The 119847-nt window shown below is 40.8% G+C and overlaps 5 protein-coding genes and 1 long non-coding RNA gene across 11 annotated transcripts; 2 read left to right on the forward strand and 4 right to left on the reverse strand.

Moving 5' to 3' along the window:
* Positions 1-26126: 26126 nt before the first annotated feature.
* Positions 26127-81198, forward strand: sema3fa (sema domain, immunoglobulin domain (Ig), short basic domain, secreted, (semaphorin) 3Fa). Of its 5 annotated transcripts, none has more exons than XM_037781032.1 (19): positions 26127-26483; positions 28342-28495; positions 57040-57200; positions 57288-57350; positions 60016-60135; positions 61488-61574; positions 62793-62886; positions 65976-66095; positions 68547-68686; positions 69771-69885; positions 74698-74767; positions 75591-75735; positions 75886-76108; positions 77244-77332; positions 77495-77536; positions 78198-78355; positions 78442-78524; positions 78647-78747; positions 79640-79768. In XM_037781032.1, the coding sequence occupies exons 2-19, from the start codon at positions 28384-28386 to the stop codon at positions 79646-79648; spliced, it is 1932 nt and encodes a 643-aa protein (XP_037636960.1). In that variant the 5' UTR covers positions 26127-26483; positions 28342-28383; the 3' UTR covers positions 79649-79768. The 5 variants fall into 5 exon arrangements, with proteins under 5 accessions (XP_037636960.1, XP_037636927.1, XP_037636943.1 ...); XM_037780999.1 differs by having other exon boundaries at positions 26130-26483; positions 78647-78780; positions 79678-81198; XM_037781007.1 differs by having other exon boundaries at positions 26131-26483; positions 78457-78524; positions 78647-78780; positions 79678-81198.
* A 2815-nt stretch (positions 81199-84013) lies between these two features.
* Positions 84014-88278, forward strand: gnat1 (guanine nucleotide binding protein (G protein), alpha transducing activity polypeptide 1). The gene is made up of 9 exons (XM_037774498.1): positions 84014-84310; positions 85940-85982; positions 86073-86214; positions 86307-86464; positions 86546-86674; positions 86765-86894; positions 86998-87151; positions 87256-87472; positions 87548-88278. The coding sequence occupies exons 1-8, from the start codon at positions 84205-84207 to the stop codon at positions 87444-87446; spliced, it is 1053 nt and encodes a 350-aa protein (XP_037630426.1). The 5' UTR covers positions 84014-84204; the 3' UTR covers positions 87447-87472; positions 87548-88278.
* A 1005-nt stretch (positions 88279-89283) lies between these two features.
* On the reverse strand, positions 89284-100848 carry edem1 (ER degradation enhancer, mannosidase alpha-like 1). 2 transcript variants are annotated; one of them, XR_005207506.1, is made up of 13 exons: positions 100179-100848; positions 96319-96391; positions 95357-95460; positions 94936-95107; positions 94584-94767; positions 94226-94400; positions 93243-93363; positions 92979-93149; positions 92811-92884; positions 92323-92419; positions 91528-91713; positions 90162-90486; positions 89284-90004 (listed from the first exon to the last, which is right to left on the reverse strand). XR_005207506.1 is itself a non-coding variant. In XM_037774487.1 (12 exons), the coding sequence occupies exons 1-12, from the start codon at positions 100667-100669 to the stop codon at positions 90397-90399; spliced, it is 1938 nt and encodes a 645-aa protein (XP_037630415.1). In that variant the 5' UTR covers positions 100670-100848; the 3' UTR covers positions 89284-90396. The 2 variants fall into 2 exon arrangements, 1 of the variants encoding a protein (XP_037630415.1); XM_037774487.1 differs by having other exon boundaries at positions 89284-90486.
* Positions 100849-103845: 2997 nt separating this feature from the next.
* arl8ba (ADP-ribosylation factor-like 8Ba) lies at positions 103846-110464 on the reverse strand. Its single transcript, XM_037781680.1, has 7 exons — positions 110213-110464; positions 106949-107029; positions 106759-106832; positions 106542-106635; positions 106384-106451; positions 105829-105899; positions 103846-104791 (listed from the first exon to the last, which is right to left on the reverse strand). Exons 1-7 carry the CDS (start codon positions 110333-110335, stop codon positions 104742-104744), a joined length of 561 nt encoding a protein of 186 aa, XP_037637608.1. The 5' UTR covers positions 110336-110464; the 3' UTR covers positions 103846-104741.
* Positions 107572-110199, reverse strand: LOC119495328. Its single transcript, XR_005208449.1, has 2 exons — positions 109589-110199; positions 107572-109308 (listed from the first exon to the last, which is right to left on the reverse strand). It is a non-coding gene; the product is annotated as an uncharacterized LOC119495328 (long non-coding RNA).
* Positions 110465-115539: 5075 nt separating the features above from the next.
* LOC119493309 (tumor necrosis factor receptor superfamily member 5-like) lies at positions 115540-119306 on the reverse strand. The gene is made up of 6 exons (XM_037778491.1): positions 119100-119306; positions 118853-118975; positions 118594-118725; positions 117071-117172; positions 116830-116970; positions 115540-116209 (listed from the first exon to the last, which is right to left on the reverse strand). The coding sequence occupies exons 1-6, from the start codon at positions 119224-119226 to the stop codon at positions 116043-116045; spliced, it is 792 nt and encodes a 263-aa protein (XP_037634419.1). The 5' UTR covers positions 119227-119306; the 3' UTR covers positions 115540-116042.
* Between the last annotated feature and the right edge of the window lie 541 nt (positions 119307-119847).

The raw sequence follows: 119847 nt of genomic DNA on the forward strand, positions 1-119847 counted from the left end.
ATGTAGTTTCTTTCAATTACATGGAGCACTTGTGTCATCTTATATCAATTATATAAAATTATTGATTTTATGTGCTAAATAAGTCACATGTGTTCTGAGTAGAAACTGGGTTAAGGGTGATGATTCCCAAAATAATAAAGAATGTTTTTTTTCTTTATGGTGAATTAAGAAAGCTGAGGATAAGAGATTCCCTGACCTCCCCTCTGTTTCATCTTACTAAAATGTTTGAACATGTATCTAACCGAGGGAACACCCAGCCATTTCTATTAAGCTGACATTTCATGTGGATTGGCCCGAGGCAGGATGTGATCCCCGCAGTCTCTTAAGACAGCATAATTGAATAGTTAAAAGGCTGCACCATGATAACTGGCTCATAATTGGCTTTATTGTTCTAATCTAATTTCCCTAATTTTATTTTCCAAGGGTATGCGCCAGGCTTCTACCAGGCATTTTCCTTTCACTTGCATTCTGCGAAGCACTATAGTTTTGCAAAAACACTCTCATAAAGCTCCCTCAGATTACAAATTCTGACCCAGAGACGGCTGCAGTGCATTATCATAAGCACTCTTGTTTTGCTGCCATGTCTTTACAAACCTAAGTGCAATGGTTAGAAAGGAAGCTGCAAAAGTGTTTTTCTCCTGAGGTTTAACATTCCCTCACTTCATCACCTCTTTCCCAGCAAGTGTGTCCGAACAGAAAGTGGAGGCCTGCTCAAATCAAGGGCCTTATGTAATCATACTCCAACAGGGGCAAAACAATCACAACTCAGCACGCCAGAGAGTCAAAGTTCAAGAGAGACATGTTATTCATTTTGAGAGAATTCTCCAGGGTCCTCAGAGCAACTTTGTTGGATAGACTTTCTGTCAGGAATGCATGACGATGATCTGATCAGTCGAAGCGGCCGTGTTTTTCCTCCCGAATCCTCCAGAGAGAGGTTATCACTCCACCCAACCAATCACACATACCTGACCACTTTGTTTTGCGATTGCATAGTTTCCAAACGTATCTACTCTGTTGTTCACTATCCTATAAAAGATATGGTATTATTTTGTTTTTTTGTTAACAAATCCCATGAATTGATTCTAACAAGTATGAGCCTACCTGGTAGCCAACGTCTGATGCAGCTTATTCTTCTCTGCCATAGACCTCAATCATTGTCCAAAACCTGTTAAAACCCATCAGTGAGTCACGCTGTTGAACTGCAGTGACATGTTCCTTCATTATGATGAACATGGGCACTAAAGCACCAAATCTGCAGCTGAAAATAGTCCCCAATAAATACACTAATTACTCCTGTTTGAGTAAGGTTTGCTAAGAACTACAATGGCCAGCTGTTTTAGGAAATGATTTAGCCATTAATAAATGGGCTTGGATCTGAGTGCCACTGACAGGCAGGGTAGGGAAATCAGAAAGTACTGAGAGATGGACTAACACTTTGTTGGAGAATATTGCCAACCATATCCTTTAACTCAATATTCTGTAGCAATATGGGTATATGCCATATATATATATATACATATATATATATATATGGCATATACCCATATTGTATGTATATATATATAGTGATATACACTACATGGGCAAAAGTTTAAATTCATTCTTAAGGTGCTGGATGGAGTTGAGCTCAGAGCTCTCTGCAGGCCAGTCATGTTCTTTCATATTCAATGGTTCAGTGTGTAGGATCTGGCGGCATCTAGCGGAGAGGTTGCAGATTGCAACCAACTCAAACTTCTCCCATGTGCCAAGCGTGTAGGAACTCTACGGTGGCCAACGTGAAAACATGAAAACGTGAAAACGTAAAAATGTGAAAACGTGAAAACGTGAAAACGTGAAAACGTGAAAACGTGAAAACGTGAAAACGTGAATGGCTCTATCTAGAGCCAGTGTTTGGTTTGTCTGTTCTGGGCCACTGTAGAAACATGGCAGCCAGCTCTGTGAAAAGGACCCGTTCCGTATGTAGATATAAACGGCTCATTGTAAGGTAACGAAAACAGAACGATTCTTATTTTCAGGTGATTATACACTCATAAAAACATACTTATTAATATTATATTCCATTTCTGCCAATAGATCCCCCTCATTGTTACACACAGGTCCTTTAACAAAACAATTTATTTATGGACCTGGCTTTGGGCACGCGGACAAGTTGAAATTGTCAAGTTGAAACAGAAAAAGGTCCTTCCTCAGACTTATTGCACACTTTTGCCTAAAATATCAGTGTGTGTGATGTAGCATGAATATTTCCCTTAACTGGAACCACCTAACCAAAACAGCCACTAAACTACCAAAATGTATGTAAGCAGATACTTATGGCCATAAACTGTACCATGTAATCTTTTAATCAAATATTGCCCAGTGATGTTATTGCCTTATGTGAATCTGACTATCTGGCATGTCCACGTAAACATGAACTCAGCTGTATTTGACCTTTGACCTCATGCTACTGGATGAGCCTCTGATGACACTGCAACAGCTGTGGCTACTATTCTTTCAGCCCACAGACGCTGTGTGAATGGAGCATCGTGTTTGAAGCGTGAGGAGTGAGCACGGACAGTATGTGAAGGACTCTGTAATTAGAGACCCTCGGTGCGCAGGGGGAGAAGTCAGTGAAGCTGTAAACACTTCCGAAGAATATCCCTCTCCTCTCCTTTAGACTCCTGCCAGTGCGTTAAAAGTGCTACAGTAAACATTGCTGCCCCTCTGGTTTCAAACATGCTTCCAATAAACTTTCAAATTTAAAAGCACCCAAGCTGTGTGGTGCTGTCTTGGCAGTTTTCTCATTTTTAATTCCTGTTTTCTACATTACACAAAAATGGGTCTCATCTACAAGGAGCTCCATCAACACTGAGTTAAAAGGTATTTGTCTAGATTTCATGCGTGTGCAGATTTATGTGTGTGGGTGCCGGGGTCTGTGTCACTAAGGTTGATTCATTCTGACACAGGTTGACAGTTCTCTTGCAGCAGTGATGTATTTTACCACACATGTGCAGGGGATTGGAGAGCATTTAAACTGGTCACCTTTCCCCTGTGAGAGTATCCTTTTAGCTTGATAGCTGTGAAACAGGTCTGTCTCTCCTAATCTGTCAGAGCGGCACTGAAACGGCTTGTGTGATTGAAGTCTAGTGAGGGAGCTAGAATAGTAATAACAGGCTCAACTGAGAAAACCAGGTGGTTTTCCACTATCACAACAACATGGCTCTATGTTAACTTTTTCTAATTTTAACTTATTGGTTGATTGTGTTTAGTGAGAGAGTGGAAGGCTCACTATCTGTATCTGAGATACAGATTTTGGTCCCATCTGTATCAAGACTAAGGTCAAGGATAGCCTTCCAACTCTAGAATATACATATAGTAACTTTCCAAAATACAAAATCTCTCAATCACATCCACTTTATTCAGCAAAAGAAACACACAAAAGACCACAGACTGTTTATAAGAAGTGGATGTAGTCACGGTGACGTCACCCATTGGTTTGTGGACTGCCGTTTTGAAGCCTCAAGTTTTGGCTGATTTTGACTATTGCCATCTTGGTTTTTGGCCGTCGCCGTCTTGTTTTTTTGCAACCAGAAGTGACACGAGAGGGTGGAGCTAAGTAAAACTGAAACGCTGAATAAGACACTTTTAGACGACCAAAATGTTACATTAACTTTCATGAACTGAAAACACACTCTGAAAGGGTTAAAGTTCTACGATGAAAACATGGACAACTCCCAGACCGGACTTGTCAATCACAAGGTAGCCCCGCCCTAAAGCATCCCCTGCTTTATGGTCTATTTGACTTTAACTGGGACCATAACTAACTAAATGAACATCATGCTGTATTGAAGAAGACTTGAAACTAGAGATTGAGACCATAAACTCATGTTTACAATGTTTACTGAGGTAATAAATCAAGTGAGAAGTAGGCTCATTTTCTCATAGACTTCTATACAATCAGACTTCTTTTAGCAACCAGAGGAGTCGTCCCCTGCTGGCTATTAGAAATAATGCAAGTTTTAAGCACTTCCATAATGGTTTCATTTTTCAGACCTTGGAAGTTGCCCACTGTAAAACACACAGAGGTCATGGAGAGAGATCAGGGAGGCAGTGTTATGCAGCCAGTAGGCAGCTATGACGGTTGGCTTTTGGCCCTACCTTTAAGCCTGGCCATGCTTTTAGCTTTTAGACATGGTATAGGGTGACACGTCATATGACCAAATTTGTTTCAAGCATATTGAACCCTTTGCATTCGTGAAATGTTAATTTGTCTGTCTGTTTGGCAGGTCATGGTTATGAGAGAGCAACCAGATAGTTATTTTTTTTCATAAATTAATTTATTAATTAACTCTCCTCATATACTGTATATAGTTAGTATGACTACCTGGTACAGTCTGGGTAGTCAGTGTAGAGTATTCAATCAGCAACTGTGCAAGAGTTTGGATTTGATCAACCCAAATATGACACTGTGGAATTATATGGGGCACAATGCAAATATCCATCCAATGAGGGCACCGCTCAGTCATTATCTGAATAATATGGGAACAAGATCAAGGCTTACTAGACTGTAAACAACACCCAGGGTATGTGTATTAATAAACTAGCTATGGTTATTATTCTTTGGATATTTTAAGCAGTAGGCAAAAGTCAAAACTACTCTGCATTGTCGGAGTGATTCAAAAGGCTAACAGACGTCAACAGCCAGCCCATTACAAGGTCCAAACCTCCAGGTGGAGTTGGTGTGGACAGGCCATTTCGTTGTCAAAGGCACACAGAGAGACCGACCCTGGGTAATCCCATTAATCTTTTGTCCCGTGACACCCAGACCAAAGAAAATAACAAGTGTAACAATGCCATTGGTGATCTCCTTAAATGCATGAAGCAGCTCATCAGGCTTTGATTTATGGTGTTACTCGCTTTGGGACCGAGGAAGAAGAGAGTAGCAGATCTACAGTGACAGCGGTTTGAATTAGTCACCCTATACGCGCTTGTATCACAACAGCCTGAATGAGATTATTTATGTAACACACTGTGAGTTATATTTCCGTGAGTCCTTGGATTTGAGTTTTTCAAGTCATCATGAGAGAAACAGGTCATGTCTCCAGATTTTCACATTTATTAATATAATTCTGGCACATTGAAGTAAGCGACACTGACATATTTTAGTATCGAATGTACAGTAAATGAACACTGACAAGCTTCAGTATGCCAACACCACCGCCCCTGCTACTTTTCTCCTACCAGGCTGTGTGCTGAATGATCCAGGGGGATTATGGGATGCTAGAAGCACCAAATAAAATGCCATCATGTTGACAGACACGTTAAGCTGTCTACATCTCCTGTGTAGCTGTAGCTGGGCATACGTATCAAATGTGAAGCAATAATTGCTTGCACTTGTTCCCAGCAGGCTGCTGTGCAGTAAACGTCTAGCATACAGCATCTACAAACATAAATGAAAGAAATCAAAGGTGTGTTCAGTAGCTACACTGCTGTGGCTGTTAAACTTGGTAGAAACTGTGAGCTGTAGTAAATAAAACATTTATAATGTACGAACATTTCAAACAATATAAGAATTATGGGACTTTTTATTATTTTTAAACAGAAATAGAGTGTAAAGTAGTCTAACAGATGTGGATGAGGTCAATCATTTCCCCCAGCTGTTGCTTATTCCCCTCGAGGTCTTATGACCTTTACCTGAAGCTTCTTGTTGCAGCGCCTCAGACATTAATTGCAGGCAATGCTAAACATGTCACAGAGCCTGAGTGGATCTGGAAAGGAAGAGCGTGCCGCTTAGGAAGTGGAAATCTCTCCGCTCAGTCATCAGTGGTGAACCGTACAGTACGCACGCATCTCACAGGCTGCCTGGAGGCTGCTCAACGCTCTCCAGAGCAGATGGACTTCCTTTAAGGTGCAAAGGGCAGAGAGTTTATTGAGCACAAATCCTATGGGTGTCTGACTGACTGAAAAAGGGGAAGTTCGTTCGACACGTACACACACACACACACACACGCACACACACACACACACACACACACACACACACACTGTATTGAACCAAACCGACCAGGAGAGATATGGTTTTTAGTGTTGTGGCCGTTGCACCTGGGGTCTGTCATCCTAGTCTGGAAAAGGGCTTCTATTTCACAGATGGCAGAGCCGATGTGGGGCGTGGGGTTTTTGATTACATGACCTGGTTTCAGGGCTTGAGAAAGGTGTGGAATGTGGAAAACAGTCTCTCTGACAATGTGCAGCTGGTTTAAAATACAAGGAATCAATTCCTTCTCCGCCGTTAATTAAAACGTGTGACTGTAGTAACATAAAGCACAACTTGCTCTGAGTGTTATCATTTAAAATGATTGGGACAAAGTCATTCAATGAAGAGGAAATTGGCCTATTTAAAGCTGTAGTAGGCGAGATTGGAGCAAATATCATTAAAAAAAGTAATTTTTATAAAACGGTCGCTATATCGTGACAGTAGTACATGAAACAGGTAACATGAAAAAAATCATGTTCCTCTGTGTCCTCCGGTGCTTCTAACAGCATCTGCAAGATTTCACTTACCGGAGGAAAACAACCAGTAAGAGCTGATCTGAGGTCTGCTGTCCAGCTGCCGTCTATGAAAGCCGGCTGTCAATCACTCACGAACTCCGATCAAACGGTCAAACTATGCAGCGCTGATCAAATATGAATCAATATTCTGTTACTGTAATGCCTATTTCTCTCCTCACATGTTTTCAGAATCATCTTGTAGTGTACGGTTTAACTGTAAAATTAGAAAGTTTGTGACACCGCCGCCATTGTGAAATCTGGTGAAGGAACGCCAAGTTCTGGTCACATGACCGGAGCACAACCAATAGGAACGTTCTCCGGATGAAATGACCTGTGATTGGTCAAAGTCTCCCGTCACCGGCTACATTTTCTAAAGCCTGAAAACAGAGCCATGAGGAGGTGCAGGAGTCTAGTTTTCTCTCAGAACACTTGAATTACAATATGCTGAAAGGTTATTATGGAATTTTTGCGCAATGATGCCAAAAATATACTGCCTACTGACACTTAAAGTATGTGTAGAGTAAGTTGCCTGCAGCATTATCTGCTGGAGTGTCAATAGACCTGTTCATCGTTCTCTAAAATAAAGGATTTTTTTTGTCCGAGATGTCTCACCAACAGTAACTTCATCATCGATCTAGCGCTGTTCTCTTCATATACTCTGGAGACCACTAGATTAACATGTGTTGCCTTATTCCATTGATCCACTCCACTAATCCACTCCCACATGTCATTGTCAACACCTCTAGGTGTCAAACGCATGCCCTTGTCTTGTCGGAGCATGAATACACACATGACACCGAGGCATTTAAATGTGCACGAAATATAAACTCTGCGTAATTATTATCATTGTTAATATGCCGTTGTAATCTATACTATTATAATTTAAAGGCTTTCCATTTTTGCACGACAGTTGACATAATTTGCGTTCTTATTTATGGACGTCTCCTGTGACCAATCAGAAGTTTGAGTTTGCTTGTTGACGAGGCAGAAAGTCTTCAAGGTCATGGGAGTCAGAGAAAATCCTGTTTTAGCAGCCAAACGAGCCATCTGCTTTATCTCCGCTGTTAATTGGCTGCAGTTTCCATCCTTTATCCCGCCTCTCTGGACATACGGATTTATCATTCATTAGGTCTGATGTCACAAATGGAGGTAAGGAATATTATTTATCTTAAAAGTTCTCTTTTTAGCGAACCAACCAATAGATATATGCAATAAGAACATTTTGGTGTAGTAATTATTTTTTCTCTGCTACAGTCAGATAGTGTTGCTGTCAGGCCAAACTCAGCTAATAACCCAAGCTGCTTCCCATCACCTGCCCCTACCTAATGACACCAGCCCCCCCTTGTATGTAAACACACACACATATTCACACACAGAAACACACACCCTGCCTCATTAGTGGGCTTGGTCTCCATGGAAACACTAAACAGGTGACAGTATTCCAAAGGGGGAAGGTTTGGGGAACTGACAAGGCTAGCATCCTGCATGTGTATCTTGGAACGTGTGTGTGAGTGTGTGTGTGGTTATCTGTGCTTCCTGCGTTGGCTGTGAAGCGTAGGACTTTGGCTGTGATTGCGCTCAGGCTTAGCTGTGTCTGTCTGGAAAGGCAGGAGAGTGCCAGGTCACAGTGACAGGACGTGTCAGCTGCCTCCGGCCAGTGACGTCCTCCTCATGCCTGAGACTCGTGCTGTACATGTAGGTAGCTCAGTCCCTTCGCAGAACCGTATCAACACACACCTCTGAATAAATTCAACACACAAAACGACACACACACACACACACAAGGAACGTGGCTGCATTATCTATCGTCTTGTACAGCTGTTCCCGAGGATATGATATCTCCGGAGATGCCAGAGGAGAAAGAGATTATCTATGTTTGAACTAGTATGTGATGAGCTTTTGATAATAATCTATTAATTCTACCAGTCTGTCACTATTATTAAGTCAGTTTATTTATAGAGCGCATTTTAAAACAGCAAATGGTAAAGTGCTCTACAGATTGATGACACAAAACCATACATAATTATGAAAAGAAATTAAGAAAAAGAAAAATTATCAATCATTTTGGATCAAATTAGAAAAACACAACCGGCGTAACCAAGAAAAGAGATGGGTCTTATTATGGTTATAGCTTTACTTCTTCCATTTTATATGTAAAAGATATTTATACATACTGCATTAATTCAGTATTTGGGTCAAATTACAACAGGATTATCAGAATATCATGATAAGCATTGCCCACACGCCCCCATGAAGTGGACTGGTGACACTAGCTAATGCCAGCGAGTGAAAGTCAAGGAAGTGGTGGCTATAACAGTTAGTTTAATCAGCCAAGTCAGATGTAAAGAAATGCTTCGATGTGATGGCACGACCAGACAGTTGAAAGTGTGGCATTTCCTCTTCATGCCTTAACAGCAGGGATGAATCCACAGCGGATTAGTCGACCTCCTTTGTAAATAGCCTTGTTACCACAACAGATAGGATTGTTTGTGCACATAAGGAGAAGCAACCAGAGGGTGGTCTGTCGGAGTGGGTGCAGGGATAACCCCAATTCAGAGCATGACCAGTTTAATATGTAGGGCAGCCGTACCGTCATGCCCGTGGGTCAGAAATAAAAAGGCACGGCGTGCTGACGGATTTCATGTGGGGGGTCGGAGTTCATCACGCTGGTTAGGTTGGGAAAAACCTTCACTTGGTGCTAAAGTGAGACAAAGGTTAAAATGACATTGTTAGAGCCATTTGTTCAGCAGCAATATCTGTGGTTAATTTACATTTTGTTTTATTTGCTTGAGATAAATAACTCTGTAGTTTCACTGCAGTGTGCTCAATAAGGACCAATTGTGACTCTGATTGGGCAAAAGCTAAATTGTGCTGCATGTGCTCGTTAAATGATTCAGTTGAAGCTATGGAGTCTGGAGAGCACACTAGTCTTTGAACGTGCTTAATAAACCTGTTCTTACCTTTTTACTCCTTATGTTTTTGATGTTTTGTTACCATTTTTGTATTTGAAGACTAGAAATATTATCAGTAAATGGTTAAAACGAAGAACATGGACTACGGAGTTTTATTGAAACACGCATCAACTACATGCTTGAACTCTATAGCTTAAGTGGGCATTTTCAAGAAATAGACGGAGCCCCACTTACAGAGATGTTGACTGAGACGCTGGCTAACTTGCGACTTTCAGCAAATAACTAAAAAATGAGTCTACATATGTTCAGTGACAGAGGTCTCTAATGGAATTGTGACTCTTGTCCATCTAGAAAGAGGAGGAAGTAAAGTGATGACGGTTCACAGAAGGAGTTCGGAGCAGAGACTTCTTTTTGTTTCCCGTCTCCTATACCAACAGTCATCTTGGTTTTCATTTAACCATGACCACGATTGTTTCCTAACCTTAACCACGGTGTTATTATTGTAACCACGGCTTCAAAGATCTCCAAACTTTAATGAAATAGTAATTTTATCCCAAGCCACAATGTTTCCCTAACCTTAATTATTCTAATCCAAACCACGATCTCTCCCGGATGCTAACCAAGCCATGCTTATAACGATGTGATAAATGAAGTGTCATATTAAATGTCTCTTAAAAATGACGTTTAATTTAAAGGACTTCTTGAGTAACTTTTAAACAACACATTTTTGACATGTCAAAGTAGGAAATCTGCAGGTGTTACTAATAACATTAACGCAAGTAAGCCATGACAGCGTGTGAGCCAGCATGCACAATACCAGCTGAAGCAGCTAAATGGAATTCAGCCATCATTATGTCAAAATGTCTTCAGTGATAGAAGCCTATAGGAAAAGCACCATAATGACAATAACTTTAACATGAATCCCCTTTAGAGACATGCTATATATCTCGCTGTGCCTGTAGACTCGTTGCACGAGAGGCATCCCAGAGAGAGTTGTACAGTTTACATCGCCATGGCAACAGAACTCAGCTGGGACTGGAGGGAGGGGAAAAAAATGGTCAGGCGTGTACAGTAGATTCAAATGGCGCTACAGGTGAACACACATCACCCCACATGGGCTCTGATGGTCTGACATGCGGGGGCTCTCAGCTTCTGCACCGAGGGATGACATACATGTACATGTAGGGAGGATGGAGGAGAGACTTAAAACATCAGCATCTCTCTCTCCACGGTGGGCTGTCAGACATGAACGAGGTCTCCCTCCCTTCCTCTCGCTTGCACAGTCCGCTGCACTGCAGGTGAGTGTCAGGCTCCAATCTGCTGAAGCTTCATTAATATTAAAAATTGAACCCAACAGCAGGCAGCGAGAACAGCTGTGCCTGAGTACTCAATGTGGGTGAGGCGGAGAGCTCCTCCTGCTGTGAGAGAGATCTGCAAAACACTGTGAGAGCATGGGGACAGCAAAGGACTGATGAAGGTGCAGGAAAGATCTTTGTGTGGAGCTATAAAGTGTCAAGGAAACGGTCCAATTACAGAGCAGCCAAAGGCGCCAACTGTCACATCTAGGACATCACTTTTTTTTTTAAAAAGCCATGCAACAGGAAGTACCCATAACTGCAGTTTTTATTGGAAGTAGAGAAACTCACTGTCAGAGGTTTAGCCAGGTCCCTGTGTGGATATCTACAGTAAATGAGTGCCCTCCTCTCTTACCTGACTTCCTATGTTAATGAGAAGTGACACTAAAGATGTGGCTGATTTCCTACATGGCCCCGGCAGTCGCTTTGCATTAGCAGGGATGACAGATGATTAAAGGGTGAGGCAGAAAGTGGTATCTCGCTGAGTGACAGTCAAATAAGGGGAACGCAAGTAAAGCAACAACCTGCGAGAGGCATTAGCTTCATTACTCCATCGCTCCCTCTCTGTGTGGCTGCTGTGAATACATGCAGGCTCCCCAGCCATTTTTAATGAGAAAAAGATGCAGATGCAGATAGTCCAGCTGAGTATCTATTAGCACTGGAGAAAAAAAATACACATTGAATGAATTTTGGCACGTGTTATTATTTATGCAGCGTAGAAAACAACACTTAACACCTCAGAGGAATCTGAAGATGTGCCATTTATAGACTTGTAGCTTTTTTGCTGTTGGCATTTCACTATTTGTATCTGACATTTAATCATGGCACATCTTATAAAAAGGAACAATAAACCACAGTAGCTCAAAGTGCATAATGTTATTGTGTATATAGTGTATCATTGTTGTTCTGATGTTATTTCTGTTAGGCAAACCCGCAGACCACAGTATTGACTTAACACACACACTCCTAAACTGAACGCAGTGAGAGGTCACCTAATTTGTTGGTTTGCTAAAAGCATCCCACCATCCCCCTTCCTTCATTCAATAGCCGTTTCCTGACATTTACAAGTCTGATAGTCATTGTCTGGATAATAAGGGGTTTCCACAACCCCCCCCCCCCTCCCCAAAAAAAAACCCTATTTGCTGGCATGTCAGTCCAGAGGGGACCAAAGAAATGTGGTTGCTGATGGTCTTGGCGCCTCGGGGAGAGCCACGTGGGGTTTTCCCCTACTGTTTTCAGGAAGGGATTAGTACATTTATTGTGATTACCGCTGCTTTGTCTTCAACCTCATCTCTAGTTGTACACAAAGCACCAAGGTCTGCTGTTCCTCCAGCGTCTCAGCCCCCGATGGCTCTCATTTGAATTTAATCCACATTACACTAATAAACTCAACTAATTAATTACCATGTTCTACACAAATTAACATGCCTCACCCAATCTTCAAGACATTTCAAAGGAAAACAACAAAGCATGCATGCCGCTTAATGCATGCATTTCCCATACATATCAGTTTACATAACATTGGTTGGGCGAGTGAGTACTGGAGAGGTGAGGGGTCGTGTCAGAGCACAGTGACCCAGGTCGTGGGCGTTTCAGGAGGGAAGTCCCAGCATGGCGTTCTGGGGTGGCTCATATTGCAAAGACGTCTAAAAGTCACAATCCTTCAGGAAAAGAAGGCAAGTATCACATCCACTGCTGCGCCCCTCTGACCCCTCAGTCAATGTGACGAAGACTTCAAGGCCTTAATTTTCCCCCAGTGACCTCCTAATGCATACAAAAAACATATCTGTTGGTTCTCATTAAAAAAAACAATAACCAGCCATCTATAGTTGTAATTTCATAAATCCATTGACATGTTCATGCTAGTGCTGGGAAGTTTGAGTGTTATGTTGCCGTGGTACCCGGGTCTAGACCTCTAAATATATCCGTCTTTTGAGTTTTGGGTATTTTTGAGTATGCTTTGCATACCTACAGAAAGCCCTGAGGGGGAAGTCAGGCCTACTTAAGTGAGATACTGTAACACTGTTCAATGTATCCTCATACAACAGTTCGTATAATACCTTACGAAAAGTTATTTCTCATTTTTTGTGCGTTCTCCTTCGAATGTCCAGCAACACAAGTTTTCAGTGCGCCTGCCCAAGCCCCTGCAGTGCAGAACCTGTTTAGGCAACAAAACCACTTCTTAGGTTTAGGAAAAGAGTGTGGTTTGGGTTAAAATAAGTATGTTTGTTACAAAAATTAACTACAGTTGTTATGTACCTTATGTAGGTGGTGTTAGAAAGTTACATTACAAAAGTAAGGTAGGTTAAAATAAGTCAACGTTGACTTGGTTTCACATGGGACACAAACAGCAGTCTCCTGGGTGAAAGTCCTGTGCTTGTGTGACTCATCTGTCTACTCCATCCTCCTCACTATGCAGACTTGGTCGCTCTTTATATTACGTCCTTAGAGGCGGCCCCGCATGTCCTAGCCCACTATTACAGTGCATTACTTTTCATATGTATAACTACGAACAGTGGATGAGAACAGCCTGCAGTGTTTAGGGTTGTACTGTAATGCTTCCATTTTAATCGCTGGCAGTTAGATTGGTTATATATAAAAACAGAAAAACAGAGTAGACGGAAGATGTCCTGTTGTCATGTCAGACTCAGATTGCGAGGCTGTGGCTACTTCCTGGAAGCAGTAAGTGCAGACCTCAGTAGAAAAGCTTTGTTTGTTGATTTTTGCCTGCACTAGTTCGTGCTCGAGAGCGGCACTGCCTCGTATCTGTCTTGACCCACCTTTGGCCTTTATCACCACGGATGCATCGAGCATGACACACTGCATGCCGATCAGACTCCAGCATGGATTAAATGTGGGATACTTCATATATCTCCGAGGGTTGTCACAAATCGAAATGCTGATGAGGGTTATTAAACACTGACGCATTTCCTAGCGCCCATCCTCAGCTCCGTAAATAGCCCAAATTATTTCCATCTTTTGCCAAAACTATTTCTCAATTTTACCAGCCCCAGATTTAGACGTAATTCAAATGGACTTTGTATTACGTCAGCCAGCGTGTCAGAGATTGCTGGGAATCCTGATCTGCTTTGAGTGAAGCTAGCACAGCCTTGACTAGCATGCTTGTCAAAGTGAGCCATCCATGGCCCCTGTCCTGGGCATCATGCCACAGGTCTATTGCTGGAGACATGAACTCTTGGGAATGTTGGGATAAACAGTAGGTCACTGTGCGATTACAGCGCATGTTCTTTTTCCTGTAAGACAACAAGACTGAAAAGAGGAAGAGACTGAACACGGAGAAAGGCGGTAGACGTATACTGCTTCTAAACAGCATTCAAATCAAGTGTATTGATATTTTATAATATGTTGCAATCAATCGGTCTTTGCCTGAAATACATTCATTTTTCAAAAAAAGACATTCATTGTTTAGTCTGTTTTAGCAAGTTTTAATTAACTTAATCCCAGCAGTGATTTGCATATTCACAGTTATATTGCTATTCATCTGCATGTACTGATGGTACTCGACATTTTCGGAAATGTGCTTATTCGCATTCTTGCCGAGAGTTAGATGAAAAGATGAATACCACACTCATGCCTTTATGCTGATATGGAGCTGCCACCAGCAGTCAGTTATCTTAGTTTAGCATAAGGACCGTACAAAAAGCGAATTATAAAAACAATTTGTGGGTTTACGGGGGATTATGTTATGTCTCCTGGCCGGTGCAGTGACTTCCTGGAGTCTTGTTGTCACTGCGAATCAGTGGATTCAGTGGAGACACAAGTCACCGTGGCCAAGAAACACAACATAACCCCCCTTAAAACCACAAATCATTAAAAGTATTAGTGACACAGAGTGTGGCTAGCTGTTTCCCCATCTCCAGTCTTTATGCTAAGCTATGCTAACCACTACATACAGTACGCTATAGAGAGCCGAAGTCGTTACGTAAAATATGAGTTGCAGTTGGAGTTGATGTTTCCTTTATTTGTTCAGTTATGTTTTTTTCCGGTCATGCTTATAGAGTTCTTGTTCTATTCTAACCTCTGTTGTTGGTGTCAGAAATCTAAAATGCATCACTTCCTGTGTGCAGAAGATGAATCACAAAAAAAAAGGGTATCACACTGTAGATGAGTTGAATATGTTACACTGTATTTCAGTGATAGAGAGTACCAACATTTGTACAGATCGACTGTACACAAAAAAATGTTGCTGGTCATATCATTAGCCTCAATTTGGGAAGGAAAGCCTCAGATTTCAGAAGTGCCGTTTGTGAATTATGATGTCAGCTTTTGACAAACGCATGTTCAACTCTCAGCAAAGTGTTTGAGTTGTACAGGCTATTTTTCATACAAATAAAGCAGTACAGGTTCAGAGAGGCCTGTGAGGCTGCAAAACAACCTGATACACCGGGGAAAAGGTGGAAAAGAAAAGGTCTGCTACCGCCTGCCTATTGACACAGCAGGTGTTTTTTTTTTCCTACGGATTTGAGGTGGATGTGCTCGTTTGTTTCTGTGATTGGCAAGCCAGAGGTGAGAGGTTTGACGGAGGCTGCGGGGCAACCGTAAGAGTCTGCCTGGACCCACTTGGTATGCTGCGGGCTCTCAAGGGGCAGAGAGGAAGGACGGGGGGCTTCTGTCCCTGCTAATCTAGTTGGCAGATGACTGACGTCTCCCTGTCCATCAAAGTGTGACCCGGGGCATACTTTTAATGAGATCCATTCCACATGACAGGCGCCACCTCTCCGTGGGCCGTCTGTCTGATCGCCGCCTCTGTTCCAATCAGATTGCTGACTACATGTGTTGCTGCTTTACGCACAGAGTGACTGTGTGTCAATGTGTCTGAGTGTATGAGTCCATTGTGTGTGTGTGTGTGTTAGCTGCTCAGTATGTCTGTTAAAATGTCTCAGAAAAGGAAGTGCTGTTGAGACCTCCGCCAACAAAAACTGAGTGAACATGTCAAACTCACTCGCACAGGCCCGTCAACATGCTACAGTCAGCCACCAACTCAATTGATTTAGAAAATTAGCCCGTCAATGTTCAAGCCCTTACAGCCAGTACAAAACTCACGCTCAGACTAGAGATGCTCAACAGTTTACATTGTGTAACAGCAAAAAATGTGCCCTACGTGTGTGAAGACGAGGGTATTTATTCAACAGTTGAATCTGTCAACCTCGCTTTAGAGTGCATGTGCTAATGTAGAATCTATGCACAGGCCAACATCCATCACACGCCCAGAAGAAAACTGCTGGAGCATCTAAGCCTTGGCTGAGCTGACTTGGCCCGTTGGTTTGTATCAGAAACACATCTTGCTGGGAGGTTGTGCAACCTCTGCCACACATCTTTTTAAAAAAAAAAATACTCCGATTTAGAGAGACAGAAACAAAGAAACATATCTATACAAGCTAACAGAGGAGAGACACACGGAATCTGGGATCCTGGCTCCTCCAGTATTGCCCAATTTTTCCAGTAATTATTACTTGAAAGCTGGTATCCATGTGGTCTAAGACAATAAAGTATCTGCTCTGTGTGAGTTAACAAAGTGAAGGAACCTCCATTCGAAAAATGACAAAAGCATACAAACACACACACACAGTCTCAGTCCACTTCATTACCGTGGACAACAGCAGCAGGTGGGAAAATACAGAGGCAAATTATCTCTCTGTCCACGTCACACAGAACAAGATGAGGTTAGTTTACTTTGGCTGGCGACTGCTGGCACAACTGGTTGGACTGAGGGCTCTGCTTCTTACTGCAGAATTAGGAGCCAGATGTGCCATTTACTGGCAGCTGTTTGGGGCAGGACACTGTCCCCAGTGACTGACCATTAAACTGTCAACATGTGGTAATACCAGGGTGTAATATTTGTGAAGCAAATGGGTTTTAATATCTTAAAAGTTTAAAAACTGACCATTGTGTTAACAATTTGTGACATGTTTTCTGTTTCTGCCAAATCTAAAGGAACCACAGCTGAGATGCAGACAAAAAGATAATTCAGACTTGAATGACTAACAATACAACAATCCTGCGAAACAGAATTTTTGGGAAATGTGTGAGACCGAACAGTAACTCGAGTGTCGGGAGTGCTGATGGGAAAGCAGACGGTGATAAGACTGAGGGACTTTCTTCTGGGATTGACCGGGGGAGCCACCGACAGTTGTGACATCCCCCCTGCAACATTTTCACAGTTAATTAAATTGAGGACTAAGCCACAGAGAAAGACATAGTTCGGAATATGCGCTTGATGTGCCATACTGTCTCCAGACAACTTACTACAGGATCTTTTACAACACAACTGCTGCTGCAAATTCTGGGAACAGATGTCCACGGAGATTTGCTCTCTTTCTGCAGAGCTGAAGAGAAAACTTTTCTTTTAGGCCGTTGTTCGATTTTTCATGTTACATAGAAAGTATTTCATCTTATCGTCATTATATCTGTTTCAACTGAACTACAAAGTCATGAAAGCTTTTGTCTTGTATAAACTGTTTAATCTGTCACTGCCGCCAGCTCTTCATTACTTCGGTTACTTTCGAGTCAAGATGGATTTCATTAACTTTAATTTAATTTAGGTGTGTTGTGTTCTGGCAACAGGCTGGCAGTCTTGGCGGAGAGAGGAATCTGAAATAACTCTGAGAGAGAACTAAAAGAAATGTGGCAGCAGGCTCTGCACAAATTATCAGCAAAAGCACCAAGTAAACAATTTTGTATTTTGTTTGTTATTGTTGTTTTTGGCCCCTTCCTTTTTTTCTTCTTTCTTTCATGAACACACACGCAAAATCTTTCTCTGCTTCTCCCTCTCACACACACACACACACAGAACTGTTTGGTCTCCATCCCTCCCATGTCATTTTGAATTCTCAGGCCACCTGTTTCACGCACTTCAGAGCAAGTGATGACAGGAGGATGAGACGGGGAGAGAGGGGAATAAGGGTGAAGGACAAGGGACTCGGCATAGTGCAGTTAGAGTTGTTGCAAAGGGAGGGTAAATTAATAACAGGCATCGTAAATATATATTTTAAACACTGTTTACTAAAGCTTTCAACCTCGTATGAGCACACACAGCCCTGTCCTTGTCGGTTGTAGATTGAAAACAAGATTCTGCAGCCAGCAGAAGCTCTGTGAGGCTGTACTTTACAGCAGTGCTTTGAGTTTACCGCTAACATCGGCTCACAGTGACAATGTTAACATGCCGATGCAAGTATAATGTTTACCATGTGAATCTTAGTTTAGTGTGTCAGCATGCTAATGTTTGCTGATTAGCAATAAACACAAAGAAAGTTTAAAAAAATACATTCTGACCTGATGAGGAAATTATGTAAAGTCAGAGAGAGAGAGCACCAACGTAATTATAATTCATCTTGAGGGGGACATAAATGTGTGAACCAAATTCCATGGGAACCCCTCTAATAGCTGTTGAGACATTTCACTCAAAACCACAAATGTGAGGTGGCAAAGAGGGGATCACCAAAGCTATTAAGATTTATCCTCTGGGAACCATGAATGTCAATCCATCCAACAGTTGTTGAGATATTTCGGTTTGGACCAAAGTGGTGGATCGACTGACCGGCATTGCCGTCAGAGTCATGCTAAACAGGAGCGACCTGACAGAGGAGATTACACCGGTTAAATCTGCATCTGCACAAACCTTGTTAATTGTTCTTGTCTTAAGTTATATCTAATATTTCTTTCCATACAAATCAGAAGAAAAAGAGAAAGGGTAAAGAAAAGAAAGAGTGGAAGAAGAAGGGAAGGGACAAGTCTGTGATGCGGTGTATTTTGTTAAAGTAAGCCAACACTTCTTTTCTCAGTCTTTCAGTAGCTGCAACCAAACATAATGCAGGAAAATAAGCAATAAACCATTGAGAAGGTTTCCACTCTGGGTCATGGCAAAAACACAAAAGTCCCATGTATTCCCCTATCATACCACAGACTACATTAGATTGAGTCCAACTACAAAAGCTGACCACTTTTGAGTGCAGCGTAGAACAAAAAGCACAGTCATTTCCTCTCGCTGTCTTCAGTCTCTCCTTCTGGCCAGAGACCTGCGGCTGGATGCCGATGCAGAATGACACTGACAGACCGGACCCTCAGGAGGCCCACGCCAACAACGCTGCGTGGGAAAACTATTACACAAACCCCCCTCAACCAACCACAGGTAGCATGGCCGGGGCACCTCCAACCACAAAGTCATGCTAAATATAAAACCATTGTTTATTCTCACAGTACATTTTACTGTGAAGAACAAAAAGACAAGCGGGGAAAAAAGAGCTGATGTAACGTAATACATTCTCTCCTCTGGTTGATAATGGTGGAGAGAATCCGCCAGACAAGCAGGGGACAGGATCAGACCCCGTGGAGCCTGTTAGGAAACAGCTTTAATTCATACCAAATCATCCCACCACAGCTGCCCTCCTCCCTCCGTTTCCCAGGCAGGAGACGTGTGAGCCAGATACAATGAGACAAACTTGTGTCATTTAAAAAAAGACAGCTGTCCCATTTTTAGCCCCGCAAAGCTCCAGCTGAGTCACAGTCAGCTCCTGTGACAAAAGACGGAGAGACAAATACGAGCAGAAAAATGACAATCACGCCACACACAGCGAGATGTGGATGAGAATAATATGCATGAAGAAAAGTCTTCTACATCTATTAGCATTACAGAGAGGCCATTGTTTAAGCTTCACAGTGTCTTGACTATTACATTGTTAAAGTCAACATTGCCAGCATCACGCCAGGCCAACAAAAATAGCCCAAATCTAGTTCGGGTTCACTCACAAACTAACAGTATGTGGTCTGAATGGGAATCTCCAAACTAGGGCTGGATGTCTCTCCAGCAGGCATGAATGTACTTGAAGAATAATAGACACATATTGCTGTATTTATTAAGAGAAAACAAAGAATTGTGGCTCTAATATTACAGTCTGGAACAGAGGCTGACCTCAGAGTCAACATCTCTATTTGAGTTTTTACATTCAATTAACTTTTGTATTGTTTTGCTACTGAGCACATAAAGGAAGCACTCTGCGACTTACGTTACCGTATTTTCACAAGCGTGTCAGAGAACTACGGTGGTCTTTGGGTAACGTACAAACGTGAAAGAGCCAGTGTTTGGTTTGTCCGTTCTCCCCGCTCACTGTGTAGATATGAAGGGCTCGTTCTAAGCTAACAAAAACACAGCGATTCTTAGTTTCAGGTGATTATATACATTAATGAAAACATAGTTATGAATATTATATTCCATTTCTGCTAAGAGATCCCTCAAAGTGTTACACACTGGTCCTTTAAAAACAATATATTTTTTGCCCAAATTGTATGTATAAAGTTAGATACACTGACGTTATAGTATATATGAGGTATAAAAGCAAAATAAAACACTTAATGACACAATATCAGTAATAACATGCCACTATTTCCACTCTCAGGTGTCTAAATACAGCCAAAGTTTTCAGGCCCTTATTCAAGTTTTCTCCTCTGTCTGCCAGCTTTGTGATGGAGGTATGACTCTGCGAAGTGCGGCGTTATCTTTTTCCCATTTAAATGCTAATGAGCGTGCTGCCGTACCAGTCAAAGCACTGCGGAAACAGTGTGAATTTTTAATATCTTATCACACCAAAAGGTAACAGCTCTCCCGGTGAGGTGGAGGGATGAGTACATGCTCCCTCATTAAATTCCACACAAACGATGTGTCCCTCAGAGAGCGCTGAGGGCCATTCTGTGTGTCACAGCATCCTTAGTGTGTGTGTGTGTGTGTGTGTGTGTGTGTGTGTGTGTTGCTAGTATAATGTGCATGGTCAATTGTGTGCACTCACATCTGCCCGTGTCATTTAGATGTGTGCGTGCATGCAGATGTGCACAGCGGTGTGCGGGTGCACTTGTTTCTTCACCTCATCAGTAATGAACAGCTGTTAATTGCCTCCCCATCATGTGACAGAGCCACAGACAGAGGTTAAGGTTGTCACAGCCTGTTAATAATTACTTTCCGCGGCTGGTGGAGTCATTGATGGCAAAAAGGTTAGAGGAAAATTCATTGAATGTAATGAAACTCATATGAGAGGGTGACCTCTGCTCCTCTACTGCCTGGATTTGTATTCCCCTCTGGCACCTGTTTCCATGAAAACCACCAGTGTCTTCTACAGTAAGTAGATGTTAATGTGTTGTATCATTTCCTTCTTATAGAGTAGCAGTGAATAAATAAATGTAAAGCGTTTCTTATGAGCAATCCTCAGAGAGCTCAGTATGAATGATAACAATAATCTATTCAGCGTTGCGTTCATGTCCTCCAGGAAAATGACAACATTTTTTAAATAGATATGTTCGACTTGGAGTCAAACTCGCGTTGTTAAAAACTGGCAGGTTCAATCTGGCTGATAAAAGTGAAGCATTAGAAGTGAAGTGATGTCACAGACATAAAACTTCTCCAAAGAAAAAAGAATAAAAATCTCCAATCAGCAGTATTCAAACTCAGATTTATAAACCTGGCATCTCCTCTGCAGAACAAAAAGACCTTAACGTCACTTCTTTTCTTTTTTGGTCGCAGAATTCCTCTAAATGTGTTGCCGCTGTGGTTTGGCACACAATGATGATCTTTGGTTTCAACATTATCTTTCACATTGTACTCCTCACATAGCTGCTAGAGAAAGCAACGCTGGAGGAAAAACTGGAAAGCATGAGGGACTTTTACGAAGGCGGGCGCTCCTCAAAGCCAGGATTCAATAATTGCTTTCCTCTTGTCTCACGCAAGTGACAGATGGTGAGGCCACCAGAGGCCTGAAGATGGGAATAATATTGTTGATTAAAAAGAAATATAGGAAACAACATGCAGCTGTTGGCTACAAGACAGATGAGGGAAGACAGAAAAAGAAAGGAAGAGAGAAAGAAAGAAAGAGAAAATAGGAGCAGAGCTGGGAAACAAAAAGAATATTGCTAATGACACAATTGCACTTGGCTGGCCACCACACATTTTGATTGGAGATTGTTTGAACTGCTGATATGTGAAGTTTGAGGAGAGATTTTATTGTTTGACTGTTTTATTCTTGGTGGGTCCTGAGGGATTATGAGTCGTGTTCCAGGTATTTATGAAAGTTGTTATTTATTTGGCTCTGCACAGTGTGGTGCTCAGACCACCCTTCAAACATGAACGCCCACCTGCACATGTTAAGCAGTTTGTGAGAAAAATATGATTTTTCAAGATTCAGACGGTCTAAAAAAGAAATATCAATATCTTCCACCTTGTGTGCATGAGCTCGTCAGCGTGGGGGTAATTGTTTCCCACAGCTCTTTGCCGGTATCAAGGGAAATTTAACACTTTTAATGGCAAATGCTGATGCTGAGCTCTCTCTTCCTTTCTCTGCTATGAGCATCAAAGCTTGGAGTCACACTGAGAAGCCTCTTTTGCATAGACTAATGTAATGATTGTCTTTCAAAGGACAGAAAACTCAAAGTCACAGCCGGAGATCCGGTATCTTTTTGTTCACATTTAGCATAAAGGTGCCTTTTTGTTATGAATCCAATTTATTCCCCGCAAATCAAACGTTAGAAAAAAATGGAAAGTATACATGTCTTTGACAAAATAAATGACAAAATCAGCATGCAAAGTCATTCGTCACCAAATTGGGTTTTTAAATGTGCACGAGTAAGTTTCAGTGAAATTACCACCCAGTCTGCAGCGGTGCAGGTTTTATGGGTTTGTCACTGTAACATTATCTTTCCTGTGAACTAACAAAGGAAGCAGTAAATCAGCTCCACGGCCACGATTCAATGAGAGAAAGTCATTGTATCCTCCAAATTCTTATCTGATTCTAGACATTTCCGCAATAGTAATGTACGCAAGACAAACCTACGCTACTGTATTTATCATTTATGGAGTAATAAGCATGCACACTGGGCGTCAGCTGCGTTGTGCGTTGACTGGATAAGAAGCGAAATAAGCCAGTGTGATCAGGGGAGGGATCGAGTGAGATTAAAAGATTTAAGGCTCCATTTGCCCATGAATATCTGATGCCTATCTGAGGCGAGAGCCAGTGATCCTCTGTCAGGTCGCCGAGGTGTCGGAATAAATCTACCTTATCTCCATCCGGCCACTTTTCAACTGTTTCTGACGTGAACGTGCAGCCACATTCCTGTCTACAGTCACGCAGCAGCTGTTTGCATCAAATATGAATGTTTCTTCTCATCTGAAATCACTGCAGCTTGGTTATTATTTAGTTTTTATTCTATCTTCTACTCCTGAGTCAAAATAAGTGATTCATGTCTCATTCAAAAAGCAAACACTGTTTCATACTGTGAGACTGCCAATACCAGCAGATACTGAACAATTGTTTGGCTCAGACCTGGCATCTGAAAGCTTCTCAGCACAACTCCATGTTGGCACCAGCCAGCAAATAAAAATCAGTAACTGGCAGTCGCAAGCTAATAATCAAGTTGTGAAATGACCTCAGTCCTATTTTGATACTCAAGTTTCTTCTGGACATTAATCTATAGAACTGAAACATCTGAATTCAGTGTTTTAGACGTCATTGTTGCATGCAGTTTGGACACAGGTTGCATTGTTGTGGATTTCTCACAGCAAAATATCACTTCTTTGAGGCAAAATATAGCCATTACATTAACACAGCTCCCATGTGTCCTGTATGACAGTGAGTATGTGTATTTTGCATTGTTTATTCTGCAATAAAGTCATTATGGGGATATTTTGATTGGAAACGTTTCACTGTTTGGGAGCTCTTGCCTTTGCTTGTTTTATCTTAATCTATCTTTATCTTAATCTTGATCTTAATATGTCTGGTGACAAAGATAAATGGTAATGGCAATGAAAACAAACTGCATAATTCTATCCAACTAAAGGCTTTAGGTTTCGTTTTAGTATTTCATTTCAACAGAAGCAGAAGTAGCCTAAAAGCAACTGTTGCCACACTTTATAAGAAAAAATTAAAACCCAAATTCCAAGTCTGAATATATGGGAGATGTGATATGATAATTACTCGTCAGCGGGAAATACTAAGACACTGAGGACGTATGCACAAATATCTATTGCCAAATGCTATTAAAGATTGTGACCATTTCTATCGCCTCTGCACGGCTCTCAACATGATGAAAATGAATATGTTGTTTTTGAAAGGCTAAACTCCAACAAATATGGATTGAAGCAAAATATGTCGTTAGATAAAAACATAGTGTGAAATTTGGAAATGATTACATCTTTCTTTTTTTCAATACATGTTGACTTTTGGACTTTACAACGCTCTGGACTTATTGGAAATATTTGGATTGCATGGGTCAGAAACAATCCTACGCAGCCACCACTGGAATCTAATTCTACAATTCGTATGATACTAATAATATTACTGGAGCCTGATCTTCGTCTGCAACTGTGCACAAATACTCTGTTTAAACAGAATGTGGCCTATGAGTAACACAACATATATATATTTTTTAATAGTTTTATATACAGACTTTTGTATAAGTTATCCAGTGTGTTATCATGATTTTAGTTATATGGCCCAGATACACTAAACCGAGATCAAAGAACTAGCGGCGACAAGTTGCACTTGAACACACCGCAAAGACTACAGCCGACGGCCAGTTACAGTACCATGTACGTTCTGCACCTGTGTGAGATGAAAAAACTCTCCACACCACCAGGCGGCAGTAGTCTGTATTCGTCATTCAAAAAAGGAAATCGGAAGACCGAGGACGGCGGATATACAAGCCGTCGTTATGATACGTACATGAAACAAAGCAGCATTTGCCGAACATTTTCGCACCACTCTCACTCACCACTTAGCTTCATTCCAGATGATCATGTCGCTGTAAAGATATCCGTGTATCGGAATGATCAGATGAGATGAAGATGAAAAATGAGAAGAGCCTTCTGTGTGTGCCCTCCTGACTTTACTGGTTTTCTTGCTTTCCTCATTTCTCATGTCCTGCACTGATTCATTTAAGCTGAACAGCCAATCAGAGTGATTTATCTCACCGACAGTTAACGCCACCATTTCGACGTGCTGAATCGGCAGAAAAACCTCAGACACAGGCAGACTAGAGCCGACGATGCGTGACACATCGCAAAATCTAGGCCGACAGACGCTCACCTATACGGCTCCAAACTGTCCAACGGCCGACCGTCGTCGGCTTGGTGTGTCGCGGTCTATACGTGTGCAAATCTAATTTTGACAACTTCAGAGCAGGCAAATCCTGGAACATACCTCTGTGATCTTTGGTGCCCCCCTAAGTGGGACCCGAACCACAGGTCGGGAACCACTGGTATAGAGCTCCTTTAAAGCCATTAAAATGAGATTTAAAATCTAAATGTCTAAATCTTTATTAAAGGGACTGTTTGTAACTTTTTACACGTATAAATCTACTGGGTCGGGATCCCATGCCCGCTCGCATATGTGCAGTCGCGTGTGGCCGGAGTCTCTGCTCCTCTGCTTGCTTGCCTTCACTAACACACCGCGAGTGTTCTCGCTGTCTCGCTCCACCTCTAGACGTGAACGCGCGCTCACTCCACACTGCAGAAGAGTTAGTTTAGCTCTGAGAATATCTAGTGAATGTACAGTGGACGTTTGTGCAGAAATAAATGCTGCAGCTCCTCCAGACCAACAGAGGTTTCCCGTGTCTTGTGAAGTGACGGGGCTCCAAAGAGAGAAACGTTATCGTCTCCGACAAGGTGTCGGAGGGAGACACTGGCACCCGGTCGGAGACGATGACGTTTCTCTTCCTGCTTCAGCCCCGGCATCGACCCGCTTTTCCTGCTTCAGCCCCGGAGGCTGAAGCAGGAAAAGCCAACACTAGGATCAGCATTGATTCATGGAGAGACCTTCGTCTGGTCAGCTAACATTACTGCCAAGCAGCTGAAATATAGAGTGATATTGTGGTTTTAGCTGACGTGTGTCGCCTCACTGTTTTGAGCGATGCTCGTTCATGTCTATGTAGAGCGAGCACAAGCGCTAGCCCGACGCTGACTTTTGTTGACTTCACGGCCACAGGTGTCGCTGTTAACAAGCATTTCTGATTCTTACAAACAGTCCCTTTAAAACGAGATTTAATGTTATCTTTTTTAAGGGAAACATATGTTTTGATTGAAGTAGAGCATTTTGGACATCTCCCCCTAATGTTGAAGGGAACATGACATCTCCTCCAGCTGCCCTTTATCCCATAGTATAGTTTGTCCTTCATCATTTTAAGTGAATTTAGCCTCTCTGGAGTGGAAGAAGATGCAGATCAGACTTAGTTTCGTGCTATATTTTGGGGCGTTACAGAGTTTAGGGATGCTAAGGTAGGTTCCTCCCTCATGGGTGTGTCCACTCAGTGCCGGAGACCTCAGTGGATCCTCAGTGGATCCACCTGCAGAGCGCCAGCCTCCTTCCTCCACTACACTGTAGAGCGCCGCTCCGCACGGTAGACGCGCCTCTTCTCCAGGAACAACTCCTCTTTGTTTCTAACCTCCTTCAGTGGAAAGTACAGAAATCTGTTGATGCGATTTAGAGATCACTTCAAGTTAAAGCGGCTGCGTCAAGTTAATTTCAATCCAAGCTTTTGTTTGTTGCTCTGGGGGATAATCGTGCAGGATCTGCGGCGGATACACTGAGACTCCTGCGTGCAGAGGACAGAGGAGCTCAAAGGATCTGGACTGGATGCTTTTAAATGTTGACCCGCTTTATCACAATAAGATTCACTGGACTGCACAACTAGAAAGGTAGGTCATATCATGCAAGTGCTTTGATGCATACGTGACATGTCAGATAGATGATTTGTATTGAGACAGATGTGCTCATAAATCAGAAGGAAGGCACATTGGTGGAGTAGAAGGGAAAGGAATGATGCATGTGTGCAAGATTATAGGGCTCAGTATTTAAAATATGTCTTTAAAGTTCTGTCAAATATTTATGTCCTGAATATTTGGAAGAGTTTATTTTAAGCAACAGACTTCAGTTTGCCTATAGTTATTGCTTTGGTGTGTTTTTCTCTTTTTTGCGTATGGGACATATTAAATATTAAATGAGCAATCCTCTCAAATACACATTTAAAATCCTGCAAGAGCAAAGAGCAGTGTGTGTTTGGTGGACACTGAAAGTTTTATCTGCATGTGATGCTGTATCCTCACAATCTGATATTCACAGTAATTGAATGTGTACAACTACTTTTTCCTCAATCTAAAACCCTCTTATAAAATGACACGTGGTTCATGTTCATGTCCTCATAAGTCAAAAGCTCAGTCACGCTTTATTTTGGTTATCGGTCTGCTTTGGAGTTGTGCCTTCAGGGCTCAATGTGGAACTTGATCTTAAACCCTGACTGACAGTTTGACCTCAGACTCAGATCCACGTTTACGAGCTGGAGATCAGTGCCATGCATGGAGAATTACAGCAAAACACCCTCTCTAAAATGCTTTATTGTCTCCACAGTTAATTCATTGTACTAAGCTTTTTTTTGTGTGTGTGCCACATCACATGCAGGCTGATAACTTGGAGCGTCTTTTTATATGTGGATATTATTAACTTCAGCTCCCTTTGTGGCTGATATGTTGATGCGCTCTTGGTGAAATTCAGCTCTTGGATGTGTAATAGTGATAATATTTCTTGACTAGCGGCTTTCAGGAACACGTTTTGTGTCCATATGTATGAAAAGAGAGTGGAAAGGTGCAGGCAGCAGCGGTGGCTCCTTCTGGTCTCTCCAGAAGGAGACTTAGTCCAATCCCACTGTTGCCCTCCAGCAGCAGACACCACAGGCAAGAAGAAACTGTGGGCAGTGAGGAGAGGCACATCATTGCAATGAGAGATTCATCATAAAAATCCAGTAGCAATGATGGAAAATCAATGCTGAACCAGCAGAGTTTCTTTCCAGACTCCTATACAACCCTCAGGTTTCATGGTTCAGGTTAAGTTACTGGGTCTATACCTATTATTATTATTGCACACCCTATAATAGAATTACCTGGTCAAGATTTTAACCATTTACTTGCAACATTTCAATCAATTAATCGATTAGTTGTCAACTATTTAATTAATCGCCAACTGTTTTGATAATCGGTTTGAGTAATTGTTTAAGAAAAAAAAGGTCTACATTTTCTGATTCCAGCTTCTTAAATGTGAATATTTTCTGGTTTCTTTACTCCTCTGCGAGAGTAAACTGAATATCTTTGAGTTGTGGACAAAACAAGACATTTGAGGATGTCATCTTGGGCTTTGGGAAACACTGATCGTTCTTTTTTTTACCATTTTCTGACATTTTATAGACCAAACAACTAATCAATTAATCGGGAAAATAATCAACAAATTAATCGACAATGAAAATAATTGTTAGTTGCAGCTCTTATTTATACTCCCCCATTAGATATTCAACCATTAGGCAAAACACTGCAGATATATAGGGCTACATAACAGATCCAGTTTTTAGCTTTGTGTCTGAGTCCCTGCGTGATGTTGACTTCAGTATCCAAAAGCTGTACTAAGACTGCACGATGTAGCTCAGTGGCCAAGAACTGTTGCTGCAGGTGGTTTGTGAGGTGGAGGTTCAGGCTTATTGTGTGACGCTCGTCCCTCTCTGTCCCTCAGCTCCTGGACTCTCCTTCTCCTCTGTTAACAAACAGAGGGACAATGTTGTGGGACAAACTGTGCTGGCTAGCGGCCCTGCTGGCCTTATCGTCCGGGGTGCTGCCCGCCATCAACGAGCCCCTCTCTGCTCCCAGGATCTTCCTGTCCTTCAAAGGTAAGTCACTCACAATACTTGCTGTTGTCTGTGACCCACTTTGTTTAGCTCTTGTGTTTCTCTACAGACATGTAGATGTGATCACCGGCGTAATGGTCGCTTCTGTCATCAGTCTTTTATTTCTTGGTCTTGTTATGGGTAAACTATTGGCACTCTTTGAATTCATGGCTTGGCAAGCCTGGCATGTATTCCCTCACTGCCTGACAGAGAGTTTGATTGTGTGTCGGTGTGAGAGAGGCGTGATGATGAGAGGGATGAGGAGATGTGCTGCTGATGTCCCGACTATTCAGGACCAAGAGAATATGTCTTCATTTAATCGCCTGGCTGCCATTAGTTCCTCCAAACAGGCCTTTGTGCGACCTCGGCTCCCTTCTGAAATCAAGTCAGATTTAACACTTGGCTGGGCACACACTCAGGGCGCACATCCAGCATGTTATGAATGTTTGCCAGTGCCACATGAGACCCTGTGTGTGTTGAACTGTCCTGTTAAAATAGGTCTCAGCGGTGTGCAGTCTCCGGTGCTTTGTCATTCCAGCGCTGGCGTGGCCATCGTGTCCATGTAAAGCTCTCGAGGTTTTATGGTGTCTCTGAAGGAGACTTTAATAAGCATCTGTCATGAGGAAGAGTTGGGAATACTGAATGGGAACTGGAGGTTTCTCTGCAAATCATGGCAGTGAAATCACACATGAAAAATTAGTAGAGTTGTGGAAAATTCTGTATTTGCATGACGTTTACGATAATGTCCAGTGTTTCTATCTAATCTGCCCTGGAATAGCAGAAATAACTTCTTTGTTTTCATTTATTTCTTCATGTTGTGATATTTCCTTAAGCTGATTGAAACTTTAAAGTGAAGGGCTTTGTGAATTTTCCAGTTTCTTACTCTAGTTCAGACATTTTGCTTACCTGTTTGTTTTTCTCTCTCACCATCCCATCTCCTTCTCTCCGTCTGTAATCGAGTTGGATTTCACCCTCCGCTGGTCTCACATTTACTTGGTAGAAAAGAGTTAATTTATTTTCTACTTCTTTTAATTGAGTTCCTTTTTGTTTTTAATTAGTTTTGGAGGTTACTTTATGCCTCGCGGAGCAACTTCAGATAGCTGGAGACTAGAAATGCACCCTAAAGCTGTGCATCCCCTAATTGTATTGGTTTTGCACGGTGCTGCTGGGAATAGCTCCGTAATGTGCTTTTATTAATTTTTGATGTGCCGGTGTACTTAACCAAATAATTGGCTTTAGGTTTGGTCATGATAGCTGTCTAGTGCTGCCATACAGATCTGTGCTTTCTGATAAAATAATCCAAGCAAATTTTTTTATAAGCGTTTCAATTTTGATGATAAAACACAGAGACGAGCTACAAATGTCGGCTGCCAACTGTAGCAGCTAATAGAATCACTGTGTTGTTGAATTTGCTTCTGTCTGTGACCCAGCCCCACATGTTTATCCATAAAGGTTATGACACAGTATCACATCCTACTGATTATTTGCATTTTACAAAGCTGGTAGAGAAGTTGCTGCTTTTGGCTGAAATCCAAAACTTTGACACAAATATACAACACTTTGTGTTTGCTTTTCAATTATTTGCCCTCTATAGAAGCAACAGACAAGAGGTTATATACATACAGTAGATACACACACATTGCTCTAAAGAAAAACAATAATATCTTGTACGGCATATATAGTAGACGTTATCAGTACTGCATTTCAGTTTGACTCTACATACACTGCCATTTATTTATCTCTATACCTTTCAGCTGTGTCTGTTTTGTGCTGTTTGTACAGTTTTCATGGAACTGCATAACTGAAAGCTAAAGGATTCCCATGCATAAAAGCTTCACCAGATCAGATCACATGCAACATCACAGTGACATAACAGGTTAAGTCTAATTGCTAAAGAAAATCCTGCACTTTGGGATATGGCTCCGATTTTATTACTTGAACTAGTAATTATGTTTTAGTTTTTGTACGTATTTTTATTCATATTAATTGTTTTATCATTTCACCTTTTATTCAATAAATGAAATTTAATATACTAGTGCATTTTATGCACTTGTAGTCGGTTCATTCTTGTTTGACATTTAAACTCCATGTCTGCGGGATCCCCTAATAAAAAAAACAACAACAACAACCCAGTCAGTATTTTTTCATCACCAGATTACTGAAAACTACGGCTTACAAAGTAAACAACCGTAAGCAACCTAAGCTGATAATTTAGTCTAAAGTAGCTACTGAGTGTGTTTGTGCAAGCTGAGTTATTAACAGTGATAAGGGCCGAGGGAGCAAACCGAGACCAAAGGAATGTCCATTCAGAGCTTGAAGGTATAGATCATCAACCCAGACTTCAAAAGAAGTGCTCGTATGCACACACACAGTTACAAAACACCAGGCTGCAATGCATCTCTCAAACTAAACATTGTGTGCTTTCCAAAAAAAGTACAATTTAACAGCATGCTATATTCTGCACTGTAACTTTTTTCTCGTTGATTGAAAAGTGTAGTTGAAGTTATGAAAATGTCTTTTTCAAATAATAGTTATTGGATGATATAACATAAACAAAAGGTCACGTTATGTAGGTAGGTGTATTCTTCTCTCTCATAAAAGACTGGACGAGGCTGGCTTAGATCAGCTGCCGAGAGCTCCTATATTTACTTTTAAACAAGGTCTATAATCACGTGCTATTTTAGTGTGCAGGGCTCCGCGAGGTTGTGACCCTTTAAACAGAAGCCAGTCACACCCGAGGTTAACTGCCCTCAAACTGTGGGAGAATGGCACCACATTAACAAGTAATAGCTTGTTACGCTAATCCCCGGGCCCATTCGAAAGTGTTTAACTTTGTTTTTCTTCGGCCTCTTCAGCCCTCGGTGGAACACCTGGGTGCAAGGTTAGCTCTGGGAAGAAAGCCAGACAAAGCCAGGCGGTCCTGTAATTCTCAGGGACAATCTTAAGGTTACCCCCAGCCTCTGCACTTTTCCCCCCAACAGTCTTTGTGTCCCGCGTAATGCGTCTATGATTGTCACGCCGGAACAAAGACTTCACTATCGGCTCATCTCTCTCCTGACAGTTTTCAGGGTTAAGATCAGAAATGTCCTCTCCACCTCTTTCCTCTTTGAATAATTAAGAGCTGCTACTGAGTTTGAACTTGTTCTCTACAACAATAGACCTCGTCTTCCACAGATTATGTTCTATATGTGTATATATAGGACATGAGAAAAGCCCTTTGTCTTCCTCAAGTTATATCAGTGTGACGTTCCTTTATGTACAGTAGGTGGTCCTGTACTGTTGGTGTCCTTTTGACTTCTCTGCTCAAAGAGATTTCAATCATAATCATCCTTGTCATGCACCGAGATATTACACCTTTTTCCAGATTGTAAGAACGATACCAAAGCAAAGTTTATCTCCTTGCACCTCACCCAGCCTCTTCGCTTCTTATACAGTATATATAATTGTGACACTGGAGACAGAGCAAAGTGCCTCAGCCAAGCCTCGCTGCAATCAATGAGCTGCTGAAAGCTTCTCTACAGCTAACCTGTCTGCTAGCACATGACCCCCGGACTCTACCCTGGATGGATCTTTAGTCCGGCCAGTGAAGTCCAGACAAACCTGACAGACAAGGTGCTCACATGCAACAATGCAACAGACGCAAAAAGAGAAAAAAAAAGCATAATAAATCCCCATAAGCCATCTTAAGGTGAACCAGGCTGTATGTGATCGGCTAATCATCAGGGAGATCGCTTGTTCTCATAACCCAGAAACCCTCCTGCTGTAAAGGTATTGTCATTAATTAGCCATACTATTATCAGACCACATTACAGTGAGATGTTTAACATAATGAGACACGCATTGTACAGCGAAACATCCCTGCCACAATATAATCGTTAATTTATTGGTAATAATACGCAATGATAATAATAATCATCTACAGTGTCAGGTGCTAATCTTATTGCTTTGCCTGATGAACATTTATGAGTGGTATAAATGTGGTTAACATGCCCAGACATGGAGGAAACAGAGGCAGATTGTTTGTAGATTGATTTTAAGAAGAGACGATAAAAACAAACAATGTTAAGCAAAGAAAAGTTTAAAGCTTTAGGAAATAAATGATGTGCAAGAGCAACATTTCCTTAAAAGTAATCAATGAGTGATGTGTTTATTTTTGAGAAAACAAGCAGCAACCAGCAGCAACACTGGTGTGCTAGTTTTTCCCACAAAAGCAAATAAGCTTTTTGCACTGGTGAGAGTCCACTGTGCACCATTTGAACCACTCACATGCAGCGTTATCTAATTCACATCCTCCGTGCCCCACTACCTACCAGCTGTGCTTGTTTACTTCTTTCCCAGCAGATAATCATCATCAGCACATGAGGGTTTGTCACAGCCTTTTACTGTCCCTCTCCTTTCAAATTCTTAGAAATTATGGACGGTAGAATGCTTTTTGATCACGTTGCTGCTCATTCGTACATACAGTACTTGGTTGCAGTTTTCTCTCTTGGTATGCATCACGCATGCAACATTGTACCTGTTGGCAAAGCAGCCCAAAGCTGCCTCCCTCCCTCCTCCCTCTATTATCTCCATTAGAGGATGTCAGGGCCACTGCAAAATGTTTCCACAGAGTAATGTGTGGCGGCTGTGGCACGCAAGCCCGCAGCAATTATTACAATACTTTGCTACTTTCTCTCCAGAGATGCTGCTGATGGAGGAGGGGAGGAGGGGAGGAGGGTGTAGTGCATCCCAGCAACCTCTGCTCTGCAGGATGCATGCTGTCAAACTATGATTATTCAGGAGAGAGAAACAGAAGGCGACAGCTCCATTGCTAAATATAGTGTCCTTCCTGTCTGTTTCTTTCTCTTTTTATCTCCCTCTCCTCCTCCTCTGCCTCGTCGTCGTCCTCCTCCTCTGCCTTTACTCTACACTCACACACCCTCTCTATTTGCTTGTTGATAAGAGGCTGGCAGTGTGAGGTGAGGGAGGAGAGCATCCAGTACGCCGCCTACAGCAGCTGGTTTAGTACACTCATAAGGTGAAAGGGGACAAGGCGGTCTCTAAAGTGCCCCAACTTTCCTTGAGAGGAAGGCACAGCGGTGAGGGAGCAGGGGCATGTATAAGGGAGGAGTGGGTGGTTATTTGCACAGAAAGGTTTTTGCATACCAGCTCAGCAAACGTGCAGAGCGCTAACTTAGATCGCAGGCTTGAAAGGAAATAATGTGTCTCCGTTCATTGTGTTGCCATTGTTTAGTCATTTTCACTCAATAAATGTCTCTGAGGTGTCACAGAGAGAAACACAAATCATCGCTCCCAGTGAAAAGCTCCAGATTGAAAACAGTTTTCTGCGATTTGAATATTTCTTCTGGCAGAGCCCATGCCTAAGCACTTATTAATGCTGGGATCTCCCCCTGCGGTGATACAAATGCACAATATCCAAATGAAATCACTCTGCTATTTATTATTCCAGTCTTTAGCTATTAGGCATTTTAATCATAGATTTAATTATTTGTACGGGGGGAGGAGCAGATCCACTCATCCAGCCTCCTCACAATGAGCTCGTCGTCCTCGGTGAGATGCGTTGAAGAAGATTCAAACAAACATGCACAGTGGAAGTGCAGCATCTCGTGTGCATTTTTAATGATTGAGGTAGTTTGACGGCAGTGTAGAAGTTTTGTTCAGGACTAGTAGAGACATAGAGAGAAACCTTTTGAGTCACAAAGAGTGTGGTGTAGACAATGACGTAAATGTAATGTTATATTAGGGAGCTGCCAACAGACGACATGAGGTTACTGTTGGTGCGAGCAACTCTTTAACTACTATACATTCACATGTTTAACCTAAACTCTCTCCCCCTTATCTTGCAGTGAGACTGAAGATGTACTAAAACTTGTGTCTTGATGATTTTATATTTGATTTTATCTGCATGTGCTTCCTGGGAAGTTTTATTCTGTCACAACTCAGGTGACCAACAAAGTACATGATATACAACGAAGAGGTAGAAGCCCATAACACCCTCAATGTTCCTCCACTTGGAAGCACAGAAGTCTGGATAATGTACCAATGCTAAAGGTTTATCATATGACTGTCAGTTTATCTTGTTTCAACTTTGTTTCTGAGAAATCTGTCATTGGTTTGATACAACAAATGGCTCTAAATACCACAGTACCCATGAGCATCAGTCAGCATCGCTACAGAGAATAAAACACTTTACCGTAGTTGCTGATTACATCTGACATTGAGGCAGAAATGCGAAACTAACCTGATCTAAACTACTGCATGTTTCATCAGGTTTCTATGAACCATCAATCTTTAGCTTTCGCTTTCTGTTGCACACAACAGAATTTTAAGCTCTGTGATTGTATGTTTCTAACAGAAACACTGGACTTATCTCCTTATCGTGTATGCAGAGTTGTTCCATTGACTTTGCATCAAAGAACCAGAGATTTTCAAATGCACTTTCTCATCCTTTGCACTGTTGATGAAGAGTTTGATTCCCATCCAAGCCTCGGAAGTGCTTCAACTAACCACAGTCACCTAATGATGCAAAAAAAAGATCAGGACTTTAAAAACATTGTGTGTTAATTGTATTTTGTCATATGTAAATGATAATTTACTGCACGTAGGGGATGCTTTGGCAGACTCGATAAATAGCCATTCTTCCTCTGTCTGATGTGTAAAGGGGGGCAACACTCAGCGGGGGGTGAAAGACACTATGATGAAAGTGTGTGTGTGTGTGTGTGTGTGTGTGTGTGTGTGTGTGTGTGTAGGTGAGTGTGTGATAGACATCCTGGTGTGTGTTTGTGTCTCTTGGTTTCCTGCTGCAGCCAATGTTTTAGATCGAAATGTGGCAGACAGGATAAAAATAGGCACAAGCCACAGTGGTACATCAGGCCGATGTCATTTCTTTCTCATGTTTGAGGAACTTGATTGGCTTGTGCATATTAAAGTGGTTAGTGTAGTCTTTGTAATTGTATTCTGTCTGAGCACTTTACATAATGTCTGAGGTGTGATTTTAATCATTATTAGTGGCAGATTATTATGCCTGGCTGTGATCAACCTCAGCACCTGCAGAAGAAGAGCAGGAGGGTTAAAGAGGACGGCGGTTGTTGCGGTTAGAGAGACGGAGTTAGAGAGCGAGTAGTGGCTTTTAAAAGAGGTGGTTCTCTAAAGATTCAAAGTGACAGAGAGGAATGGGGAAGAGTCTTTTAATATTCATCATGTCAAGTCCATATGGTTGTGTCTGCATTGTTTGTGTGTGTATGTGTGTGTGTGCTCACAGAGCTTCTGTAAAGAGCTATATATGTGACACCGCTTTGGTCTGGTTGCCATAGCAGCGTCTACCTGTCACTCCTCACAAACCGAAATCGGGTTCAAATGATTCTCTCTCCACAGAGGAGAGGCGGGATGTAATCACAGCACCGTGCTTATTTCCCCTGATGTCGGCTGTCTCGTCTGCTCTCAGGAAACCCTGAAGTGGAGCAGCGCGGAGGCTTCAAGGAGTTATAGTTAAGACGAACGACAAAATAAATTTGCTAAAACCATAGACTTTCATAAGGCTGCTGCGGCGTGGTCTTGTGAAGGTGTCGGGGAGGGTTGGAGAGTTTAGGGAGCGAATAAGTGAAGGTTGCTCTCCAGATGTGCGGCCGAGGTGTGGGAGTCCTCTGGGGGTGGGGGTGTTGCAGCCTGTACTGAAATTAAGGAGACAGCGGGTCAAGGGCACCTCTCTACTTGTTTACTCAGACAGCTATCATTCATTATCATTTGTCTGTCAGTGTTGGGATCATGTTACTGCAGTGCCATTGACCTCCTTCATATGGTGGCCATTGGGAACACTTGGGGTGGGAAAACTATGGGACACACACTCTGTCCTATATAACTACATATACGGCGTGTGTGTGTGTGTGTGTGTGTGTGTGTGTGTGTGTGTGCGTGTTTGCAACCAGTGTTACTTTAACATGAGGAAATCAGATCAACTTGCAAATCTTCTTTTGTGTTGGCTTAGATGATTATACTCTGTGGTTCAACGTAAAAAGTAGGGAATGAAATTGTGTTCCTTCAGTGCTACATTGTACACAATAAAGAACAGAAAAGTACAATACAAAGACAGTAAAGTGCAAGTAATACCTGCAACCGATATTCCTTTAACTAACAAATCATTTAAAGTTGTATTCAACAAATCCTCCAACTGATTCTTCCAATAAAAGAAAATGAATTGGCAACGATTTTAATTTTCTGTCAAAGCTTTTTGTATGCACAGTGAAACATGTTTAAACAAAGCTTCGGTCCAGTGATTCAGATTCTCCAGACTTTGTACCACTTACATGACTGAGGTGAACAGACAACAATTTCAATAACCGATTAATCATTTGATCTACTTAGGAGCAATAACGCAACTCATTTGCTGTTTTCAGCTTCTTAAATATAAGGATATGACATGTTTCTCAGTTGTATTGCATCGTAACTTTGATGCTTTGGGGTTTTGGATGGTTGGTCAGACAAAAACAAGCAGTTTGAAGATCTCACCCTGGGCTCTGGAAAGTTTTTACTATTTTCTGACATATTATAAATCAAATGATAAATCATGAAAGTACTTAATAGATTAATTGATAATGGAAATAATCATTTGTTGTACCCCTTATATATGCAATGCACATTCATTGAAATGATCAGACAAAACAAGGTAACCCAGGTATCCAAGGTTACAATTTTCTAGACTAACCAATGGATAATCATTATTGCAGCTCTGCAGGACAGGGAGTAACTGTTGGAGGTGGAGAGCTCACACTGTAGGAAAAGACAACAGTTTGGCGGTCCTATCTGTGATAACAGGTGTGTCTGACGTTACATTTGACAGGCTGGAGGAGAGTTATCTGTGTCTAAGGGGATTTTCGGCAGCCTCGTCACATTAATGTTATCTGGATTGTACATGAGTGACTACAGACTTGTTCTCCTCCCTATGGACAGAGGATGACATGTTGAACTCGACGAGCTCGCCTCGTTCCAGCTCAGACATCCTCCAGGAGGAGAGGAGGAAGGGAAGGAGACAGAGACAGAGATAAGCAGTGCAAGAGTCAAAGTGAGGACTGTCAGGGAGATAGGGTGAGTGGAGGGAAATGTGAAGGGAGCAATAGTGCAGACTGAGACGGGGCTCTCTGAGAGCGCTAATGGACTACAGGGCATCAGTGTCAGGTTTGCTGTCTCAGCCCCAGCGCGGTGGATAGATGGAGGGATTTGAGAATGAGAAGGAGGAGAGGAGTGTGGGTGCGCAAAGGCATACTCGGGACAAATTGTGTGTCTGCTTCCCATTAGCGGTGTATGAGTGTCGGTTGAGATGGTTTACCTCAGCTGGTGACTGTTCAGCTCCGTGCCAATGCCCCGGCAGTAACCTCGCACCGCAAGGTTCGATGCTAGAGTCAATGAAAAGTGCTGACTTTATTCACACTTTCATATTGTCACACAGATTGTCTTAGTGTTTTTGGCACCTGGGAATATTTGGACTAAAGCCCAAAGTGCGTTCCGAAACACACGTCTATTCATCGACAATACAAAATGAGCCAAAGTAGAAATATTTCTTTTTGCGGAGTGTTTATACGATCAAAGTACTGCAGCCTGCTCCGTGCCAGTTTGGCAAAGTTTTATAGAAAGTGCTTCCTTTCATAAATTAAAGGTCAAAGTTATTTTTCAGGCAGAAGCTGGGCAACCTCAAACACCCACAACCTCATGAAATGTTTCAGGTGTGGGAGATTCAGACTAATAGTCTATCAATCCTCTCTGTGTGTGAACAGTGTATGTTGGAGGAAAACCAAGTGGCTGTCTATGTGATTATGAGAGAAATTAGGCCTGTGGTTGAGCCTGACCATGATCCTGTGGGAGGCTGCAGTAGTTGTGTCTCACTATTGGATTTAAAAAGCCAGAACATTCCTCTTCCTCCTCCTCCTGCTCCTGTCAGAGCTGTATTTCATCTTTTAGCTTCAGCCCTACGCTCCACACACATACATCCTTTCTGCAGGATGCATAATTGGTGAAAACTGAGCACTCAGTCAGATGCTAACATCATTACAAAGCCCACCTTCAAGGTTTGAGATGTAAATGCTTGGTAAATAGCAAAGCCTCCCTTGTCAGATTGATCTCGCTTCAATCGGATTTGTATTCCCCACGTTCCATTAGCCGCTGTGGCTTCGGGCGAGTAATGCCTGAGTTTGAAGGTCAGGCCTCTGAGTGAGATCACGCCTGTGTGGGCGAAAACCCCCTGAACCCATCCCGTCCTGGAAGAACAATAGAGGAGAGCCGAGCGGAGGAGGAGGAGGAGGAGGAGGAGGAAGAGGAAGGGCAGAATGTGGTGGAACATGAGGTTTCCAGGCCTTGTTTTCTGGGTTCATGCACTGATGGGCTTCCTGATAATGTGCTGATTGTGGAGGGGAGGAGATGGCCTCTCATCCCTGATCATTGTGGCGGTTGCATTGACGTGATGCCAAGATTTTTTCTCCATGCCTGCCCCGTTCACGCCCCCTTTGCCTCCACGCTTTGTTAGCCGGTCCTGTTCTCAGGAACCCTCTCTAGGTGTCCCTAATGGCATGTTGGCAGTGTTGTCCGTGGTATCTGCGCCATATGTGTGTGTCCGTGTGACTGCATACATATGTATGAATGAGAAATAGGAGCAAGGGCCTCCTATGTTGCTGTTGTTATTGTTGTTGTTGGTGTCGACGCCTCACTCATCCCCGTGAATGGACTGCTCGGTTTCAATAGAAGAGGGGCGTTTGTGTGGGCTGGGTCCATCATTCATTTACTTCATTCATGTCCCGGGGGAAGCGGAGGGGGAGTGGCATACAACACAGGCGCGGCATTAACGCTCAAAGCATCTCCGTCCGTTCCTCTTCCTCCCTCTCTTTCTGTCTCTCATCGTTCTCGTCTCTCACTTTTCCTCCTCTTGGCACGAATGCTGAAACAGTCATCACTCAAAGCTTGGCTGTGATCCGGGGCTTTCATGTTCTGTAGGATTTCATGTTAGATGAATCGATGTGCTCCTCTGGACCATGTGCTCCGTCGCACCACAATGATGGAAGACCACAGACGGCCCCTCGGAGAGCTTATAGGACGCAGCACCTCCTGGCACAAACACAGAGGCGCAAACTTTTTTTTTTTCCACGGCTGACAGATCGCGTTTTAATGTGGTCGACTCGCACAGAGGAAACAAAAAGTGTCTTTTGACATTGGGAAGATCTCCAACCTAAATGATGCTTTGTTCAAGTGTAATCGCATTTAGAAAGTCTCAAAAGCTTGGAATTCATTAGTCTGTGGCTTTTTATTATACCGATGTCACGCACATAAAGAAGTGGTGCACAGCGTGAAATGTACCTTTTCACCAGCGTGGCCAGATTACACTGTCCTATTAAACCATCTATGCATGATTAATTAGTCGCAAACCATTGCAATGCATTTTAAGCAAATTAGACCCTAAAGACAGCAGGAACTAAACCGCACTGTGTTATGTGGTGTTTAACTGGACTGTTCTGTGTCACTAAAAGCCACATTGTTTTAATTTGTAATTGCAGAGATATTGTTATATGCAAAGTGTGTACAGTGATGCATGCTCAAGTTCTGCAGATGAATCGTGCTGTTGTTACTTCTTGACAAACTACCAATATATTCATGTACCCAGCATCACTGTACAGTGTTAACAGGTACATCAGGTGTGCAGTTAACTGTTTTTGTTGACAGTAGAGTTAAATACTGTACCTCTACACATGTAAAAACCCTTTCAAACACAGTGCAATAACGACACCTCTGCGCTCTGAAACCCATTATTTCCAATGGCTTGTGCCGCACCACGATGGCTTTTCGCTGCGTCAAGCAAATCATAAGTGCACCGCCCGGCGAGCTGTTATGAATACCCACATGGCCAATAGAAACGAGATAGGCAGCCAGGAGGAAAAAGTAATCTTGTGTGTGTGTCTCAGTTCCCTGAACTGTACAACACAAGTTTGCGCTTGTATCGAGACCTCGGTAGCTGAGCCCCGTCTTGGAAACACGCTTCCAACCAAGTAGGCATATCAGGTGTGCTAGCAGGGCTAGTGCTAGTGCTTCTTAGCACGGGACGGATGCATCTTTGTTGCTGGCAACTACCAAATGACGTAGTCCTGCTAGAAATGTTTTGAAAACTTTGAAACATTTTGCTCTGTCCTCTAAGACTTCTACGAACAGTGAGTCAGATGTGCCCTGAACCCAGCGGCGAGGGCAGCGCAAATTGCATTGTTTGAAAGGACTTTAACTGCTCCTAAAACTTCAATGATTCATTATGACATTGTATACACAAGGCTCCACAAGTAATTAAAACAGTGTGGAGTTGTTGGAAAGGGTAATTTTTCACTTTTGAGGAAGCTACATTAGCTCCTTTATGTTACATCCAGTTTTCCACATCGCTGTATGTGATTTACATCACTCTTTTAAATATTCAACTTTGGGCAAGATAGACAATATGTTTCTCCAAATATTGGGTCGTTCCTTTAAAGCTATTAAAAGCAGATTATCTCAATGCTAAATATCATAAATTTGTAATGAACACAGAAACCATTTTCACCATCAATCCACACAATGACAGAAACTATTAAGATAAGGAAGCAGCTGTGGGGATAACTTGCCATAGAAATGTCATCATCTGATCGGACTGTTTTGTATCACGAGACGTCCTTGACACACTTTTGGTATCACCGCAGTCTTGTGGCAGTGTTTTATTGCAAGAGCTGTTTGTGTGACGATCAAAAGATAATTACTCATCGATCACTCCCAACTCTTTCTTGTGTGAATGTTGGGAATGATTCACCAGTTCTTCAGATGATCATAACCAGACTTGCTGGAAAAGCTACAAGAGAAAATATGGCAAGCTAGCAAACAAACAAGCCTCAAAGCAGGAGAGAAAAAAAAACTTGTCTTCTGTTCAGATCTGATGAATGAAAAACAGATAACGAAGATAGAAGACGGGAGTGTGAGAGAGAGCGAGAGAGGCCACTCATAAAAGAAAAAAATCTCTCTCCATTCCTGGTGCGGATCAGTCTGTGTTTGGTTGCCTTATCAGTGCAGAGCGGATGGCTACGCAGTGATTTATGAAAAGGTATGACAGCGTAAGATAAGAGGGTTTTTAGACTCCATGTGTCCGTGCAATCACCGGCCTCCTTCAACACCCCATGTGAGGACGGATGGAGGGACTGTGACTATGATTTCCCTCTGTCACGCATGTTGCCTCCTTTACTGATAACACTCTTGCCTTCCTCTCTTTATATCTCGCTATCTCTCTCTCATTCTCCAATCAAAACTTCCAGCTAATACTGTCTTTTGTCACAACTGTCTGAACATCTTCCCCCTGGATGTTTGAGTACAGACTTGTTGCTGTCAGTACAAGTGTGAGCCTGAAGCCAAATAGCTACGAATTGCTGGATCCTCCTGTAAAAAGTGGTTATGAGACACTACCACTATGGTTTTGAAAGCGTTATATCATGACTGTTTAACTGTTGAAAAGGTCATTTCGACATTTCTTATCTACAGTATATCCATTTGTGTGCATACTAAATCTCACTGAGCAGAACTGCCAACAATAACATGCCAGAGAGAGAAATCACACTTTTCCTGATTGGCTCTTGGTATTTGGGTGCATAGCCTGTAATTTGAACAGGGGGGCAATCTTATTTGCCCATGTCATGTCTGGTTTGCAGTAATTGCTGCGTAGTTTACGAGACCCAGAGGCCTTAATGTGATTTGTGTAGGGTGGACATGTTATCTTGTATTATGTTTTTTATGATTTCATCAATCTTTTACTCTCTTCACTTGTGCCTCTTTTGTCTGCAAAACCTCACCGTTCAACCCCCACAATTCAATTTGGGAAACGTATCCTTATTAATATGAATTTCTCACTAACTAGAGCCATTCAAATATCCTCTCCCCACTCGCTGCCCCTAAGCAGCCGCACCGACCCTTATGGTCACGGGTGAGAAGAAGGTCGCGGGGTCACGGGGTAGGATGTCCCATCTGTCCATCAAACATGAAAGCAGCCGAATCAACAGGCGCTGGTGTTTTAAATGGGAGGGGTGAGAGCGTCACTCAGCGAAGGGAGTAAAAAGGCTGTGGATTACACAGACGGACAGTAATCTAAAGGTCTGTCAGCCTGTCAGTCAGCCTGACCTTGGGTAGCTTTGCTTTAATTGCAGGCTGGGATGAGAGAGTGGGGGCCCGCCTTCAGCAGACAATTCACATTATCCATTTAAGTTGTAATGGCTGCCAACATGTTTCATCTTGAATGACATTTTATTTTTTGCTTTCAAAGCACATATTTAACCTATTGGAATGTAAATGGATGTTTCAGCCTGTAATTATTTTCTGTGAAGCCCCCTCGTTTTTTAAGTAATGCAGGCCGTTCCTGCTGGGAAAGAGCATCACATGCAGCATTCCTCCGTTCACATTCTGAAGTCAGCGCTTCCTTTTTTGGAGGATACTTGAACAAACATAACTCCAATGCTCATGGTGGTCTAGGTTAACCGCTGCCCCGTGAGATTACACTTCAACACTGCACCTGTTTGCTGTTTCCTGCGACTGTGTGATGTAGGTCTTCCTGCACACCTCCGATAAGCCCGGCTATCACCTTGTCAAATTATCACAGAGACCCTTTGACCTAGAAACAAGACAGGTGGCATATGATGATGAATTGCAAAAGTAAAAACAACCATAGTAGATATTTGGCATCTTGCGATAGCTTAAAGGTTCATTGCAATGAGAATTTGACTTCATATTCTCTTTTGACTGCAGATATAACAGTTTGAATATGTTCCCAAAGCAAACTATTTCCATAACAATGTCCTACAGCATTCCTTTCTGCCACCTCTTCCCCCACTTTGCTCCAACTCCCTCCATTCCCACTAACATCATCTCCCATCATGCAACCACTCTTCCACTTAGAAAAGATGAATGCCCTTGACTGACAGTCATCATCCCCTACTCCTCTGCTCCTATTTATGCCAAACAGACAGCAAATGGACAAGTTAACATGGACTCTGTGTCTCACAGCATCCAGTCAGCAGTTGCTCTCCCTACTTTCTTTTCTTCCCACAGCTCTCTCCAAACTTTCCTGCTGTGTTTCATTGAATGTTTGGATCAAATCTCTCTGTGTGTGCATGGGGTCTTTTTTTGTGAGTGTATCTGTATGAGGCTGTATTAAATGTCATGCTTGTAAATGTACCAAAAATAAAAACAGTTACTGCTGAAGGAGGCACTTACAAAAGACGGATGTGATGAAAAGAGGCAGAAACGGGATGCTGTCAGCAATCAGTTTACAGTCAGTTCTTGCACACTTGAAAGTCATCATGCCATCAAAGAATCACTAAAGGACAGACTCAAAGACATACAGATGAAGCTGCTGCGTTTTCTGTGAAGGGTTCAGTGATAGAGGATACTTACTATAAGCAGAGCCAGTGTTGGGCCCAAACCCAAGAAGTGAAACACTTGCAAATAAAATGTCACATATATGGGCCTCAAGCAGCTCTCACCCAGGCCGTAAGAAGAAAACATAATATTGTTTCTGGGCTGCTCCCAAGAAATAACAGCTCAGGAGTTACCTGTAATAACTATAGGGGGATATCTGTGTTTTTTTGTTTGAGAATACACTCAAGAATCGTCCGAGTACGTTGCTGGTTAATTTATTTTTCTTAGCCGAGCTTGTGATTGCAGAGCTTAAGAGACTGGAGAGGCAGAGTTTGTGATGTGAGTGTAATTACCTTCAGAATGATCTGCTGGGGTCAATGCCATATTGATCTGTTGGTTCACCGGTGCACAGTCGGCCACTAATGGAGTGGATTACCAGAGGAATGTTATGTTTGATTTGTCTGCAAAGAAACTCTCTTTAGGGAGTGTGTGTTTGAGAAATCTTGATCTTCTACGTTCATGTAAGTGCCAATCAACCAAGACTTGAAGTGGCAGCTACTGAACCAAATGTTTATATTTTATTGGATATCTCTGTAGTACTTGTACTTGTCAAAGACAGTAAGTAAGTGAGCTTAGCCACAAATTATGTACTGTATTGAGAAACAAGACTAAGAGTCTACAGCCATTCTAGCGGCTACTACATCAGCATGCTCACATGCTCACAATGACAGCGATATATAATGATGTTTAGCATGTATAATGTTCACCATGTTCACCAACTGTCATTAGTTTTGCAGGTTTTGGTCATAGAGCAAAGTAATGAACATTTTGACTTGGTGATGGTGCTAGAAGGAGACCAAAGTTCATCCCAAAATTCATACTGAAAGGAACATGAATGTTTGATTGAATCTTCGTCGTAATCCTTCCAATAGTTCTTGGGCCATTTAACTAAAAACCACAAATGTGAACCTCATGGTGGCGCTAGAGGAAAAGTCAGGGGACCACCCTTTGTTCATTAGAGTATATCCTCTGGGAACTATGAATGTCTGTACAACATGTTGTGCCGATCCATCTAGTAAATGTTGAGATCACAGGGTTAGTGAAAACTTTGACCTGCTGGTGGCCATATCAGGAAAAGTCAGAGGATCACCAAAGTTACTAAGATTCATCCTCTGGGGACCATGAATGTATGCACCGAATTTCATGGGATCCATCTAATCATTGTTGAGATTTTTCAGTCTTGATTAAAGTGGTTAACCCACCAACAGACAGCTGGTCTTATGGTTATGCATGCCTGTCTCAGTCTTTGTGGCAAAACTCCCACTCGCTGTTAACTGAGCACAAAGCCGGTCAGACAAATGAGCCGGTTCTCGCTGCAGGCCCAGACTCTAACACCCCATCTGAGGACCATGCCACGCTGCTCAACAACCAGCCGCCTGATTGTTGAGCATTATCTGGTTGTCCCCTGCCTGTCATATGGCATTAGTGCACGAGGCTCGACCCGGGATCTGCGCTGACACGTACCTGGTTGGGGGGTGACCCTGCCTTTGTGAAGCAGCCACGTTGGGTCAAGTGGATGTGTGCAGCAGCAGAGCATGCAGTATTATGTCGACCGTGCAGAGGCAGATGGGCTTCTGGCGCTGGCCCATTAGTGGCTTGTGGTATGATAACAGATGCTGGTGACCCCGGAGCTCAACTAGCTGCCCAGGCTGACCATTTGGGACCGAGGGAACGTTTTATATTCACATCACAAACCTCTAATTGAACCTCTCGTTTCATGGCCAATATAGGATAAGGCACCAACAGGGCAATGCATTGCATTTAACAAAGAATACCACATTTTTCATTTGCACATTTAATGCAAAAGCTCCAGCTGAGCTTATTGAGTGCTTTTCCTTCCAACTGTTTTAATGCATATTTGCAAAAAAAAGTCAATTTTTGTCGCTTGGCAAAGTTCAAAAACATTAGCCCCGTCTCTCCAGGTGGCCTGTTAGTTGAAGACACATACTACAAAACATCCCCAGTTCAGCTCCAGCCAGTGGCCTTAGCTGCTTGTCATCCTGTCGCTGTCTCCAGGGGAGCTGACAAAAACGCCACATGGTGTGTGTGGACAGAGGAAGACAAAGTCATTCATTAAAATAACCTAAATGCCATCTTAGCTGAGAAGCAGCAATGAAATGCCATAACCACAAGCATTTTATCTACTAAACTTTGGAGAAATTTGCATAAAACATGCACAACATTTCAATGGAAGCATAACTGAATCTCATTAGACATGACTCTTAACTCTTTTTCACTCTTTCTTCATGCTAAAATGAAATACCTTTAACGGGTTAAGCACAAGTCTGACAGTAATAGGAAAATACATCATCACTGAACACATCATGCACGCATTTCCCCCATCACCCTGCTTCTTCCACCTGTGGCATGCTGGGTGTTAAAGAAAGGAGCATGTGTTATCTCAACAGGTTGGTATGCAGACAGGAGCTACTGGATGCTGGCAGGATCAGACAAGCCGAGGAAAAGGAAAGGTGTCAGAGGAAGCTAGGTGATAAATCAAATGGAGAGATTTAAGATAGATGGGGATGCTATAATTGGTAGAGGTGCATGCATCACAACATCTTTTAAAGAATCCGTTTCAATGTTGTGCAATGGATGGTGTGCGAGGCTGGCGGAAATGCTCAAACAATCGTGTGAGGAGGCTGATGCAGGACGGGAAAGTGATAAATGATTGTTGAGATGTTTGTTACCTCATCACTCCTCGCTGAGAGATAATTCAGTTTTATTTTGTAAAACAGAGGAAGCAGCATTTTGCTTATCTGACTTTGGCCATTGCTTGCTGTAAATTGGAAATCATCCAAATGAATGGTTGATTGAGAAAAGGAAGAAAATGTTTTGGCCTGTTTAATATAAGAGAGGTTTGGTCTTAACTGCACTCACATCTCCATATCAGATGGTGTTCAACCTTATCTGGATGAATAGTGCTTGGAGGATTGAACCCTTACACATAAAAGCACAATGGTGTCAGTACTTACAGTACTTACAGTTTCCTCCACTCCATCTTCACCATGTTGGGACCATAGAGATTATCAGCTGCATCGCTGTCTGGAAAAGGAAGTGCAGACTGCAACTCATTCAAAACAATAAAACCTCCAAATTAAAAGACCTAATCTGTCTTTGCACGTTCCTCCAGAACGACACATATAAGCGTTATCTGATTGGGACTTGTTTAGGGAAACATCTTGGTCACGGTTAAGACGTTGACGATCGATAGGAAACAGGAAATTAACAGAATTCTTAAGTGTCAAAGTCAAGTGATTTGTTGACCCATCCGTCTACCTTGACTACCTCCCTCTGCGGACTTTGTGGCTTTATAACAACATCTCATAACACTCTCCTTTACTTGGAGTCATAATTCACATGGAATATTTTTGGGGCATTTGCTGGGAGGACAGGGTGTCTACCATAAAATGCTACAAAAGCATTGCACTAGCACAGCTAACAATCCTCCCACCCAGCCAATAAGCTGTTTGCCCACATCCCATCAGGGAGAAGATTTCCAGAGCGTCTGAACCATCACCACAAGGTCACAACTCCTTCCCAAAGGCCATTAGAGTCCTCAACACCCCCCTTCATTATCATTTGACAGAACTGATCTGAACTATTTCTTCCCCGCCTACTAGCACATGCCACTCTGCATCTGGTGCATTTACAAAAATAGGGAGCCAATAGCCAATAGCGAGCATCTTTTACGTTAGTAAAAATGTAGCACGTAGCTTCTTAAATGCAGGTTTGTTTACCATGTGAATTTGGCTGTCTGTATATACATTAGCATTTGACCACCACATCTTGCTCCCTCATTACTTCCTCAACCCTTCTCTTCTCTGGGTTAAACAGGACTTTTTGAAAACTCTCCTCTCTTTCCACTCCTGCCCTCTACCTAAGCCGGCAGCTGAGGTCTCAATCAGTGTTTTTGGGCACACAATCAGGGTGTTTTGTGCTCCGTCCAACTCATGATTAGAATACACATTGGAGAGCCTCTCTGTGCCTTTGTGAGCTGTGTTTTCTGCCCCTTCAGCAGCAGTCGAGGGGATCTCAGCCTCTCTGTTGGCTGCACAGAGGAGCTCTCTCAGTGTTCGACTCAGAGTTTCCATGGCTCTCTCCTGCCCGCTTTGATAAATGGAAGTTCTTAGCTTCGCTGTCAAGCTCCTCTCCCCTCGGGACTCTTTCCTCCATTCTCACTCCTCTACCACGCCATTTGCTGTTGGGGGTGAAAAATGACCTCAGGGAATATAGTGGGCTCTCAGTGCTGGACTGGAGAGTGGAGGAACACCCAAAGAGGGTAGAGGTGGCTGTTGTCCCCAGTGGACCCTGAGTCAACACTTGCTGCTAATGGTCTCTCTAAATATACCTCCTAATTAGCCCCCTCTTATTGCCCCCAGCTAGCAACACTGTGGCCATGACCTTGATACATGAGGAAGCAAAGAGGGCGTGCTTGAAATGATGCTTTGTTCAGTTCTGGTTAAAATCAGCAGGACGAGAGCGGATTTATCGACATCTTGGCTCAGGAACTATGCAAATTTTAACACTCCCAATCGAATAGAGGATTAGGTGAAATCATTAAATAAGAATGAACAGACTCCTCTGAGGAATCATTGTGCATCTGGGTGAGTGTTGGTGCAGCTGACCGAGACGGAGAGTATTTGTTCATGAGTGCCAGGTCAGAGGTCAGCCAGGGAGAGGAGGGTTTTTTACTCATTCACACCGGCGCTGTCTCATTATTCAGCCCTTTTCCATAATCCCTCTAACCTGTGTTGTCACTGCGCTGACCACCGCCGCCGCCCTGACCAGCTCGCTGCAAGCGACAGCACAGCTACAACAACAAACACAGCTTCATCATCATTACATCGGCTTGCAGCATCTGCACCACCCCAATCCCACACACACAAACACTTACTTTCATATTGGGCCCAGACAGCGCCCAGGGATAGAGCATTTTATAAACAAAGTAAGGAGCCAACCAGTGTTTTTCATGCTCTCCAAAATCCAGAGATTAGTGTTGTAAAGGAAGAGAGTCGGGCAGACCTGCACACTGATTTCCTGCAAGGCACGGCTTTATAATATTTACAGCTCAGCGTGAATATGGATTTCTCATTTCTCTTGCCACCTCAAGTTTTTTTTTTCTGTTAAAGGAACAGTGTGTAGGATTTAGCGACATCTGAGTCACTGAAGTGAGTGGTGAAGCAAGAGAGAGAGAGCGGCAGCAAATGTGTGTGAGCGAATAAGTGAGCTAGTGGAGCAGAAAACAGAGATAGTTTAGCTCTGAGAATATCAAGTGAATGTTCAGTGGGAGTTGCAGTTTGTGTAGAAATAAATGATGCAGCTCCTTCGTGTCTTGCGGCTGAGTGGAGTGACGGGGGTTAACTCCGGAGCGAGTAACGTAATCGACTCCGGCCCAAGCAGGAAACGTTGTCCGGTTTGTCCGTTCCGGCTACTGTTGAAACATGGCAGCTGGCTCCATAAAGACAGGACCGGCTCCCTATGTAGATAAAAAGGGCTCATTCCAAGGTAACAAAAACACAACGATTCGTATTTTCAGGTGATTATACACTAATAAAAACATATAGTTATTAATATTATATTCCATTTCTGCCAATAGATCCCCTAAATGTTAGACACTGGTCCTTTTAAATGTGAAGGTATGCTTAAGAAGTACATTTTATGCTGCTTGAATGTATGAATGTATCCCACTTAACTTATGTGTAACCAAGCAGAAAATTATTACAAAAACTCTGTGAATTGTCGACAGTAAACGCATCGTATCTCAATCGATTGCACTTTAAACAGCTGCAGCTACAACAGCATTCTTCCCTCCTCTCAGACTTCGGAGGTTCATTTCCCATCTTTCCTCCAAACCATCCCACCCCAGTATCCCCAGTATCATGACCACCCTGCTTTCTCCTGACCCAGCTTGGAGCAGGCACCCTGCCTGACCCCCCCCAGAGATAATCCTGATTATGCTGAAGTGTGTAAGGAGGCCAGGGATGAGCTTTCACCCCAGACCCCTCGTGTCCTTTAACCTTTCACCTGCGGCCCTGCAGCAGGGCTATAGAGGGCAGCTGTCTGTGGCAGTGTGTGTGTTGGTAGTATTCACATGAGACACTATAGGCTTTAGTAGTCACACTGCATTGGTCTTTGCTGAATGTATATCCAATGAACCATGCACAAAATATGAGTTTTTCATCACTGAAAGTTACTCTTTTTCTGGAAAATGATGAAGAAGCACTTATTATAGTTCATCCTTTTGTGTAATAGATGGAAGATTTGGAACGACATGCTTTGTACTTCACCTTTAGTCTGCATGTGATCCTACTGTATCCTCTTCTGATGACTAAATAACATGAATTTAATGAAGGTTGGGTTAGCAGACCAGACGCAGTGGAATAAAGAAACTAAATGACCTTTCCTGTCAGTGGAACCAGAGTTCCTCCTCTACTCCCTCGTGCTTTAATTAACCTTTCCTGTCATTCGAAACAGCAGAAGTAGATTTGTTATAATCTCTCGTTGCCACTCAGACAGCCAACTCGCTACTTAAATCAATTTGTCTCTGCTCTTGATTTGTGCAGTGGGAGACAGGTGTCCCTGATTTAATGTGAGGATCAGAGAGCTCTACTTCTATTTCTATACATACATACACACACACACACACACACACGCACACACACACACACACATACACAGTGTATCAGTGGCAGACAAGCGTGAAGAGCATCTGAGTGACAGCATCCGGAAGCTCCGAGATAAGACGTAATCTGGTGCCAATTATTTGTCCTTGACAGGCACAGGTAAGCAGCAATCAGCTGCAGTGACATGTGTTCTGAGTCAATAGTCCCGGCCCCAGTGGGTGGTGAGAGGCTGATTATGAGGTGCTGAACGGAGGAAAACACAAAGCTGCGACAGGTTGGGCTGATAAGGATTCCCGCTGCTGTTCAGCCCTTCTGATATCCGCGATGACCTCTCTGTCCTGTGTGCGCTTACACTTACAAACATACACTCAGTATGCACTTGGGATTTACACTGAACATACTTTCAAGCCTTGATTGTATACATTTACAATACACAGATGAATCCAAAGGTCCTCGTACCTAAACAACCGAGGAAAGGTCTGCTTGTAACTTTTTGGATACGGGTAGGGAAATGTTGTGATTATGGTTAAAGTAATACTTTGACAGTTTGGGAAATATGCTAATTCACTTTCTTGCCGTGAGTTACACGAGAAGATCTACTCCGCTCTTGTGTCTGTACGTTAAGTATGGAGTTAGAGTCCGGAAGCTATTGGCTTTGCTTCGTATAACGGAAAGCAGCGGGAAACATCTAACCTGAAAAAAAAAATACTAAATAATAAATCAATAAAATTACTTGATAAATAAATAAATATGCCATTAAATGTTCCAAAAATATTAAAAATAAATTAAGGTATTAATTAAGTGATAAAATGTGACATAAATTTAGATTTCTAATTTAATTTGCTTCATTATTTATTTACCTTTTCATAAAATTATTTAATTTCCACTTTTATTTAATTTTTTTTTTTAAATGTATTTATTTAAAATTTAATTTAATTAAATTTGTTTATTCATTATTAAATTATATTTATTTATTTATGCATGATTTTCCCTTTGCATCCCCCCCTACCCTCCTTCCCTCTATTTATTTCCCCATCTTATATATTTCTGTATTCTTTTCTTTATAGATTTCTTTTTACATTTCTTTATGCATTTCTGCATCATGCAGATGAGGGGGCTGTCATTCAGCGTGTGTTATGGGGTCAGTCTCTGCCCAAAGCTAAAAAATCTAAAGCTCGTTAATTAAGATGTTATTTCTCATTTCTTAAATCCTTACACAAAGAGAAAAGTAAAAATAGGAAGTTGTATTTTTACAAGGAGTTGCGTGTTGTAATTTCTTTGCAAACAGCGACTACTTCCTTCCTGTCAATTAATAACTTGCCTTTTTACATTTCTGTTTCTGCATCGATTAAACAAATGAGATACAGTAAGTTACAACAAATTAATTAGTGAGCTTTAGAGGTGCTGGTAGGTGTATTTTTTAACTTTTGAGACTACTGTGCTTCCGGTCATTTTGCTAAGCTAAGCCTCCTGGTTTTAGCTCCATACTCTGTACAGACAAGAGATGGGTACTGATCTTCTAATATGATGTGATGATATAAGAATGTCATAACTGGCACAAACATGATATCGACGTCATTTTAAGTGTTGTAACAAATAACCGCTGCGGTCTTTGTCCCGTTGAGGACAGTCCTGATATATAAGCTATGTGTGTCCCTGAGTTGATGAATAAAATCCACATAGGGACACATCTGTGCACGCTTGGCTGCAGACAAGCTGCAGCAAGGTGGGGCAGCACCTCGACTTTATGAGAATGTGAACATGAGTAGATGGTGGGGAATTCAGACAACATGCCGGGGATGCCTGGACAGGTATGTGGGGTTTTCTGCTGCCTGCTTCCTCAGACCCCCCTCTTCTCTTTCAACCGTAACACACACACACACACACACACACACACACACACACTGACGGGAAAGAAGGGGAGATCTGCGCGGCTGATAATGGCATGAAAAGAAGTGGCAGCGGTGTCTGAGCCCTGCGTCTTTCGACATCTCCGTACTGATTCAAAACAGAGGGTCCTTCATGTCCCTTTGAGGGTGACCCAGGAGAACCATGCAATGGTACAACTCTTGGCCGAAAGGCTACATACCTTGGCTGCAGAACAAAGCAGAGAGTGACCACAGTGCAGAGGGATCACATCAACAGGTGGACAGACTACAGGCTCAGTTTACCAGCAGATGTCTTATTCTGGGGCAGTGGTGGTAGGAACAGATTGGGTTTTTTATCCAACAAAAAACATCTTCAACAAACCGAAGACGATTCACACGCACACACTGAAAAAGAAAAAGACAATTTAGCTCTGTCTGCCTGTGCGTCTGGGAGTGATTACAAAGCCCTCGGTGGGAAACTGGGTGATATACACCAGATCCTGTGGTCTTTAGAGACAGACACTTGCACCCTATCATTGCTGAATTTACCAGCTGGTTATAAATTCAACCGTTTAAGACGATGTCAAGGCTGCGTTTTGTTTTGTAACATTTTTCTTGGCTTCAGAGGCATGCCCGATTTAGGCTGAGCTGCAACACACAGGAATGCTTCTGAGAACATGAATTTGTGCTGACAATAGAGCGTCTGAGCACTTTGAGGTGGACTGTTATCATGCCTTAGTCCTTATCTCACCACGCCACAGGCATTATTTCAAAGAAAATGTGTTTTAGCATGTCTCGTCTCGCAACGATGTGGCATTTCTCCTGATTGCCACTTCATTTTCACAGATTAAAATGGCACGATGAATAGAGTTAATGTACAGTACCACTATAATGGAGTCATTGTATTCTAGCTGAAGGGACATGTAGTCTTTATGTAGGCTCTAAATGCACTTTGGAATAATGTGCTGTAGATGCAGTCCTGCAGATTCCTCTCATTATGTCTCATACATTATGATCTCCAACGCAATTTTATGTAGCTTAAGTACGTGGCTGCATGCAAAAAAATGTGCTGTGATGAGCATATAAGCATGTGCATACTCGCATTTGACGCATAACCCACTGACTGTTGCGCTTTGGCCAGTCACGATGAGTTATCAGAGATATGCAGACTGCCATGAAAAAGATGTCTTCCTCTTCATGTAATTTTTCATCAAACACAGCCAAACATCTTTTCCATTATGTGTCAGTGGTTTGGAAAAAAGAGGCAGGAACAGTTTGTTTTTTTGTGGTTCTTGAATGATTAAAAGTCGTCCAAACCACAATGGGATAATAATTTCCGGCAGATTTTCAGAAACAAGATAATTATTCTATTTTCAAAGTGGTTCACACAGTTTATTTCAATGTAATTTAGAATCTGATGTATTTTGTTACACTACCAAGAAATGTTTTATGTCGTTGCTACAAACTAATCTTCCCAAACTGATAATTATTTTGTACTACGTGTTTTTTAGCATTCAGTGTTGATAAAGAGTTGAGTTTGGACTTCACTTGCTGCTGCTTTTTTATCTTGAAATGTGGATCATTCAGGTCGTTTTTGCCAGGATGAAATTAGGTCTGCTCCAAAAGTGATAGATATTGATTCAGTGATCCTGAATGGAGCTAGACTAGAGGAGAGGGAGACAGATGAAAGGTTGTCAAACACTCACAGTCAGTAGCTGCTAACTGATAATGTGATCTGATGAATGCTTATTTGTAACGCAGTAGGTTATCTGTCTGTCTGGTCTGTCTCGTCTGTCTGTCTCTCCACTCTCATTGAACTTCTCGGTGACCTAACCGCTGTCAGACTTTGTGACAGCCAGTCACCACCGGCGGGCTCCCATTCAGATGGCCCCGAGTGTGAATCTGAGTGCAGAGGTGATAAATGTGGGATGTCAGCTGGTGACGTCTGGTGTCCCTGAAGCTCCGGTATCGTTGGACCGCTGGGCCTGCCAGAGCAGCTTGCTGGCTGCGTGTGTGGTTGACGAGCAGACAAGGACGGAAAATGAGACGGGGACGTTTATGGAGAAAGAATGGAGATGTACTGTTTTAGGATGTTGCGCGAGCATGGATTTTAACATAGGACATCCAGTGGGGCTGCGATCCATCATCGTGTTGCTGTCACCGCCTGCACCCGTGTCCTACTTTACTGAGCTCATGCATTTGCTCTGATCTAGGATTGGGTGATATGTTTGAGATCAATGTTAATTCAAGTTTTAATCCTTAACATTTCAGTTCTGGTTGATTTGGCAACAGCCTTTGTTACTGATGGGAAACACAAGGCAGTTTAATAAACACTTTTTACGATCGCTGTCTGTGTTGACCTCCATGGAAAATACATTTCCTGGCTTCTTTACAATAAAAAACAACACAGTGATTCACCAGTTGAATGCCTTTAAGGCAGCGGCTCACTGCAATAATTAAATTTTTCTGCATCCATAAATTCTTTGTAACATAGGTCAACATGTCACAGAAGTCACAGGATCTGTTTACTGATTGGCTGCGGGTATTCTCTGGCCGCACTTCGTCGCTGCTGCTTTGTTTAGCAGTAACTTAACACAGCTCTGACACAGTATAAAGTGAATGAACAGTAAACAGTGAGGCTGATATTAATGAGATAAGATTAGAAACAATAACGCTGCATGCATGCATCATTTCCTGTAGGCAATTGTAAGCAATATGAATCCCGCATGGGAATGGCAGACTCCGCCACGAACAACAAAAACCACTATAAAGAGAAGGAATTATTGAATTTGTATACATTGAATGGGTATTAGTGAAAGAATGCTGGCCAAAAATGAAAAAATTAAATATTTGATTTCAAATTTAATGTCCAATGCCATTAAGCAGACAGGAAAAACTCATGTAAAACAAGTTTTAATTTTCTTAATATTTCATTTTAAATTGGATTTGAAAGATTCATTTTAATAGATCTGTCCAGAATTCTGTAAAACAATACCCTTATATAGTCATATCACCGCAGTATGACTCCACTGAAAGTCCATAAACACCCACTATACATTTGTTTATGAGAGTGAGAATGAGTATGTGTCTTTGGAGGCAACTTATGAGAGTGACACGGGTGACAGCGATGTCTCTTCATATTTACTACCATATCCACCCCACTGTGATGCTGCAGCGTGACATCAGCATTTCACAGCTCCTGAAGGAGCTCAGAGCACCTGCAGCTGAGAAGCTTTCTGGTAGAGGATTCATGTCAGTATTTCAAAATGTCTTGTGCAGGTGGAGAACATTATGCTGTCTTTTATTCCCAGTAAAAGTATCAAGACTTTCTGCTTCCTCCTGGTCAAGGCAAAGCCGTTTTAGGGAGTCTTTCTCAGCATCAGAGAGTCTCAGACTCGGCTGAGGAGAACAGTAGGGGCGTTTGTCTGGTCCCATTGAAGTGGAACATGAACAGGTCCTCGATCTGGTCCTCTCTGCAAATAGAACAGCACAAGTGGCGGCTCAACTTTCTCAAGCTCCACTTTCCCAAGCGGAGTTTTGAAAGAGCGCGAAAGAAAGAGAGAGAGAGCTCCTATCAGATTCTCTTAACAGCTCAGGAGGTAATGGGAGGACCGGGAGAAAAAGCAGCTTTCCGTTCACCAGATCTCCACTTATCTCCCCTCACACCCCGAGTGTAACTTAAACTCACACACCAGCGATCTGCCCCGGAGCAGTATGTGAGCCATTTGAGACAAGTTTTATGTCAGAATAGTTTTAACAGTGATATGGAGGAAAGGATGTGGCGATGTGTTGTGTATGATATGGTGTGAGACTATAAGCCCGGGAGTGGTCGGCATCTTCTCTGCTGCAGTTGAAATGGAGAATTCACAAGGAGAGATTAAAGAGAAGGCCATCATCTCCACCACAGCTCGATAGATTTAAAAAAAAAGGTGATGGAAAGAGAGGGTCAGACTGCCAGGTCCTGAACATTATCTGCTATTTGGCTGTTATAATTGAAGCCATGTTATGTGATGCAGCTCAGGATACCAGAAAGCGATGAAGCTCAGAGGGAAAAAAACCCAGCACAGGCCAAAATGAATGTTCATTTAGAGTTTTCTTGACACCTTAATGCTGCCATACATCAGTGAGTGATTTATGGTTTGTCGGTTGCCATTCATGTCTGACTCTTGTGAGATTTACTGTTCGCCTCCTTGCTTTTGTCAAACCTGCCATAACCAGATTTAGCCTGTCCATAACCCCATAATGGCAGGATGTAATTGTACTTCTGGAGGGGGAAAAAAGACCAAACAGCTTCTGTAAATTAATTTAGGGGAGACCGAGGGACGATTTGGCGCACCATTAGCATACTATCATGACATCAGCCTTCACATGCGTGTGTGGTTTAGATTTGTAAAGTAAATAGAGAGACGATCACCTCTATGTACAGAAAGAATGAAATAACTTTGGCAAACCGAAGGGCATCTCTGTGCCAAAAATGTGCAGCCTACACACTTCTCTTGTGACCATGTCTGTGGTTTGTGTTTCCCAATTGCTTTGTATGTTATTCTAAAACAGTATTTTGAAGGAAAAGCCATTTATTTCTCCACTCTTCTTTGCCTGTTCACAGAGGTAAAGTCCACCGGCACCGCTCACCACTTCTCCTTCTTGCTGAACTCGACCGACTATCGGATCCTTCGCATGGACGAGGACCACGACCGCATGTATGTGGGCAGCAAAGATTACATCCTCTCTCTGGACCTGCACGACATCAACAAGGAGCCACTCATAGTAAGAAATGTCCCACACAAAGAATAATCCTGGCTGAGCTCCACCATAGGTTTACATCTAACCAGCTTGTTGATCTCTCCTCTTCAGATCCACTGGCCTGTTCCCCCCCAGAGGAAGACTGAATGTGTCCTGTCAGGGAAAGACACCAATGTAAGTACTCAAATAGCGTGATGTACATGTAGCGTAGTCACCGTTACTGGAATTTCTACCCTCAATACAATACCTTGAAAAAATATCTATATTCAATACCATTTCCGATACTACTAGGAAAAATTGACAAAACGTTGAGGCATAAAATTTTAGATTTTTATTTAAAGATAAATAATGTGTGTATAACCTGTGTATCGATACTGTGGAAAATTAGAAATGAAACCATTTCTAATATTCAGTATCGATATGTATCAATACTTCAATATTTTTGACAACACTAACATAATGGAAAATGAAAAGGAGTGCCGAAACAATTAGTTTATTAATTAATCAGTCAATTACCAACAATTTTAAATAATTTGATCATTTTTTCAGTCTTTATTAAGCAAAAATGCCAAACATTTCCCAGTTCCTGCTTCTCACATATAATAATTTAATGTTTCTATTTGTTTTATATTATTGTGAATTATTTATATCTGGGATTTTACTGTTGGACTATTGTCAGATAAAATGAGCATTTTAAAGATGTGCTCTATGTTGTTGTTTTTTATGGATTAAACGATTAATCAACTAGCCAAATTAATGAACAATAAAAGCAATCACGAGTTGCAGCTCTAATTTAAAGTCCCATGCTGGTGACCTCCTGGCTATTTTGTAGATTTTCATTCAAGCCTTTCAAGCTATTCATCAACCCTCAAGACCTGTGAGAGTAACAGACCTTCCAATGATAAAAAATCACAGCTGTAAACCATCGTCCCTTTTGACCTGCTGCACATTTAAACATCATTTTATCTGGTGGTACCCTTGTGAAAAAAAATCACCAGTGTGTTTTCACTGTGTCGTTTTTGGCGACACGTAGGATTTGAATGTGGCACCGGGGTCAGTGGAGGACGTTTTTAAGCTCCTTCCAACGTGTGACTCGCTGTGAAGCTCTTATTTACTGTCGCTGTGTCCCTGATTGCTGATTGCATCCAGCTGCCACCAATTAAGCTCTGCCAGGAACCGGGAACGTGCGACATTCAGTCGAGCTGAAAACATATTCCGTACACATCTCGTATAGATGTTTCTAATCAATGTTTTAACATAATCTAATTTTCTTTTTTTCTTTTTTGCAGAGTAATTATTTTTTTACCCTGTGTTGTCCAGACAGGCAGACAAAATGAGTCAGCCACTGGAAGCCTGTCTGAAGTGTTAATACGATTCAGACGTTCAAACGCAGCCACCGCCGGTGCAGCCCCCGCAAGGAAACTCATCATTGAAATTCATATAAAAACCAGATCCTTCTCTTTTGATTTTGTTCACACCTTCTGACCCCCCCCCAAAAACACACACACGTACACACTTGTCTCACCCATGTTAGGGGTGAGCGCTGGCAGGAGCGGTGAGCACCGACAGGGTGATGAGGCTCCGGCTAATAACCCTGCCCTCCCCTGCTGGTAGACAGCGCAGGCTGCTGTTTATCCAACTGGAATGTTCATTTATGCGTGTTTGGTGACCCACGCCTCTCACCGCCTCTGGCTACACCGTACTGGCCCTTTGTGTGCATATACTGTATGTATGTGTGTGTGTCAGAGGTGGGTTCGAAATTTCATTACTAAAATAAGAAATAAAATTGGCTACCAGGAGACATCTTGGCAATCGTGGCCCACTCTTTAGGGAATGACAGATGATGACAATTCAAAAGCAATTCAGAGGGGATGTCGGTTCAGGCAGGAGGTCAAAGGCAATCATCCCCACTGTGCTCTCTGCGGGGGAGCACAACTGTGCGCTGAATAATACACGCAGGGGTAAACACACACACACACACTCTCTCAAACCTCTGACTTGTGCATCTGTCGTGTTGCTAGGATCTGCCAAAATGGCTCATCCCCCATCCTGCATACAATCTTTTTTTTTTTACGCTTGGTACATCCTTTCTTTTCCGCCAGCTGTCACTATAGTAGCCGACATGACGGACAAATCTGAACAGATATCATCGGCCTGTACATTTCTGTAGCTGGGAGTTTTGATTTGGGTGGATTGAGACCAGGAAGGCTCACAGCTGGTCGGACAAACGGAGATTAGAAAACTGCAGACCTCGAAAGCACAGAGTTGTTTTCACCAGCAGCACCTCTTTGTTTGCTCTCCCAAAAAGAAAAAAAGTCTTACCGCTTAGATAATTAAAATAAACCACATCCGTGTTGAGATTTGAAAAAGCTCACAACAACAAGTCTCTTCTAAAAAACCTTAATTGCATTTTAGAGTCTCTGTTTTCTAAAAACCACAGTTTTCACTCAACAGTGTTGTTTGTCGCCAAACTGTTTTCAAGTCTGACAGAACATTGAATTGCTTCTACCCTCAATCCCCGTCGCAAACACACTTCACAGCTGAGATGCACTGCTTTTCATACTGTTATATGGTGTTTGGAAACATTTTCCCCTCTGACAGTGTGGTCTGATGTGAAGCCCGAGCCAGGCCGACACACAGAGCCAGGAAACAGAGCTGCCAAACACGAGCCAGCCAGCAGTGGAAATGATAGATGGGATGGTTTTAAGCCAGGCAGGCAGAGGGGTTATTAACCATCAGTGGGACATTATGTATTATGTAACCCTTTTTTTCCATTGCATTTTCGTGATCGGAGTATTTTTTTAACCTAAATCTCTAATCCTGTTTTGCTCTCCCACAGGGAGAATGTGGAAACTTCATCCGTCTGATTGAGCCGTGGAACCGGACCCACCTGTATGTGTGTGGAACAGGCGCATACAACCCCATCTGCACCTACGTGGACCGAGGACGCAGGTCACAGGTAACCAAAGACGCGGCCGGGCAGCCATGGAGACATTTTGACCTCCGCTCTCCGCTTCTTTTTTATCTGTAAATCAATCTCTGGTCATAGAATCTCCTTCTGCTCTTGCTCCTCGGCTTCTCTTCCATCATTTTCTGCCTCTTGCTTTTCATCGATTCGTGCTGTTTCATGGTCTGGAAACCTCAAAGTAAAAAGCTCATGGCCAGTCCTATCTAGATCTCTATTATTATTGCAAAATTGCTGTTGGTGAGGTACCTAAGTGCCACCGCTTAGAGATCGTTGAGACACCAATCTTCTTTTACCGCTGGGAATAGCACGTTGACAGTATATCTATAGCAAATACCCTTCCTCGTAGTCCCCCCCCACTCACCTGTTTATACACAGCAAAGCCTGTAGCCTGTCTTTCTATCTGGCTGAGAGCCTCTGAAAGGCCATCATTACTGATGGAGCCTCTCATCCATCATCAGCCTTGTAGCTCACCCCTCCCTCCATCCCTACCTCCATCCCTCCCTCGCTCCAGTACGGCGGCCACGCAGAGCTGCAGCAGCTGCCGGCCGGACTACAGTCCACACACACTTACATTCACCACGCTGCCTGCTTAGTCTCACTGTTCAAATGGAGGGATCAGATTTCAATGTAAAGGTCAGTCCGGCCTCTTGTCATTCAGCTTCTCCCCTAAGGCCCAACTGCTATGTTACTTCACACTGTAAAGATTTTCTCCCGCAACAGTGGATGTAAACAGAAACCAATTGTTTCAAAATTCTCCCGCTTGGTACACGGAGGGCTTCACACGTTTCCAGTCCAACTGCAAACTTTTTCCTTTTAACTGCATCACTCTTTGATGCTGTTCCAGAGCTTGTTTTTGCAGAGTTTGTGTCAACCTGTCGAGTTCTACGTGAAAAACCTGCTCATCCAAACTAGACTGTTTAATTTAAGAGTGTGATTCAGTCATGTAATTTACTATATTCCAGTGTAATTTGTTCTATCCTTCACTTTATTTGATGCTGCTAGATGTGATGCATTTTTTGCTTGTCTCATTTTGTTGCATTTCCTTTTCTGTTTTCTTTCCCGGCCCTGCATGGTTAATGCATGGAGTTTGCAGCTGTGTTTGCTTGACACTGAGTCTAATCCAACCTGGGTACTAAATCACCCACAAGGCTCTCTTCACTCCACTTTGACATTTTTCTTTCCATTTTTTTTTAGAATTGTTCGTCTTCGTCGAGTCTTCTTGTTTTTTTCCGGTCCTTCGTTTTTTGCACTTTCCTATTTTCCTCTTCTGTTTATGTTCATCAAGTTAAATTCAATTTGAATGTCGTAATGAGGTGGCCCACTGTGCCATGTCTGTGTTTTAGGGGTCCCACTACCTACAGGCACCCCAATCTGGAGGGAGAACGAGTCGGGCAGCAGACTACACTACATCAGAGCCTTTGGAGGCGAAGGTGGGCTGAAGGGAGTTTTGTAAAGGCTCTTAAGTTTTGGTGCCCACCTGGAGTACTAGTTCAGTATCAGTTGGAGTGGTATAGGCATAGCACAGCTATCCAAAATGAAACTGGTTTTCACAGATGTTGGAGTTACAAAAACAGCTTGTTGCTGAATCTCAATCAAAATATTAAGAATTTTTTGTAAATGTAGAAAACATGTTTCCCTCCAACAGCAGTCAACAAAAAATAATGCTTTGGAAATGTGCTATTCTCGTGCCAGTAGAGCCTGTGACGGCTCCGAAAACATTATTTTCTCCATCCGAGTCTTACTATGAGGGATGGGTTCCAACATGAACGTAAAATTTCCTCAAAATGTCAGAACTATTTTGGGTTTTTTTCACAAGAAATTATTCTATATTTTTTTTTCTGTGAATTTTGCAACAGTAATAAACTCTTTATAGATATCATAGGATATTTTTTTTTTCCCCGATACATAAAATTATGCTTATTTAGCCATGGAAATTACTGTTATAGAAAAATACTTAAGATTTGAAACTGGTTTTGGAGGCTTTAGTGCTGCAGATGGTAACCATAATAATAAAACTGTGTTGTTGACTGAAGCGGTTATCACCTTAAGAGGTTTATTGTTTTTTCCAAATGGCCGATTTTTCATCCACACACATATTTTTGAGTCAAACTGTAGCTTGTTACTGAAACAAATATCCAAGAACAGGTTAAAAAAGCAGCTTTTCGGCATCATTCTGCTTTCCTTTACATATTTCCTACTTGTCAGACTTCATCAGCCGGCTTTGAAGCACCCGACACAACTCCATGTAGACACGTACCCAGTGTTGACACAGATGTTCAAGATGTCCTCTTGCACTGTGGAATAATGAATTCTTGTTTGAGCCACTAACATCAGACGCATGGTGGATGAGTTTTGGATTGCTCTCAGCATTTTCCTCCACCTCTCCATCTCACAGATAACCGGCGCTGTGTGCTTTTTGTTCCCCTCAGCAGATCCAATAGTGCTGCTGTGAGAGAGGCTGTTTAAAAACTGCTTTTAACATCCGAGTATACTTCAAAGTGCCTTGTACATTTTGCATTCAAAGAAAAACCTTCCCCCATACACACATAAAAATGATTCCTTAAACACAATAAATCTGTTATTAAATGAGAAAAGAAAACAAGAAAATGTATTAATGATGCTTTTCCTAATTCTTTACCATTTTATAGGAATACATTTTCCGACTTGAACCTGGCAAAGTGGATTCTGGGAAAGGAAAATGTCCATATGACCCCAAACTGAACAGCGTCTCAGCTTTGATCAGTAAGTCCCTGCTTGTTTGTTTTTTTCCCCCTTCATACAACGTGAACATGTAGCTTTAAATAGCTATCTGTGGAAAACAAAGATGTTCTGTAATGTGTCTTTGGCTTTAGTCTGTGCATGGAACCACATGAAACTTATTCCTGCCTGATTTAAATAATTTCTTTCAGTTTTTGATATTATTTACTGAAATGTCTTGTCACGGTCTGCAATGTGAGGAAACAGTGATTGGACCCAAATTCAGACAGACAAGGAAGCAGCAGGCTAAATTCAGTGATTCATTTTCAAAAAAGCTTACAGTGATCGAGGGTCCAAATGGCAGATAGCACATAACAGACAGGATGATGATCTGGCAACGGAGCACAGGCAGTACACCGGTATATGTAGCGACTGACTAATGGGGATGTGGGAACAGGTGAGCAGAGTTCTGGTGAGAGCAAGGCTAACGAGGGACAGGTGAACCTAATCAAGGAGGCGGGGAAACACAAGAAGGCAGGAACTGAAACGACAGGAGAAGTTAAGTCTTTCAAAATAAAACAGGAAACTAGGAACCCCTGACGAGAAACATCCACCCATCCATTATCTGTAACAGCTTATCCTGTTCAGGGTTGTGGGGGGGCTGGAGCCGATCCCAGCTGACATTGCGTGAAGGCAGGGTACATCCTGGACAGGTCACCAGACTATCACAGGGCTGACACACAGAGACAGACCATTCACACCTACGTGCAATTTAGAGTCAACAATTAACCTCCATGTCTTTGGACTGAGAAAACCTAGAGAAACTCCAGACTCCACACACAAGGGCCCGACCCTGTTGCTGTAAGGCAACAGTGCTAACCACTGCACCACTGTGAGGGACAAAGAAATCATAACCTTAGACCACAGCAGATTGTGACAAGTCAGTTATTACAGTATCTGCTCCTATAAGGTAATATGCTCCTCTGATTATGGGTGACGATTTTAAATCATCTTATTGTGCATTAGATTGCACCAATGTATGGTTTGGGGCTGCAACTAATTTCATTATCAATTAATCCGCCCATCATTTTCTCCATTAATTATTTAATCGGTTTGTATATGAAATGAAAATTAATTGGGTAACACTTTACAGGTAATTAGATGATGATTAGAAAGTAACTTATTTGAAATTTCTTTTTTTTTAAGTTATTTTTTTGGGGGCATTTTCCATTTTTATTGAGGACAGTGGATAGAGTCTTGAAAGGGGGGAGAGAGAGAGTGGATGCGGAAAGGGCCACAGGCCGGATTCGAACCCGGGCCGCCGCGGTCAGGACCAAGCCTTAATACATGGACGCCCGCTTTACCAACTGAGCTAACCCAGGCGCCGACTTATTTGAAATTTCTTTGGAATTACTGCCAAATTACCCCAATATTTACCTCAAAATTTACCTAAAAAATTATCGAAAATTACTTTGTTTGGCTGTCTTGACTTGGGACTTGACTCTGGACTTTTATTATTATTATTTGACATCTAATATAAACATTATTTAATAATTATATTCCGCTATTACCCAATAAGTAGTAATAAATAGCTGGTCATTTATTTAATACATTTCCAGGAAAATAATACAAAGTTAATTGATATGCTTTATTTCCATGTCTGCTGATAAATAGATAATAATTAGCAAATAATTTATTTGAAATTTCTTTAAAAACTCCCTGAATCATTACATTAGCTACCAGGTTACATTTGTTTAGACAATAAGTCACGATGGTGAGATTTGTGTCTGCTCAGAAGTGTTTTCTATTAGTTTTGGTTTTCCACCTCCGATGAAGAGCAGCACACAGCCGCTTCTCAAGCCTAAGGGCCCTATTTTAACCATTATATGCTATTTTAGCATATAATGGTCAAATAATGTTTATAATAAAGTAATTTTAGATAAATTTAGGTAAATATTGCTGTAATTTGGCAGTCATTTCAAATAGATTAATTGCTAATTATCACCTAATTACCATGAAATTTGCAGACCTTTAAAATGAAGTGTTACTGAGAATTGTGACCCAAATAAAGTAAAAAAAAATGCCCAGTAGCATTTTTCTAAGACCAAGGCGATGTTTTTAAATCGCTTGTTTTGTCCGACCAACAGTCCAAAACCCAAAGACACTTTTCATCATATGAGACAGAGCAAATCAGCAAATCCTCACATTTAAGAAGCTGCATTTTGTGCTAGTCATTCATGCTCTAGTAGAGTTCTAGTTGTATCTATGTTCACTTGTTCTGTCAGACTGATGTGTGTGTGCTCTGATGTCGCTGGGTGGTCGTTTGTTATCAGCAGCTTACAGGTGGTCAGACATTGCTGTTGATCAGTGACCTCCTGTCCTGTCCTGCATGTGTTTGCGTTTGTGTGTGTGTGTGAGAGAGAGAGAGAGAGAAAGACAGAAGGACCTTCACTGACTACACTATGTCAGCTCAATTCCAGCTGACCTGAACAAAACTGTAACACCAAGAAAATTAGCTACAGGTTGGCTCTCACAGCTGGCAGGGCCAGAGACGTACCACACAGAGGACAACAGGAAAAGCTGGAATTCCTGTGGTTTAGGCGTTACGAGTTATTTTTTTACACTTGCTGCTTTTCTTACCACCTATGACTAAGTTTCACCTTCTTTCATGCACTGAAAATGACCTCCGTGTTTGATGTCAGACGATGATGAAAATGTGTAACTCCAGCTGTCCTTTGGAATTACACTGATTGGCCTAATGAGTGTGATATAATAATAAGTATGATTGCAATATAATTGCGAGGTCAACATTTCCAACCCAGATGTGACATTTCTGACATTACTGGACCGAGTTTGATGAGATTTTCAAATTATGATGTGTTTTGGCACTGTACTGTGTTTTTTTAAAGACATAATAATCATCATGCAGAGTAGAAACATCTAACTGTGAACGGGCCACAGCTGCTGTACGTGCCATCAGTCTGATTTCAATGACACCCGGAGGGATGATGCAACTATTTAATGAAGTTTCAATCAGACGTGGTAGACGTTGTGTTCATCTCTTTAACCTGAACATTTTCTCATCTGTCATGACTTCAACACCCCTTCCTTCCTCCTCCCTCTGTGACTGACAGATGGAGAGCTGTACTCGGGAGTCTACATTGATTTCATGGGAACAGACTCGGCTATCTTCCGTACGCTGGGGAAGCAGACAGCCATGAGGACGGATCAGTACAACTCCAGATGGTTAAACGGTAAATGTCTCAACTCGAGCCTTGTTCTGCAGCCAGCATCGTTTCTTTCACTCATCTCTTTCCAGACTGTTTTTTAATTTATTCCTCAGCTCCTGAGAAATGTTGCTGTAACGTTTCACGCGACTTCCCGTATGTAGCTTCTGCATATCGTCTGTTCCTAGAGCTGCGTCGTCTAGGAATGAGGTTGTTGATCTTTCCATCCTGCCCCCACATGACCACAGGATCATTTGACTGGAGGCATAAAATGCACTACTCTAATTGTTGACTGCATGCCTGCGGAGCCTAGACCACAAGGTCAGTAGTGTCGTAGCAGAGGGGAATCACTGAACGTCAATACTGAGTGAGAGTAGCCTCCGCTCTCTAATGAACCGGGATTGCCACAGCGTTTTAAATGCTGGTCGGGAGCTTTCGGTTGATGTTGCCAAATCAATCACGGCCTCCCCCGGTGTCGCTGGCTCCCAGATTTTCCTCTGACCCTGTTGCCCCTGACAACAGTCCCCTGGTAGTGGTACACTGAATTAGGGACACCTGAGTCCTGCTAATCAGCCATGTGGAATCCCTCGGATATTTCCCCTCCCCCCCAATTACATGATTCCTGGTTACCCCCCCTCCTCCTCCTGGTTTTGGTTTGTCCTCATTTGGGACCCTGGTCAGTCATAGTGAGGGGGTGGGGGGGGGCACCCAGCGGTGACCCAGTAAGTCAGCCAGTGGGAGCGCACTGTGATGCCATATTAAGCATTGTCACTAGGAAGAAATAAAGGGGTGGGTTCAGGACAGTAGAGGTCTATTCTGAGCTCCGGGCTACTATTATTTAGGTTACAGCAGTAATCATTCTCAATAGACCTCAGCCGCCGCATCCAGTTACTACGTGAGCCCTCCCAAACCTGGTCATACATACTGTGATAGTGGGGCTGTTTGGCCCTGAGAGGCTAAAGTGTTCTATCAAACAGGATTTAAGACCTCGCTTGTTTCCATGGACATGGCTTTTTTTTAAACCTGTATTTATCCAGGATAATCCCATTGAGATTTTGAATCTCATTTGTACGGAGGGTCCTGGGCTTCAAGTTCCCGACTATGTAACCCATCTCAAAGTGTTTTTCTTCGGGGTCTACTGCTTTCAGTGACAGTGAAATGATAGTTTCAAATTTTTTTTTTCAAGTCTATCTTAAAACAATAGTCATTGAATCCATTTTTTACCTACTATAATCATTTCTCCTGTTCATACAAAATTCACCATTGTTTTTTTTTTTAATCGAAGACCATTTATTCATTTAAAAACATTAAGGCATAGTGACATAAACTCAGTAACACCGCTTAACATACAAGGCACAATTGGATAGGAAAGATAACTTAAATTATTTAAAATAATATAATAACGAAAAAATAATAGAAAATAAATTAAAGCAATAAATAAATATATACATACATAAATAAATATGTGAATAAATAATAAGACTGCACTCTTTCATAGTAGCTCTAGGGGTCATTATCATATACTGTATGCTCAGTTCTTCATAAGCTTTGAGGAGAGACTTTGCATGTTTTCCTTTCATTAGTCTTTGGATGCGTGGATGAACATTTTCTCCAGGAGTATCAGATTGTTCAATATCTAGTCACTCTTAATGTCCTCACTATTAATACAAAAATCCACAGACCTAATAGGCCCTTTTCACAGCAGCCATGTTGACATGTAATTGCAGGGTAAACACAGGCGTAATTGATAAAATTAATTATGGTCCCGTTATATTTATTGTCATTCCAGTGAGCCAGCTTTCACAATACCAGTCCCCTGGCCCACCTAAATGGAACAGGGCCATAATTAATGTTATTAATTACATCTGTGTTTACCCTGTGATGACATGTCAATATGGCTGCTGTGAAAAGGGCATATTCTGTGTAAAAAATACATGTCAAAGTTAAGCTTAAACTAATATGAGGCTTCAGCATTCTGAGTTAGCCACATTAAACAGATATCTTACAAATTTACAGTCTTTTTAGTGAAAGATTCCCTGTTTCTGTTATTGTTCCTCCACTGCAACTCAGCGGGAAAACACAAAGAGGGAATTTCAAACTATAAAGAATGTAACTTTGGAGGATATCCATTTCATATGTCTGACTCTTGAGTACTGACGCCACATACAGTAGCTACAGCTGGACTTCAGAGTGATTTTTCACTGAATAAAGTCCCCCATAATTTACATTGGAAGCATGTAATGAAGGGATCGCTTAACCTGTGTACATGTGGGTATTTGAGTATTGTTTAAGACAGGCTTGAAAAATGTGAACCTAACCTTAATGGATAAATAAAACAGGACAAAGGCTGAGGTTGTTATGCACTTTGAGCACTTTAATGGTTTGACACTTCTAATATTTTATTCACACCAAAGCCTCAGCTGGCGATCATCACACCATAGCCGGTCTGATTTTTTTTTCTTCTTTCTTTTTCTACAGATCCCACATTCATCCACGCACACCTCATCCCAGACAGCGCCGAGAAGAATGATGACAAGCTCTACTTCTTCTTCCGCGAGAAATCCTCAGAGATGGGCCAGAGTCCCATGACCCAGTCCAGGATAGGGCGGATCTGCCTGGTGAGTTATCACATCCATCAGCAAACCTCATGTTGGTCATCACAACTGAAAGGTTTACATGTCTCTGTAATGGTGAGTTATAGTCCGTCGCCTGTTTCTTAGAGGCCCATAAAGACAAGCTCCCCGTGATCATCCGTAATTGCTGAGCACGAAACAGTAACACACATCAATTACCATCAGAAAACCTTTGCTGTTTGGAAAAGTTTGGGAAAAAAGTTGTTATTTTTGTTCCTCTGCACGAAATGTTTGAGCGGCAAGGTTTACTTTAGTCCACATCTGTATACATGCATATACATCCATACAAAGCCAGACCTGTGTTTATTCAGCGATGTCGTGCTCTGACCCAAGTGTTGTTTATCCATAAAATAGATGTTTCAGTAGATTGTAGATATTTCACTGACTAAGTGAAAAGTTTGACCTGCTGGTGGCGTTAGAGGATCAGCACCACCAAAGTCATTCAAATTGAGGGAATTTAAGCAAATTTCATGGCAATCCACCTGACGGTAGTCAAGATATTTAACTACAAACCACAGATGTGTCTAAAGATAGAAGAAGAAAAGTCAGGGGATCATAAAAGTGAGTAGGTCTCACCGTCTGGCCACCATGAATATCCATCCTGTAGCTGTTAAAATATTTCAGTCTGGACCAAAGTAGTGCACCGACTGACATTGCCACCCTAATAATAACAATGTAAAACATTTCTAATCTGTTTCTGGAAGATATTAAAACATGTTACCCCGAAACTTTAAGAACAGGACTTGATGTTACAGTAGATAAAAAAAGAAACCAAATGTCTTCCAGCTCTGCAAATCTGTAAAATGTGTTGAGTTCCAGCCCATGAATCATTTCCCCGAGGCTTTGAGTGTGTACCTCAGTGCAGCAGAAGTTGGCTGACCTACTGTACAGATGGGCCGAGCTGAAACACAGAGCTGATCTTTATTCATACAGGCCCCATAATAACAACAGACCCAGTGCAGTTAGTTTGGACGGTTGTTTCAAACAGCTGCTAGTCAGACGTTGGTCAGACTCTTTCCGTAGAGGTGGCTGGCTGGCTGGATGTATGACTACTGTCTTCTCCCTACAGAATGACGACGGTGGACACTGCTGTCTGGTCAACAAGTGGAGCACGTTCCTGAAAGCTCGACTCATCTGCTCAGTGCCTGGAGTTGACGGCATCGAGACGCACTTTGATGAACTAAGTGAGTTATTATTTCCCGGTTTAAGATTCTCCCTCCGTCGCTGACCCTTTCAGAGCATCTTCCTTTCATCTCCAGACATTTACACACCCCGTCCCCCTCACCAGGTGTGTCCTGTGTGTCCACCACCTGTTGATCCTTTAATCACTGTTTGTGATCTTAAAAGTTAAACCAGATATCTAAAATACTTTTTAACAGATCATATTCTACCACTCAGGGAACATTTATTGCATCTGCTTGGCGTTGGTGTGAAGCACGTAATGAATACGTGGCAGATGGAAAGTGAAAAATTCTTACGTGACCATGCAACTACAATTCAAAACAAGGGTCTCCAGATGGACCTCTCGTCGACAGACTCAGTATCAACAACTCGCTCGTTTGCAGAGTTCTCGTCACATTTTGCCCTCCATTTGCTTTGCATACTTTCACCATGATGTTAAGGCCTTCAGCATTAGCGTCTACTCAGATTTTGCTCCAGTGTGTGTGAGCCAACTTGCTCACTGTACTGGAGGGACTCACAGCCAGCACACCAGCGTTTACAGCAGCATGTGTCTGCTTATGTGCAGCGATGCTGGGATTCTTCCCAGGGAAGCTGCAGCTTTAGATTAAGGTATCACTGACTCATACATGTTAAGCTTGACATGCCTATTCCTTTGAACATCAACATGGCTCCTGCACTGTAGGTAATATCCTGAAAGGTAACGCCCTTACTGTAAGACCGTGATCGCTCCGCTTTTCGAGCACCATCCACATGTCTTTGCAGGGAATTTGTAATTAAATAAATAAATTAAAAAAACAACAAGAGATTGAAAAGCAAATACACACACGCATCCAGAGTAATTAAAGTAATGAGCAGCGGGGATCAGTTCGACCCCCATGTGGATCATCCCGGCCTGTCTGTCATTCACATGACTGACAGGATTAACGAGGGATTTGTTGTAGCCTTGAAATTACACTGACTGGTGGTATGAGCAGCAAATCTTTCACAACTTTCCACTGGGTTTTGCTCAATTTTAGTAGAAAAATCTTCTCTCGCTGGGAATAAAACACACAAAATTCAGTGATAGAAAGAGTTGATTGATGATTTCAACTGTAAGCTTAAATTTACCTTGACAACTCAAACAGATAATGCTCAATCAAGTTCCAAGTCTTCTGTGAGGCAGAACTTTAAAGAAATAGCATAACATAAAAAGTAATCTTAGTTGCCACGTCATTTTGTGGCACGAAATGCTAACCAAGTGTCTCCAAATGTCAAATACTTAGGAACTTGTATAGATAATCACGTAAATTTTGCAGATAACACAGATTATGTTTTTAAAGCTATGCAGAGGTTATATCTACTCTAATGACTTTAGGGTGAGCCATGATATTCTTGAAATGGTGTACAATGATCTGGTGGAAAGCATCTTGTCTTTTAACATGGTCGCGTGGTGGTACGGACACTTGCATGTCAAATGTAAAGGGAAACTGTCAAGTGGTTAACACGACCAGCAAAATTATAGGGGAAACCACAGATGCAACTAAGCGGCAGGCATGTACTGAATACCAAGAAGAAAGCTCTTGACATACCAAGTGATCCGTCCCATTCATTGTACCCACAATCTGAATTGCTTCGCTCAGGAGCGAGCTTTGGACTGTCACGAGCCACCAAGAATGTCTACAAGAAATCATTTGTCCCAAACGCATTTAAATTATTAAATACAATCACACACCATCACAATCATCGCTGAATTTTTCACATTGTATTTTTTGTAATAGACCTATTGAGGTGTATCAATACTATTGTCTTATGTGTTATTCATGTTGATTGTGGTGAAGCCAAAGACAATTTTCAAGACAATAAAGTTTCTAACTAACTAAAATGCACTTTAATCAAAGTGTGAAAGTAGTGTTCGTAGTAGTAGAAAGTATTCGGTCCGCCGTCAGGGTCTCTCATCGCCCTGTCGAGGTTTATTTCACAACAACGATCAGCTGGCTGTACATTATCCCACTTATTGCACGGCAACTTACTTAAAGGGACTATTTATAACTTTCAGAAATGCTTGTTAACAGCGACACCTGTGGCCGTTAAGTCAACGAAAGTCAGCGTCGGACTCGCGCTTGCTCGCTCTACATAGAGTAGTAGAACGCCATGATTGACCAATCAGAATCGAGTATTCAACAAAGCCGTGTAATATATACAGTACATGGCAATACTTTCTTTATACATATTTTGACAGTATTAAATAATTCACCCAGTAACATCAAGCACAGCTATGAGCTAAATGTAGAGCAGCATCTCTTATTCCCGCTGTGATGAGGCTTTGCGAGTTGCAAATGTGTGTTGTGCATTAAGAGCACTCCGTGGCGGTGACAGAGAAACGCTCTTCTGTTGGCAGCGCGGCTGCACACAGCAGGTCAGTTGTAGCCTCAGTGCAGACGAGCACTCGTGGTGAGGTCATCGCGAGTCCTGAGGTGCAGTGTAACATCCCACAGCTCTGTGGTCAGTCTTCCCACAACCACAGACAGTCTGGTAGAAATGTGTTCTGTCTCCAGTCCTGCTGGTCCTGATGAAGCCCTGTAGAGGTTTCAGAGTGGTTGTGTGAGGACTCGGGGGACAGAGTGGAGTAGATTCAGATGGTGAGGCACAGTCGGGGCTAACAGAAGAGAAAGCATTCAGTGTTGCATCGAGGGACGGGAGCAATATAAAGACGCAAGAGAGATGAAAATGTCTGCCAGACAAAAAAATGAGAATGATTGTGTGGGCGATCAAGTTTTATTGCCTTTCCTGAGATGTAATTGTGGAGGGAAACGTTGTCTTTTCATTGAGTTATTTTCTAGTCCGCAAATCCCTAAACCTCTTTACTATATATGAAGACATAGATCCTTTATGTTGGTGCTTAAGGCTTGTTTTTCAATTTTCCCTCGAAGTGGACATTTCAGCAGCATATTTCAGGAGCACATCCTTCAGAGTGGGTATCAAGGAGCCAGTGATATACTCTCTGCAGTCACTTGACGGTTCATCCAGTTTTTACTTTTCCAAAACAACTTATTTATCCCCTCTCTTTGTGTTCTTTATGCTTTCAGCAATCAGAGATGTCTCTCTGCTAAAGCAACACTGAGAGCGCCTCAAAGACTCTTTGTGATCCGACACATCAGAAACTAAAGACGCAGTGACGCAACTCGTTCTAGTTCCACTGCTGATTTATTTCTTTTCTTGTTCACTGCGTTCGTTGTGCAGCCAGGAGGTCTGTCAAACTGGCGTCAGATGGGTTATGAATTCCTACTTTGTCTGCCAAAAAGTTAATTTTCGCTTTAGTGTGCAGCCATTACCTGCCATTTTCATTTCATACCTTGGCATGGGAGGAGGCCTTTCTCTGAAATGATTTCAAACTCGTGATCAAAGGGAGAGTTTGTTGATTTTACAACTTTGCAGAGTCCAAAATGATGTTTTTACACGAGCCATGTGAGCTTAAGCTTCCTCGTGTTGATTTTGTTGCACACTAGATAAATCCAAGGGCACGAGGATCAAATCATGCGTTGGTACATTTCTCCCTCAATTCCACATGTGGCTTAACATTTTGTTCTTTTACATGCTGCGTCTCACGTTGATTCAGGTGATATTTGACAGATTAATCTGACTGCGATGCGGCAGTTTAATGTCTTCTAGCTTCACTGATAACAACGAAAAAGGTTAGAAAAGAGAGGATAGGATTTCTTGCCTATTTATTGTAATTGGTGTGTTTTCTAAAGACTTCTGACTATTGTTGTCCTTGTCTTTTCAAGGCCATTTAAAACAAGCGAGCTGAGCTCTTTTCAATGGTTTCCCATTGATGCACAGCATTAAATGGACTTGTGTGTTATTCCACTCAACCTGTCTACCTTAAATTTATTCTTCCTTATTGTTTTTCCTTGCACTTTTCTCTCATTAAGCCATCAGGAGGATACGCAGGGTTCACAACGGCCTCACCCCCACAGTCGCTGGATGCATATGGCTCCTATTAAAGTCATGTTTCACCAGAGATCTCTATTTCACTTCTATTCCCCGCTGAGCCTCAGGAACTGTAGTTTCAGCATTGGAAGAGTTTGGATTCAGGATCTCATTGAGGCTCTGCTAACCGCAATTCATGAGGAAGTCTCCCTTAACTCCCCCTCCCAGGAAGCACAACGTCTCCATATGTCACAGTTACAATTACTTTGGGCTGGAACCAGGGGCATTCTGGGAACTAATAAAGACTTGGGATGATTTGATGCGCGACGCAGACACTAATATTTATTTAATACGCTGTGTTTTCTTTGTCTGACCATTCATCATGACACTTATTGTGCTTCTGTGGAAACGCTGGCTTTTTTCATCAGTGGTGGAATGTAACTAATAATATTTATTCAATTGCTTAAATAATGTTTTGAGGTGCTTATATTTTCATTTTATGCTTCTTTATACTTCTACTTCATTACATTTCAGAGGGAAATATTGTGTTTATTGTTCTACTACATTTATTTGACAGCTGTAGTTACTAGTTACTTTGGTACTTTGGCTGGTATCGGCTCCAGCCCTCCGTGACCCTGAACAGGAAAAGCGGTTACGGATAATTAATTAATTAATTTGATGTATTGATTGCTGTCAGGATATAATGAGAATTTCAACTACTATAACAAAAATGTATTTGAGCAACACTACAACCTTTAAGTAACATTTTGAATGCAGTGCTTTTACTTCTAATGGAGTATTTTCTGATTGTTTTCAGTGTAATTTCACTTAAGGATCTGAGCACTTTTGCTTTTCATGGTTTACCACTGTGACTAATTATGATAAATGCTGTCTTTATCTTTCAGGGGATGTGTATATCCAGCCAACTCAAGACAACAAGAACCCTGTCATCTATGGAGTCTTCTCCGTTTCAGGGTGAGTGACTGACAGCTCTCTCAAACTCTCCAACTTTCATGCAGAAGGTGTATTTTGGTTTCCTCCTGCAGTATCTATTCATTCTCAGTCAGCCTGAAGGTGTCAGCTCTCTCTCTCTGATATTGAAATGCCGTGTTGCGTATGGCCTGTCAGATTCAGGCTACAAAGACAAAACAGGCTGTGAATGTGGAGCCCAGAGGGAGTCGCGCTCCTCTGAGAGACTGAGGGAGCCTATACAGTACTTCCTCATAGGTCAGGTTTGATAGCAAGTTGTCATTCAACGCACAGCAGCATTAAAATTCAAGGGAACCAACCAGACATGTAAATTTGAGATTCTGACTGCACACAAGCAGGGAGAGGAGCGCACCGAGTCACAATAAACACATCCTGATTAATGTATTTGAGGAAACAAATACTGTTATTGTTTCCATCCTCCCCTCAGGCATCAGGCACGTTGAAACCCAGCTGATAAAAACACATGCGGCGCTAATGATAGAGGCCCGTGACAGGAGTTACAAACATAGTACACCCACCACACAGCAGCGAGAGCCTGAGCTCTGGCGATTCTCTGTAGTACGTGGGTGTTTGTATGTCAGTGTGTCAGACAGCTTGACTCTAGTTGAGTTGGTTTTGAGAGTGTGTTTGTGCGTCATGATGTTTCATGGCGTTCCTGTAAGAGGGCCAGCAGAGTACGTGGGAAGGAAGTAGATCCCACCAGCCGCAGAGAGCGCTCGTAGTAATTATCTCAGGGAGTTTATCTGTATCCTCTAGCTGCATGTCTCTGCTTTGTGTTCACCCTTTTTCTTCTCCTGCCCTCCTCCAGAGCTGTGTTTAAAGGCTCGGCAGTGTGCGTCTACTCCATGGCTGACATCCGTATGGTCTTCAACGGGCCTTTTGCCCACAAGGAGGGGCCCAACTACCAGTGGGTGGCGTACACTGGGAAGATCCCCTACCCACGACCTGGCACTGTGAGTTCTAAACAATAAACAATCATGACGCCGCCTCCCATTACATGCACAATTGTCTGTCATCCGTTTTATAAGAACATGTTTTTACTGCAAAAGGAATTTAGTAAATTGCAGGTTTCACAGCCAGATCTATTATTTTTTTGTCAACAGTGTCCCGGAGGCACTTTCACCCCCAACATGAAATCCACAAAAGATTACCCAGATGAGGTTATCAACTTCATGAGAAACCACCCCACCATGCACAATGCTGTATACCCGGTGTACAAGCGCCCCCTGGTGGTCAGAACCAACGTGGACTATGAGTTCACCACCATTGCGGTGGACCAAGTGACAGCTGCTGATGGGAGCTACGAGGTGCTCTTCCTGGGCACAGGTCAGTGTTTCTCAGGCCTTGACCCCAAGAAGCTCACATTTTGTCTTTTTTAGGGGGGTACAGAGGGTCTTTAGGGGGAGATAGCAGGTCAACAGTATAGATAGATAGATAGATAGATAGATAATAACTTTATTGATCCAGGGGGAAATTCAAGTTTCCAGCATCACAGTTCCATAGTGCAAAACATGTTAGTAAAAAGGCAGTAAAAAAGTTAGTAGTACAAAGTACAAAGAAATATACCAGATATAAAAATACAAGGAAATGAAGAAAACTGTTAAAACTGAATATAGTGCAGGGTAACAGCTGTGATACACGACTATTAAAAAGTGAATATAGTGCAGAAGAGACTGTTAAAAATGAGTGTAGTGCAGGGTAACTCCAGTAGCTTAGTCTATGAAAGTGCACTGTGTGCATTATTATCTGTCTGTATATGTCACATAGAAGTGGTGTACATCACCATACATAAGATGCAGATCAACACTGTGTCAAGTTGTTCCGGTTGAAAGTGTATAAGAGCTTTGAACATTATGATGGAAGTGTATGATTGTCATTCCCATGCTCTATTATGTCTCATATATTGCAGCAATTTTTGGGGGGTTGATACCATTTGTTACAAAAATTTGGTGCTAAATTTAACCATTTTTTACCACTCGAGAATTGATAAAAAAGGATCAATAATCCCTCCAGAATACCACACTAAGACCCAAAAGACCTTGAGGAACACCATAGAAAAGTCCATCCTGTGATTTGGTATAAAAAAAGAATTGCATTTTATGGCGATTGGATGGTGAGCACTGCTGTTCTGGAAACCGCTCAGAAACCCCCTTAATGTCGGCAGAGATTGCTGGCGATCCCGTGGGTCTCAGAGGGTTTTTTAATTGACATTATGTGATGATTGTGAGGTAATCTAATAGTCAGTTTGAAGTTCATTGTCAAGTATAAATCCTCTAGCCTTGGCTCTGCCTTCACACAAGTAGAGGATCTGCTTTGCCTCTTCATCATAGATGGGTTGCATGTTGGGAGTCTCCAAAGCAGTTTTCTGTTAAATAGCAGATATTTAAGTGGATGGATGAAGCCTAAGGTTAGAAGTCCATGGCTCAAAACATCAACAGGGCTTCTCTCTTGTGTTGTACAGATCGGGGGACAGTCCAGAAAGTGATCGTCCTGCCTCGAGACGACTTGCAGACAGAGGAGCTGGTCTTAGAGGAGGTGGAGGTCTTCAAGGTTAGTAGTCTTCTGCCCTTATTCTATTTACTCTTTTCTCTGTGCTCTGTCTTTGTCTGTATATTGCTTATGTTCATTTTGTTTGTTATCTGAGACAAAAAATAACACACTGAATATTCCTTGTCTGCTCATTTAAAGCTGTTGTTAACTGTGTCACTGCAGGTTCCCACGGCGATTACCACCATGAAGATTTCATCAAAACGGGTACGTTGCTTTGAAGAGACCAAATGGTTAAAGAAATAAGTTCATTGCAGCAAAGCAATCAGACGTCTGAGAAAACATGTCACTAATTCCAATAAGAACATTTTATAATTTTGGTAAAATGTTGTCATGATTTACAACTAAATGTGGCAACGCTTTACTTTACAATTCCTATCATTTCCTACAATTTCATAGAAAGAAATTCATGACTGTAACTGTAAGTTCATAGGAAGGTTCCTGGAAAGGACAATGTAATCTGGTGCTTATTATATGGAAAATGGACAAAATGGTAGATTTACAGTTTATCATTGCAGGAAGGATTTTTAAGCCGGTGCACTGCTGAATATGCTATAATATGGAATTTATCTAAAGGCAAGCTTATAGTCTGGAGAATAATGTTCCCAATGACACACTCAATTAATAATGTCTGAGGTCTTTCAAGGGTATTCATCGGGAAAAAACTGTTTATAAATTCAACATAAGTAACTAATACCTGTCTCACTTCTCTATTTTCTTTGAAACTGGACCAAATTTCCCAGTTCCTTCCTTCAATCTTTCTGAGAATTCATTAAGAAATTACAGACCTGTATAATAAAGTGGTATCCAAACTGTTTATATCTGATTATTAACATTTTTGACTCTTTACCTCTTTGTTTTTTTATAGCAACAACTGTATGTAGGATCGGTGTTGGGGGTGACCCACCTGGCTCTGCATCGCTGCGATGTGTACGGGGAGGTCTGCGCTGACTGCTGTCTGGCCAGAGACCCGTACTGCGCCTGGGACGGCAAATCCTGCTCCAGATACTCGTCCTCACAGAAGAGGTGAGGATCAGTACATGTTTCTTCTTACTTTTGCATGTCATATTTTCTAAATATGGTGAAGTTAAGCTTTTTATTTTTGATTGTTGATCTGACCCCTCTAGACGGAGCCGTCGGCAGGATGTGAAGTACGGCAACCCGATCCGCCAATGCAGAGGTTATAACTCGAACAGTGAGTATCAGGCCTGCTTTGTATTAAGGCCCATACAGAACAGGACATAGGAATATTGTTGAAATGATTATTGTGCCTCTGGCTGGTTATTCTACAAATATATTCCACATATTGTTTTATAGCCAATAAGAATACTCTGGAGAGCGTTCAGTATGGGGTGGAGGGCAGCACTACGTTCCTGGAGTGCCAGGCCAGGTCTCCTCATGTGTCTCTCAAGTGGCACCTGCAGAAGGAAAACAGCGACCGGAGAAAAGAGGTGAGCAACACTTTCACTGTAGAGCAGCTACAGTTGTGTTTCAAATGATGTTTTTTTTAACCTGGACCCTATTTTCCCATGTTTTTGTGTCTAACTGACGAATAGGGACAATAACGTCTGAAATTGGTCCAGTATTGAGGGAGAGCACTGTAGACGGCAACTGCTGCAATGTAATCCTATAGGGGCAAGCTGGCACCGTCATTTACGTCCACTAAAAGAGCTTGTTTTTACCATGACAGGCTCTGATTGTTATTATAAATGTCTCAAATTATGGAAAGGGTCTCACTCAAGGAGAAGTCTCGTCCTGAAATCTGGCGAGGTGACATGTTGCCCGAAGACAACGGCGGAATAGTGGAACACATCCATGGTGGAAACGCAAGTGTAGCTTAGTGTTATCTAAAAGATTTTCAATGTCATGGCTGAATATTTACCAGATTTCCACAATGTGGATGAGGTCTTTGAATTCGATTTGAGCCAGAGTATACGGATATTCAGATTTCACAACGAGAATTCTCCTTGAGCGGGACTTGGACACAATAACAAACAGACCGGATCAAGAGAAAGGTGACAAAAAGTTGTATTTCTCTGTAGGGTCCTTTCCATAATGTTGTCAGACACTTATCATAACAACCTGAGGCTGTCAGTGGAAAAAAACAAAACACTTTTATTGAACGTAGCGTTACATTCACGCTGCTAACTTGCCCTCACAGCACGTTAAACGGCTGCAGGTTACAGCGTTCTGCCTCAATACTGGACCAATTTCAAAAAGTGTTGTCCCCATTAGTCACTTTGACACAACAACATGGGAAAATAGGGTTGAAAAATAAAGAAGTTACACTTTAACATCCTAAAAGATTTTAGTTTTTGAATTGTCCTCTTTATTGTCCTTCCTTCCAGATTCGCTCAGAGGGCCGCATCCTAAAGACAGAACAAGGTCTTCTGATCCGCTCACTGCAGTCCTCCGACAGCGGCATCTACCAGTGCACATCCACAGAGAAAAACTTCAAACACACGCTCGTCAAACTGCAGCTCGTGGTCCTTTCCAGTCGCACGGTCAACAACGTGTTGGTGGAGACAGGCAGCCCGGCCCTCCCTCCTCTGCAGTCCAGCGCCTGGACTCCGAGCGCCGGTCAGTATAAGGACCTGCTGACCATCCTGAGCCAGCCGGAGATGGGCCTGATCAACCAGTACTGCCAGGATTACTGGCAGCTCGGAGACGGCACCCTCGGGGACAACAAGGCCAAGAGCCTGAAGGAGCTGAAAGAACAGAAGAAGCCTCGCAACCGCCGGCATCACGACGAGGAAACAACTCCAGCTGAGACATGAGGAGCTGGACCTCATCACACTCCTTCAGTCTACCTTTTTCATTTTCACAGCACCTCCTAAACACTGCAACCCTCCATTTAGGGGAATGACTCCAGTTAGAAATGATCATAACGGACAAGACAGATACTGCAACCAAAAGCAAACAGCGTCAAACAGTTTCTATGTAACTGTTGGGGAAAAAATACACAATATTTATTGTAGGTTGTAAAAAGTAATTCTTTGTACCTATCTAGAAAACTTGTTTTTTTTTGTGAATAGGTAAATTTGTGCAAATATTGTTGTTATTATAATATTATTGTTAGTGTTATTGTTTATTACAATGTGTTATTATGTTGAGAATATCTTTATGTTTGGTGTTTTTGAGAAACAGCAAGAATAACCCAGGACTTTGGGAGCGTCCACACATGGACACGGACCGCTGAACACGTATTCAGAAACTGTTAAGAGGCGACCATGTTGGATCACTTGACTGCTGGCAGTATTCAGTGTCTAAGCTGGAAGTCGAGTCGCTGCTTCAGTGAAACTCTCGAACTTCCCTAAACTTCTTCACCAGAACTCTCTACTGTATATCAGACAGTTTTCTTTTTTTAACTGCAAGATACAAGCTGTTCACAGAATGACGATCGCATTTCTTGGGGACACAAGGATAAAAGAAATGCAGCTGTGATAACGCGTCACGCTCGTACAGTCACATGGTAACGAAAGGCCCTGTGTGGCAGGTAAGACGTCTCTCCTCTCATGTTTGTGGTCCAGCCTGGCCTCAAGGAACGATGTTACATCACCCACCCAAATTCTTCCAAAAATCAGTTGCTGCCAAGTGTTTGTTTTGTTTATATGTGAATATCACATCTCAATGTTGTATCCTTAACGGACGTGATCTTTGTGATAAGCTGTTGGGGGGGAAAGGGTCCTTTAACGACACAAAAGCTGAAAATATAACATTGCCTTCTCTTTTCTCTTTGGAGATAAGAAATTCCAGCAGGCAGCTATATGTGAGTTTGTGACAGTGTGTGATTTAAAAAAAAAAAAAAAAAAATACTAGAGACAAAGCACCTTCTGTTGCCAAATTGGTAATCTCAATAAAACAATAAATACTTCACATGTATCTGTGGCATATGCAGTATATTCATATAAGGTTTTTGTTTTTTTTAGCTCTCAATGAATCCAAAGTTTGCATTCCTGCCAGTTTCATGCTAAATATTGGTTTCACTAAGTGAATATTAATCATGTAATTAGGGCTGCAACTAACAATTATTTTCATTGCAGATTAATCTGTTGATTATTCTCTCGATTAATCAATTAGTTGTTCTGTTTATAAAATGTCAGAAAATGTCGACCAGTGTTTCCCCGAAGCCCAAGATGACGTCCTCAAATGTCTTGTTTTGTCTAACTAAAAGATATTCAGTTTACTGTTATAGAGGAGTAAAGAAACCAGAAAATATTCATATTTAAGAAGCTGGAATCAGAGAATTTAAAAAACAATTTGTTAAAAAAATTATTCAAACCGATTAATCAATTATCAAAATAGTTGGCGATTAATTTAATAGTTGACAACTAAGCGATTCATCGATTAATTGTTGCAGCTCTTCATGGAATCGGTCTACACTTCTATTTCTAAATGTGCTGATTGCAGTTCTCGGGAATTGCCTACTTTGATTCTGTATTTTCTGTATCAGCTTGTTACCAACAGACTTTTGTTTTGTCAGTCCAATGCAGGGCCATCCTGCTATCATATGTGCCACAGACTTCATATAAAATTTCCATACAGTGAATAAAAAAAGAAAAGTCACAAGTACAACCACTAACGAGCTGATCGCCACCAAACCTGAAGAGACACATGTACCAATATCTTCAGAAGGTGGCTTCTCATTGTGCATGGCATGTACAGTGTAATGTATATGGTATTTGTCTAAAATGCTACGTTGCTGTGGATGTCAGTGAATGTCTTTCTCGTCGTGGGAATATGGAAATACTATCAGTGCAAGAAAGATGCTGAAAGTACAGAAAGGTCGGATTGTGTTTTTAAATCCTCCCTCCTTCTCTCTCCCTCTCTCTCTCTCTCTCTCTCTCTCTCTCTCTCTCTCTCTCTCTCTTTCTCTGTATGTCTCTTAGTCTCTATTTTTTCTCTCTCGTTCTCAAAAATGTGCAAACGTGCATCAATTTTATTTTCTCTGTTTGGCAGACTTTGCTCTGGGTCATTGAGGTAAAGTAATGTATGATATAATGCACAGTTGATGTTATTGTAATGACTTGTAAAAAAATTACTATCTCTTCTTCCTCATCAATGTTGCTGACTAATAAATTAAAGCTCTATATTTTATAATAACAGAGGTTCTGTTCTGTTTGCCACATAGTCTGCAGGGTTCGTTGTGTGATGTGTAACACATTGATTTCAGTGCTCATTGTGTTACTGATCTGCAGTGGTGGAGGAAGTAAACAGAGAAATACCACACTGTAAAATACTCCATTAAAAATAAAAGTCCTGCGTTGAAAATGTTACTTACTGTAAATAAAAATATGCAGTATTAGCAGCAAAATGTATTTTATTATCAAAGGTAAAAGCAGTGGTCGAATGTAACATTGTACATTCATGTAAGTACATTTACTCAAGTACTGTACTTAAGTACAAGTAGGCCTACAAGGTAATTGTACTTTACTTAAGTACTTCCATTTTATGCTACCTTATACTTAAACTGCACTTCATCTTGGAGGCAAATCTACATTTATTCGACAGCTATAGTTACTTTGCAGATTCAGATAAATAAATCTTAATATAAATCAGCTAATAAACTATGATGCATTGTTATAGATTAAACTACTCAGCAGTAAATAAAGTAATTAAAATCAGCTCCACCTTTACCAGCTGCATCATTAAAGTGCTGTACACATGAATGCATCAATAATTATAATCCAGTAATATAAAATATATCATTCTGAAATGGGCCATTCTGCATAATGAGTACTTTTACTTTTGGTACTTTAATTTTGATGTTAATACATTCGTACTTTTACTTAAGTAAGATTTTGAATGCAGGACTTTTACGTGTAACAGAGTATTTCTACACTGGTATTGCTACTTTTACTTCAGTACAAGATCTGAGTACTTCTTCCACCACTGGGTAAAAGTACACAATGCAGAAAAAAAGGCCCCTTTAAGTGATATACTATTACACATATCATTAGATTATTATTGTACTGGATCATGGTGGGACTATTTTTAACACTTTTATTCGTTATTTAGTTGTTTAATCTATAACATTTTATCATATTTATAAAGTAAAACGTACAATATTTACCTTTTGAAATGTGTTGGAAAATGATGTGCAATGCTCACACACCCACACATACTGTATACATGCTTGCATACATAATTGAAAGTGAGTAGATTAGGATCCTTAACCAGCCTCAGATTGAGGTCAATGAGATCTGTCAGTTGAAACTGCAAAGCTCTTTAAGCACTTCAGAGCTCACCCTTCTGTCTGCAGTATCCATATGAGAAATGTCAGTTTGTCTTCCTTCATGTTTGGACTGGGAGGTCTGCTTATCTATTTCAGTGACCCCATTTGCTGTGATTGTTTTATGTAGTCTTTTTGTTTTAATCCCTCTATTCGACCTCTTTGCAAACACCTTACATTCAAGACCACACATCTGGTTTAATTTTGGTCCTGATGTGAGATGAATCTAGTTTGGACCACTCTCAACACTCAGCACCAAGTTATTTAGCTTCACGTGCTCTTCCTCTTTTAAAGGAGAACTGCACAGAGAGATAAGCACTTGAGCCGATGTTCATCTTCCGCTGAGCGCAGCAAAGTCCCCCTAAAGGTTAGATCACTCCTACACTGATGTGTGTCTGCTTCTCCTCACACCTTTGGCTCTGCCCTAAAACGCTCCTGTCCTTGTGCTCCATTGGCCCTCCTCGGTCAGGTGGGCAGAGGATGCCCGAAATCCTCTCCTAAGACAGGAAAATACTCAAACATCCTCCAGTGTTTGCCGCAGCCAGTTGACAGTCCGAAAGGAGGCGATCAGCTAGGACCTACTTCCCTTTTTTTCCTGACACTTGGCTTTTTGAGCAGAGGGGCCCAAGCCGGGAAAAGTAGGATGGGTGCCGGAGCGAGCGCCGAGGAGAAACACTCCAGAGAACTGGAGAAGAAGCTGAAGGAGGATGCCGACATGGATGCGAGAACTGTCAAGCTGCTGCTGCTAGGTAAAGACAGTCAAGTTGGATGCAATAACAGGAAACTTCATCATCTTGGGTTCACATATTTAAGGGCCCCATAAGGCCCCATGGAAAGTTTATTTTAACTTAAATCCTACAAGAGAAATAGTGAACCTATCTGTCTATGGGACATTAAAATATTAGTTTAATCTTTCATACACTTGACCTTGTTTCTAAGTTATCAACACAGACAGATGTTGTTGACTGAAGTTTGTTATGGACAGACCATATTCATTTGAATAACCTTTAGAAACTTACTAAGTTGCATAATTTAAAAAAACTGTTCATTAATATTAACTGTGATGAAAACAAGCAACATGTTTGAGTAATGTACAGGCTTAATAACCCGTGTCATTGAATTGCTTAGACACTTTAATAATCACTCAACCCAATCCCCTGTTAATCCTGAGACAACAGGTCGTCCAACACAAAGGGCTTAACCCTGAAGGACACAGATACACTACTGTGGCATTCAAATACAATAACCTGAATACATCACAGGCACGATGTAATTAGTTGATCAAGGGGGAAATTTTGTATTTTTAGGTTTTTTAATTGAAGGACAAACAAATTCTGAACACCCAAATATCTGTCGGCCTATATTGTATGTAACAATGTTGGATTTAAAAGCAATTACAAGATTACACTGGTAAATATACTGTTCTGAATGTCTGTCAGGTTGCTACAGATATTGTTTCACAGTCAGCTTAATCATCTCCTTATGACAATGTAGGTCAGGGGCAGAGAAAGTTCTACCTGACATCAGCTTTGAACAAGATTAGACCTGAAGTAAGACGCATTATGACTTGTTGGGATCCTGTCTGATGAGTTAATATCATTCTTCTCTCACATTTATGAAACCCACACCCGAAATAAAAGTAATCAATCAACCAATCAAACTTTATTTGTATAGCACCTTTCATACAGGTTCAAAATGCTTCACAGATGACTGACAAACCAATAATAAGACAGTGTTTACCTTAAAAACAACAGAAAAGACAAAAACAATTCAGCAATTTAACAATGAGATCATTTGAGGCCAATACATGCGAGACAATAAAATTATAAAAATGTAATGAATTAGAATTAAAAGCTATGATAACAGTAATAGTAGTAAAACATTGTGGAGTAAAAACTACATTCATAAAATAACAATAAAATGGAATAAAATTATACAAATGAAATACAATAAAATAAGTGATTAATAAAATAACAATAAAATAGGATAAAACTATACAAATGAAATGCAATAATATAAATATTAATAAAATAACATTAAAATAGAATAAAATTATACAAATGAAATACAATAAAATTGGTGATTATTAAAATGACAATAAAATATAAAAAAAATTTACAACATAAAAATATTAAAATAAGTGAATAAAATAATAAAAAATACTAACCAATCTTGATCAAAAGCCTGGCTAAATAGGTGAGTTTTACGTTTACATTTAAAGGTCAGATCCTCAGACTGTTCCAGCGGCTTGGAGCGTAACAGCTAAAAGCTGCCTCAACAAAGGTTTTAGACCACTATGGTTAAGAATTAGTCATATTTCTCCAAAATCCTTATAAATGTTGACTCAAAGCATTTAATATGTTTTTCTATTTTCATAGGTGCTGGAGAATCAGGCAAAAGCACCATCGTCAAACAGATGAAGTAAGATAATTGACTTTTGCGCCAAAGCGATGTCTCATTTCTTCTCTAACCGGCTGTGAATCGCATACTAATGTTGTATTTTCTCACCAGAATTATCCACAAAGATGGTTACTCACTTGAAGAATGCTTGGAGTTCATTGTCATCATCTACAGCAACACCCTGCAGTCCATGATGGCCATTGTGAAGGCCATGGGCACACTCAATCTTAATTATGGCCACGGTGACCAGCAGGTAAAAGCTGAGATCAACTTGAATGTGTTTTGCATACATTTATTTCATATTTGTAGCAGAGTACTAAACATAAATTGTGTATGTCCCTGCAGGACGATGCCAGGAAGCTCCTGCATCTTGCAGACACCATCGAGGAAGGCACCATGCCTAAAGAGATGGCAGACATCATTCTGCGCCTGTGGAAGGACACTGGCATACAGGCGTGCTTTGACAGGGCCTCCGAGTTCCAACTCAACGACTCCGCTGGATAGTAAGAAATCACCCAAGCTGAGATTTAAAATGGTCACATTTAATTAGTGTTTGTTATTGAATGAATCTCATGTTCCCTCAGCTACCTGAACGACTTGGAGCGACTGGTCCAGCCAGGCTACGTGCCCACCGAGCAGGATGTGCTGCGATCACGAGTGAAGACCACCGGTATCATCGAGACCACGTTCTCCTTCAAAGATCTCCATTTCAGGTGAATCAGAGAAGTATTTCTCAAGAAGACGGCACCAATGACTCATCATCACTGCAATCATAAAGATAACATGCTTCTGTTTCCCTGCAGAATGTTTGACGTGGGCGGCCAGAGGTCAGAGAGGAAGAAGTGGATCCATTGTTTTGAAGGTGTGACCTGTATCATCTTCATTGCTGCTTTGAGCGCCTTCGACATGGTGCTGGTGGAGGATGATGAAGTGGTATGATAACTATACTTTTTGTGTTTTTTTCCTTTTTTGGACAAACAGCTGGTTAATTTGAAATACTCTGCATTGGTAAAAAAAAAAAAATCCTTTCTTTCAGAATCGAATGCATGAGAGTCTGCACTTGTTCAACAGTATCTGCAACCACCGCTACTTCGCCGCCACCTCCATCGTACTCTTCCTCAACAAGAAAGATGTGTTTGTTGAGAAGATCAAGAAAGCTCATCTCAGCATGTGCTTCCCTGAGTACGATGGTGAGGTTTATCAAAAACACACAAATTGCAGCGCATTTAAGGACTTTTAAAAAATGACAAACTGATTAAAATGTGCCACTTTATCTTGATATCTTTCCGTTAAGGCCCCAATACTTATGAGGACGCCGGTCTCTACATCAAAATGCAGTTCTTGGACCTGAACCTGCGTAAAGACATCAAAGAAATCTACTCTCACATGACTTGCGCCACGGACACAGAGAACGTCAAGTTTGTGTTTGACGCCGTAACCGACATCATCATAAAAGAAAACCTGAAAGATTGTGGTCTCTTCTAAGAACCATGCTGAGAAACCCAAAGAAGGTGAGTCAAGTTTGTATCGTAATTCAGATTCAAACTTGTAGACCAGATAATAAGACTTTCTTTCTTTCTTTACAGGGTGATGTTTTAGCCCTGTACCATTCCACAAATCCCCTCTCAATTCAAACTGAGGACTGAAGATGAAAACTATTCCCTCAAACCGGCGAACGCAAAAAAATAAAAATCAATTTGTTGTGTTCAAAATTAAGTTGTGGCTTTGACCAAAGACTTCGGGTCAACTGAGACCAGAAGACAGCTCTTCAGCCAGAAAATCCTGTGCAGATTTCAGATGAGTTGATTTTTTAGTCAAGCTAACTTTTCTCTCGAGTCTCTTGAACTCGTCTTTTGGAGGGCTATGCAATCTGTAGTTAAGACATCAAAAGCTTCTGTCAGCATTACATGATTTCTTCTCACATGCACTACTGTGAATAGATGTCAGGATAACGCATCTTCGCCCCAGTAACTGGTCAGTGTACAGCCAAAAAGCAAAACAAGAGGGCCTCACCACCTGCAGACGCACTTCAACCTGTTAGAGATTTTAACAAACTGAATTTTTAAGTTAAACGTTAGAGAATATAACTCTTTGCAATAGTTGAAAAGGACCAGTGTATATAATTAAACTGTTTTCTATTGGACAGTTCATGAAGTGTGGTGATACCATGTGGATCTGTAACACTGTCGAACGGTAGATGTAATATACTTCAACTTCGAGATCCTTGAATCTACAGGCCTTTGAGCCGACTATCCTGTACAGAAACCAATATTTGTAAACCTTGACTAAACCTATTAAAGCTTCTGTAGAAAACTGAGTACTTTCCCATTTTTCACAAATAAAAACCAACACAGCAATATCTTGTTCATAATCTGTTTATTCTGTTAATCTGTTTTTTTTTATTAATTTCACAGAATGTTTTTAGGTTCCTTTTATGAAACCACTCATGTAGAATTGAACTGCCTTTACCTATAATTTCAGACAGATGAGATGACATTTTGGGAAATATGCTTATTTGCGTTCTTGCTGAAAGTTAGATGAGGAGATCGATACGACACTCGTGTCAGCAGCTGGTTACAGTTAGCTTAGCTTAGCACAAAGACTGGAAACAGAGGTAAACAGCTAGCCTGGCTCTGTCATCTCTAAAGCTGATTAACACGTTATATATCTTGTTTGTTTTTAAACTAGCGGTTTCCCCGTTTCCTCTCTTTGTGCTAAGCGAACCAGTTGCTGCGGGTAGCTTCAGATTTATTATCCAATTCATTTTGATAATAGAATTAAAACACCATACTTCTGACTAGAGCATGAGCATGCCAGAGCCCTGAAGGACTTGGGTATTTACTGTAACTGCAATTTCTGAGCAAACATTTGTGAGACATGACGCTCCCACCATTTGTGATTTGTGAAACAGGCCCCAAAAATAAAATGGTATCAAGTGGTATCGATCTTTGCGTCTAATTCACAGCCAATTTAAAAACTCTAAAATATCCTTCCTATCAGGCCTGGAGCAGTTGTTTAGGCAACACAATTTGAACAGCTGTCTCCCTATAAGCCAAAGAAGATGCCGACGCTGTGATGTCATCGAGCCACGCAGCCTGTGAAGCTCTGCTGGACTTTACAGACGCTCAGGATGTTTTGGTAAAAGAAGAGATACCTCAGTAGAGCTGTACATGAATCAATCACACGTTTTTCTGTCTGTGTGGAACAATAATGAATATTCACAGTACAACTGTGCTTCAGTTCAGTGCGGTTCTTCTTTGACCTCAGAAGATGGAAGATTTGCAATAGATAAGATACCTATAAAGACTATCCTAAGACATTGTAGGCAACAACATTTCAAGAAAGTTTAATTTGTTGATGAAAGCATTCATTGATTTTTTGTTTTTCCTTTAAACCCTGAGTTCTCACCACATGATAATTAAAAAGGTATGATGATGTGCAATTATGTGACAGAGAAACAACAAATGGTGACTCCCATCTACTCTAAATAAGAACAAACTGTGTACTAATATGTCCAACAGAACAATCATGGAACATGTTTTCACTCATTAACATTAAAAAATACATTTTATGGCTTGTTTCGTCTTGTCTAAAAAAAAAAAAAAAATGAAAAAAGCTGAATGTCATAATCAGTGTAAAACTGTACATACACATGGAATGACACCTATTGTGCAATATCGACAGTGGCTTTCAAAAACAATACTTGACAATGATGTCCACCAGTAATATGCGCCATACAGCATCCAGAGAAAAAAGACCAAGAAAAACTGAAGGCACTTTATAAAACAGCGAGACGTCCTGAGCCTCGCTCTCTCACTGTCATTAACATGCAGCCCTTATTTAAAAGCACTGACCTAGTCAAGTGAATCTACTGCAAACAGGCACTAATCATCGTGTTAAGAGGTGAGTGTTTTCATAGGCTATACATTGTACATATGCGTGGCTAGATGGCACTGTTCCCAAAAACACATCATGATTCACAGCTCAGCTGTCATTTCAAATATGCATACACACACACACAATCACTCACACACACACACACACTCATACCTGAACCAACACCTTAAACAGACCAGTAATTCTAAAATCCACTTGCTCAATCTCAATTTGTCACCAGGCAAAAAGAAATGAAGCACCACTCCTCGTTTTCCAGCACATAAAAGTTGTTCACCTTTGTTGACCACATGCTCGCTCGCCCACCACACACACACACACACACACACGTTTAAGTAATACAGCAAGTGATCAAGCTGCTTTCTCAGGTTTCCTTTAGTGTCCGTTTCCTGTCTGGATCCTGAGCAACGGGACAGATGGGACGAGGATTTTGACCAACAGTGGATCCTTTTTTTAACCTCACTGCATCAGCACCTGAGGGGGGTGGAGGGGCTGTACTGAAGGCCTGTTCATGTCAACGCCACAACATGCATCGTCTTACTCAGAAAAGTCCCACCATGTGATCGATCTGCCTCATGTAGACACTCTTCAATGGCAGAGTGTAGCGCCGCTCCTCTGGGATACGGTTGCACTGTTAGAGAGAGAGGAGAAAGACAGAAAGTATATGATGGTGAAAATGCACAAAATCATAACACATATTTTAAGATTTAAGACGATAAGATTTATTAGTTTTTAACGGGAGACTCTACAGGTGAATAGGGTAAAAATGTATCTAATAGATATCATGAAACTTCCCCAGTTCATTACTGACATTAAGACAGTTATTTTTTGTATTACAAGGATTCTGAAAATGTATGTTTAAACATGTAAATGAGGCATTATCTTATATGTGCTCATTTGCATACATTTCCAGAACAGAAATCTGAACACTGGATAAAGCCAGGTTCAAAATTATTATTTTATTTTGTTGACATATTAGAGTCAAAGGTTTTTACAGAGTTTTTTTGTCATTCCATGAATCAGAAAATACTGTCAACAGCCATAAAAAAAAATCAATTTTCACCATGTTTTTAGGAATAAAATATTCTATAAATCAGGCTATGAATGATATATGAACAACCCCCTCAGTAGAAACCTTCAGAATATAGGTAGGAATGAACCTGGAAAGTTTGGTGTATAAATGCTGCTGAAGTGGAGATTTCTGGCTCAGAGTGAGAAAACGGCCTTTAAAAGATATGGATTGTAAAATTCCATACATTTTGAAGACACTACAGGTGAATAGGGTATAAAAATGTAACTGCTAGATATTCACCATGAAACTTCCCCAGTTGAATACTTAAATGAAGGCAATTGTTTTTTGTATCACAAGTTTTATGAAATGTTATGATTAAATATGTAAATGAGGCATTATCTAATGCTTTTGGTGAATTTAAGTGAAATCTACAGATTCAAGCAGAAAAATTTTAGTAAAATAAACACCTAAATGTGTATTTTCTTTCCAGTAGTGTGAAAGAATAATAGAGAGAAAGAATAAGCAAAATAGCCCAAAATCTAAAAATTGACCGGTGCATGAAAAACAATGTTTTTTCCTGGTGTGTCTCGCCTTAAATCACAATATAAGTTACATATGTGAACAGGTGAACGGGGGGGTGGGCGAGGATGAGAGCCTTACATTGCTGGTGTTGCTCGGCTGTGGCCGGTTGTTTGTCTCTTGTTCTGCCAGCACTACATCGTCACAAGGAAACAAGTCATTCCACTGTTTCTCCCTGAAGCGCTTGTCTATAGGCACGACGTGGCCCTCCGTAGTGAAGATGTACTTGTTATCGGATTTGTGAAGCGGGTTGTCCTCATCGAACAGCTGCAATGCAAGAGAGACATTTTTTGTTTACATGACAGTATAGAAAGATTTGAGCCAAAAGTGGGCCTGCATTGTATTCTGAGGACGCTGGGTGAAGACAACAAAATCAAATAACATTTTTGATTTAGATTTTTTATTCCAGCTTGTCAAATGTTGGGATTTGCTGCTTTTATCCGTTTTATATCATCACTGTAAATTAAATATCTCTGGGTTTGCAACTGCTGGTTCGAAGAAAAAAAAAGCTATTTGAGGATGCTACCTTGAGCTCTGGGAAAAATCACTGTTTTCTAACAGTTAATCCATTGATTGAAAAACGTATATATATATATTATCTATAAAAACATGTACATTTATTGCAGCAATAATCCAAAATATAAGAATATATAAATGAGGTTATAATGAATATTTTGCTCAGTCTAGTTGAAAAAGATTGTACTAGTTAACTGCACTCTGGTCTTTAAATCCAGGAAAATATAACATTTTGTCTATTGCAATAGCTTCAATTGCAATTATCAAAACTTAACAACATATCTAGCATCATAATATGCTCTCAATTCATTCTGTTGTATCACCTAGCTCTATGTCTGGCAGGCTCAGGCTGTAACTTACCAGGTAAAGGTATTTGCATGTCTCACTGAGGAAGAAGCTCTCCATGCGATCCTCTTTGGATTTGTCCACGACATGGTGGAGAGTGGCGTACCCACATCTGCAAAACGACACAACTCAGCTCAGTTTAAAGTATCAAAGCATTGTAAAACTCTGAGAAAAGGATATATATATATATATAGATATATAGATATATAGATATATATAGATAGATAGATAGATAGATAGATAGATAGATAGATAGATAGATAGATAGATAGATAGATAGATAGATAGATAGATAGATAGATAGATAGATAGATAGATAGATAGATAGATAGATAGATATATATATCTCTCTATATATCTCTATATCTCTATATATATATATATATATAGAGATATATATAGAGATATATAGAGATATATATATATATATATATATATATATAGAGAGATATATATATATATATATAGAGATATATATATATATAACATTACATGTTCCATACCTGACTTTGGCATTTTTCTCAAGGCTCAGAAGAATATCCATTCCAACATGCAAATAGAAAGGATTTTTGGTTGCCTGTGGGAAACGGAGAAAAAAAATAACTTGTGAGTTAAAGATAACAAAGCAGCACCACCAGTGCTGCTGTGTTGCAACAGGCCAGTACTGTTACCTGGTACAGCAGGTAGGTCGACTCCACCAGCTCTGGTCTTAAGGGGTAGAAGAGCACATCGGGAGCCTGCAGCTGCCAGTTGTATCTCTCTGGCAAAGCGCCGAAGCGCTTCCAGATGGCATAGTAGAAGGCGTGCAGGCAAATTGCATTATCTACATCCCCATTCAGCACCTAGTGCACAGAGTGGCAACACCTGGCTTTAGTTGAACACATATTTTACACTCGTACATAAGACCTGTCGTAGCTGAAAGTGTGCAATCTAACCTGTAGCCCAGGAAAGAAGGCCTGAAGGGAGTCAATCCAGGTGTTCATTATTTCACCACTGAACATGTTCACATTAACATAAAGAGGCGGGTCACCCTCTCCTTCATTGCACGACTCTCTCCTGGAAAAACACAGAGGCACAAGAGGGTTCACAAATATGTCATGCTACTTGAGCGTGTTTGCTTTTATTCCATCAACATCCAAATAATATGTTTTTTGTATTCACATACAGAAGCAAACACAGTGCATTATTCTGCTGTTTGTCACTGGCCAGCTAAACTAGGATAGTGAAGCTTGTGTCCCTTGCTCAATGGCTAGTTATCAGTGGTTGCTGAGGTGGAAAAAAGTGTTGACATAACACTTCAGAATTCAGCTTTCCTCATCCTCCTGTAAGACAAACGATACTGGAAACCATCAGCAGTTTCATTTCCTCTTTTGTTTGTCCAATCTTGGATAGAGATTCATTTACATAACTGAGATAGTTTCCCGTTTCAGGTGCACCCTCATGTGAAGCTCCAACACGTTCTCATCCCAACTTGTCACATACTGCTGCTTTGTCAAGCCCCCTCGGCGTCACTTTAGGTTCAGGCAACAAAACCAGTTTAGGAAAAAACTACATGGTTGGGCTTAAAACTACTGCGTTTGTAAAGTGAAAATGAAACTGAACGTCGTGAACATGGGACATGAGCAAACAGCTGAATGTAATGCGAAAATGAACAGTGTTGTTGGACCCCTCCCGCCTGCCCTTAGTGTGTCTTTTCGCTCTTTAAACTACGTTACAACGGTCACTTTCTCTGAGCGTTTACTGTTGCCACGAATGAGTTTACATTGTTGTTAATGGAAAGCCCAATGTGTCTAATACCAGCGCTAAAGGGTGCCTTGTGTGTTGGTATTTGACGCCCTGGGAATGAGAACGGGCCGGAAGTCACACCTACTGTCACCCAAGTGCACACAGTGTCACATTCCTTCAGTGTGGGACTCACCCTCTCCTCATGTGGTTCTGAATGCTCTCATAAGCAGCTTGGAACATCCTGTGGTCCTCTTTTTCACCAAAAAGGATGTACGATTTGAGCAGATACTCATAGAAGGAGTCCATACCAGCTCCCAGACCACTCTGCTTGCTGACCCACTGGCCTGTCTGGATATTAACTACATTTCCTAAAGAATCACAGATAGAAATCACAGGAAAAATGCTTTAAATTTACGATAATTGTAGGCATCATTTACATGTTGTAGACTTAACCATGCGGGGTAGAAGCTTAAATAAAAAACAAAACAAGAAAGCAGATAAGAAATAAAGGAAAAATTAGTCTTTTTATGTAACTACACAGCTGTACGTACCCAACAGACCGGTTTCGTTGCTCCTTAGGTTCCACAAGGCTCTGACGGCTCGTCTGGCGACCCACTCAAACGTGGAATCTCCAATTAAGCGGCTCAAAATCCCAAACTCCACCAGCAGGGAACCGGCTCCTGCAGTACACGTCTCATTGATGCTATCAGGAGGAACGCCAGTCTTCAGGTTCACCTGCATTTTACATACAAAGCAATAAAGATGCTGAGTGACATTTCAATCTTTACAGTACGGTTTGTAGACGGTCACAGGATAACTACTTTAGGTAATAGAGAGTACCTTGGGTGTATATTAGCAGGGATCGTGTGAAATGTACCTATACGTTTTAACAGTCTTACTCACCCTGGGGTAAGGAATGCCTGTGCTGGTGTTCTCAAAGGCCGGCAGTAAGCGGACGGCCAAGTCATGAGCCAAGTGAAGCAGCTCATTATCGTAACCGTCAAAGCCGATCTTGCCAAATGGATGTTTCGGGTCTGTCAGCAGGATGTGAGATGAGATAAGGCTTCCCAGGATCCTTCAAAGAATAGAGAAATATTACACTGGAGGGGGGTGGACCACATGGTAACCGTCAGTCAATCTGTCATGTTTGGCAGGCATTAAAAATGATTTATGAAAAAATAGGTGGCTACAGAAGTTACCATATACTGATCCCAATCAAGATTTTGTCTCTCATGATTACTGTGCATGTTTTGTTTTAATGATTTGAATCTACAGCAACTGTTTCTTCTTGTGTATGACTGTAAAAATAGCAGCAACCATGTACCTGATGTTGGCCTCAAACACTTGTACAGTTGAGTCCTTGTCAAAAGATACAGTGTCTATAACCAGCTTGACGGCTCTCTGGAACTCTGTCACATTGCCGAGCACCTGTAGAGAAACACCACGTTATGTAACCACGGTGTACTGTATCAACAAGCTCAGTTGGTCACATGATAACTGCTGAATGGCTTCCTGGTTGTTTTTACTCAAGTTCTATTCCTATCATTATAGATAGAAACCATTGTAAAGAAGCTCTGATAATATATAATCTGAGCCATCCGGTTACAACTTCATAAAAGAGTCTAGTGCATGTTCATGTAGGGAAATGATTTTGGTGCTTTAGGACAAGGGGTTTTCAAAGTGGGGTCCATGAGGGGCTTTCAGGGGTCCCCAGCAAACAGAGGAATCATTTAATTTCACTATAATTCCATCCATAAGTAACACAATGACAGAATGTATGACTATTTTGGTCATGGGTTTCATACACTTTCTGTGATAAAACATTTAAAAGTAAAATTACTAACAGATGGGGGAGAAATTCTTATCAAATGGGGGTCCGTGGTCTAATTTGTGTCAGTTTAGGGGCCCTTGACATGAAATAATTTGAGAACCACTTCCTTAGAAGACATCCTGGACTCTCATTTATAGGGCTGACATAGTTACTTTCACCTATAGGCAGTTTAGAAACTCTGCTCCACCTGACTGCATGTCAGGGGAAGGTTTGTTTGTGGCAGAAAACACACAACTTACAATACAGGAAGTGCTAACCACTGTGCCACTGAAAGTAGGACAAAACACTGCTTTTTACAAAACAGGTGATGGGGAAAAATACTCACATTTTATACCTCACACAATGGATTAAGCTGCTTTCCAGTCTCATATTTAAATATCGCCAATACTAATCAGAGAGTAAATATTACAATCAATCCTGCAAAGATCCTATTTTTGTATTTCTGTGTAACTTACCAGTAGGGTGTCTAAGGTGTCAATCAGTGTAAGGGAGTAGTTCCCCAAGACGTCGTTTATGTTGATGTTTGACCTGAAATGAAAGCAGTGAAACACACTCAGTGGTGTCGTTGACAGTGAAAGAATTAACAGATCACAAAACAGAGAGCATCTTTTAAATCCAACACCAAAGTGGAGTGTTTAGATAAATCTTACAGGATGGACAGAACCAGAAAAACCCCACATCAAAAAAATGTTAATTATAATTTACATCCTCCCACTAGCGAGAGGGTTTCCTTCTTGAATTGTCTGACTGTGATATCAGGACTCGACTTGAGAAAACAATCACCAAAGCTGATCTGAAGACAAAGGGTGGTTGTTCTCCCTCATTACATAGTTGTTCTTAGTACAGGCCACCTGCAACTAACAATTGTTTTCATTATCGATTCATCGGACGATTACTTTCTTTATTGATTGATTTATCATTTGGTCTATACAATAGTAAAAATGGTCACAAAATTTTGCTCAACCAACTGTCCAAAATCCAAATATAATCAATATCTTATTAAATGTGACATAGAAAAGCAGGAAACACTTACAACTCAGGAGCAGGAACTAGTGAATGTTTGGCATTTTTGACATGTCAAACGTGCTTCTGCTGAAACATTAGCCTATTTAACATATCTAAACCTCAGTTGTCTCTTATTTTTGTCTATTACACACTCTGACTGAATTAGTATCACTTTGTGGATAAAAAGTTGACCCTGAAAGTCTAAGATAAGAGTGTAGGGAGTGAAGCTTTTGATTAGATGTTGCAGAGTTATTCTCGTTTTTCTGTTTCATTGTTCAGCACAAGGGAATAACATGCAGTGTTTCAGTTATACTTTTAGACATTTTACTCCCCTGAGCGTAACATAAAAACTGTGTATTTGGGTATGCAAATACTTCTTATGCTTGCTTGAGTTCCTTCTCTTTTTTTGTCTTGGGCGTGATGTTTTTAAGAGCCGAGAGGGCTTTATTAACCAAGGTAATTGGATAATCAGTTAATCATTCTAGAGCACTCTAGTAGAGCTGCAACGATGAATAGATTACTTGACAACTATTAAATTAATAGCCAACTATTTTGATAATCGATTAATTGGTTTGAGTAAGTTTTTAAGAAAAAAAGTCTAAATTCTCTGATTCCAGCTTCTTAAATGTGAATACTTTCTGGTTTCTTTTCTCCTCTATGACAGTAAACTGAATAACTTTTGAGTTGTGGACAAAACAAGACATTTTAGGACGTCATCCTGGGCTTTGAGAAACACTGATCGACATTTTTCACCATTTTCTGACATTTTATAGACCAAATAACTAATAAATTAATCGACAGATTAATCAAGTCAAGTCAATTTTATTTGTATAGCCCAGTAGCACAAATCACAAATTTAACTCAGGGGGCTTTACAATCTGTACGGGATACAACACCCTCTGTCCTTTACAGTACGACCCTCTCATCAAAAATAATCGTTAGTTGCGGCCCTGATTCTAAATAATTTTTTAACAAAATGTCAAATATTTACTGGTTCCAGCTCGTCAAATTTGAATATTTGCTTAGACTTTTGTGATAATAAACAGATTATCCTTAGGTTTTGGACTTTTGGTTGTACCAAACAAGCAATTTGAAGATGTAACTTAGGACTCTGGGAAAGTGTTTCACTATTGTCTGGCATTTAATAGACCAAACAATGAACCGATTAAATATTCAGCAGATTAACTGATTAATTTGCTCTACCTTCATTAGCTTTCATATTTCCATATGAAGTCTAATAATCGTAATTTCAAATGAATGAAGTGATGAAGACATTAATTAACAGTCCCTTAATGTGACAGAAACCCTCTGCAGCCCCTTCACGACCCCTTTAGTGATACCTGGATGCCAGTTTGGGACCAACTATACCAGGGGTCTGCAACCTGCAGCTCCGGAGCCACATGTGGCTCTTTAGCCCCTCTCCAGTGGCTCCCTGTGGATTTTTAAAAAATGGAAATGAATAACTGTTCTTTGTTTACATTTTCATTTTTATTTGTCATTGCTGTAGGTCTATGATGGTACCATGGAGTATTAGGGCCACAAAAAAATAAATCTGAGATTTCGAGAATAAAGTCATAGGTTTATGAGAAAAAAAGTCGTAGTATTATGAGAATAAAGTCATAATATTATAAAGTAATAATTTTACGTATTATTATTTTTTTTCTCGTAATATTCTGACTTTATTTTCGTAATATTACAACTTTTTCTCTCGTAAAGTTATGACTTTATTCTCGTAGAGTTATGACTTTATTCTAGTAATATGACTTTTTTTCTTGCAAAGTTGTGACTTTATTCTTGTTTTCTTAAAAAAAAATTTCTCGGAAAGTTATGACTTTATTCTCGTAATATGACTTTTTTTCTCGTAATATTATGACTTTATTCTCGTAATATTACGCAAAGTTATGACTTTATTCTCATTTTCTTACAACTTTTTTTTCTCGGAAAGTTATGACTTTATTCTGGACATTTCATAATTTTTTTCCCTCAATGTGGCCCTAATACTCTGTAGTACATTTGCACTTTGGCCTTCACTGCATTAGACTTACATACTATATACTTAGACTATAAACTGTGTTACATTCATTACAATGCTCAAATATTTTGCGGTTCCAGACAGATTTTTTTTTTTTTTTTGCCTAAAAATGGCTCTTTTGATAGTAAAGGTTGCTGACCCCTGTACTAACCTGTCCAATGCAAAGGTGTTCATGACTGAGCAGCAGTGGGCAGCACTGAGAGAGCAGTATAGGATTACACTACAGGCTAATGTGATTACAAAGTACATGCAAATCTTAGGTTACAGTCTGCAGAGGACAGTTAGGATGCAACTGTCCTGCAGCAGCATGGTGTACCGTCTGAAACCACCACCACCACTAACAGCACAACTATTACAAGTTCTTTTAACATGGTCATGGAGCATATATACTTTATATTTGTATTGTGGGGGTATCGTTCCTATGCAGAGGGTAGTTTAGTTTTTTTATTGACTACACTGAGGGCGTTTTATATTTTAATAATGTATTTATTTATTGTGTTGAGTTGAATGTGCTACTTATTTTGTACTGTAATTACCTTGTGCCTTTTCTACCTTTTTTCTTTTCTTAAAGCTGACTGGGTGTAAACTGCTCAGAATTCCAATGTACTTATAGGTGCAAATGGCAAATAAAACTCTTGAATCTATTAACCCTCCTGTTGTCCTCGAGTCAATTTTGACCCGTTTTCAAACTTCATTATATCATAAATTGGGATTTCTTTGATCTAATTGCCCCAAAAATAACATGGATGTTTCCCTACTATGGTCTTTGCAAAAAAAAAATGCATTGACCACTACACTACGATTTTTGGGTATTCTATTCAAATTGATAGCATCTGTGGTCACAGGTGTCATTATTTGCTGCCATTAAAAAAAAAATTGAAATGGTTTCCAAAACAATGTTCTAATTAAACTTTGACATAAACCAGCCAGTGATAATCCATCAACATTATGTTCATCTGATAACTATAGTCAAAATAATTCATAATTTCTTCTTTTTTTACTCAAAAATGTTGTATAATTTCACAGAAATTAGGTTTATTAACTTTAATTTCCCCCCAAAAAAAAAAAAAATGTCTACAACTTGTGTTAAGATTAGGAATGAAGTTGGCCAAAAAGGTGTGACACAGAATTGGGTGATAATTTCTACTGTATGCTTCATAAACAGTGAAACCAGACGGTAAGACAACAGGAGGGTTAATAATACACCTGTATGGAAGACATGAACGTGAACCTGCTGCAGGTGCACAGGTGTAGTGATGACATCTCTGCATGACTCACGGGTTCAGCTTGTCTGGTCCTCTCCCTTCACAGGCGATGGGGTTCAGCTCGTCCTCAGGAAAGGCATATTTCATGTAATTATCATACCCGAAATAAAACATGTCTTTGGCCATGTCCTTCATCTTGGCTTTGAGTGCGTCCGGAAAGGAGCTGTACCTCCTCACGTACTCGTCCTTGTTGCCATCGAAGAAGCTCAGGTAGGACCTCCTGTGTGACTCCTCTCCTGCAGCCTTTGAACAGGTGCTCCTCTTCCTCTCCTCCTCTTCTTCATCATGTCTCTGCGTGTGGACTCGGTGAGACCAGGACTGTCCCCTCGGGTCTGTGCCCTTCTCGTCCCTGAAGATGAGGTCTAGTTTGTGCAGACTGAAGCTGAGAGGGAAGTTGAAGCCCCAGCAGCTGACGTTGGGTCCCAGTCCGAAAGCTAGCCACAGCACACAGCTGAGGGACAGCCTCAGCACCACCAGACCCACCACTATTGACCTCCATTGCATATTTGCTCGCTCTTAAAACGCATAGTTTAAGTCCACACACGTCCGACAGGTGAACGTGAACGGTAAACCCTCTTGTTAGTCAGGCTAAACTACAACAAGCAGCACAGAGAGAGACAGACGTGGTGATTCCGCCCCACACGCTTCCTGTCAACAGACCAGCCCCCCTCACACAATCCTGAGCTGTGATTGGGCGTTATATCGTGTCGTCATGCGGAAACACGAAGCGGGCTCGTCCTGTGATTGGCCGCCGAGCTGTCAATCTCTTGGTTGCGTTTCGTGGCAGTCCTGACGTGTCGTTAATTTAACTTCTGCTCCAATAGGAAACAGACACCAAGAGTGAGGCGTTCAGGGGCACACTGCTTTAAAATCAAACTTCCATATTACTGTTGGTATATAGTTTAATGTGTTTCATTCAGAGTTTCTTTCTTACATTCATTTCAGGTGGAATTTCATTCATTCATTCATTCATACATTCATTCATTCATTCATTCATTCATTCATACATTCTGTATTCTTCACTTGTATCACCATATCTGAATTACTGTGTGGAAGTTTTGGGTAACACTTATAAAAGCAACTTATAACCTTTATGCATACTACAAAAGAGAGCAATCAGGATAGTAAATAATGTGGGATATAGGGAACACATGAACACACTGTATTTAAAGTCACATGCATTGAAATTCATGGATTTGGTCAAATTTAAAACCGCAATAATTATGTTCAAAGCAAGACATAATTCACTTCCGGGCAATATTCACAAAATGTTTTGTGACAGGGAGGGGGGGTTATAATTTAAGAGGAAAATTGAATTTTAAAAAGCATTGTGTTCGTACAACAAAGAAGAGTATGTGTATTTCAGTCTGTTGGGTGGATTTGTGGAATGGGTTTGGTGATGGGTTGAAGCGGAGCACAAATACAAATCAATTTAAAAAGCTATACAAAAAATATATTTTTGGGAGGTATATGGTTGAGGAAGAGTTGTGATAAGGGTTGTGTTAAGGGTTGGTTTATATCTACTTTTTAAGTCAGGATGGATATGTGGGTTGTAAATAAACTTGGGATGCTGTTCATATATTTCATTTGGGAGGTAAATACATCTGGGATAGTTTATATATTATATTATATTATCATTCTATGATATATGAGTTAAAAGAGGAGAAGTGAGAAAGGGGTAGGGAAATATAAGTTTACTTCTACCTACTCCTTTTTGGACACTATTACTCTTGTTTTGTTTGTTATTATTTTGTATTTGGTTTTATTTATTTTATGTTTGAAATAAAGTCTTTCATTCATTCATTCATTCATTCTCACTGTGCAATATCATCATATCATTTTCCACTTGTGCAATTTTATTAATAGTCTGTTTATTGTCAATACTGTATATACTGCTCCTATTTTTTATACTTCCTTCTATTTAAATGGTTCATATATTGTTACACTTTGTTTATCTCTTTTTTTTTACTGTGTTAGCTGATGCATCTTGTTTTTTGCACTATCCCCTTTGTTGCTGTACACTGCAAATGTCCCCACTGCGGGACTAATAAAGGAATATCTGATCTTATCTTAACCTAAATGAAAGCCCTTAAAGTCATGAAAAACAAAATGCATTGAAACTTCTTAGTATAATAGACGAATATGAATTACAGGTACAGCCCTAGCCCTTGATTTAATTTGTTATTATTTTCATGTATAATTTTACATATTTGATCTGTTCATGTTCTGTATGCACCTTGTCCTTTTACTCTAATGCAATGATCTATGAGCCATGTTGTTGTAAATCTGAATTTGTTCAATGAAAAAAACAAAAAAACAAAAAAACTGTTGGTATATAGTTAGGAGTCAAAGTTATAAAGCCTGCCCTAGTATGTGAAGGTGCCTTGAATACTGTCTGTTTTGTGTGTTAATTGATTTCCAATAATAAATATATACATGCATTTGCATAAAGCAGCATATTTGTCCACTCCCATGTTGACAAGAGTATTAAATACTTCACAAATCTCCCTTTAAGGTACATTTTGAACAGATAATATTATAATTATAAATATAAATATAATTATATTGTGATTAAAGCTGAAGTAGGCAAGATTGGAGCAAATATGATTAAAAAAATTATATTTATAAAACGGTCGCTATATCGTGACAGTAACACATGTCCATCTGCTGTCTATGAGAGACGGCTGTCAATCACTCGCAAACTCCGACCAAACAGTCAAACTAGGCAGCGCTGATCAAATATGAATCAATATTATGTTACTGTAATGCCTATTTCTCTGCTCAGATGTTTTCAGAATCATCTTGTAGTGCACGGTTTAGCTGTAAAATGAGAAAGTTTGTGACGCCGCCGCCATTGTAAAATCTGTTGAAGGAACGCCAAGTTCCGGTCACATGACCGAAGCACAGCCAATAGGAACACTCTCTCCTTTTAAAGCCTGAAAACAGAGCCATGAGGAGGTGCAGAAGTCTAGTCAGAATCATCTTGTAGTGCACGGTTTAGCTGTAAAATGAGAAAGTTTGTGACCTAGCCGCCATGTTGAGATCAGGTTGAGATGGCTTGAAGGAATGACAAGTACCGGTCACATTCTCTCTGAAATCACCTGTGATTGATCAAAGTTTCCCGTCACGGGCTAGATTTCTTAAAGCCTGAAAACGGAGCCATGAGGAGGTGCAGAAGTCTAGTTTTCTCTCAGAACACTTGTATTACAATATGCTGAAAGGTTATTGTGGAATTTTTGCCCAATGATGCCAAAAATATACTACCTACTGCCACTTTAATCGTGATTAAATCTTTTAGTCGATGGACAGTATATACATACATACATACATACATACAGGCATGTACGCACATACATACTATTGACTATGCATACGCATACATATGTATGGAATGAGCTCTCAGGGCCACCATATAATCCTCTACATAGCTCCAACCAACTTCAACCTGAGCAGTGGTGCTAATTTTTACATAGTGGTGTAGCTACTAGTTGTATTTGAATATTTTTTCCAACACTGACTCTGTAAAACTGACCTCAGAGACCAGTTCAATTAAAAAAAAAATGTATATATATATATTCTCATAATGATTGCATGAAATAGAATTAGTGCACTAAAAAGTCTCCATACATCCATACAGTGATGTAGTTCAAAAGTTGGTGTACAAATAACAGGACAATGTCTAAATTAAAAAGCATGCCTTTTTATTTTTTGAATATATTGAAGTGGTGTTTTTTTACTCTTCCCAGGTAGGCACACCTCGCACGCTGCTTTGCTTCAGAGGTGAGAGACATTGCACAAGGCACTTTGATTTCTGCCACTCTCTCAGCTTCGAGGCAGCACAAACGACATCATTCCACCGAGGCTACTTACAAATAAGAGGCCAATATGAACCACACAACTCCGTACAGCTTTACTTTTAGTACATTCAGACTTTAAATAGAATCATATATTCATACACGCACATCTCACATCGGTAAAAATCATACTAGCTTGATATTTGTACAGACCTGCGTCAATTGACTTACTTAAATGCACAGTTTCTCTAAAACAATAGACGTGTCCTCGAAAGAAGAAAACCTGATCAAGCGAAGGGTGACAGTCATCAAAAACAATCACAGAGTACAGCTCGACAGAAATGGAAACACCTGCATGTCCACATCAGCAATCTCCTGGCATCATATCTGACCGTGTGACGAACACTTACACCTGTTTGACAGAATCAACCCTCCTGCAAGAGGGTGATGTTGTATACCCAATTAGCGTTATAAACCACTGGGTATGATCAACCGGGTAATGCCTAAATGGTGAAGGGTAGATCTGAACTTAGGTTCCAACTCTAAGTTAAAGTACAGCTTTACAGGACGAATAATGCCAATAACAGACCTTAAATTTGGTACCAGAATCACATCTTTAGCAGTGCACTCTCAGGGTTTGTGAAGGAGCCACAAGGTGAAAAGGGGAAATGTACGTGTGTCACAAGCAGAACAGAGCAGCATGTGAGTTGAAGTGAGTTGGGATGGGGGGGGGGAGAAGATATTAACATGGCAAACACAGCTGGAAAACAACTTCTGCATTTTCAGCTCCTCCTGGATTTTGAGTGCTGGATGAGCCACTGAAGTGTAATGTCTGGAATCAGAGAAACATGCCGGGTCAGTCTGCGAATCGGTTTATGATTCAGGCATACAATTTTGGTACAGATTTAGCTACACAGAACCCCATTAAAATAGTATTATAATTATATCTAGTGCTCGCCATAATGATTCTCCGGTCAGTGTATGTTTTGGTCATTTGATTTTCCTTTCACAAAAGGATATTGAACTACAAAAAAATTGTGGTTATTTGATTTTCATTTTAAAATACAAAAATTAAAATACAAGGCGTTTTTCTTTAATAGGGTCAAAAAGGGATGAACCAAAGCTAAAAAAACGGGTTGATTTTCATTTTCTATTTCTAAAAAGAATAAATAAAATCACTTAAAAAAAGAACGGTGCTGCTGTGTAACTGAAAGTGATGGACATGGATCAGTACGTAGTTTTCCGAAAACTGTACTGACCCATTTCTCTCATACACAGCACCGTCCTCATACGCGCTCTTGAGCAACTTTCGGTCACAGAATATGAAAAAAAAGCGGGCATTTTTTCGTTTCTGTCTTCTAGTGATTTTATTTTTTGTACTGCTCTATTTGTAGGTTTCTTGTAATGCACTAATTGTTTTCACTTTGCCCACTTGTATCGCACTTTAATTTAAAAAGTAAGAAAAAAAAAAGAAAAATTAAATTAAAAATGAAAATCAACCCGTTTTTTAAGTTTAGTTCATCCCTTTTTGACCCTGATAAAGAAAAACTCCTTGTATTTCAATTTTAATTTTTGTATTTTAAAATGAAAATCAAACAACCACAAATTTTTTGTATTTTAATATCCTTTTGTGAAAGGAAAATCAAATGACCAAAATATACACTGACCGTCCCCTCACACTTATTTTGCAAGTGAACACAAAGGTGTAGGGTTACAATGAAACCAGATGTTCTTAAACAAACCAAAGTAAAAAACAACAACTAATTAATCAATTAATTTAAAAATAATTAAATAACTAAATAAATGCGTTGTAAATTCCTACATTATTAATGTACTAACCAACCCCTAGAGTCATTATCTGCAACTCACCGATGTTGTCTTTCTCTTTGCAGGAAATGGAGTAGCAGCAGATCTCTCTGTCCTGAATAGCTGCCAGATTCCTTTGAAGGGCAAAAAAGTGCATGAACAAACAAATAAATATGACTAAGTATGCATTCAGGTTGATCATCAATCTCACTCATCTGCAGTTTGTGGTGCACTGACAGTGCATGAACACAACTCTCAGCACATGCTTCTAACCTGACAGCAGAGGGAGCCAGCTCCTGACAGTAAACTACTAAAAATTAAAATAATTAAAGAGAAAATAGTCCTGATTTTTTTTAACCTGTTATTAGCATAAAGGTGGTTCAACTGATGTGGGACCAAAAAAAAAAACAGATATAAGTATATACATATAGATCAGACATAGTTTAAAATAATAATATTTTAATATTAAATCCCAAATTATTCTTCCAGTAAACCTCTAAAAAGGAATAAATGGGGTCATTTTCATGACATAAAGAGTCTGCAGTGCACTGCTGTACAGAAAAAAAAGACAGAACTGAGCATTCAGCTGTAATCTAATTAAATACATTTCATACTTACATTTTTTCAATGAGCTGCTTCTCATCTAGAGCGCTGGGGAGATCCCTTTTGTTGCCGAGTACCAAAACCTAAAAAAAACACATTACAATTGAAATCGACAACGGCAGCACAAAATCGATGACAGAACCCACACACCGATTTGCATGTCTGACACTTACAGGAATTCCTTGCAACTGAGGTTTGTCTAATAAATTATGAAGCTCATTTCTCGATGCCTCCACCTTTTCTCGATCTGCTGCGTCAACCATGTACCTGAAAATGAGCAACACCAAAACTACTAGTTAGACGTGTTATACATACATTTACAGTGCGTCCAGTTTCCTCTCATTCGTTCGTCAGACAAACTTAAGAAATCGAAACTCGATCGCTACTCACACGATTGAATTAACTCCCCGACAGTACCGCTCCCACATGCTCCTGAACCTCGGCTGCCCTCCTATATCCCAGATCTACAGAATAAAGGGCACATCATCGTCATGGGATATTCCTCCTTGTGAAACCAGTGTGCTGGTTTCATGTCATTAATTACAGTTACACTGTGATAAAAGCAGAGGGCTTAAAATACCTTGATGGTGACGTTTCCTTTGGTGACCTTCCTCATGTTGAACCCGACTGTAGGGATCATGTCTTCGCTGAAATGCCCAGACTGAAAGGAAATACATACGTAGAAGTCATTTCTTATAAAACTGTATGAATTTTGATGGTTGAAAATGGTTTAAAGCATGTGTGGGGTGGGATAGGCATATACTGTATGCATATGTACACAATTAATAAACTAGTCCCACACTATATTGAGACTGCATTCAAAATAGCCATACTACATAATAGGGGTATGTGTCCAGCCCAGTAAGAGGACAGAACAAAGTGAAACAGTGTAATTGATCACTCAACTGTATCATGCATCCATATCAAAGTATAAAGGAGGTTCCCAACAAGGAAACATTAGGAGTCATATGTGCAGCTCTGTGGAATCATTTGATCAAATGTAATATAATTATGACATGCCTCATGGGATCTCTTGTACTTTTTACAGTTTTACATACTTTTAGTAGCTTAGATTGAAGTGTAATAAGCTCACTATATTGTATTTAAGATTTAAATGGACTATAAAAAAGGAAAATGTTACAGACTCTAAAAATGTAGTTTATGTGTATACATACTTTTGATGAATTTAAAACATTAATGAAAGACCTAGAAGCAGAGTCAATCGGGAGCTGTGTGTGTTTCTGATTATTCTCACTTTAACGTTTTGCTTCAAACACTTGATTTTAATGTGTTTTGTATGATATTATGCTATGTATTTATTTGGCATTTGTTTTATGTTGTGGCGTCTGAAAACTTTAATGTTTGTTTAAATGCTGCTGTCTTGGGCCAGGTCTCTCTTGCAAAAGAGATTCTTAATCTCAATGAGTACTACCTGCTTAAATAAAGGTTAAATAAAAATATATATATGTATGTCCAAACCTGTGAAAAGACAGCGGCTGGTATCTCAACTAAATGTTCGCTTAAAACTAAAAAAAACACACACTGAATAAATGATTTGACACCAAAATGACAAACAAGCCAATCACTATATCTCCACATGTTCTGGCTTTTGTGAGTGCTTATTACTGCAAACTGAAGTGGGAAGAAAAAAAAATCTACTTTCAACACACTCAATCTGTGGCATTCCCCTTTAACATAAAAAACTCACAAGCTGCGTCTATTCCTACTCCCTGCGCTCCTCCGTAAACCCGCACTGTCTGCTGAATGCACATTTCACAGCACATGACTTGCCGGAGTCACCTGATGAAGCTAAGTGGAAATGGGTGCAGCGGTCTTATGACTGAGGAAGGAGGAACCACCCACGCAACCATTCACTCCCTCTTCTGTGTCACTGGCTGGCGGAGCATGTTTTTCATCTCTTTAGTGTTTTTGAAGGAAGATTTAGGTTATGTTCCAACCCAAAAAAAAACAACTTCCTCCTCAGACACCAGGCCTGGTATCTGATGCCCACAGCACACTGAGATCCAATTTGACAAACTGTGAACTTTTCTGTCACGACATTGTCTTATCTTGAATATGAATGCACAATGACATATGCACTAGTGGTTTGCTTACATCAACACTGGTAGTATAAGAGCTCCTGCCTGGTAAAGGTTACACCAGTTTCTTGTGCTATTGAGATTTTCATCGTAACTCTGTGTTTCTTTAACAATAATGTTCATTTTCATTTAATATACCAGTTGTTTTCTTGATTAGTTGATTAGCGGTTTGTTCTTTTAAATGTCTAAAAATTGTGAAAAATGCCTGGCATTTTCCTAAAGCCCAAGGTGACCAAAACATAAATATATTCAGTTTATAAAGATATGAAACACAGAAAAGCAGAAAATCCCTCACAAAGGAGAAGCTGATCAACTAATTGATTACTTGTTTCAGCTCCAGTGGAGATATGTATCAAATTAAACCAAAACTTGAAATCCTGTTGAAAAAGCTTTTCTTTTTTTTTTTTTTTTTTTTACTTGTGAAAATTAAAATAACTTGACCAAACAGAGCAGACTGCCATAGTCTCACGAGAAATTTGATTGGTCACCAGAGAGAGAGAGAGAGCTGACCTGAAAGAGCATGTGTGCAAAATGTCATGAGAGCCATCACAACTCCAAACAAAGCCATGAAACTGTGAAAACATTGCACGATATGCTGCAACAACAAAAAAAAGTTGCCCTCTTGTGATTAGCCAATGAAAAATTGCTCCACCACTAACCGCCAGTTTTGAGAAATTCCTGCAAAGTTGCACAAAGTTTTGCACAAGACAAATGTCTCTCCAGCCTCAGTCACAGGAGGTCACAGATACAATCAATGCGTGTGTCACTTTATCACAATGTGCATCATCTAAAGCTGCAGTATGAGTCATGTCCGATGGTTACAACAGAAAGCATCATCAAACTGCTTGTTATATGCTACAGTAAACTTGTTTATGCCACCAATAATAACTAATACACAGGTATTTGTGTAGATGTGCAACTTTAAAAAACACCTGACCCTGTCCTGTACTCATTGTCAGTGAGCCAGCTGCAGTTTTAACCTCTTTGTACCAGGTTTCCTAAAATCTTGGAGGTCAGATTCAACTTGCAGGACACCTGTAACTTTTGTACAGGTGTCCTGCAACAACACACAGTCTTGTATGAGTCATGTCAGATGGTTACAACAGAAAGCATCATCAAACTGCTTGTTATATGCTACATTTAACTTGTTTATGCCACCAATAATAACTAATGCACAGGTATTTGTGTAGATGTGCAAGTTTAAAAGGACCTTGTACTCATTGTCAGTGAGCCAGCTGCAGTTTTACCTCTTTGTACCAAATGTTGGAGGTCAGTTTCAACTTGCAGGACACCTGTAGCTTGTTGTACAGGTGTCCTGCAACAACACAGTCTTGTAATGTTAAACTGTTTATGTGTTGTTGCAACATGTTTTTTAAGTTTACTTCAGTGTAACTCAGTGTAAAATGATCCCACAGTTTGGTAGAAATACAATCTAAGGCAAATATGTGTATGCTGTGTTTGGGTTTAGCATGCTAACACAATCACAACACAGCAACTAGCTTCACCAAGGAGCCCAGACTAGTGAGCTCAGCTGACTTGTTGACACCCGTCCAACATCCTGACTCAGTCTCAGCTTGTTTTTTATGAATGCTGATGTGAAAACAGAGTCACCTTATTTAGTTTGTTAACCCTTAAACCCAGACATTGTAGCACAGCCACAGTTAGCCTAACCTTTATCCCATTATTAGCTCTAATAGTATTAGCTCCTAGCCCCTTAGCAAGCTGGCTAGCAGCTGGAGACTCACAGCGATCACGTTTACAAATGTGGTCTTCCCAGAGTACTGCAGGCCGACCAGCGTCAGCTCCATCTCCTCCTTCCAGAACAGAGACTTGAACCAGTCCAGCAGCCGGTTCACTAGAGCCAGCATCTTGAGGTCCTGTGTGTGGCTGGGTCTGTGTTTCTACCTCCCTGTCTGTCTGTCTGTCTGTCTGTCAGATGTGGCGTTTTTCCAGCGAGGAAGGGAAGTGGGACTGCAGGCAGCTGTCATATGACCAGACTGACAAAACACGAGCTCAGCAGCGCCCCCAGCGGCCACATGCTGGAACTACACCCAGACCAGTATCACACACTCCACCTACAGCAGGGGTCAGCAACCTTTACTATCTAAAGAGACGTTTTAGGCAAAAATAAAAGATAAAAATCTGTCTGAAGCCGCAAAACATTTGAGTATTGCGATGAAGGTAACACAGTTTATAGTCTAAGTGTATAGTTTATAAGTCTAATGCAGTGAGGGCCAAAGAGACAATGTACTACGGAGTATTAGGGCCACATTGAGTGAAAAAATATCTGAGATTTACAGAATAAAGTCATAACTTTACGAGAAAAAGAGTTGTAAGAAAACAAGAATAAAGTCATAACTTTACGAGAGAAAAAGTCATAATATTACGAGAATAAAGTCATAACTTTACGAGAAAAAAAGTCGTAATATTACGAGAAAAAAAGTCATAATATTACGAGAAAAAGAGTTGTAAGAAAACGAGAATAAAGTCATAACTTTACGAGAAAAAAAGTCGTAATACCAGAATAAAGTCATAACTTTACGAGAAAAAAAGTCGTAATATTACGAGAAAAAAAGTCATAATATTACGAGAAAAAGAGTTGTAAGAAAACGAGAATAAAGTCATAACTTTACGAGAAAAAAAGTCGTAATACCAGAATAAAGTCATAACTTTACGAGAAAAAAAGTCGTAATATTACGAGAAAAAATGTCGGAATATTACGAGAATGAAGTCAGAATATTACGAGAAAAAAAAAGAATACATAAAATTATTACTTTATAATATTTTGACTTTATTCTCATAATACTACGTCTTTTTTTCTCATAAACCTATGACTTTATCCTTGAAATCTCAGATTCAGATTTTATAGACTTACAACAATGACAAATAAAAATGAAAATGTAAACAAAAAAACAGTTATTCATTTCCATTTTTAAAAATCTACAGGGAGCCACTGGAGAGGGGCTAAAGAGCCGCATGTGGCTCCGGAGCCGCAGGTTGCAGACCCCTGACCAACACACTGCTTGATTTGTTTTCATTAAAGTTGAAGTAGCAAATATGATTAAAAAAGTTATTTTTATAAAATGGTCACTATATCCTGACAGTAGTACATTTAATACAAGCCTTGTTGGGTACGTTTCTTGGTGATGGAAATATGGCTTAAAGGTATCAAAGAAGGAAGCCATAATAATGTTAATGCAAATTCATTTTAATGCCACTAATTTCTTTAACGCATTAACGCAACTTATTATTTTTTGTTGTTGAAGCGGGCTCAGTTTTAAAGCTAGAGTGAAGACACTGGTATCATATGAAACTAGAAAACCTAATGAATCCACCATGCCATACTAGGAGGAAGGAGGCTAAATAACGCTCTAAACTTACGCAAAATTTTGGCAAGGAAAAATTGTCATGGCCATTTTCAAAGGGGTCCCTTGACCTCTGACCTCAATATATGTGAATGAAAATGGGTTCTATGGGTACCCACGAGTCTCCCCTTTACAGACATGCCCACTTTATGATAATCACATGCAGTTTGGGGCAAGTCATAGTCAAGTCAGCACACTGACACACTGACAGCTGTTGTTGTCTGTTGGGCTGCAGTTTACCATGTTATGATTTGAGCATATTTTTTATGCTAAATGAATGGCTCAGTTGATTTACACCTTCATTATTCTCCCCTAACTCTGCTTATTACAAATCATGATGCTGTTTTATGAGCTGAATCCTCTGTAACGACAAGGCCAGGAAGCCGGTGCTTTAGTACCTGTGAGGGTTTCTGGACAATATCTGTCATTGTTTTGTGTTGTTAATTGATTTCCAATAATAAATATAAACATACATTTGCATAAAGCAAGCATATTTGCCCACTCCCATGTTGATAAGAGTATTAAATACTTGACAACTCCCCTTTATGGTACATTTTGAACAGATAAAAAAACGTGAGATTATAAAAATCATGTGCCTCTGTGTCCTGTGGTGAAAGTTTGTGACCTGGCAGCCATGTTGAAATCAGGTTGAGATGGCTTGAAGGAACGCCAAACGCCGGTCACATGACCTGAGCACAGCCAATTGGAACGTTCTCTCTGTGAAATGACCTGTGATTGGTCAAAGTCTCCCGTCAAAGGCTAGATTTTCTAAAGCCTGAAAACAGAGCCATGAGGAGGAGCAGAAGTCTAGTTTTCTCTCAGAACACTTGAATTACAATATGCTGAAAGGTTATTATGGAATTTTTTCCCAATGATGCCAAAAATATACTGCCTACTGCCACTTTAATAGTGTGGTATATAAAATGTTTCCATTACAGGAGGTCAAGAAAATGTCTCCAGATTGCTTGTTTTGTGCAATCAACCGTACAAAATCCAAAGATATTCAACCAATCCCCAAATTTGGATAAATTGGAACCAGCAAATGTTGCTTGATATCTCATAACTCCTCCCAACCGATCAAGGCAGATGGCCGCCCACCCAGAGCCGGGTTCTGCCCAAGGTTTCTACCCATTAAAGGGAAGTCTTTCCTTGCCAATGTTGCATAACAATGCATGCTCATGGGGGATCTCTTGTTGGGTCTCTAAATTATAAAGTCTGGTCTAGACCTGCTCTATATGAAAAGTGCCTTGAGATAACTTCTGTTATGATTTGACGCTATATAAATTGAATTGAATTGAATAACTGACAAAAGATTTAATGGATTGTTGATGATTGAGTTTCTGTCAATTTGATTTACTAATCATTTCAGCACCACTCAGCAGTGTTTAGCATTTGCCAGGAAACTCCCCCCCTCATGCACCAAATGTCAACAAACCAAAGTGGACAGCAGTAAATTCTTTACACATCATAATGCATTTGATGTACTCCTGCTTCTTAGAAGCTATAACCACCGGGAAAATCACATGCTTACATGTTGTACATATTGTAGGAGTGCTAAACACAGCACAATGCACTTTAAACCGTCAAAAAACCCCAGTGAAAGCCTAACCACATGAGGAAAACAAGCAGTAAGAGCTGATCTGAGGTCTGCTGTCCATCTGCTGTCTATGAGAGCCGGCTGTCAATCACTCGCGAACTCCGACCAAACGGTCAAACTAGGCAGCGCTGATCAAATATGAATCAATATTATGTTACGTTAATGCCTATTTCTCTCCTCAGATGTTTTCAGAATCATCTTGTAGTCCATGGTGTAGCTGTAAAATGAGAAAGTTTGTGACGCGGCCGCCATTGTAAAATCAGTTGAAGGAACGCCAAGTTCCGGTCACATGACCGAAGCACAGCCAATAGGAACGCTCTCTCTCTGAAATGACCTGTTATTGGTCAAAGAGTCCTGTCATGGGCTAGATTTTCTAAAGCCTGAAAACAGAGCCATGAGGAGGTGCAGAAGTCTAGTTTTCTCTCAGAACACTTGAATTACAATATTCTGAAAAGTTATTATGGAATTTTTGCCCAATGATGCCAAGAATATACTGCCTACTGTCACTTTAATGAAAACTTTTACTCAACAAATTCGGCGCCCCCGGAATATTATGCCATTTTTTTCACTTTATTTTTTATTTTGAAATAATAACATGTCAGGAGAGCAACGTACACATTATGGTCACACCTGTCCCAGCATGAATACTGACATATACACATATATACACATAAACTAAAAAAAAATAAAAATAAATCATTACTGCCAGTCTGCCAGGATAATAATCTGTAACCAAAAACTAGGGCTTGGCTGTCCTGTCATTATGTCCTTAGTTGCAGTGATTCTCAATGTGGGGTCCGTGGAATAATTTGCTATAAATTATGAAACTGTGCTGTATCCTTAAAAAGGGCAAATCTACAGATGGTACCATTTGCACCCATAAAACAAGCATAATGTGTCCATTACTCCCACCCACGTTCGCTTTGGGCCAATATAAACTCTGATATGACTATGACACACAGTAATAAGTTCATTATTAGCTGAAAGTCATCTATAAAGATCTGCAGTTATTAGGATTGTGCTAGTCTTGCTATTCATTTCCAGAAAGCTTTTAAGATCAATTATTTGAAATGTAGACTATAAATGTTGTCAAGTTGGGTCCAAATGCAGTTTGAATAAGATCACCCTCTGTTTGAAGGTTTATAAGTGGTATTAACATTCAATAACATTACACATTTCAAATTGACATGGTTTTTCTTTATCACTATGAAACAGGTCTGAAGTATTGAAAGTTTTAGAATGCTAATAGTTCCAATGGCATTTATGAGTACAAATAGTGGTAAGCATATGCTTCGGTGTACGATAAACATTTCTCCCCTGTAAGGGGTCCCTGGCCCCAAAAACTTTGAGAAGCCCTGTTTTGTTGTATGGTCCTATACAATCATGTTTGTTTGTTTGTTTTTGGTGTGGTTGGAAGAAACTGTGCATAGATGCAACAGTTAATTAGAATTACATGAGTTGGTTAATACACTTACTGTAACAGTATACTTTGTATAATACATTGCTTTAAAGGGACTGTTTGTAACTTTTTAAGCGTATAAATGTAGCGGGTCGCCACACATGCGTGCTCGCATATGCGCGTTCGCGTGTGGCCGCTGCCTCTCCTCCTCTGCCTGCCTGCCTTCACTCAGAGAGCACGCGCGTTCTCAGCTCGCTCCACCTCTAGACGTTAACGCGCGCTCACTCCACACTGCAGAAGAGTTAGTTTAGCTCTGAGAATATCTAGTGAATGTACAATGGACGTTTGTGTAGAAATAACTGCTGCAGCTCCTCCAGACCAACAGAGGTTTTCCCGTGTCTTGTGAAGTGACGGAGCTCCTCAGCTAGTAACGTTATCGTCTCGTTACCGACCGGGTGCCGGTGTCTCCTCTGCTCTCTCTGGCTGCGGGCGGAGAAAGCAGGGAGACACGCTGCAGAGCGCCGCTGCATCAGCCTGCGCTGAGGCAGTAAAAGCCAACACTAAGATCAGATCTAAGTCATGTTCATGGAGAGACCTTCGTCTGGTCAGCTAACATTACTGCCAAGCAGCTGAAATATAGAGTGATATTGTGGTTTTAGCTGACGTGTGTCGCCTCACTGTTTTGAGCGATGCTCGTTCAGGTATATTTAGAGCGAGCAAGCGCGAGCTCGACGTTGACTTTCGTTGATTTCACGGCCACAGGTGTTGCTGTTAAGAAGCATTTCTGAAAGTTACAAATAGTCCCTTTAATGCAAGTATTTTTTCAATATTTACATTAGAATATTGGACCGTTATAGTCACTTTATGAAATATGTCTAGAAATATATCATATATACATATAATTATAACCATGATTAATTTTTTTAACCAAATCAGGCAAGAAAAAGAACAATTCTCATCCAAAAAGCTGAATGTAGGACTGATGAACTTCTAAAATTACATATTTTTGACTGTGGTTTCAAACTTTTCTCATCATACCTTCATATGTTGGTCAGACAAATGCTGATCTTTCCACTTTCCTGCTGGAGGTCGAACCAGTGACCTTTCATTCAACAGGTTTCTTAAATGTGTGCCGATACCGATCGAGATGCTTTGAACCATTACATCGATATCATTATAGTGAGCAGACTGATCGTGTCATCTTATACTTGTTATCAACAAGTGCAGTCGACTTCTTCCAGATGCAGGAGGCCAAAACTGTTGCTGTTCTTGGATTCATCCTGCATGATGAGCTCGAGCCCACTCTCCTCCTTCGACAGGTGAAAGTCACTGGCGTTGGTGGAGACTGGGAGGACTTCCGTAGGATTATTCTTCATATTATCTGGAGTAGAGAGAATAAATACAAACAAAATACATTTGAAATCAGTTGCATCATAAAATACCCACTGCGTTCATGTCATAATCTTGTAGTAGCCTACCAGCCAACACATCACCCACACAGTTTCTCACACTACTCTCTCAGTTTTGGTCTATGAATGTCCAATTTCATTTGTAGATTTCATTTAGTTTAAACATAAATTATTGTTCTTCATGGATGTCCGTCAATTGCTGAGGCTGCTTATTTTAAATGTGTATATACTGTAATGTGTAAATGTGTATATAATGTGAAGATTTTTACTGTAGAGATTTGTTGTTTTCTTATCTAAAACATTTTCTTGCATTTATGTATTAAAAAATGCTAAATAATGGGGTGAAAAACAAAAAAATGCAAGGATCTGAGAGAAAAATAAAAATGCAACGGGCGGCGCAAACAACTGAAAAATGTGAAATGTGAATACTTTTTAAAGGCTCTGCGGAAATGAAAAACAATTTATCTTTATTTACAGGTCTGATCCTTTTAGAAATCTTTGTATGTTTGTGTGGAAATCAGTTCATCATGTTCATTATATATACAGTATATACAGTATATAAATATACGTATCTCCATTAAGGTCCACTTACCTGCTTTGAGCTTCCTTAGGTTCTTTATACAGGCATACGATAGAAACACGAAGAGGGTGAGAGAAAGCAGAACAAAGCCGATGCCAAGGATCACATGAACGGGGTCTATACCATCTCTGTGAAATGCGTCTCTACGTGTCTCTGGTGAAACATCAAATGATAGTCAAGTTAGGTCAACTCAGCTACAGTGTCATTTTGTACTGGTGTATAGTAGCAAAAACATTTATTTGCATCTACTTACTGCAGATATTATCTTTCACATCAAAATATTTGTTATGAGGGCATAAAGGCTGAGGCTCACAGCGATATGAATACTTTATCAACCCGAGAACCGGTTTATTCTCTGCAAAGAAAGACACACAGAAAGATACGTGAGTCCACCACCATTTGTTCAATCAAAAAGTCCTAATTTTTTGTGTAATATTTTTCCAAATTTAGTCCAGACTGAAATACTGTCAACAACTATCGGTTGGATTACCATGAAGTTTTGTAGACAATCACAGAGCCCAGAGGATAAATCCTGATCCCCCCTTGGTAGTTTCTCTATCGCCACCATGAGGTTGACATATTATTTCTTTGGGAAATATTTAAAGGGACTGTTTGTAACTTCTTACAGGTATAATTCGGTCTGGAGGCTGCGGTCGGGAGGTTGAAGCAGGAAAAGCCAACACTAGGATCAGCATTGATTCATGGAGAGACCTTCGTCTGGTCAGCTAACATTACTGCCAAGCAGCTGAAATATAGAGGGATATTGTGGTTTTAGCTGACGTGTGTCGCCTCACTGTTTTGACGGATGCTCGCTCACATTCACGTAGCGCGTGCACACTGGCGAGCGCGAGCAACAGGATGCTGACTTATGTTGACTTAACGACCATAGTTGTCCCTGTTACAACCAATTTCTGATTCTTACAAACAGTCCCTTTTAAACTAATGACATTCCCATCAGCCTCAGCTGTACTTTGTGTTTAGTGCTAGTTAGCAAATGTTAGCATGCTAACACACTTAACTAAGATGGTGAACATGGTAAACTTTATTCCCATTTATAATCAGCATGTTAATATTGTCATTGAACATGTTAGCATGCTGACATTAAAGCCCTGCTATGCCTAAGTGCAGCCTCACAGAACTGCTAGCATGGCTGTAGACTATTGTTCAAGTCAAACCACAACTGACATGAATGGTGTAAAAATTGTGTGATGTTAAGTAGGTCTGTGATTTTTCTTCCCCATATCTGAAGATCATAGAGATTCATCTGATCAGGGAACGGAAACACAAGTATGCCAGTCAGCATTTCCTGAGACTTCAAATGTGGCAAATATTCAAATGTCCTGACATTGTTATAAACAGGTCCTTTAAAGTAGACCAGCAGTCACAAAGGACCACATTAACACTTGTTAGTTTTTGAAAACCTCAACAATTATGTGTGTGAACTGAGATATTAAGACATTTTAAATTCTTGCATGAGCACTCAATCAATACATTTTGTATCAATTATGTAATAATAATAATTATTATCATATAATGATGGGGTATAAATTAGATTTATCAAGTGGAAAAAGTGGGTTGATTGCATTACTCCAACCTACATTTCTAATACATGGCTGTGTAACCCACATTTATGTCCATTTGAGACCCCCTGGCATGACACCCACAAGTACATGATACCCACAGTAATTGACATACTGTAGTCAAACCAGCTTTGTTCCAGCAGCAATTAATTTTAAAACCACAACTTATTTATTTGAAATATACACCCACTCTCACCTGTCCTCTGCAGTTTCTCCCCTATGACGCATTTGTTTTCCTCACACTTTGAACAGAGATTGTTGGAGCACAGGAAACCATCGCGGCACGAACAGTTTGCATTTGTGGTCGATGTACATTTCTCAGCATATTCTGCAGGCAAGACAAGAATTCAAACCACAGGACTTCCAGTTGATTTTCTCTTTTATGAGCTTAATGCATTGTCAAAATCAACTTTTTTTTCTAAATAAAAACTTTTTATCATTATATTCAGTCTTACCATGCTGGCATGACCGACATTCCTCACATCTGTCTACCATGTTATGTTGGTCCGAGAAGAAGCCTTCCTTACAGGGGCTACACACAGTTTGCTGCTCTGCGCAAAGCTCTTTCATATATTCACCTTCAAAATAACAAACACATTGAATCAGCCACTCTCAATAATATTCACACAATTAGATGAGACAGTTTAGCAGATTTATATAAAACACATCTTATTTTAAAGATTAATCATGAGTTTGTTTTACCTGGGGTACAAAGGTCACAGCATTGCCCATCCACCTCCTCCTGTCCAGCACCACAGTCTGCAGCGTATTCTCTGGTCCAGATACTCAACACACATATTACTGCCAAGGAAAGCCTCTGAGGATTCATTATGACCAGTGCTCTGCTCCTGCCTTCAGGGTTTTATCTTGGCTGTGTGCTGACGTCAGCGTGAGATGTGAGAGTGTGGTTAGCTCCCCGTTCCATGATCTGACATCTACAGTGGTTCAGGAAGTGAAAGACCACTTGTACTCGCACGTGATTTAACACCAGTATAAACTGAACAACAACAGTTGACTAGTTAATTTAGTATTTTTGTTTGTTTTTTACCTGTATGAATTTTCTAGATGTCTTTTGATTTGATTTTATTGTGAAATTGTATTCTATAGATCTAAAGCAGGGCTATTTAGCTTGGCTTTTTGGGTGTTTGTTTATCAAAAGCAGACATCTTATGTGATGTGTACAGGCAGGACAAATTTATAAAGACAAAATATTATGCAATTATGGATCTGTCTTCTCGAAGCTTTCCCATAAAGCATGTGTTGGTGTTGGAGGTTTTGTTTTCAGGTTACGTCACGTCTAACACTTCTGCGGAAACTGTGGATTAAGCAGTTTAACTACTGGCTGTATATATGATCATATACATGATTAGGATACAAATATCCCCTTTTCGTGTTTTTGAAATTGAATGAGGAATGAGCCCACAGGTTTCAGGTTTGGTCACATAGAAGA

This window comes from Sebastes umbrosus, chromosome 1 (genome assembly GCF_015220745.1).
Source record: "Sebastes umbrosus isolate fSebUmb1 chromosome 1, fSebUmb1.pri, whole genome shotgun sequence".
Taxonomy (NCBI): Eukaryota; Metazoa; Chordata; class Actinopteri; order Perciformes; family Sebastidae; genus Sebastes; species Sebastes umbrosus.

What these genes read in the sequence shown, in the direction of transcription:
- edem1 (XM_037774487.1), bottom strand. Translation starts at nt 100,669, where the DNA reads ATGCAATGGAGGTCAATAGTGGTGGGTCTGGTGGTGCTGAGGCTGTCC. An exon ending in GTGTTTGAGGCCAACATCAG is followed by an intron (nt 95,108 to 95,356) that starts GTACATGGTTGC and finishes TATTCTTTGAAG; the next exon opens with GATCCTGGGAAGCCTTATCT. An exon ending in AGCCGAGCAACACCAGCAAT is followed by an intron (nt 90,487 to 91,527) that starts GTAAGGCTCTCA and finishes TCTCTCTAACAG; the next exon opens with TGCAACCGTATCCCAGAGGA.
- arl8ba (XM_037781680.1), bottom strand. Translation starts at nt 110,335, where the DNA reads ATGCTGGCTCTAGTGAACCGGCTGCTGGACTGGTTCAAGTCTCTGTTC. An exon ending in CGGGGAGTTAATTCAATCGT is followed by an intron (nt 106,636 to 106,758) that starts GTGAGTAGCGAT and finishes GCTCATTTTCAG; the next exon opens with GTACATGGTTGACGCAGCAG. An exon ending in CTCAGTTGCAAGGAATTCCT is followed by an intron (nt 106,452 to 106,541) that starts GTAAGTGTCAGA and finishes TGTTTTTTTTAG; the next exon opens with GTTTTGGTACTCGGCAACAA.
- LOC119493309 (XM_037778491.1), bottom strand. Translation starts at nt 119,226, where the DNA reads ATGAATCCTCAGAGGCTTTCCTTGGCAGTAATATGTGTGTTGAGTATC. An exon ending in CTGTGACCTTTGTACCCCAG is followed by an intron (nt 118,976 to 119,099) that starts GTAAAACAAACT and finishes GTTATTTTGAAG; the next exon opens with GTGAATATATGAAAGAGCTT. An exon ending in CCTAAGGAAGCTCAAAGCAG is followed by an intron (nt 116,210 to 116,829) that starts GTAAGTGGACCT and finishes TCTCTACTCCAG; the next exon opens with ATAATATGAAGAATAATCCT.
- gnat1 (XM_037774498.1), top strand. Translation starts at nt 84,205, where the DNA reads ATGGGTGCCGGAGCGAGCGCCGAGGAGAAACACTCCAGAGAACTGGAG. An exon ending in TGTCAAGCTGCTGCTGCTAG is followed by an intron (nt 84,311 to 85,939) that starts GTAAAGACAGTC and finishes CTATTTTCATAG; the next exon opens with GTGCTGGAGAATCAGGCAAA. An exon ending in TGGTGGAGGATGATGAAGTG is followed by an intron (nt 86,895 to 86,997) that starts GTATGATAACTA and finishes CCTTTCTTTCAG; the next exon opens with AATCGAATGCATGAGAGTCT.
- sema3fa (XM_037780999.1), top strand. Translation starts at nt 28,384, where the DNA reads ATGTTGTGGGACAAACTGTGCTGGCTAGCGGCCCTGCTGGCCTTATCG. An exon ending in GGATAGGGCGGATCTGCCTG is followed by an intron (nt 68,687 to 69,770) that starts GTGAGTTATCAC and finishes TTCTCCCTACAG; the next exon opens with AATGACGACGGTGGACACTG. An exon ending in TGAAGATTTCATCAAAACGG is followed by an intron (nt 77,537 to 78,197) that starts GTACGTTGCTTT and finishes GTTTTTTTATAG; the next exon opens with CAACAACTGTATGTAGGATC.